This window comes from Mus musculus, chromosome 4, assembly GCF_000001635.26.
Source record: "Mus musculus strain C57BL/6J chromosome 4, GRCm38.p6 C57BL/6J".
NCBI classification, from domain to species: Eukaryota; Metazoa; Chordata; class Mammalia; order Rodentia; family Muridae; genus Mus; species Mus musculus.
This window is the reverse complement of record NC_000070.6, coordinates 118,516,807-118,658,851: the sequence shown is the minus strand read 5'-3', so window position 1 is coordinate 118,658,851 and position 142,045 is coordinate 118,516,807. Positions and strand designations below refer to the sequence as shown.

At 48.3% G+C, this 142,045-nt stretch overlaps 4 protein-coding genes, 4 long non-coding RNA genes and 1 pseudogene across 16 annotated transcripts; 3 read left to right on the top strand and 6 right to left on the bottom strand.

Annotated features, from left to right (window-relative positions):
• Positions 1–22,484: 22,484 nt before the first annotated feature.
• Gm12853 (predicted gene 12853) lies at positions 22,485–26,458 on the top strand. Its single transcript, NR_166633.1, has 3 exons — positions 22,485–23,051; positions 24,099–24,228; positions 25,956–26,458. It is a non-coding gene; the product is annotated as a predicted gene 12853 (long non-coding RNA).
• Positions 26,459–26,936: 478 nt separating this feature from the next.
• Positions 26,937–32,448, bottom strand: D4Ertd617e (DNA segment, Chr 4, ERATO Doi 617, expressed). The gene is made up of 3 exons (NR_029469.1): positions 31,846–32,448; positions 28,026–28,111; positions 26,937–27,052 (listed from the first exon to the last, which is right to left on the bottom strand). It is a non-coding gene; the product is annotated as a DNA segment, Chr 4, ERATO Doi 617, expressed (long non-coding RNA).
• Positions 31,076–38,053, bottom strand: Ebna1bp2 (EBNA1 binding protein 2). Its single transcript, NM_026932.4, has 9 exons — positions 37,855–38,053; positions 37,687–37,770; positions 37,319–37,491; positions 36,659–36,782; positions 35,465–35,554; positions 35,166–35,241; positions 34,624–34,717; positions 33,167–33,329; positions 31,076–33,032 (listed from the first exon to the last, which is right to left on the bottom strand). The coding sequence occupies exons 1-9, from the start codon at positions 37,918–37,920 to the stop codon at positions 32,982–32,984; spliced, it is 921 nt and encodes a 306-aa protein (NP_081208.1). The 5' UTR covers positions 37,921–38,053; the 3' UTR covers positions 31,076–32,981.
• Cfap57 (cilia and flagella associated protein 57) lies at positions 38,033–104,302 on the top strand. 3 transcript variants are annotated; one of them, XR_003955005.1, is made up of 23 exons: positions 38,033–38,176; positions 38,442–38,603; positions 43,829–44,145; positions 45,645–45,928; positions 48,072–48,279; positions 52,164–52,316; positions 57,980–58,119; positions 58,861–59,026; positions 59,782–59,895; positions 62,887–63,099; positions 65,681–65,854; positions 69,715–69,876; positions 74,071–74,226; positions 75,909–76,002; positions 76,863–77,053; positions 77,689–77,862; positions 79,358–79,516; positions 82,135–82,278; positions 87,091–87,207; positions 89,136–89,248; positions 89,360–89,503; positions 96,925–97,057; positions 103,942–104,302. XR_003955005.1 is itself a non-coding variant. In NM_026789.5 (23 exons), exons 2-23 carry the CDS (start codon positions 38,447–38,449, stop codon positions 104,154–104,156), a joined length of 3,750 nt encoding a protein of 1,249 aa, NP_081065.2. In that variant the 5' UTR covers positions 38,067–38,176; positions 38,442–38,446; the 3' UTR covers positions 104,157–104,301. The 3 variants fall into 3 exon arrangements, 2 of the variants coding, with proteins under 2 accessions (XP_006503434.1, NP_081065.2); NM_026789.5 differs by having other exon boundaries at positions 38,067–38,176; positions 89,136–89,270; positions 103,942–104,301; XM_006503371.3 differs by lacking the exon at positions 62,887–63,099 and having other exon boundaries at positions 89,136–89,270.
• On the bottom strand, positions 88,489–104,475 carry Gm52677. The gene is made up of 3 exons (XR_003955099.1): positions 104,406–104,475; positions 92,991–93,346; positions 88,489–92,053 (listed from the first exon to the last, which is right to left on the bottom strand). It is a non-coding gene; the product is annotated as a predicted gene, 52677 (long non-coding RNA).
• A 6,120-nt stretch (positions 104,476–110,595) lies between these two features.
• Positions 110,596–111,713, bottom strand: Gm40237. Of its 2 annotated transcripts, none has more exons than XR_001784414.1 (3): positions 111,698–111,713; positions 110,697–111,168; positions 110,596–110,608 (listed from the first exon to the last, which is right to left on the bottom strand). It is a non-coding gene; the product is annotated as a predicted gene, 40237 (long non-coding RNA). The 2 variants fall into 2 exon arrangements; XR_001784415.1 differs by lacking the exon at positions 111,698–111,713 and adding an exon at positions 111,434–111,446.
• A 2,218-nt stretch (positions 111,714–113,931) lies between these two features.
• Tmem125 (transmembrane protein 125) lies at positions 113,932–117,911 on the top strand. Of its 5 annotated transcripts, none has more exons than XM_017320149.2 (5): positions 113,932–114,175; positions 114,674–114,919; positions 115,353–115,496; positions 116,169–116,251; positions 116,481–117,911. In XM_017320149.2, the coding sequence occupies exon 5, from the start codon at positions 116,620–116,622 to the stop codon at positions 117,268–117,270; it is 651 nt and encodes a 216-aa protein (XP_017175638.1). In that variant the 5' UTR covers positions 113,932–114,175; positions 114,674–114,919; positions 115,353–115,496; positions 116,169–116,251; positions 116,481–116,619; the 3' UTR covers positions 117,271–117,911. The 5 variants fall into 5 exon arrangements, with proteins under 5 accessions (XP_017175638.1, XP_006503076.1, XP_011238798.1 ...); XM_006503013.4 differs by having other exon boundaries at positions 116,092–116,251; XM_011240496.3 differs by lacking the exons at positions 113,932–114,175; positions 114,674–114,919 and adding an exon at positions 114,939–115,252 and having other exon boundaries at positions 115,325–115,496; positions 116,092–116,251.
• A 10,723-nt stretch (positions 117,912–128,634) lies between these two features.
• 2610528J11Rik (RIKEN cDNA 2610528J11 gene) lies at positions 128,635–131,890 on the bottom strand. 2 transcript variants are annotated; one of them, XM_006503272.3, is made up of 3 exons: positions 131,608–131,890; positions 129,541–129,653; positions 128,635–129,373 (listed from the first exon to the last, which is right to left on the bottom strand). In XM_006503272.3, exons 2-3 carry the CDS (start codon positions 129,557–129,559, stop codon positions 129,057–129,059), a joined length of 336 nt encoding a protein of 111 aa, XP_006503335.1. In that variant the 5' UTR covers positions 129,560–129,653; positions 131,608–131,890; the 3' UTR covers positions 128,635–129,056. The 2 variants fall into 2 exon arrangements, with proteins under 2 accessions (XP_006503335.1, NP_079848.1); NM_025572.2 differs by lacking the exon at positions 131,608–131,890 and adding an exon at positions 131,515–131,577.
• On the bottom strand, positions 136,195–136,876 carry Gm12857 (predicted gene 12857; annotated as a pseudogene).

The window sequence follows — 142,045 nt, the reverse complement described above, 5'->3', positions numbered from 1 at the left end:
AACTCTGCTCCAGTGAGCCCTGATTCCCAGGAGGGTAATGCTGGCACTTTCCTAATGAGCTTCTTGTACCTTTGAATTCCCCAAGATATGAATAACAAGTCTGAACTCTAGCACCCATCACTGGAGGCTGGGACCAGCCCAATCCCCTGGCTCCCCAGCCTGGAGTCCCAGGCTGCTCTTCTGCCTCAGTACCTCCCAGGATCCACATTCTCTCCAAGTCATCACCATGCCACATGGGTTGGATCATGGTTTACACAGGCAGCAGAAATCTGCCTCCAGCATATTAGCCTATGGGCATGTGTGATAGATGCTTCTCTGTTGCTGTGATAAAGCACCAGCCAAAATCATTTTGAGGAGAGAGTGGGGTAGGGAAGTGAGCACAGGGCTGTGTTTTGAATGTCAGCACCAAGCTAAGACCTAACACTGGGGAAATTGCCCCCTGCCCCTGGCTGAGATCCCACAGGCGGCGACTCTGTACTGGCCCCACTGCCAATTAGAGAACTCTTGCTCTTGTCCCTCAGACTTCACCTAGGGCAGGTTCCAGTAGTCTTGGGCCATAAGTCTACCATAGCATCAAACAGTGCATATCGCCATGGGATGTGATCCTGTGCAATGCTGTGCTAGGAGTTCTGACTATGATTTAGTGTTGTAACATTGGCGGCCATGAGACTGCTCACACCATTACCTTCCCAATCTCAAACACCATGACACAGAGGATATAATTATCTTCTTTGGGAAATAAAAGGGGACAAGGCATCAAATCGTAGGCATGGAAGCCTGGGGTTGGCCATTCCATGATGAAGCCCAAAGCTAAGTAGAATCCTGTGGTGCCTGACCACAACACGACCCAGTGACCCAGTGACCCAGTGACCCAGTGACCCAGTGACCCAGTGACCCAGTGACTGTGATGCACTGGTCCTATTCTGACCCCAAAGAAGAGATTTGTAAGGTAAGAACACCTTCTTCAGACATTCAGCCATGTCATCCTGGATAACAAGTGATCTGCAGATTTGAGACAAACCTGTCCACCAGACAGCATCTGGTGCTGTAGTAGCAGCAGCAGCAACACAGCAGCAGTTTATCGAAGTCCGTCCTGGACTTAGTCTGCCATCTACTGCTGAACAGTTCAGTTCACTCCTGACAGCAATGGATCAAGGAAAAGGAAAGCAAAATCATTCTCAAAACAAATTAAAATTGAACAATATACCCACACCTATGAGACACAGCAGAAGCTGCACCAGGAGGGAAGTTGGCAATGGTCAACCCTTTCTTTAAACTCTTTATTGGTTCTTGGTGAATTTCACATCGTGCACCCCAACCCCACTCATCTTCTCCTGCCCTGATACTCACTCTCCACCCTTGCAACCTCCAGAGAAAAAGAAAATCTTGTGGAAGCTGTAGTGTGTCACAATATGTTCCACAGTAAACCCTTTTGTCCATACCTCTTTGCTTGCAAGTGTTCATTGCAATGAGTTGTTGGTCTGGCATGGACACTCTGGCTTTTACTACACTATCAATACTGAATCTTACTGGGACTCCTCTCAAATACACTGTTGTTGCCCTGTGTCATGGAAATCCTGTAGCTTTGAATCTGTCGGACCCAGCCCTTCATGTACTCCAGCAGTTCATCAATGGGGTAGATGTTGGCGTTAGCCAATTCAAAGCCCTGGATGTGGGCCTGAGAGGTATCTGAGCTGGCCAACCAGTCACCTGTTCTCATGCCCTTGGGGTTGGCTCACCAGTGACCCCCTGCAATCAGGGTCAGCTCTACCCTGCTGCCCAGGTGAGGTGAAGGACCTGCTATTCCAAATGGTGTGGCTTGTGAAGGACATGGCCAGTTTTTCCTCTCTCATGACCCCAGGGCCAGCTTTTCCACCTGCCATAGGTGGCAAGGCATGAGGGAAGGAAGGAAGGTATCTCTCCCTCATCTGTGCCACTGCATGGCAGACAAGAGTCAGGGTCAGCTCTCTTGTACTCCTGCCCCTCAGGGCTGGCTCACCCACAGTCCCTACATCCAGAGCCGGCTCTACTGTGCTGCCCAGGTATGGGGCAGGGCTTGCTCTCCCAAGTGCTGCCTCAGGTGAGGGGCAGGGCCAGCTCTCCTGATCGCTGCAGTAGGCAAGGGGCAGGAATAGTTCTCAGGAGACCTTGGAACCAGCTCTCCTGCCCTCTGTAGGTGTCAAGGGGTAATAAGGGAGGGCATCTCTCCCATGTCAGCAGGGCTGGCTCTGCCACACCCACAGTCTCAGGGCTGGCTTGTCTGCAACTCTCCAGCCTTCCTGCCACCTGGATCAGCTTTACGGTGCTGTCTAGGCCAGGGGCAGGGCTCCCTCTCCCAAGCACTGCAGCTAGTGAGGGGCAGGGCTCCCTCTCCCAAGCGCTGCAGCTAGTGAGGGGCAGGGCCAGCTCTCCTGCTCTCATGACCCCAGGGCTAGGTCTCCCACCAGCCATCATTCAAGAGATGAGTGACAGGTCCAGTATTCCCATGCTCATATCCTAGGGGTCAGCTCACCCACAACTGCAACAGTCAGATCTTATATTAAGAATGGAAAGACCTGAATCTGGGTAGCACAGCACCCCAAGGAGCCATGAACACACGTAAACATGAAGCTCAAAATTAGCTAAAGGGGAGTAATCACAAATACCAGAGTAGAAATCAATTCAATAGAAAAGGCACAAAATACAAGTGATGCAAATATTAAGTTCTTTACAAAGATAAAATTGACAGCTCTAGATATACCAAGAGAAAGAGACAATCCAACTAAAATCACAGATGAAGAAGGAAATATTGTGACTGTTTTCAGATACACAATGATCCTTAGATTTTATTATCTGTGCCCCAAATTTATAACCTATAAGAATAGACAAAGTTCTAATTCAGTAGTATACCCATAGCACTATATACAATATAACATCAGTAATGTACACATGACTGACACTGAGTCATAAAAAAAATAGAAAATGTTCACAGACTAGTAATAAAATGTTCCATCAAAGAAAATCCCAGGGCCAAAGGCCTCACTGCTGAGTTCTACCAAACGCTGAAATGATAACTAATACATTTCTTCTCCATCTTCTTCCTCTTTTTCTATTTCTGATTCTACTGTTTGTTTGTTTGTTTTTTATCATTGTTGTTTTGGTTGGTTGTTTTTGTTTGTTTTGTTTTTTGGTTGGATACAGAGTCTCCTTGTAGCCCTGGCTGTCCTGGAACTCACTCTGTAGACCTGGCTGACCTTGAACTCGGAGATCCGCCTGCCTCAGCCTCCCCCTGAGTGCTGGGATTAAAGGCATGTGCTACTACACCTGGCTCCAAGTCTTCTTAAATAGGTCCAAAACCACAGATGGGGTGAAGGTTCAGTGGATAAAGTACTTGCCGTGTAGACAGGAGGACTTGAGTTCAGATCCCCAGATGAGAGGGCTCACATCTGGAATCCCGGAGCTCCTACAGTGAGACGGGAGACAACGACAGGAGAATCACTTGAAATTTGAGCCTGATATATACAGTTGTAAAGATACCTTGTATCAAATGAGGTAAAATGTAAGAACTGTTAACTACAGCTGTCTTTTAACTTCCATGTGCGCACATGTGGCATGCATGCATGTGGGCACACGCATACACACACACACACGTTACACACACACACATTAAAAACTCCGAAAAAAATTAAGGATTAGTGAATTTTTCCAAAGTCATTCTTTTTATATCAGCATTATCCCAATAGTAAAAAACAGGAGGATGCAGAAGAAAACTAAGGGGGGGGTTGGAAAGGAAAAGAGGGAAAGGAAACGCATTATATCCTACAAGAGATGAATATCGATGTAATGACATACAACAAAATGTTAGCAACTGAAGCTGATGACACATCAGAAGATTACTCATCATGACAACGTGGGCTCCATCCTAAGGATGTGAGTATGCTGTGGCATATGCAGATCAATAAATATGAGGGGCCACACCAGTAGAATGAGGTAGAAAAACCATATGGTCATATTAATAAGTGCCCAGAAAACATAATAAAATCCAGCACCTCTTTCTAACAAAAATATATGAATAAACTAGGAAACAATTCAACATAATAAAAGCCATCTATAATGAATCAATATCTAACAGAGTAATGGGGAAAACTGAAGGCTTTCTACCGTGTGGATCAAGACAAGAATATCTCTATTAGCCACTTTTATTCAACAAACCACTGGGGAGGGGGAATGAAGGGACTCCAAACAGGAAATGAAAAAGCCAACTTGTCCATGTTTGTAGATGATATGATCTTCTGTATAGAAAACCCTAAGATCCACCAGAAACCATCAGAACCAGTCAGGAAAGTTGTAAGATACACATCAGCACACAAAGATCAATAACATCACTACACACAGAGAGAGAATTGTCTGAAAAAAGAATCAACCTAATAATACATACATACATACTGTAGTGGCTATTCCTGGTTGTCAACTTGACTATATTTGGAATGAACTACAATCCAGAATTGGAAGGCTCACCAGTGACCCTTATCTGGAGGCTTGGAGATCCTTATCTGGATCTTGGTTTGGAGATCTTGAGCCATAGTGGCTATGGATTCCAGAAGATTGAATCTCCGAGTTTAAAGAACACACCTTTAATCTGGGCTACACCTTTCATCTGGGATTAAAGGTGTGGTGGAACACACCTTTAATCTGGGCTACACCTTCTGCTGGAGACAATATAAGGACATTGGAAGAAGGGAGTCTAGCTTCTAGCTCTTGCTCCTTCGCCTGCTTGCTGCGTGAGACTGAGTAACTGCTAGATCCTTGGACTTCCATTCACAGCTGCGACTGAACAATTGTTGGGAATTGGGCTGCCGACTGTAAGTCATCAATAAATTCCTTTACTATCTAGAGACTGTCCATAAGTTCTGTGACTCTAGAGAACCCTGACTAATGCACATACATACATACATACATACTAAGGTGTAAATTTACCAAATATGTGAAAAACCTATGTGATTAAAAACTATAAAACTGAAGTAAGAGGTCACAAAGAGATAGAAAGACAGCTGAGTTCATGAACTTAAAGAATCCATAATATTAAAATGTCTATACATACTTATTAGTTATAAGATACTGTATTTCTATCAAGCCACCAGTGACTTCCTCCTGAGAACTAGGAAACACTCTACTTGTAGGTAACCTCATACAAAGAAGAAGAAAGCTGGGCGGTGGTGGCGCACGCCTTTAATTCCAGCACTTGGGAGGCAGAGGCAGGCGGATTTCTGGGTTCGAGGCCAGCCTGGTCTACAAAGTGAGTTCCAGGACAGCCAGGGCTATACAGAGAAACCCTGTCTCAGAAAAAACAAACACACACAAACAAAGAAGAAGAAAAACCAAATGTCCACAGTGATCTTGAGATAAAGAACAAAGCAGACAACATTGCATTACTTGATTCAAAACAAGGGACGTGAGATCCTGGGCAGCTGGCAAAGTGCTTTCATGGGGACTTGAGTACCCAGTACCCACATAGAAGCTGTGTAAGAAGCATGCGCCTGTAATATCAGCTGCTGGGGAGGCAGAAACAAGCATATCCCTGGAACTCGTTGACCAGACAACATAGCCATATTGGTGAGCTCCATGCTCAGTAAAAGACTCTCAAAAAAGAAAGTGGATAGTAGCTAATGAAGACACTCAACATCAACCAGCTTACGCGCGCGCACACACACACACACACACACACACACACACATGCACTTTCATGCATACACATATGGATACACATGCATTTTCAAACACACATATGTACACACACACATACACTCACAAACACCAAACTAATTTATTAAGTGAAAAAACTACAAGGCTAGGAGAGGTTTCTATGGATAAAGTACTTGACATACAAATGGGAGGAACAGAATTCCTAGAAGCCAGTAAAAAGCTAGGCAGGCATCGTGGCCACCTATAATCCTAGCACTCAGGAGCCAAAGACAAGATTCGTGAGAGAAGCTGGCTCTCTAGACTAGCCAGAACTGGTGAGTTCTGAGTTCAGCAAGAAATAAAGTGAAGAGCCAAAGAGGGAGACACCCAACATCAGCTTTAGCCTCCACACATGCACTTGTACCAGCACACATGTTAGCCTACACATATAAACATGCACACACACACACACATGCCACACATACACACAAAACATATGTACTATGAAGCTATAACAATCCAAACCACCATGCTATTGGCATGAAAGCAGGCATGTAGACCAATTGTCTTCAATAAGCAGCCTAAGTCCTGCCATCATCTCCAGACTTTAATAGCATGCTAGGAGCAAGCATTGGCTAAAGGGTGATCCTCTAGTAAACGGTACTAGAAGCTGGATTTCCACACGCAGGTGAAGGAGACCTGGCTTCCATCTTGCACTGAGCAGACCTGGTGGCTGCCCATAGTCCCAGCACTAAGACCTAAAAACCCTGGAGTTGCTACAAAAAAGAACAGGGGAAGCACTTCAGGACCCGGGAAAGGGTGATGCTTTTTTTGGGTAACGCTGTAAAAGAATGGAAGCAAAAGCAGGCGAATGAGGACTAGAGAGAAGGCTTAGTAGACAAAAGTGCTTGTCACGGGAACCCAAAGACCTGAGTTTGATTCCTGGAACTTATGGTAGAAGGAAAGAACTGACTTGAAAATTGTACTCTGAGCTCCACATATATGGCATGGCATGTACACACTCATATTCACACACACACACCACAATAACAGTAATAATAAAATGATAAAAAGTAAAACAAGCAGACCAGTGGGATTCCTCCAAAGTAAAGAGCTTTTGTCCAGCAAAGGACACAGTCATTAGTCATTAGTCATTAGCCATTTGTCATTAGTCATTAGCCATTAGCCATTAGCCATTAGCCATTAGTCATTAGTCATTAGCCATTTGTCATTAGTCATTAGTGAGATGGGAGCTCAATATCACACATCATGTCATCATGACTGGAAGCTAACTCAAACAACTCAAAAGTAAAACTTAAAATAGGTGATAAATGAGTCTAAATGGACATTTTTAAAGGAAGATGTATAAATGGCTGTATTAGTCAGGATTCTCTGGAGTCAGAGAACTTATGGAATGTCTCTCTATATTGAGGGAATTTATTGTGATGACTTACAGTCTGTAGTCCAACTAACCCAACAATGAGCAGCTGTGAATGGGAAGTCCAAGTATCTAGCAGTTGCTCAGTCCCACAAGGCTAGTTGCTTAAGCTGGTCTTCTGTAGAAGTCGGTTCCAACAGATGCGCTGGCAAGTAAGTGCAAGCAGGCAAAGAAGAGTGAGTGAATCTTCCTTCTTCCAATGTCCCTCTGTAGGTATCCAGCAGAAGATGTGGCCAAGATTAAAGGTGTGTGTCACCACACCTGGATCTGGGACTTGCTTTGTCCCAGGCTTTGTCCCAGGCTAACTATGGAGTCAAAGATCTCCTTGCCTCAGTCTCCTGGAATTAAAGGTGTGACTATCTTGCCTGGGTCTAAGCTTTTCAAGATCTCCATGCTAATATCCAGTTCAGAAACTTGCGTCTTCCAGTCTCAAGATCTGGACTATAGGTGTACCTTCCAATTCTGGTTGTAGTTCATTCCAGATAGAGGCAAGTTGACAGCCAGGAACAGTCATTACAATGGCCTAGAGTCATTTTTAAAATGCTTGAAACCTCTCACTCTTCATCAGGGAGATGCAAATCAAAACCACAGTTTGATATCACCTCACCTCAGTAAGAATGAATGCTATCACAGGACTACAGACACACACCCTGATGAGAATCTAGAGGACAGGGAACTCCTTCACACTACTGATGGGATTGGAAAGTTAGGGCAGCCACTGTAGTCAAGAGTATTGAGACCCCTCCACAAGTTCAGAATACAGGTATCATATGATCAGTCAACCCCTCTACTGGATATATAACAAATGGAAATAAAAAACACTATGTACTTCAATGATGACTGTAGAGCTGTTCACAGTTGCCAAGAATCCACAAGCAACCTAAGTGTCTATCAACTAGTGGACAAATGGGGGTGGGGGAACCATGTTTTCTATGCATTATGCAACATCAGTGTCATAAAAAGGATGAAATCTATCATTTGTGTCAAAATGAATAGAACTAATGAAATGAAGAAAATATACCAGGCAGAGAAAGACAAGTGTGTGCATGAATTGGCTCACATGTGCAGTCCTGGGAAGGTAACCATGGAGGCAGGAAGAGGAATTCTGTTACAAAGCTGAGAGTAGAAGATAGGGGAGTCTGGGGTACAGCTGGCCAGTGAATACAATGTTACAGTCAAATGCAATTTAGATGCTTTGGGTGGTGTTGCATCATTGAGTAACCACTCTATAGAGAACAGCTGCGCCCTGTGTGCCTCAGCCCTCTAGCAGGAACATATTGAAAGTTCACCCTGAAGAAATAACAGATGAGGAGGAGGTAAACATGTTTAACCTGATTTAAGTATTTCAAAGTAGATACATAGTATCAAAACAACACATGACACCCATTTTTATGTACAATTCTTATGCATTTGTGCATGAGTTAAAATTACACGGCACTTCAAAATGACAGTTAAATGAAATGCTTCTGAATTGAGATGACAGGACAAGGAGTGATGAAATTGTGCTACTGAGGTTCTCTCCTGGAAATAAGTGCAACTTCTTGGTTTCCATTGCCACAGATCAGCAGCTGGGTGGGTGTTTCTCTGTATATCAGGGAGACAAAGGAACCACCAACCAAAGAATGAGCATGAGCTGGACCTACAATCCCCCCTTCGGCCCCCCACCTCCACTCCCCTCACACACACACACACACACACACACACACACACAGACACACACACACACACACACACACACACACACACACACCGTCCTGCACATATGGAGCAGATGTGCGGAGCAGGAGCAGTCCCTGACTCTGTGGCCTGCCTGTGGATCCTGTTCCCCTAACTGGGCTGCCTTGTCTGACCTCAGTGGGAGAAGATGTGCCTAATTCGGCAGTGACTTGATGTGTCAAAGTAGGTTGGCACCCAGGGGAGAGACTCACCCTTCTCAGAGGAGAAGGGGAGGGGAATAAGGGGGAAAGTAGCATTAAGGGGAGGGGGAGGGAGGGACTTGGCAGAGAGGGGGGCTAATATTGGGATGTAAAGTAAATGAATACATTAATGAAAAAATAACTGTGGCTGGTGAGATGGCTCAGTGGGTAAGAGCACTGACTGCTCTTCCAAAGGTTCTGAGTTCAAATTCCAGCAACCACATGGTGGCTCACAACCATCCCTAATGACATCTGATGCCCTCTCCTGGTGTGTCTGAAGACAGCTACAATGTAACAGTGTACTTATTCATAATAATAAATAAATCTTTGGGCCGGAGCGAGCGGGGTTGACCAGAGCAAGCAGAAGTCCTAAATTCAATTCCCAACAACCACGTGAAGGCTCGCAACCATCTGTACAGCTACAGTGTACTCATATACATTAAATAAATAAATAAATCTTTAAAAAAGAAAGAGAGGAGGGGAAGGAAGGAAGGGAGGAAGGAAGGAAGGAAGGAAGGAAGGAAGGAAGGAAGGAAGGAAGGAAGGAAGATCCACAACAGCTAGAAGACCTTAAAACTAAGGGAAGGCACCACATATACAGCCCAACAGGAGGCACAGAAAAGTAACAATCCATTGTTAATATCTGTCTTGAAAGACAAGGAGAATATCAGTGTATAGGCTAGAGGCTGGAGGAACAGCCTGCTGTGTCAAGCTCTGTGGATTTCATCATGGTTCAGTTACCAGCACATGTTCACAGGCACATACATACATACATACGTACACACACACACACACATACAAAGTAGCATGTAATCAAGTAAAACATATGCTTAGAAGATTTAAAACCATTTACATTACCCTTGGAATTAAATCAATATGGAAATTATAAACTATATAGCAACAAATAATAAACAAAAGACCTAGTCTATATCCAAAAGAGGTAGAATATAGCCAAAGATATACATTTACTTGAAAACAACACTTTTAGTAAAATTAATGCTGCAAGCTTCAACTTAATAAAAATTACATAAAACCATTGAAGACATGTCTCAGCAGTTAAGAGCACTGGCTGCTCTTGCAGGGGACCCCTGTTCAATCCCCAGTACCCACAGGGCAGCTCACAACGGTCTGTAGCTCCAGCCTCAGGGGAGTTTATGTCCTCCTCTGACCTCCTTGGGCACTGTGCATTGGTGAAGTGCAGACAAGAATTCATTCATAGACATAAGATAATAAAATAAATAAATCTTTTAAAACTATGTGAAAGCAATTAAATAGATAACAAGCAAAATAAAAACAATAAGAGTAAGTGCATAAATTAATGAAACATTAGAAAGGGTTAGATGTTGTTGTTGTTGTTGTTGTTGTTGTTGTTTTTTAACACCAGTATATCCAAAGGTATAAGCAATTGGCAAGTAATACATTCCAGGGAGGGGAAAATGACAGAGACTAGGGACACTTGTCATTTTGAGAAACTACTATATAAATTTTAAATCAGAAATTTTGAACATATAGATAAAATGCATGATTTTTCAAAAAAGAAAATTTAACTGGACAAATTTTCCCAAGATGTTAAAAGCCAAAGTCAGTGGAGAAGAGACTAAAGAGTCAGCCAGGCGCCCACATTTCAAAAAAGCCCTAGAAGTGAAGCAGGGTCAGGCAGAGGCTCTCCAGAGCAGGGGCAGAAACACAATTTTCAAGTCAGCCTGCACCGCACGGTGAGACGCTCCTTAAAACTTAATCTGTGCTGGGAGTGGTGCTTCACACCCTTAATCCCAGCACTAAGGGAGGCAGACAGAGGCAGATCTCTGTGAGTTTGCCGCCAGCCTGGTCTACATAGTTTCCGGCCAACCAGGGCTACATAGTTAGTTAAGAGCTTGTCTGGGAAAACCATGCCACAGTGGGAGCAGGGGCTGTCTCTGACTCTGTTGCCTTTGGAACCCTTTGCCCTACCACACTTCCTTGTTGAGCCTCCATAGGCGAAGATGCATCTAATCTTACTGCAACTTTATAGGCCAAGGTGGGTTGAGGTCCAAGGGAGCCCTCCCCTTCTCTGAGGAGAAAGACAGGAGTGGATGGGGATGGAGGGGATGTGGGGGAATACTGAGAGAAGAGAAAAGAGGGGAAACTGCAGTTAGAATATTAAGTTAATTAATTAATTAATTATAAAAATATTTCATTGTGAAAAACAAACCAAAACATTAATTAATTAACTAATTAATTAATTAATTAATTGTGGGACAATGGACCTTACCAGGAAACCTGGTAAGGCAGAGAAGGTCTAAGTCCCTGGCACGTGGACATCCACCTAAGACTGTAGGCAGCTCCCTGTTCCCTGCCAGATTCCTGGCCTACAACATGTGTCCATACTCCCCATGTAGCTCACGTAGCCCAAAACAGAGTGTTCCATGCTAATGAGGTACCTAGAGACCTTGAGGGTTTAACCAATAGGCTTCCCTTCCTGGACATTCCAACCTATAAAAGGTATTAACCTCTGGCCCACCCTGAGAAGTTGGAATGGATCCATTTTCCATGATGAACACTCAATAAACAGAATGATAAACATGGACGGCCTCTTTCATCGAGAGCCGCTGTGGGGAGCATGGAGATGGCCTTTGCCTACGGAGCCGCAGCCTAAGTCTCCTGTAGAAGGCCTCTCTATGTGCTTCCAGACAACCACTGCCAAGCTAAGGACAATCACTGATAAACGAAGCCGGAGCTCTCATCTCCCCCAGCCCCGGGCTAGGTGCCATCCTCAGCCCACAGGACCCCAATGGTCCCAGCCTCGTCTCAGGCCCATGGACCCCAACACTTCGTTCCCGACTTCTCTGTGCAGTTTTCTAGTGACTAGATTCCCGGGAGTCAGAGAACCCCATCTTCCTCCACCCCATCTCAGACTACGTTTCCCCACCCCCTGAGCAGTGTCTCTGTGCTTCCCTAGAGCCCAGCACCTGACCGTGGCAGCGTGGGATAACCACAGTCAAGCTCCCCACTTTCTGCCTCCCCAACGGAGTGTCCCCCACTCCAATGGTGGGGCGGAATCTGGACACAATTAATCATAATAAAATGAGTCTTAGGGCTCAGATAAGGAACAAGTTTTCCCACACTAACCAACTAGTCCAGAACACGGGAAAGATAGCTGCTGATGCTTTTCTGGCATAAGGTTGGTATAACTGGGCAAAGATACCACAAAACATGAAGGTTTAAGGCCAACTTTCTCTCACAAATACCAGATCCAGGGCCTAGAGAGATGGTCTAGTGATTAAGAGAATGTTTTTCTCTTACAATGAACCCGTTCCGTTTCCAGCTGCCACATCAGGTGGCCTAGTAATTCCAGCTCCAGGGGATATCGGATGCTTCTGGTCTCCATTGGTACCTGCACCCATGTGCACATCACATACACGCAGACACACACCCATATGCAGAATTAAAGGTAATCTTAGGCACAAATACTGGATGTAAGTATCCTTTGTAAAGTATTTACTGAAATCTAGCCACCTGTTAAAATAACAATATAACATACCCAAGAATAACTTACCCAGTAAATGAGAAAAAGATTCCAAATTAGAAAGCATTTTATGTAACATAGTACATTAGTAGATTTAAGGAAGCGTGTGGTAACACAAGCCTTTGATGTCAGCATTTGGGAAGCAGAGACAGTTGGATCCCTGTAAGTTCAAGATCACCCTGGTCTACAAAGTGAGTTCCAGACCACTCAGGGCTACATATGAAAATGTTTCAAAAACCAAAAAAAGTAAAATGCTATTTAAGAGATAAAACCATATACAAGATGAAGAGGAAAATATCTAAAATATCTTTGTACTGTCAGTACAATGGATAAACAGATTACCATCAATAATAGCTACAGAAAGGCATGGTGGCACATGCCTTTAATCCCAGCACTCGGGAGGCAGAGGCAGGCGGATTTCTGAGTTCGAGGCCAACTTGGTCTACAAAGTGAGTTCCAGGACAGCCAGGGCTATACAGAGAAACCCTGTCTCAATAATAATAATAATAATAATAATAATAATAACAATAATAGATACAGAATATACATTATTTATAGAAATAAACTCCCTGATAGAGAGAATTAAGCTCATTTAAGGTGTAAACGAAGAGCTGTATAAACTTTACTTAGGAGGTGAGTCCAGCAGGCATCTGAATGAGGGGCTTCCGCTCTACAGTGATGTCACCTCTGCAAGTGGATTAATCCCAAGTCACTCTTAAGCCTCCAACTTTCATCTATGGAACTTGGTGAGCTGACTCTAAATATGTTGTTAAGCATATAAACATACCCAAAATGGAACTGGAGAGACAACTCAGTGGCTAAGAGCACTGATTGCTCTTGCAGAGTCTGGAGTCTAGTTCTCAGCAAACACAACCCTCTCCAGCTCCAGGAGATCGGATGCCCTCTTCTGGCTACTACAGGTACTGCATGCAATGGTGCCCAGACATGCGAGCAGGCAAAACATCCATACACATAAAAGCACCTTTTAAAAACTATTTTTACATAGTCAAGGAGAAAACAAGATTTTTTAAAAATCATATTAGTAACAGGAACTGACAGATAAATCAATGAAATAATTAAGTACAAAATAGAGTCATGATTATCAGAAACTTTGACTATAAGTAATGATGTAATTTTAAAACAATAGGGTAAGGAATATACTATTCAACCAATATTACTGGAACAATATTAAAAAAATCACACTATGATAAAAGTAAATTTCCAATGAGAATAAAAAATATATAGAGTATTGGCTATTTTTATATTTTTTAAATTTTTATTGGTTATTTTATTTATTTACATTTCAAATGTTATCCCCCTTCCCAGTTTCTCCTCTGCAAACCCCCTATCCCATTCCCCCATACCTCCTTCTTCTATGAGGGTGCTCCTCCACCCACCCACCCACCCACTCCTGCCTCACCACCCTAGCATTTCCCCTACACTGGGACATCGAGCCTTCACAGGACCAACAGTCTCCCCTCCCACTGATGTCCAACAAGGCCATCCTCTGCTACATATGCAGCTGGAGCTATGGGTCCCTCCATGTGTACCCTGTGATTGGTGGTTTAGTCCCTGGGAGCTCTGGGGGATCTGGTTGATTGATATTGTTCTTTCTATGGGCTTATAAACCCCTTCAGCTCCTTTAGTCCTTCCCCTAACTCCTCCATTGGGGTCCCTGTACTCAGTCCAATGGTTGGCTGCAAACATCCACATCTGTGTTGGTAAGACTCTGGCAGAGCCTCTCATGAGACAGCTATATCAGGCTCCAAGAATGGCATCAGCAGTAGTGTCTGGGTTTGGTGTCTGCGTCCCCTACACTGGGGAATAAAGTGGAAAGAACAAATATTTATCAGTCATAAGTAACATGTCAAAGGGACAAAGCTGGCAGGAAAGGTAGATCAATGGCATAAACAGAAAGCCCTCCAAAATAACAGTATAGCTGATAAATGCCAACCTCATGAGTGACCAGTGGGATTCAAAATAAAATATCTGCTAACTCCTTGTTAGAGTGTTCCAAAATGAAAAAGGTGACTACTTCACCATTTTGAACAATGATGGGAGATGGCCAAATTGATAGATTTATAGATATTTTTTTCTTCTTAGAATATGACCCCTTTGTTAATTATAGTTTCCACTTATGTCGTTAAGACATTTTCCTTTTTCCCTTCCCAAAGTTAAAAAACAAAAACAAAAAAACAGTGTGACCCAATAGCCACTTAGCATGGGTATTCGTTTGTTTGAGGCAGCGCCTTCTTCAGCCCAGACTGGGCTTGAATTCGCTGCACAGCCAAGATCATGTTCATCACCTTCCCACCCTCTCGTCTCCAGCTACCCAGTGTTGGGTCACAGGCCTGTGTCACCACACTCAGATGATCACAATCACTTATGACTCTATGATCTTGAAACTGTCGCCAACAAGGGACTCTGAGTGAATTTTGGCCTCATCACAACATGGGCAGAGACAAACTGATTCAACACATAGGTTCCATTTGAATAATTCACTCTTTGTGAGGAGACTCTAAGAACACCGGGCATTCTCTTGGAAGAATCTGTTGAAAGTACATATATGTCTTAGATGAGAAGCAAAGATACCATGTTCCTGTCACGTACATTTATGTCACACTCTTATAAGTCACTGTATGCTTCCATTCTGGGAAAAGGTGAAAAAATATTTCTATATGTTCTTACCAACACAATGATAAAGTCTGTTTCTAAGATCAAGCATGGTGATGCACACCTTTAATTCCAAGCAGAGGCAAGGCAGACCTTTGTGAGTTCAAGGTCAGCCTGATCTACATAGTGAATTTCAGGATAGGATATATATATATATATATATATATATAAAGAGAGACAGACTCTGTGTATGTGTATGTATGTGTATATATATATATATATTTCCAAAAATCTGGAGACAGACTTGAAGTCTGGTGTGGGAGTCGGTGTTGAGGAGGTTGAACTGGCTGGCTGTTTGTAATGACTTCATTGTATAGAGGAAAAATTAAAAGAAATTGCAAATAATGGCAATAAAAACCCCAGGGGTTTCAGATGTGACCCTGTTGCCAGTCTATGAACGATCTGTAAGAACTAGCCAACTCAGCCCTCAAAGCTCTAGAAACTCTGATGTCTGGTGACGACTTTCCATGTCAGGCCAGCTGGATGGGGAGGAAGCAGAGCTCTAGAAACCCTGATGTCTGGTGACGACTTTCCATGTCAGGCCAGCTGGACGGGGAGGAAGCAGAGCTCTAGAAACCCGGATGTCTGGTGACGACTTTCCATGCCAGGCCAGCTGGACGGGGAGGAAGCAGAGCTCTAGAAACCCTGATGTCTGGTGACGACTTTCCATGCCAAGCCAGCTGGACGGGGAGGAAGCAGAGCTCTAGAAACCCTTATGTCTGGTGACGACTTTCCATGCCAGGCCAGCTGGACAGGGAGGAAGCAGAGCTCTAGAAACCCGGATGTCTGGTGACGACTTTCCATGCCAAGCCAGCTGGACGGGGAGGAAGCTTCTGAGCTTCCAGCATTAGCCTCCTGGATTGAGATACCTGCCTGAGGATAACTGTGTGCGTCATTTTGCAGGCGCTGTTGCAAGGCCCAGACTGTGGGCCACTGGGAACTCCCAGAAGCTCTCCATTAGCCTGGAACTTCCCTGGAGGATATAAAAGCTGCCAGCCACACAGAAATTTGCCTGCCTCTAAGCCCAATTAAACTAAAGTAATGTTAGTTGAAAGTTCTCCGCTCCTCTCCCCTCTTGCTATGAGGCTCCCAATTCACTCTGCCATTCCGGAGGCCACTCCTCCTCCATTCTGCTGCCGCAGGAGTCCTCCCTCCTGGCTGCAGACCAATTATGCTGCAGCTGAGCCGCTCTGAACTAAGAATTCCTGGGAGGCTTGTTAACTTCTTTGCTTCGGAAAATGAGAGGAACATCATTAAGGAACATCATAACTTTGGCTTATGAGGCAGCGGGGACCACTCCAGCAGCCACGCAGGAAGCAGAAATGATACAGTATCCCTTGGAGGTACCTGAGGAAACTTGACCTAACTTTTTTCCTAATTCCATCCCTTGTGTATACTAGGTAGCAAGTACAAACGCAAGGTATCTTCTCTTCCAACACCACCACCACCCTGGTATTTTTCAACATTAGTTACATTAGCATAGCCTCGTCTTCCTGCCTGGTTCTCATCAGTATTTTTACTGACCATCATCCCAAAACTATCAACCTTCCCCTACTGCATCATAATCCTCAGTGTCACCACCCAACCCATCACCTCAGCAGCAGCATCCTCAGCAGCAGCATCCTCAGCATCACCTTAGCAGCAGCAGCATCACCTTAGCAGCAGCAGCATCACCTCAGCAGCAGCATCACCTCAGCAGCAGCAGCCTCAGCATCACCTCAGCAGCATCACCTCAGCAGCATCACCTCAGCATCACCTCAGCATCACCTCAGCATCACCTCAGCAGCAGCATCCTTTTGGTCAGCATTCCCATAACAGGTGTGGATATACCAGTTCACTATGCCACTGCACATAAAATCAAACAAAACGCAGACATGGTGATACAGCTGAGAGGATAGAGAGACCAAGGACATCTGTGGCTACAGAATGATTTTGAGGCCATCCTGAGCTACACTGGACCCTGCCCTTAAAAATTAAATTAAGCTAAACTTAATTTAGCACTGGAAACAATAAATGGGAAAACCGATCTTTTGCAAAAATTGAAATAATCTCCGAGGTACAGGAAAAAAGAAAGTTATAATAACTACGGAAGGGAGAACGAATTATGTCGCACCATCTTGAAAAGGTTAAAGAATGTCTAAAGAAGTAAACAGTAAGTGGAGGCGGCCATCTCTGGAGAATTAGTAGGGAGAAAAAAGGCTTTACAAAAATGAGTCTTCCATACAGCAAAGAACACTGAAGCCCCACAGAGTGGGGGCAACCGTTTAGTGACCAGAACATACAAAGAACCCAAAACACTAAGTGTTAGGTGTTGCAGGATATTTGATCATATTGTGATCCCTGAGTTTCTGTTATTTACTAAAAACAAAAAAACAAAAAAAACTGTTTCTAGTTATGGTGTGGCTCAGCCCTTGCCATACACCTGTAACCCCAAATAAAGGTAAAGCTAGTTCGGAGAAGGAAGCATCCATGCTTGAAATTGATATCTAACTGACTGGAAGACAAAATGATGAATCAGAGAAAGATTTGACAGAATAGGATCTGCCCTACTCTCAGGAGAAGAGAAAGGAAAGGGAAGCTACTTGAGGGGCAGTGGAGAGAGAGGAGGCAGTTTTACCTGGACCGTTGTACAAAGACAGGTTGCAGAGAGAGAGCAAGCTAGGCAAAGGTGAAGACAGAACAAGCCAGAGAATGAGAAGGATCCAAAAGATTAGAACATGTCTTAGTTTGGGTTTTACTGCTGTGAACAGACATCATGACCAAGGCAAGTTTTATAAAGGACAGCATATATCTGGGGCTGGCTCACAGGTTCAGAGGTTCAGTCCATCATCATCAAGGTGGGAGCATGGTGGCATCTAGGGAGGCACAGTGCAGGCAGAGCTGAGAGTTCTACATCTTTATCTGAAGGCTGCTAGTGGAAGACTGACTTCCAGATCGCTAAAGTGAGGGTCTTAAGCCCACATCCACAGTGACACACCTACTCCAACCAGGCCACACCTCCTAATAATGCCACTCCCTGGGGCCAAGCATATACAAACCATAACAGAACACATTGCCAAGGTCAGTATGAGGCCAAGAGAGAGAAGCCAGATTGAATCAGTCAGCTTAGGGAGAAATTTGAGCCAGAACAGCTGAGCTGAACCAGCCAGCCAGAGATCAGAAAGAACAAGAAAGGGTGAGCTTATTAACCAGTAAGTCTCAGAGGCAGAAAACATTATAGACAAAGATAGATTGTACGAAAGCTAGAAACTTCAAGGACTAGGCCTACATTAGCCCACAGGGGCAGTAAGCCACCTAGATAACAATTACTTCAGATGAATAAAAGATACATTTATAATTAGGAAAACAAACAACCCAGTTAAAATTGGGCTATGGAACCGAATTAAAAGTTCTCAAAAGAAGAACTGCACACCTTTAATCCCAGCACTTGGGAGGCAGAGGCAGGCAGATTTCTGAGTTTGAGGCCAGCCTGGTCCACAGAGTGAGTTCCAGGACAGCCAGGGCTATACAGAGAAACCCTGTTTAAAAAAAAAAAAAAAAAAAAAAAAAACGGAAAAAGAAGGAGGAGGAGGAGGAGCAAATTTCTAGGAAACCCTTTTTAAAATGCTCAACATCTTTAGCTATCAGGGTCTTGCAACTTAAAACTACATAAGGATTCCATCTCACCCCAGTGAGAATGGCCGGCCATCCTCAAGAATGCAAATGAAAACAGACTGGTGTGGATGGGGAGAACAGGACTGCTTACTCACTGTTGGTGAGAGTGTAAACTAGTGCAGCCACTTGGAAAATCAGTATGGAAGTTTCTAATAGACATTAGACTGCCATACGACCCAGCTATACCACTCCTGACATATATCCAAAGGACTTTATATCCTATTGCAGAGACTAACACATCCATGTTCATTGCTGCTCTATTTACAATTAACTAGGAAATGGAATCAAATTTGATGTCCTTCAACAGATGGATAGATAAGAACAAATGGGTGGTGCATGTTTACAGTGGAATATTACTCTGCTAGAAAGAAAAAAGAGATCATGACATATACAGGTAAATGTGTGGAACTGGAACAATTTAGAATGAGTGGTGCAACTCAGAATGACACGTATGGTATTGTGAGGGTCCATGACTCATGAAGAATGATACCCCAGACTCAAATAGTATGCAACAGCAAAGAGTGTTTGTTCTGCAGAGAGCCTGCAAGCAGGAGTCCACCATACTTCAGTATGGAAGACAGAGGTGTGGAATCTGCAGGGTCAATTTAAAGCCTGTTAGGGTAGGAATGCATGACTTTTTCTTTCCCTTGATTGGTTGGCTCTATCTCCAGGGGTAAGGGTACTTTTGTGATTGGTTAAGGCTCTAGGGGATTAGCTGCCAGTGATGGGTGGTTTTTCCTGGAATTGACTTGTTTCAGCTTTTCCAATTCTGGGAAATAGAAACTTAGGCCTCGTCTCCCAAACTGTCAGGTTGCAGCCTGTCATGGAGTCAGCCTGGTTCTAGCTAACCCTGTCCTCTCAGTATGTTTTCTCTCACGTGTGGGTCCTACCTTTAAGTCTTTTGCTTAGCGTTTCACGAGGAATGGAAGTGGAAGCTAGGAACCTAGAAAGATACAAGAAGGTCATGACATGGTAAGGTAAGAGACAAAGTAGATTATAAGTAAAACCTCCAAATTAAAAAAAAAAAAATGGTGAAGGTCACAATGGCCACTGTATTCCAGGAGACATAAATGAGATATACACTGTACGAATACACACACACACACACACACACACACACACACACACACAACTTTCTAGGGCTTTTCAGGTTAAAAAAAAAAAAATACTGGCCTGGCCTCAGGAGCCATGATTGGGTTCAGCAGCCTCTCTTGCTTTCTGCCTAGACGATTGTCTTTCTCACCTTTGGACATCATGTGTTATCCCTAGAAATCTGAGTTTTCCAAACTCAGCCCTCCTCCATTGTCTTCCTCCAGATCTGTAAATGTTCTCACAGGTCTCTTTACATCCTTAGGACACCTTTTGCAAACCCCTCCATGCGGACTTACTCTAGCTTTCTAGGTTTGAAGGTCCCCTGCTACATGCTTCAAAACTGTCTTAGTTATTTGTATTTTCGTGTGACTCTAAAGTCAGTATTCCTTTCCACGCACTCTCAAACACCATAAATAATGAGTATGTCTGCTATCCACTTGGTATTTCATTACAGCTGTAAGATCTGAGGACCTTCCGTTTTCTTATAATGCTGAGCCTTCCAGGCAGCGAACAGCATGCATCTCTCCGTTTGTTTGGACGTTCCTCGGTTGACCTTGAACCGCAGCCGTGTTCTGTAAAAAAGAGCTGTCTGTAGTAGTGACTTCTCCTTCCTACGACAGAAGCAACTTAAGGGAGGGAGACTCTTATTTGGCTCATGGAGGACATGGTGGGGTTCATGGAAACAGGAGGATGTGGCAGAGGCACCTCATGTCTCAGAGGATCAGGAATTCTCGGGTGTGGGACACACTCTCAGTGATCTACCTCCACCAGACAGGACCCACAACCTTCCAAACAGCACTGGCAGCCAGAGGTCACTAGCTGAAACCTATGGATGGTAGTTTGTGTTCCAACCATAACAGGGCCTGGCACATTTCTTGTTTTATTGATTTCTAGATATTAGATAAATTAGTAATGTTTGAGTGGCATGATTTCTTCATTTTTTATTTTCAATTTGATTACTAAGTAATAATTTAACTATTAGTTACATTTAACTAGCAACCCAACTAATAGACTATTACTAACCTATTATAAATAGGAATAATAACAATTGTTATTTTGTTTTAATCTAGTGACAACAATTCATTTATGTCTTGTAACCTCTGAACTCTCTAGACCTCAATGCATGCAGTCCTATTAATGTTATTTCTTCCTGTACAATCTTTTTCTTTTTCCTGGCTTAGTCCATTCCTGGGTCATCAGTACAATAGTGTGTAGGAGCGCTGACTGACTCTGTTACTGTCATTCTAGTCTCAAAAGGAAGTGTTTCCAGACTGGACTGCATCACGCCTTATGTTTTTCTAAAACAAACAAACAAACAAACCAGATGAAGGCAATTCTTTTCTATTTCCAATGTTGCACGAGGTTATCATGAATGAATAAATAGGTGAGCTTTATCAAGTGTGTTTTTACATCTGCAGAGATGATAATAACACGATCTAAATTCTATTAGTAATATATTAAAGATGCGGCCCCTGAGACAGGGGAGCCAGTCACGTGGTGTAGGTCCGCTCTCCCTTTGCCCCTTGGTTTTTTCATTTTTATTTTCATTTGATTTTATGTGTTTGAGTATTTTTCCTGCATGTATGTCTTTCTACTAGGTGTATTCCTGGTGTACACAGAGGCCTGAAGACGGCGTTGTACCTCCTAGAACTGCTGTTACAGGCAGTTGTAATCTGCCACGTGGGTGCTGGGAGTTAAGAGTTAAGTGCTCTTAACCACTGAGCCATCTCGCCAGCCCCAGACTACACTCTTTCAACTGAAAAACAGCATTCCAAGTGTGGTGACTTGAATGAGGGTAGCCCCCACAGGCTCATGTTTGAATGAATTCTTTGACTCCAGTTAGTGGAACTGTTTGAGAAGGACTGGGAGGTGGGGAACTTGTTGGGGAACGTATGTCACTAGGGGTAGGCTTTGAAGTTTCAGACTAACCCTCTGAAGCTGTAAGCAGGGCCCAATTGTTTGCTTCTATAAGTTGGCTTTGAAGTTGCCTTGGTCATAGTGTCTCTTCATAGCACTAGAACACTGTAGTGTCCAGTTTTGTGTGTCAACTTGACACAAACAGGAGTTATCATGGGGAAAGGAGCCTCCCTTGACGAAAATGAAAATCACTGCTGTCCCACACCAGTTAAGACAAATCCCCACAAGAATGCCCACAGGCCAGCTCAAAACAGCCCCTCACTGAGACTCTCTTCCCAGGTGATGCGAGGTTGTATGAAGTTCACAATTTAAGCTTTTCCCATCTTCCCAATTCCACCATCAGGATGACTACCACCCACCCCAAACTCTTGGCTCTGTCTTAGCCCTTTGACCAAGCTTTACCTATTGAGGGGGGAAAAATGTATCTTATTTGGGGAACAGGAAGGGACGAAGGCTACATGTCCATTTCTTTGTTATTGCACAAGGACACTCACACCTAGGCAATGGGGCCAACTCCCTGGCTGGCAGAATCTACCCATTGAACCAAAAGGGTGGGGTCTAAGGTCATAATGGTTGATGCAACAAGTGAGGTATGACACTGACGCTGGAGCAGGCCTGGCACGTGCTCAGACACCGACTGCGGTGAAGTGAGAAGCTGCAGTCTAATGAAAAGATGACCAGAAGGCTTCCTCGTATGTTCTCGGCTCAGCTGCAGCCTCGTTCCTCACCTGGTTCTCCAGTCTCTCACCATCATAAAGCCCGCCTTCCTCTCCTGACTACTCAGTCTTCCAGCCTTCAGCCTGCTCTCCAGCAAGACCCACCCCTCTCCGTCTTCTGCCCTACCTCTTTCCCTCCCCTGGCAGCCCCTTCCTACTATCCCACCTTAAGGATCTCCATGCCCAGCACCTCCAGACATTCAGAGAAGCGCACCGTGCATCTCCCTCCCCTCTCCTGCTACTCCTCCATCCTTGTCCCTACTCCCCCCAACAGCCCTGTTGAATAGTTACCTTCTCTCTAGTCCCCACCTTCAGCCCTCCCACCCACCCTCAGCCATACCAGGTGAGCCACCAATCTCATCGTGGGGAAAGGTTCCCCTACTGCTACCAGCATTCAGAAGTTCCAGTGCCGTGGGCACCTGGAAACTTGACCTTACAAGGACTGCAGAACCATGGAGCCAATACTGAGTGCCTCTCCGGTTAGTCATGCAACGTCTGTGGCCATACTCTGGTTTGTAACTTCTGTAGCCCTAATGTAGAGGTTTTCAACCTGTGGGTCGTGATCCCCACAGAGTCACATATCAGCCATCATATTTACATGACAATTCATACCAGCAGCAGAATTACAGTTATGAAATAGTAACAAGGTAATTTTATGGTGGGGACACCACAGCATGGGTCACAGCATTAGGAAGTTTGAGACCCAACTGCCCTTTGCTCCTCCTGCCTGCGCAGCTGCTTCCCTCTAGCGTCTGCATTTCCAGCAAACTTGGGCTAGAACCAGAGTTCAAATACAGAGTTAGGGATGGAGCAGGAGAGAAAGGGGAAAGGAAACACAGAAGGGCAAGTCCTGTTTATGTTCCTGTCACAGCGATGGCGCCTGTTTTGTTGTTCTGTTTTGGTCTCGTTCCTCCCAGAGTCTGTTAGTCCATTTTTCCTCGTCCTTGTCTTCAGAATCAGGCCAGAGACCACCTGCCCTGGGAAACAGCTCCTGCCACAAGGGGAGGGGTTCCTAGTATACTTTCATCAAGATTCTGAGGGAGGGCCTATCAGCTGCCTCTATCTCAAAGTCAGACAGGTGGTAACGTCTAGAAGGCAGGCACTGTGCTCTGTCCTACCTACAGGGTCTCACATAGATACCCCAGGGTCCTCTTGGGCTCAGTATGCAATCTAGGATGACCTTGAACTCCTGATCTACTCACCTCCACCTCCCAGGTACCAGGACTACAGGCATGTGCCACAATTCCCAGGCAGATGGCCCCAACAATCCCAAAAGATCTTAGCCAAAGTTGAATAAGTCGTTAAAATTTATTCAGAAATACAAAATATTAAAAATAGCCAAAATCCTCACAAGAGAAATTATTCCAGATATAACACTAATCCACCAAACTGTAATCTAAGTACTATAGTAACAGTGATGTTGTGTTGATACAAACAGACAAATACACCACAGGGCACCAGAAATGACACACGAATCATTCTTAGGTTAGTCCTGATACCAATGACTTGTTACTTACATTTTCTAGTTGACGTCCGTGCTGCCTGGGTCTCGGCAGCTGATCCTAACTGAGCAGGAATCCAGAGAGTTCTAGAGAAGTCAGCCCCCTAAGGACACCAGTATTTCTCGGTTCACAGGGGTGGCCTGGAAGGACCCAGGTAAGCAGTCATATGGTGCCCCTGGGCTGGGCACCTGGGAAACAGAATGTTAGAGCTTGGGGTGGAGCGAGAAGCTTCAGAGCCTCTGACCGCTCTTTTTCCCCTTTTCAGATTTTGTGGTTTTTAAAAGGTTTATTTTATGCATATGTTTTGCCAGCAATATATGTGCACCACATGTGTACCTGGTGCTCAGGGGTCAGAGGAGTATATCTGATAAACTGGAATTGTAGACAGTCATAAGCTGCCATGTGAGCACTGGGAACTGAACCCAGTTCTTCTACCGAAACAATACATGCTCTTAACCAATGAGCCATCCCTCCAGCCCTGACAACTCTCTCTGAGCTTCCACCCAGCCCAGTACTGAAGCTTTCTGGGAGCAATTCTGGCTATTAGAAGTCAAGAGGACCCAAGCTGGGATTAAAAAAAAAAAAAAAAAACCTCAGCTTTCAGGGCACAAACCTTCTTGCTAGGTTCCCACAAACTAACAACGTGCTTCTTTTAAAAAAACGAAGACCATTTTCCTGTTTGCCTCAGGAATACAGTGACAAGTCAGGCATGCCCACAATGCCACAGTGACTAGGTACTTCTCTGGGCCAGCCAAGTGTGATGTCAATTAGTGTGCCTGGATGATATAATGGCATTAACAAAAGAGTCAGCCAGCCAAGCACACAGATAGCGATAGCACGGATAATGTGTTTTGTGCTCAAATAACTTAAACAAAAGCTCTGATCCAAGAGAACTTTCTTTGATGGTGACAATGTTCTAAATCTGTCCTGTGGCCATTGTGACTAGTGAATGATGGAGACAACATTCTAGATCCATTCTGTGACCACTATAACTAGTGAATGATGGAGACAATGTGTCTAGATCTGTGCTGTGGCCACTATAACTAGTGAATGATGGAGACAGCATTCTAGATCCATTCTGTGACCACTATAACTAGTGAATGATGGAGACAATGTGTCTAGATCTGTGCTGTGGCCACTATAACTAGTGAATGATGGAGACAATGTGTCTAGATCTGTGCTGTGGCCACTTGGAACTAGTGAACACTTGGAACATGGCTGGTATGACTAAGAACGGAACTGTGTGTGCGTGTACATTTGTATACAAATTTATGTATCGGGGTGTATGGATTGTGTCCTTTTAAAGACCTCAGGCTTATCCTTTGAGTGACATTCCCCAGATTGTGTCCACCCTTTGAGGAGGAATAGGGTCTCTCACTGACCTGGAGCTCACCAACTAGACTAGACTGGCTAGCTAGCAAGCCCAAGGGACATAGCCCTGTCTCCCCAGCACTGCAATCACGCGTGTGTATTTTAAGAGTGCCTAGCTCTTAAAATGTGGGTTCTGGTGATCAAACTCATGGCCTCATGCTTGCAAAACACGCACTTTGCCTGCTGAGCCCTTTCCCCAGTCCCAGACACTACTTTTTTTAAGTTGTGTTTAATCTTTGCCATTTAAACTCAAGTAGTCCCACATACCCAGCAATCACTGTACTGAGCAATGCTGTTCTAGGCTTCCAGGTCCTGGCCTAGTTGAAAGAGTTCAGGATCACCTCAGTGGAGTTTGGTCAATAATGGAAGCTCTGTAACAAGAAGGGCTGTGAAGAAGGAGGGTTGTACGTGGGGCAAGTAGGTGGGAATCATCCAGGTTAAGCAATCAGGCAACTTGGAAAAATATTAGAGAGTACAAGGAATTTAACACCGCTTCCCTTTCTCTTGAAGAGTAAAGCCCTAGCTCTTGGGTGGAAAGAATACACGTGGACATGTTGCGTCCTTCACCTTCCTAGACAGCTGTGGCAAGCTCACCGCACGCGACAGGAAGGACCAGTGTGGCTGGCCCAGCCAGCCCAGCTTGCTTCAGACTCCTTTGGAACCTGCAGATAATAGACTGTGTTTGTCCAAGTTGCAGGAGGACTGAAGCACTTCGTGCCTTCTCATTATAAACTTGGGAACAATGTCATCAGGTGACCCTGGTGACAACCCAAGACATTATACTCTCCAGAACATTAGATACAGGTACTGTGGACCCGTAAGATGTATCCCAGCCCAAATGATGCTTGGGAGCAGAATCGGCTGGAGGGTCATCGACATGAGTGGAAAACCCTCACCTCATTCAGGAAGAGGACCCCCAACTTCAATATGAGAACATGGGAAGCCACGCGGAGGGGGCATCTCCGCATGTCTCCTTATATTTGCTTAAAATATATTGATTACATTTATTGCAACAGTATCGTTTCTGTAAAATTCATGTCAGCTTTCTGTGACTCCTTCAACAATTTCAACAAACCTATGTCAAATACCCAGTGTGTAGTGGATGTTGTCCTTGGACGGAGGAATCTGCTAAGCTGTGGCTCCTCCCCTCCTGGGGCTTGCTTTCTACCGGACACTGCCTGGGGGAGTGTATCAGTGGGGGAGTGTATCGACAGCCGTGGCTTTCAAAGTACACAGTCGGAAGAGAAGTCGGTCAGGGTGGGCCTGGTGCTCAGAAATCCCTTGGTCCATAAATTGCTGAGCAGTACAGTTCTGCGGTTCTGAAGGACCTAGAAGTCATGGTGACCTTCTAGAATAGAGACATTAGATTTTCAGAGTACCAAAAGGCCATTGATCTTTTTAATATCATCAAACAAATTTGTATGGAAAGTATTATCTTAGTTAGGGTTTTATTGCTGTGAAAAGACACCATAACCATGCCAACTCTTATAAAGGAAAACGTTTTATTGGGGCTGGCTTACAGTTCAGAGGGTTAGTCCACTCTCGTCCGAGCAGAAGCATGATGGCACACTTGAGGACATCTGCTGTAGATGAGCTGAGTTCTGCATCTGAAGTAGCAAGAAGTCCAGAGCGCCACAATAGTTTGAGCATCTGAGACCACAAAGGCTGCCCCCAGTGACACACTTCCTCCAACAAGGCCACACCTCCCAGCAGTGCCACTCCCTATGAACCTATGGTGTCATTTTCATTCAAACTACCACAAAAAAATGATGTCCATTTGCTTGTCTGTCTGTCTCCTCCAAGAGAAGGGAGAGACACCCAGATCAGCTATGGGATAGACAATTCAAAATAACTCTGTCCCTATTGTAAAAAATAATGTAGAGGGATTGGAGAGATGACTCAGCAGCACTGACTGCTCTGCCAGAGGTCCTGAGTTCAATTCCCAGCAACCACATGGTGGCTCGCAACCATCTGTAATGGGATCCGATGCTCTCTTCTGGTGTGTCTGAGGACTGTGAGAGCTACTCATACATAAATAAATCTTTAAAAGAATAATGTAGACAATTCTGATGCCATTCTCACCCCCATGACAAAGGCTCAGAAACTAGTGTAACACATCACCGGTATTTTCAGATTTTTCCTACTGATATTGTAAATCTGGACTATAAGACAAATAGTTTTATGTTTTTCCAAGTACAGAACTACATGGAAAGCTTAGAGAAAGGTGAAAATTACTGAATTTTTGAAATATACCATCATTGTAGCTTTTCCTTTGACTTGACTGGAAAGAAACAGTCAATGATCTTTTCTGGAAACCTTTAAAAAAAAAATACTCCCGAGGAGAGCATTCCCCTTCTTGATGTTAACACCGTCAGCTTAACAGGATCACTTGGCATGGCCTGTGAGGGTTATGTAGGTTAGGCTAGCCTCTGGGCATGTCTGGGAGACTGTCTGGGTTAGCTTCTGGAGACATCTGTGAGTGGCATCTTGATTAGTTTGTTGTAGTGGGAAGATGCATGCTAGCTGTGGGCTGCCCTGATCCCACAAAGAGAAACTCAGCCGCACGCCAGCATCTATCACCTGCTTCCCAGCTGTCTCTGCAACGTGAGTGTGCCTCCAGCTCCTGTCGCTGCGAATTTCCTGCCATGATATACTGTATCCTTGAACTGTAAGTCAAAAATAAAAACACTTAAGTTGCTGCTTTGTCGGGGACTTTTAATGTTTTTGGTTTGGTTTCGTTTCGTTTCGTTTTTTAATCACAGCAATGAGAAAAGCAACACTAATATATGCAGATCTCATCCTCGAGGCTTAATTGTTCTGAGGATACAGGACATAGACTCACGTACACATTAGGTCTGATTAAAGATCAGTTCTATTCTGTTCACAGAAGCCTCTATGTGAACAATGGTGGACTGATATACACAATGAGAGCCAGCATGGGGCGCCTTGCGGTCTTTAGAGTGGCTACATAGAGCCATACTTCTGTTGCCTGAATCACACAGGAAATGTTGTGCACCACTCCCAGGTTGTGAAGGGAGAGGCTTGGAAATGTCAGCAGATACAAAACCCAAGCATCCACTCTCCTTGTTTTCTGTGTCTTCATTTCTGTTGGCCCAAGGAAGCCTTTACCCTCCTGGTCTCACCAAAGTCCCCGCCATCCAGAGCAACACCATATGAACACTGTCAACAGCAGCCTGGACAGTGGCACTGGGTGGCCCGGTATCATCTGATTTGGTTGTCAGTTCACACACATGCATTTCAGACCCAATGACTTCCACTTAATATCTTATACTGAGAACACCAGAAGATCCCATTGGGCATTCAGTCAGTGATCACTTTGGAAGGCATTCCAATCACTTGAGTGCCTAAGAAGTAGAGTTGAGGCGCAGAAGTGAATCTTTATGATATAAAAAATAAATTATGTGTATTCTGACTGCATGTATAAATGTGCACCATGAGTACGCCTGGTACCTGCAGAGGCCAAAAGCAAGCATCAGATCCCTGGAAATAAAGCTCTTCGCCATGTGGGTGCTGGGAATCCTCTGGAAGAGCAGCCAGAGCTATTAACTGCTGAACTCTCTCCAGCCCACTAAGGTTAACTCTGAAAGTGATCGTTGTGTTCCCACAGGACGGTTCCTTTTCAAAGAGTCAACATATTTCTGTTTTCATCTTTCCCCAAATCATCCAAAGTATAGCTGTCATTAATGGTTGACAATGCAGAAGAAAATTTGTAAAATCAGTGTGCACTTAGTAGGCTGTAATGTAAAACAGCACACTATGATTCCAATGTTCACCTGTCTTACCACATCACTGTGACATTGAGTAAGCTTTTTTGTGTTTGGACGGAACCCAGGACCTAGTATGCAGTAAGTAGGTGCTCTACCATGAAGCATCGTTTTTTCAACATTACACTTTGTATTGTGCACCTGTGTGCCCATAAATGTGAAAGTTAGAGGTCAACTTGGAAGAGTAAGTTCTGCCCTTCCACCATGTGGATCCCTGGGATTGAACTCAAAAGACATTAGGTTTGGCAGCAAGCACCTTTAACCACTGAGTCATCTAACTGGCCCGTTTCTTTCCTCTGCCACGGCAAGTTGCCTTTCTATAGCCCATGTCTAGATTCTCACCCAACATCTTAACCATTTGTGTTTTCCACGTCATGAAGTCTCTGAAGGTTTCATTGAAGTCTGTTGCTAATGTCACTTCTTTGGGAACATCCCTGTGTTCACGTGACTAAGTTTTCCTTTACCGAGTATGAGTGTATGTCCCGTGTCTAGAACATCTAGTAATGACACCCCAATGTCAGCTATTTCCATAGTAACACCACTGCTTGCTTGTCCTAGCATTTCATTTCTGTGCACACATTTGTATTTGCCAGTCACTTCTCATAATGACTTAAATTATATGTGGGTTTATGCCTGGGGACAAGAAGGCAAGAGAACTACACTGTGCTATCCATGAGTTTTTTAAAAATGAGTGACAGGCACAATGACAGCCATGCATGGACTCTGAAAAGTCCATGCACGCAGCCTTAAGAACAACCTCACTTTCAAAGTAAGACAACATTTTTACCTCAAGCAATACAGATACTACTTGTGCATACTGGTCAATTCATTTTCAGGGACGGAATAATAAGACGACATGATAGAAGTCCTACAAAAGAAACAATGGATTCTGCTCGTATGCCTTTGCTCCAGGAAAACGGGCGAAAGACACTTCTAAGTCTTGTATAAAAGGGTGTGGTATTCATAACTCAGCATGGCAAGCTGTTTTCCTAATCTCAATATGTTCCACACAGAACTCAAAGCTTCTACTTCTGCAGCTCCCACTGGGCTGATGAGGTTACACTACACCCCAGAGTGCTGTCAACTGTTAATATCAGGTCTTCTGAAAACACAACAGTGCCACCAGAACTTAGCCGAAATGAGATCAAAACTATTTGCTTCTAGAAATTCACTAGCATATAAAACCACAACTGTCTCATGTGTGCACCCGCATGCCATAAGAAAACATGAAAATCTTCTTAGTAATACATGTGGTTCTTATTTTCAACTTTCTTAAAAACAAAGCATGATTTCAGGAGCAAAGAGGAGAGCAGAGACAAGCTGGTTACTACCCCATTTAGCAGCAGGACCCAGAGGGGCCACACAGCACACCTGCAGTCTCTCATAAGCACCTCAGCATCTCCAACCCAACCAGCAAGGCTCAGCAGACATTACGGAAAGCTGCCCCTGTATCCAGACCCCATCTGCCCCCCAGGGGCTCACATGCTGAAGGTACACAATCCTTTAAGTGATGAGATGAGGGGGTCCTTTAAGAGATGAGTCCTAGGGGCAGGTATTAGGTCCCAGGAGCATTGACATTGGTGGAGTTGGTACCTGTGTCACAAATTTTGTTCCTACAAAAGCAAGTTAAACAAGGCTGGCCCCACAACCTCTGCTTGCTGTAAGACCTACCATCATCATGCCACCGCTGCTCTCGTCTGAAGGCACTACCATTCTGGACCTAAACTGACCAAAGCTGAGGTAAATAACCCTTCTTTATGAAGTACTTCAACTCAGGTATTTTGATAGAGCAACAAAGTAGTGTTTTAGGGTTTGCATTGCTGTGAACAGACATCATGACCAACCTCTTATAAGCACAACATTTATTTCATTGGGGCTGGATGACAGGTTCAGAGATTCAGTCCTTTATCATCAAGGTGGAGCATGAGAGTCCAGGCAAGCATTGCACCGCTGAGAGTTCTACATCTTCATCTGAAGGCTGCTAGAAGACTGGCTCCCATCTGGTTAGGAGGAGGGTCTCATTGCCCACCCCCAGTGACACACTTCCTCCAACAAGGCCACACCTAATAGTGCCACTCCCAGGGCCAAGAATATGCAAACCATCACAGGTATATTACTACAAAACCCCAGCAGAATAAATCCCAAATGAGGGACTGCTTAAGGATATAGAATATAGGGTTATACCTTAATTGTGAAGTGGGCAGTGTTTAACGTGAGAAAGGGAGACAGGGTAGAGAGAGCCATAAAAACTGAGTGTCTACAGCACAGAGGCAGGTCTGCCTAATACACAGCCATCTGCCCTTTTAGAAGCAGGAAGCTCTGGGCACCGGCAGTGAGAACGAGATACAAACGCCCATTACCTTGACTGATCACCATCAACACTGTACACATATACACTATAGCCATTAACACTAAAGTGCTGCATCTGAATGGGGATGCCAGCAAGCCTACAATCCCAGCACTAGGAGGCAGAGGGAGGGGGAGCAGTTTGAGGCCAGCTTGGGCTACAGTTTGAGAATGTCTCAAAACAAAATGTAATTTGGAGCCAAATGTCCAAGGAAGAAAACAGTTCAAACAGGATGAAGGGAACAGAAGAAAATATTCTCAAAACTTACCATTCCCATCCAGGAAACATCAGGACACTGTAACTGTGGGAAAGCACAAGTTCCTGAGATGATAAAATGGCAGAGAGGGGTTACTAGGCAGATAAAAGCCTGAATCTGTCACATAAAGTGGCACACAGCTTTAATCCCAACACTCCGGAGGCAGAGGCAGGGGCAGGCAATGTCTGTTGTGTTTGAGGACACCCGGTCTACAAAGTGAGTTCCAGGACAGCCAGGGCTAAACCAAGAAACCCTGTCTTGAAAAACAATATATTTTTTAAAACCTGAATCTTTCTAAATAGCCTAATCAAAGAATAAATACCAGCCCAGAAAGCAGAGCACCATACATAGGCTTCCACTGTCAGAAAAGCTTAGGAGGGAAGGACGGGAATGAGAAGCCCCACGGTCCTCATGGCCAAGGGAGGCAGCAGGACCCTGCCTGTAGCCCTCGCATCTTAAGCCACAATTCATACCAGTCAAATTAAAGTCGCTTTCAGAATAGGAGGTGGAAATTTTTCCTGTTTCCTTTCTTTAAAAGATCTTAAAAATGGAACACAACAAAAGGCATAAAATAAGAAAGGAAAATACCAGGCACAGGAAGTAAGGGACCAATCTAGATGGCCTAAAACAGAGACCATGTAACAGTTTATGGCAGACCCGGGCTCTCACAGGAACCTGCCACAGCCAGTCCTCCCGGGGGACTAATGTAAAAGGGCATCTGGGAGACGAAGAAACGGTAAGGTGGAGGCCCGCCCTGCAGCTACCAAAAGAGAGGCATGGCCAACAAACACTAAGATTCTTTTGGTTTGGATTTTGGGTTTGTTTTTTCCAAGAAAGGGCATCTCTCTGTGGCCCTGGCTGTCCCAAACTCCCTCTGTAGACCAAGCTGGCCTTGAACTCAACAGAGATCTCCTGCCTCTGCCTCCCAAGTGCTGGGATTACAGGTGTGCACCACAACAGCCCAACAGCAGCAATACTCTTTAATGTGCAAACTTCTCCATCTTTTAAAAAGTATCTGGTTTTAACCCAAGAGTATCTTTCTTCCATAAGTTTAATTTATTAAAATAATTTTCTACAAAAAGCAGGACAAACACTGAGTGTGCTGTACACCCCCCTTCTCCTGGGTTCTTTATAGAAGATGATGCTACTCAGCGGGCTTTACTCTTCAGTTTCTGTCTTGCTCGTTTTCCGGGTCTCTTCTGCACAAACAAAACAAAAACCATATGTTGTCACACACAGCACTTGGCCTTCTGTGCCAGGGTGAGGAGTCAAGGGGAGTAGAAAGGGGGTTGAGAAGATACTAATCAGGCCCCAACTTGGACCCCTCACTTACATTTGCCCCTTTCTTCCCAGGCCTCCTGGAGCCCTTGCCGTGAGCCACCTTGGCTCGGAAGCTGGAGACATCGTCGTAGCTCTCTTTCGTGTTCCATTTGGAGCCTTTCTTCTTTCCACCAAAACCAAACTTCTGATTTTTGTATCTTCGTTTGGCATTAGGCCTGAAAAAGGTGGCCCCACAGACAGTACACTGTAAACCCCATGAGCCTTATAGCTGGGTGACAGCCACAGGTTCATCTCTGCAGTCCTTAAGGCTCTCCTTGGCTTATATTTTTACTCTACAAACCACCCAGGCAAACTCATCTGTTCACGACATATGAGAAGGAAAACAAACAAAGAAAAGGAAGAAAGGATCTATAAACACCACCAGCTCCCTGCTTCCACTGGCATCCATTGTAATGCAATCAGCTAGTTTAGCCCTAAGTGTCTCTATTCCTCTCATGGACAAAACCACAGTTAGCATTCAAATGTAACAAGTTTCAGAAACTTCTCAAATTCTGTCTAGCCAAACCATGTCACCTCCCCTCTTAGACTGGCTCCAGTTCCTTAGAAATGCCAACTTGTAATTGGTGCCTCCTGCCATTGGCCCAGCACAGGCCTCGCATGCCCTGCGCGTTGCATCGTAATCACCCTCACCTGGTTTTCCAGCGCATGGCACTTGTGATGCATCACCCTTGCTCACCGGGGCTGCTGTGCAAGTGGAGACAGACTAGACCTCCACTTCCCTACCTACCTTTTCTTTACACATACAACTCTGTTACCTTCTCAAAACCGGAACATGACCTGCCCATAACTGAGTCAAACCACTGTTGTCTCCCTAATGCCAACAGGATGAAGGTTCTCTAAGTCCTGGCCTCACACCTCTGTGTCTCTGCTCATCCAAGGTCTTCCTTCTCTAAAGGCTTCTCTCCCACTTCCCTGCCCAGATGTCCATGTCCTTCACGCTAGGCTCAGGTGGGATGGCTCACCACAATGCCATCCCCAGACTGTGCCAGGGCTTTAAGTGTGCCTCCCTTAGGTCTGTGTCCACCTATGCAGAGAGAGTTCTGAAAAGAGGAGCGGTGAGCTGCCAGCTCCATCTGTCTCCACGGCACTGAGGCACAGAGCACTGCCTCACAGTGAATGAAGCAGTCACAAGGGAGGTGCTCAAAGCCTCCATCCGAGTGGTGGCTGGAACTACCTCTGACTTCTCTGGCTGACTCCCCACCATCACTCTGGGGGTCATGGAGTAGAACAGTCATTTGACACTCACCTCAAATGATCCAAGTACCAATTTCCACCTTCAAACACTGCTATAGCCAGGGACCCAACCCCACAGTATCAAAGTCTCTGACCCTTGAGCAGCAGTAGCCGATACTAGAGGCCTGCTCTGGGAAGTTCCCTCGCCGGACTGACTGTTGGCCATCACAAGACTGGCGCATCAGAAGACAAATCCAAACCGAGACCCTTACTTACCCTTTACTCATCTGCTGGCCTTTACCTCCTGCCTTTGCACTGCGTTCCACAGGCTTCTGGTCACCCTCCAGGAAATCCAGCTTATCAGAGAAGCCTGTGCAGGGAAGAGCATTCACATCAGCACCACTGTATGTCTAGGAGCATACAGGACATGGCTGCTATTCCCTAACTGCATCTTAAGAAGCACATCTTGTGCCGGGCAGTGATGGTGCACGCCTTTAATCCCAGCACTTGGGAGGCAGAGGCAGGCGGATTTCTGAGTTCGAGGCCAGCCTGGTCTACAGAGTGAGTTCCAGAACAGCCAGGACTACACAGAGAAACCCTGTCTCAGAAAAACAAAACAAACAAACAAACAAACAAACACAAAACAAAACAAAAAAAAAAACGACAAAAAAAAAGAAGCATGTCTTGTTCCCGCACTATTTTCCAAGCATAAGCCCAGTAGATTCAAACCAAGGTAACTGGAAGCACTAGAGAGCTCCCTCGGTTCTAAGGTACTGAGACCCAGGCTCCCTACACTCTTAGCAGACAGCCACACTGACCTTTCTGGTATTTCTTGATGGCATTCATCATGTGTGCTTTCTCCCGCTGCCTCTTCTGCAGGACCTCAGTTTGCACCTGTGAGACAGACACAAAGTCAGCCCTGCATCCCAAACCATCACTCTAGAGACTGCAGCTCAGCCACTGCTACCACACTATGCTGGATACACCCAGGTGTGCCACGGTGGCGAGTGAACCTGTGCTCAGGGACACCAGCAGACACTTTACCAGGAACCCCAGCACAGTCTGCCCTGGCGCACCCGGCCCTGCCCGGCCCACGCAGGTGCTCTTTCTTTCTCACCTTCTTTCCATATTTCCTAAGCGCTCGAAGTTGCTTGGCCTTTTCAGATTTCTCCATGGCGGCCTGTTTAGTCTGCAGCTTCTGTCGAATCTAAAACGCAGAGAGTTGTTAGGCACTATTTGGAGCACACTAGAATGGAGCGCCAGTGTCTGACTAGCTCTGAACGCTGTGGAACTCATTTACTGTCCTAGATTTCCAAATTAAAACAATACGGTCCCAAAGCTGAGCCTGGCACCAAAAGTGTCCATGGGCTGAAGGAGCTTAAACACGACCCTGACTCTCTAAGGCACAAAGCTGCCTACTTATCATACAGGACCTGCTGTTTCTCCACAGATTAAGGCAAAACTGCAGCATTCTAATGGCCCACATCTGTAATAGTTCCTGCACACTCGTACCTCACCTCTTCCATCACACACACACACACACTCACACACACATTGTACTGAAAGTGCTAAGTAGTTATGTGTGTGACTGTCAGATGTAGATGGATCTGTGCTTGTCTCAGGATTGGCCTCTTGAGGTACCACCTGTAATTCTCTAGGCCAAAGACTGAGACCAAAGGAACAATTTTAAATACATCCTGGATGTGACGTCAAGGTTTTTTTCCTCCCAAAGTTAAGTGAAGATCAAATCCCCCAACTCTAAGTCACACCACATCTGAGTTATCCGTCAAGTCTTCCATTTCTAAAAAGCTAAAGGGCCAGAGAGGAAAACCCCATCTAGAAGCAACAGTAATCTCCTTGGCATTGCTGGGCCAGAACTCTAAGACTGTTGTGTCTGTCCACTCCACTCACTCTGACAGGGAAGAAATACGCAAACCCCCAACTCTAAGTCACACCACATCTGAGTTATCCGTCAAGTCTTCCATTTCTAAAAAGCTAAAGGGCCAGAGAGGAAAACCCCATCTAGAAGCAACAGTAATCTCCTTGGCATTGCTGGGCCAGAACTCTAAGACTGTTGTGTCTGTCCACTCCACTCACTCTGACAGGGAAGAAATACGCAAGCTTCTTTTCGTAGGGCCCATACTTCTCCAGACCGTCTCTCTCTAATTTGCCTAGGCGACTGGCATGGCTCTGAAGCAGAGACTGTTGAAATACTGGCTACAAACACCACACATCTTTTTTTTTTTTTGAAGACTACAGGAATGACCCAGCTGAACAAATGAAACCTTGGCTTTCCAGAAGAAAAACCTACCTTTTGCATCTGCTGATCAGACTTGGCCATTTCTGCAAAATAATCGGTGGGCCTCTTCGTAGGGACTTGGAGCTGATGGAGTCGGGGTAATACCGCAAGCACTGCTGCCTGGGCCTGCCGGTAGCTGACATTACAGGACAGGGTGTAATGAGGGGAGGGGAAGGGCGCTCATGTCTTCTTACTGCCTCTCAGAAGTTACCTAACCTCAGAGCTATCACATCCCACCAGCACTGGCAAGATAAGACAGACACACCAACTAAAACTCCACTGATTGCACATATAACTGAAATCTCACTTTATGTTTATTTACGAGGGGAAAATACTTCCAAGAGCAAGTCAGTTTAAAACAACGAGCTTATTAAATACTGCGCAGACTATGAACTGTTTCCCAATCATTACAGAAAGAGCACTCATAACATTCCCTAGGCAAAGTGTGTTCTAATGATTGGAGGCACCCACACAAGCTTCAAATGAATTATTCTGAAACATCCCTCGAGCAGGGTTCTGGTTAAACGGCGACCAAGAACCTATTCTTTCCACCAGAGGAACCCGCTAGATCCACTCGCACGCTCGTGCTAACCCCGCCCAGTGCCTCTGAGGTTGCAGACACACTAAGACCCCCTTCCTGTAACTCCATCGCAGGACCCATAACAAACATACAAACTCATTTCCCTCTGGAAGTCGTCTTCTGGATTAACGCCTTTCTTCTGGTCCTGGTTCTGAGGTGTTGGCTGAGTCTCACTGACTTCTGGCACTGGACCCAGGGTCACATCGAGCCTTTCAACCCACTCCAGATCCCGTCTGAATTCAGCCAAGCACTGTTTCAGGCCACTCTAGGTTAAGTCAGACAAGGCGCTCATGAGAACCGCGAGTTTGACTCTCAGAAACCCAAAGTCCTATGCTCAAATATCCGCACAGGATGACGACCGCAGCGCAGGGTGCATCTTTCCCACCAGAATCGGTCTCCCAAGAGGCACAGCGCTTGTGCGCATCCTGTTCCAAGGACCCCGACCCTCGCACGAGCTCACCACGTCATTCACTGCCTTCTTCGGCTTCTCTAGCACGACATTGAGACCTGGCTTCAGGAGTCCGCGGGAAAACGCATCCTGCAACTACAGACCGGGGAGCCTCAGTACCAAAGAGCTAAATAAAGTCCCCGTCCCAGCCCCTGCCCCGCTAGCTCCGCTGCGGCCTACCTCTTGATCTGAGGCCAGGCACGCATCCGACTCCGAGTCCGACTCTGAAAGCGGAGGGGTGTCCATCTCGCGGCCTTCCGCCCCGCGAGGTTCGGCTGCCACTCCACGTGCCCACAAGCAGCACCACCGCCAACAAATTCTCCACAAGCCTCTGCCTTTTCAACAGGGACTTCCGCTTCCGGGTTCATAGCCGCACTTCCGGTTTTCTCGTTGCTATAGGAACTGCTCTAGCGTTTGGGCGTGCCCGGATTGCTTCGGATCTTTAGGAAGAGCACCTACTGATCCCTACGTAGTCTAGTAACCCAGAGCCGTGAAGCAAGAGGTAAATAGTTTCTTTGGGGTCCTCCTAAGGATCTGAGGGCGGTGGGAGTGCAGGAGAGGAAGGAAAGGCTCGGAAAGAGCCCCGGGGGTGGGGTGGAAAGGAAGAGGAGCCTAGGGGCGGGGCGATGGAGGGGCGAGGCGGGGTCAGGGAGGGGCGGGCCGGGGCCATGGGCGGGGCGGGGCGGGGCAGGAAAGGGAGATGCGCTGCTCGGCTTCACTCCCACCTACTTGCCTCTTTCTTCATCTTTTGCAATACTTTTTGACAGGTACCATGTCCACCGTGGTAGCTCAGGCGCTTCATGTTTTTGGTCTTCGGCCTCACGTGACCAACAATGTCTTCTTCTTCGATGAACAGATCATTATATTTCCTTCAGGAAATCACTGTGTGAAGTACAATATAGATCAGAAATGGCAAAAATTCATTGCAGGTAAAAAAGAAAAAAAGAAACCACCTTTTCCATTCTGACACATACATTAAAGGCATGTGCTACACAAAACCGCACAATCTCAACGATTGGGAAGATTTTTTTTTGATAACTGGGTTATCCACATATTTTTATAAATGTAAACAAAATAAATGGCCATTTACACTACTTAATCATAGATTAACGTGACACAAGTAGCCAAAATGACAGGTAAAATAACACACGTTTTAAAAGTACTTTTCCACAATGACTCCAGAGAAGAGTTACTTTAAACAGTGTTTTTCTTGTATTCTCCTGCAGTTGTGTTTGTCCTCACCAGAACCTTCTTTTGAGTCTAACGGTTTTGAGAGTACATGACCTTCATTGAACCCATGTCTGATGGAGACGCTGAAATTTTTATCTTAAGTGACAAATAACCTTTTAACATTTTTTTTTTTTTTGGTTTTTCGAGACAGAGTTTCTCTGTGTAGCCCTGACTGTCCTGGAACTCACTCTGTAGACCAGGCTGGCCTCGAACTCAGAAATCTGCCTGCCTCTGCCTCCCAAGTGCTGGGATTAAAGGTGTATGCCACCACTGCCCGGATTATTTACTTATTTTAAAGAGTTATGTATACAGTTTTCTGCCTGAATGTATACCTGCAGGCCAGAAGAGGGTACCAGATCTCATTACAGATGGTTGTGAGCCACCATGTGGTTGCTGGGAATTGAACTCAGGACCTCTGGAAGAACAGCCAGTGCTCTTAACCTCTGAGCCATCTCTCCAGCCCCTGGAATATCCCTAGTTTTATGTTAATAGTTTTACCAATTTTTCAGTTACTTTTGTAAGATTTTGTTCTAAGGGGTATCTCTCTTATTTAGTTATAGACATATTTTACATATCCTGTATTCTAATAATTTGTCAGGTATATATGTTAGAAATAATTAGCTAAGCAGTGATGCCTTTAATCCCAGCACTGGAGAGACAGGGACAGATAGATCTCTTAGTTCAAGGCCAACCTGTTCTGCAGAGTTCCAGGACAGCTAGGGCTACACAGAGAAACCCTGTCACAAAAAAACAAAAGCAAAACAAAAAGTAAGAAAGAAATATTTCTTTCTGAAGCCTGTGCTTTTTTTCTTCCTTGTGGTATCTGTGAATGAACAATAATTCTTAGTTTTTGCCGGGCATGGTGGTGCACGCCTTTAATCCCAGCACTCAGGAGGCAGAGGCAGAGGCAGGCGGATTTCTGAGTTCGGAGCCAGCCTTGTCTACAAAGTGAGTTCCAGGACAGCCAGAGCTATACAGAGAAACCCTGTCTCAGAAAAAAAAAAAAAAGGAAAATAATTCTTAGTTTTAAAGAAGTAAAAGTCATCAAACACCATGTAAATATTCTGCAAGAATAAACTGTATTAACTGGGGACATGGCTAAGCAGGTAAAGCACTTTCCAGGCATGTCTGAGGACCTAAATTTGAACATGCATAAAGCCAGGCATAATAGCAACACGTCTGTAATCCCATTGCTTCTGTGGAAAAATGGAAACTCCACAGAAGCCTGTGAGCCAGCCAGCCTGGCATGCATGCACAGTAGTGAACTGCAAAAAGATCCTGCCTTGGACAAGGTAGAAGACCCACACTCCAGGATGTCTGTCCTTTCACCTCTACGGGAATGCCATGTCAAACATACACTCACACGGGGAGGGGAGGGGGAGTTGACTTTAATTTATTAGCTTTTATGTCCAGCATATTTGTTGGACTATTGCTAATTCTAACAACTCTCTGTAGATTCTTTGGGGTATCCTACACAGACAGTCACATGGACCCATAATAATGGTTTCTTTGTCTTATGTCACTATACTGGGAAGCATCTCAAGAGTTGAATAGAAGCAGTGAAAATGCTCACAGTCATCATGTTTCTAATCATAGAGAATTCTATTAATATTTCTTTATAAAGAATGGTGTTTGCTATGAACAAATGTCAGTGCCCTGTATCAGGTTAAATAAATTATTTTCCCAGTTTTTTATTCATTTTCCCTCAGTGATCAGATAATGGATTTCCTAGTATATATTTTCTGTATTTAATATAGATCTTTATATATAACTTACTAACACTAAACCAACCACCGTTTAATTCAGACAATATTTATGCATATTTTCTCTCATATTCACTAGACTCTGCTACTGCTGCTTGTTACAGTTAATACAGTTCAGCTGGAATCTTTTTTCCTTTTACATTTAGTGGTGAGACATAGTACTCAATTCTTCAAGTCTTTGTATGAAAGTGCCTTGTTTCATCTTCATTTTTAAAAGATAGTTTGACTGGGTATAAAATTTTTTGAATACAGGTTTTATTCCACTGTCTTTTGGCCTCTGCTTTGTTATAGTAGTTACAGAATTAGCAACTGAGATCATATTTATGGGTGTACACAATCTTTCCCCTGGATATTTGTAATGTCTTCTCTGACTCTATGTGTGCTGTCCCCTTCTCGTGTGTGTGTGTGTGTGTGTGTGTGTGTGTGTGTGTGTGTGTGTAGCTCTTATCTGAATTTTCCACCTCCTAGTCTTTCTCTATCACCTTCTAGCTTCAGATAATTTTTTCACTGATTGTATTTTCAGCTATAGAGAGCCTACTGTTTAGTGTATCCAGAAATTAATTGATTTATTGACTGATTAATTGATGATTGATTTTTTTTCTGTGTATGGGTGTTTTGCTTGCATTTATGTATGTGTACTGCCTGTGCAATGCCTGTGGAGGTCAGAAAAGGGTGTAAGATCCTATGAACTGAAGTTATAAACGATTGCACTGCCATGTGGGTGCTAGGAATTGAATCCAGGCCCCCTAGAAAAGCAACAAATGCTCTTAACCACCGAATCATCTCCCCAGCCCTGTATCCAGAGGTTTGAATTTCCTTGATTCTGTGCATATGTTCATGCATCTAGTCCTGACCATTTTCCATTCCCAACTCAGGTTCAGGGAATCAAACCTGAGTCCTCTGGAAGAGCAGATCACTCTCAACCTAAGAGCCATCTCTTCAGCCTCTGAAGTCTCACTAATTATCTGTTATCATTGTGGACCCAAGAGAGATTGAAGACTTAAATGTAAATCAGTCAAATCATTAAAAACTAGAAACAAATACACACAATTAAAGTCCGGTGGCTCAGGAGGACCATTTTAGCAAAAAACAGTGGTGGTAACTTGTCCAGCCAAGGCTCCACCCCTGGTATCTCACCTCTCCCAGGCCCAGGACCCGGAAGCCTCAGTGTCATTCATGCCTTCCCCCCAGTTAACCACTGAATTCTGCTTGTTCCACCTCTTAGGGTTTCCCTGGTCACCCCTCATTTACATATCCACTATTCCTGCTGCCTTCACATATCACCTGCTTTATGCATCGCCTGCTGACCAGTTCAATCCAGAGAGATCCACACAGCTGCCAGGGAGAGTTTCCCGACCCTTCATAAAGGTTCCCAGGGGCTTCTGCTACCTCCCAGCTACAGTCAAAACCCTTTCACAAGGCTCTCTCTCACCAACCCAGAGCCTTGATCTCCTCTGACCCAGCTGCCCCTCCAGCCTCCCTGCAGGAGTCCAGTGTGTCTGGGAGTTGGGCTGCAGGACAACATATTCATCCCTCCTTGGCTTGCTAGAAAGCAGCAGCATGGAGCCCATCACAGCAGGGCTCCCACACAGCCTTCTAGTGTGTCCTCCCTGTCTCACTCAACCCGTGTCTCACTTCAGTGGGTGAGGGACCCATTGCATGGACGACATCTCCTATGCTCAGTGCCCAAGGCCTACGTGAAGAGTTTACTTTGTATTAATATCAGAAGAAAATGAAGACATTAGTAATGAGTATATGGTCATGAATCCAGCCTGGATTATATTCCCCTCTATGTTAGTGCGATCATCCAATATGTGACTGTATGTATGTCCAGAACATATATACTCATTCCTATTACATTTCTTTATTCAGTGTGTGTGTGTGTGTGTGTGTGTGTGTGTGTGTTCATGCTTGTACGCCTGCATGGCACGGCATGCATGTGAAGCTCATGGGAATTTGTTACTCCCTCTACCACATGAGTCCTGGGGAATCAAATTTAGATCATCAACCTTTGCAGCAAGCACTCTTGCCTACCGAGCCATCTCGCCAGCCCTATTTTTTTGTTTGTTTTTGTTTTTGTTTTTTGTTTTTTCGAGACAGGGTTTCTCTGTATAGCCCTGGCTGTCCTGGAACTCACTCTGTAGACCAGGCTGGCCTCGAACTCAGAGATCCACCTGCCTCTGCCTCCCGAGTGCTGGGATAAAAGGCATGCGCCACCACTGCCCAGCTCCAGCCCTATCTTTATTGTTCATTTTATTCTTATTTATAATTGCTTACATGTGTGTGCACATGCCTCCAATGCATGTGTTTGTTGGCGCCTGTGGAGGCCAGAGGCTTTGAATTCCCCAGAGCTGGAGTTAACAGGTGCTGGTGAGCCGTACGATGTGGGCACTGGGAACCAACTCGGGCCCTGTGGAAAAGTCACCATCCCTGTTTTTATCATTTTTAATGAAGAGAGAGATCCATGACAGCCGAGTGCCCGGGGTCACATGCTGTGCCTGCTGTGGTCCTCTTGTGGCTTCACTGTGGCTTGCATTTCGTGCTTGTTGCTGCAAGAGAGCAAGATGCTGGCTGCATGCCCAGCTGTCTTCTCTGAGCTCTAGGAGAAGGGGGTGGGGGGGCAGCATACGTGTGTCTCCGGGAACCAAGGAGGCACAACGCTCCATCACAAAGACTTCTACATCAGTCTAACTGCCAGCCTGAGGGGCTGAGTAGTCAGCATCCAGTAGAGTACTGAGCACCAGATTCTTAGGACACTAAAGCCCGTACGATTCGACCCTGTTCTACCCTTGTTGGCCCATCCCTGGTCATGCCTGACTCCCACACAGTGCTCCAGCAATCTGTCTCCTTGGGATTCTCTCCCCATTCTGCATTCTCTGTTACATCCGTGCGCCCCGAAAGCTCTTCCTGCCACGTGCAGCTTCCTCCCTCCTCTCTGGTCCTGATGCAGGAAAGTTTCCTCAGCATCCCAGCTCAACCTAGTGAGCTGCCCACCCCAATTTTACAATTACCCACATACAGTCAAACTAAGGGGTTGCCAGGGACGGATCTTTGTGTATGTGTACACCTTTCTCCTGTCGCCGGTGCCCCTTGCTAAGCCTGTGTAGACCTCGATGGAAGCATTGTCTGTCCTTAGTCCCCATTTTTACCTCCTTTTACAGGCTCAGACAAGAGTCAGGGCATGCTGGCTTTGGCCATCAGTCCCAATCGGCGATATCTCGCTATCTCCGAGACTGTGCAAGAAAAACCGGCCGTCACTATTTATGAACTCTCATCCATCCCTTGCCGGAAGCGCAAAGTCCTGAATAATTTTGATTTCCAAGTTCAAAAGTTTACCAGCATGGCTTTTTCTCCAGACTCTAAATACCTGCTGACACAGACGTCACCTCCAGACTCAAACCTCGTCTATTGGCTGTGGGAAAAGCAGAAAGTCATGGCCATTATTAAAGCTGATAGTCAAAACAACCCCATCTACCAGGTACCTCCTAGCATGAGTGCCCTGCCCACTGTAAAGCAGTCAGTGCCGACTTCTTCTGCCTTGTGCCACGCTGCTCACTTCTCCCATGCCTTGTGCCACGCTGCTCACTTCTCCCATGTAGTTTTAAAAACTGAGCTTCGGGATATGTGGTTGTTATCCCGTCTTAGAGATGGGAGCCCTGAGCCCCTAGGAGACCTAAGTAACTCATCCAAGGCTGCAAAAGTGGCAAAGAGGCAGACCCAGCTGGCACCCAAGTTTGTCATCTGTCTTTTTCCCTCTAGCCCAGAGCTACTTTCCAGGCACGGGTTAGATCCAGCGGTGCTGATTAGAACTTACTCTCCTTGGTTCTGACTGCTTTTCAGTAAACTCCTGGGTAGTAGGAGGATTTCAGGAATGACTTATATAGTGGTAGGTTTGAGCTTTTATTTGGTTTGGGAGGGGTGTTATTTTTGGTTTTGTAACAGGTTATGACCACATAGCTCAGGCTACCCATGAACTCACAGTCTTGCCTGCCTCTGCCTCCCAAATGCTGGGATTCAAGGCGGACGCCAGCATACCCAGCCCAAAGGTAGATGTGCAGAAAAGGACCGCTGGAGGTAGTAGTGTGGAGAACAGGATTTTCTATTGTGGTTGAAGAGGAAAACGAACACCCTTTAGGACACTGTCTGGCTGCTTAGGCAGGGAACCCCAACCCCTGTCCAGCATCTTAGACTCATGTTCAAACCTTCAGGAGGTCAGTTCAGTCCATGTTCAGAGACACCAAGCATTCATCTTAACATTCTGCCCAAAGGTTAATGTGCAAGCCCAGACATCACCAGCAAACACTCGAGTCCATTCTCAATACAGATCAACAAATCACAAAGGCAGGCAGAACTGGAAGGCTGTCTCCTCCAGGCCATAGTTTCCTGCCTCTCAGAGTGGAGAACACTTCTGCAGTAGACCCAGTGAGCATTTCCTAGATGCCCACTATAAACCCAGCCCTGGGGACACAGAGACTGAGCAGCAGCTTGGCCTCCAGCTGTTCTCTGTCTAGTGCAGCCAGCAGGTTAAGCGCCATTAGTGTATGTCAGGATAAGGGCTCTGGTGGGAGACCACACACTCCCTCCTGCTGTGTGGTTTCTTCCCCATAGACAGGCCACCATACACCGGCTCAACCCCACGTCTCTGTTTCCAGCCAGACTTCATGCTGGTACAGAGTATAGCTCTACTCACATGAGGAGACATGTTGCTGCCTGTAATCACAGCACATGGGAAGTTGAGGCAGGAGGAGTAACCATTTAAAGCCAGCCTAGGCTACCAAAAAGAAAAATTGTTGACTGATAGTACATCCTGTAGACATAGATGTATATCTTTTTCAAATATAGTATAAAATTCCATCATTTTGTGATATGCACAAGCTGTGTAAAATGAGTATTAAATAGTCAAGCAGGAAGATTCATCGTATTCACTTTTTTGTGTTTTGTTTGTTTGTTTGTTTTTAATCTCCTTACATTTTGCAGGTTAGCATCAGTTCCCAGGATAATAGTCAAGTGTGTATTACTGGAAGTGGGGTATTTAAACTTCTCCGCTTTGCTGAAGGAACCCTAAAGCAAATCAATTTCCAGAGGGGAGAATCTTCAAACTACCTAGCCCACGCCTGGGTGTCTGAAGACAGGGTCATTGTTGGCACTGACACCGGCAAACTCTTCCTCTTTGAATCTGGAGATCAGCGCTGGGAGACAAGCATAATGGTCAAGGAGTCTACTAGCTCCAGGAGCCTGGAGGTCATTCAAGAGTCAGAGAGGTAACAGCGCCCTCTGCTGGGCTAGTGCATGCCTGCATTGCACTGCCAAAGTTAAGTAAAATGAGCGTCTCCTGAAGCCTCTCCACCGAGGCTGGAGAGGCTGTGCGTCAGGTAAGAGCGCTTACCGCTCTGGCTGAGGATAACAGGTTTGGTTCCCAGTACCCACGTGATGCCTCACAAGCATTCCAGGAGATGTGGCGCCCTCTTCTGGCCTCTGCGGGCACTACACACCCATGTAGTGCACTTAAATACATGCGAGCTGTAAAAGCAATGAAATCTTTCTTTTAAGCCACTCTACCACTACACCTTAAAAACCAACTGTGCTCATTTCTTCCTTCTCTTTCAGCATCTGTCTGCATCCAAGCACAAACCTTGACAGTTCCAAGCATAGCCCACACATGTCTTTTTATTTTTATGCCTAATCTCATTTTTACACACAGTTCAGTATGACAGTCTTCAAAATGGTAGATTCTCTTTTTCAAAAGCATGCCATACTATGGCTGTCTGCGTAATTTACCAATTTCAAGAAATAAATGCCTTCGGGGCCCTTACAGTGTGCGAGACCCTTGCCACCTTGATGGACTAGGAGCACGTGCCCTCTGACAGGGGCAGTTCCACAGGGGCAACAATGAACAAAGAGGGGCAAGAAAATGGACTCAGTAGACCCGACAGAAGGCTGTGTGGTAAGGGGGTGGGGAGGAGATTCAGGGAGGAGTTCTTGACTTCATCCACACGGTCACAGAGGTGGTCACAGCTCACACAGCAAAATGTCCTGCGAGACGTGTCAGATCCTGCTGACATACCCATCTGAGTCCTATCCTTCACAGAGCATATCAGTATCATGCCAGCTTTACAGACCAGGGGAACCAAGGCTCAAAAGAGTTAAGTCACCTGTCCAAGATCAGCACTCTGTGGTGGAATGAGAATTCCATTTCCCTTCTCTCTGAGCTCAGAGCCCAACAAGCTCCCTGCTGCCTGACACCCTGTGGATTCTTTCTTCTCCATGACTTCTGTTTACCCACAATCCCCTCCCCATACCGGTTTCCTTATTTTGTGGCTTGTGTAAGGGCTTCCTAAGGAATTCTCAAAAGAATTGTTTCCCCCATTCCTAGTTACTGCTTACATTAGATAGTTCAGATTGTCCCTTTATCCGCCACCTTACCTTGGAATTGTATAAAAGCATTTGGTGAGGACACATGTCTACATCTTTTCTATGCACAGTATTTCGGTGGGTCCAGGCCTCCCAGCACAAAGGCCCCTTAGCTCCGGGCAAGCAGCCCTGCTTCTCTCCTCTCCTGAAGAGGGCCAACAGCTCTCACCTCTGAGTCCCTTTCCTGGCCAATGCATTCTCTTGCTAGTGGGTTCAGCCAAGTACAGTTCCCTCTGTCCGTCCCCTGCCCCATCACCCAGACACATACCGATTCCTGTTTGCCCTGAAAGGGCCTGGCTAAGAGCACTCAGTCTCTGATCACCTAAGACAGTTCCTGTCCTCAGAAAGCCTGTGATACCTGTGGCCGGTTCTTTGTGGCATGCTTAATTGTCTCTTAACAATAGGACAGGAGCTCAAGACTTGAAACTTCCCGCTGACCTCATTTACTGCCGTTTCAAAGAGACATTATACCTCTAAATCAAAATTTATGAACAGGTATAAATATTTATTAAGTGAATGAATGAAAAGAGAAGCCTGGGTTCAAATACCAGCTCAGCTAAGACTGTGTGATCCTCGTAAGTTTTATCTTCTGAACAACTTATTTCTCAACAAAGCAAGAATCACCACCCTGGGTCTAGCGAGCATTCCCACTGTGCTCCGAGTAGAGTTCCAAGCAGCATTTGGCTGCAGGAAAGGAGATCAGTGGGTAGCATTGCTCTCAGCCAAAGACATCCCCCAGCCCACCCCTGAGAAGACAGGATCTCAAGATGTGGCTGGCCTACTGTGCTAGAACTCACTAACTAGACCAGGCTGGCCTTGGACTCACAGTGATCCACCTGCCTCAACTTCCCATGTCCTGGAATTAATTTTGTGTGTGTCTCTCCCTCCCCCTCTCCCTCTTCCTCCCCCTCCCCCTCCCCCTCCCCCTCTCTGCAGAACTAATTTCTTCTCCTTAGAACTGTCTCCTAAAACATGTTTTCTTTCCTTTTCCAGCCTGATAGAGTTTCCCCCACTCAGCTCCCCGGTCTCCTCCGTTGAAAGGATGGATATAACCACTAACACCCAACAACAGGCCATGCCCCAGGTGTTTGCCATCGCAGCCTATTCAAAGGGATTTGCCTGCTCTGCGGGGCCTGGAAGAGTGCTGCTGTTTGAGAAAGTGGAAGAGAAGGACTTTTACCGGGAAAGCAGGGAAATCCGGGTAAGAGGAGCAGGAGGGGGAAGGGGTCCTTAGGAGCCAATGCTCTGCATAGCTCTGACAGAGCATTTCACCAGCAAGGACTGGGCAGAAGCAGAGACAGAGAGCCCGGCCCTCAACGATGTAGTAGCCTGTACACTGGATTGGGATTTCAGAGTAGCACAATCTGGATGAGTCCTGCAGGGACACGTGGCCAAGTCACCTCCCTCCCCAAACCTGGTGCCCCCAAACCCTTCCGTTATTGTAACCGTGATATTAACCAAACCTCCCAGCACACATTTATGGAACAAATGATACAGAAATTACCTGGACCAGCAGGTTGTTCTTCAATGACAGGGGCCTGAGGGGGAGAACCAGGAGGTGAGAAAAAGGACAGGAAAGTTTGGGATCATGTAAGATGGCTCATGTAAGCAAGTTTATTAAGATATACAGCATCTTATATACAGCTTACAGGGAGAAAGGGGACAGGGTCAACAAAAAACGATCATACAGTGAGGGGAAGTCAGCAGGAAGCTAGTCAAGCAAAGTTGCACAAGGGGAACACGGGATGTCTCAAGTGCATTACAGACCAAGCATTCAGTGGCCTTGGGACTGAGAAACCACAACCCTTCAAGGGGGAAAGATCAAGTTCTCAGGACCCAGAAAGATACAGTTTCCTGAGACCCTGGCTCCAGCCATTGCTGGCCTTGGCCAGCACGCACCTGGTTTTAGACAAGGAACAAGTTATTTCTCCAAACATCAGGGTCCCAGAGACTGTCCCTGCCCTGGAAACAGATGGAAAACAGCAGCTTGGAAAGGAACCCAGGTGGCTCCTTGGTGTTTAATGCTGTTCTTAAGGGATCTAAGGAAACGAATGATACTTGACAAGAGGGTATAACCCAGGAACTCCAGGCTTAAACAGAGGCACCACGGCAGCCCAGGGGAGGCAGTGGTGTGTTTAAAGCACACCCTGCTGCCCAGTACAGAGGGGCCACATGACATTTAAAAGGAAAAGAGGGACACTGTGACCAGGGTAACAAATTCTGGTCTGGAACATACTTAGGTGGTCCACAAGGATTTGGGGTGGAAAGGAGTTATGTTTAAGAAAAATTGCTCTCCCCAGGATACATAGTATCAGACGTGAATCTGTGACTTACTGGCTGAGATGAGCTGTTGTACCTGGCAAAGCTGTGTTTCTCTGTAACATAACATGATAGCCCCCTCCCCCCATGAGAGGTGAAGTTGGAAGAGATGAGACTGGAGACTGTGTAGATCCCGTCACAAACCACTCGGTGCTCAGCGCTCAAAGAATGGCAATGGCTGGCTGGCCACATGGCTGGAACCAGGAATGGGTGGAGAGATTTTTGGTGAATGCAGTCCAAAGGTAGTGAGGCCTAAGATCAGAGCAGTGGGTGTCAGGGGCTAGGGGAAGACAGGATGTCTATGGGAAGACTAATTCTGGGTAAAGAATTGTTCTCGGGGAACACCCAGAGATGATGCCGGGGCTCTGGAGTGGGACACCAGGGAAGGAGGCCAGGAATAAGGAACCTGGAGAAGAGCAATGGGTGTGGGGAGAAACCCGATGCAGTGGGCGTTTATTTTGCCCTTGTCTGTTGGCTTGTTTCTTTATTTAACAGGTATGTATCAAATGTTGACAGAGCCTGGCAGGCTGGGCTTTGGGGGTTGGGCGCACAACGGGGAAGTCAACACAGTAAAGAGCCACAGCTCAGGACACAGCAAGCGAGAGAGGCAAAAAAACGGAAAGGATGACAGATGTCAATCAGCATGCAGACAGGACAGCCAGGAAGAGGTCCCGAGGCTAGAGGGGCTCTGCTCCAGAACCACCAGGGGGACTGGGGACTGTCTCTCCAGGGAAGGTGGCACTGGATCAGAAGCCAGAGCAGAGAAGAGCAGCTGGAAGCGTGGACTGGGGCACTGGCAGGAGAATCAGTGTCTAGCATCCCCTGACTGCTGTCTAGTCCCCGGCACCTTACTCCCACTGCCCCGGATAGCTAGTGTTCCAGCTGTAGACACGACACTACCACTGCTTTCACTGAAACCCCTATGTCAGGGGAGAATCACTAAGAAATGAAAAAGAGAGAGAGAAAGTTGGGGGCCAGAGAGGTGGCTCAGTAGACAAAGCTCTTGCTCTTTGGGAAGGAGGACCTGAGGTAAGATCCCCAGCACCAAAGGCACTGTACCAAAGGCAGGTACAGTGGTGTGCACCTGTAACCCCCAGCTGAGGGAGGGGCCAGAGACAGCTGACTCCTGAGCGGAGGGAGGCCAGGCAGTCTAGCCAAAGTGAGCTCTGGGTCCAGTGAGAGACTCAACCTCAAAAACCACAGTAGAGAGCAACAGAGGAGGACCCGGGGCCAACCTCTGCCCGTCCTACAAATGAACACATTGCTGTGCACACAAACACGCTCATTTATATTCACAGACCTCCAAGCATACAAAGAAAGAAAGGAAGGGGAGAGGAGAAGGGGAGGGGAAAGGGTGAAGGGGAAACGAGAAGGAGAATAAAGAAGGCTGAAGAGTCCATCTTCATTCACTTCATTACTCGTTTAACACCCATCTGTTGTGCACTTACCATGGGGACAGGTCCCGTGCTTGGTGGCTGAGACAGTGGAGTCAGCTGTGACCCTGTTCTCTGCAGAAACTTCCTGCATTAGGAGAGCCGGGACTCATCCTTTACTGCATCCGTCGATTCACTGCGTGCCTGCTACACTCCGGGCCCGTGTGCACACACTGGGGCGTATCTGTGGAACAGCGTGTACAGGCTCCTCAGCCCAAAGCGCCCATTCTGCTTTGCACAGTGTGATAAGTGTGACAAGACAGGTCTTCTGGGGGCTACTGGTACATTTCGGAGCTCCTTGTCTCCTTACCCCAGGACGCTCAGGAAAGGCTCGCTGGCAGACTTGCTTGTGGGCCGTGTGAAGAAGGGTCCGTATGTGTATACAGCTAGGACTCCAAGCATAGGAAGCCTTGCACAAGAACCCAGTGTCCCAGGCCCCAGGGACTCCCCAAGTATAGAAACACCAAGGAGGCGTGACTGGGCAGAGGCTCTGGCTTTGGGGACAAGCAGGACCCTCCATCTTTCTGAACATTTGTCAGACAGTGACACAGGGAGAACCAGACTCTAAAGAACGATTCTCAGCCTCCCTAATGCTGCGACCCTTTAATACAGTTCCTCATGTTGTGGTGACCCCCGGCCCCTCAGCCATAGAATTATTCCATTGCTACTTCATAGCTGTTAAATCTGCTACTGTTGTGAATGGTGATGTAAATATCCGACATGCAACCCCATTGAGAAGGGCGAGACCCACAGGTTGAGAACCAGTGCTCTAAGAACCCGAGGCCAAAGCAGACGGCAAGTATGCAGAAATGGTGTGTGCAGGACAGCCCATCCGCATCTTAGGTCGCTAACAGAAGCTAACAGAAAGGGGAAGGAAATGTAACTTTATTATGTCTCATTGGGAACAATAGCTCCTCTCCAAGCCTGCTAGTGGCAATAACCCTTTCTCCCATTTGTAGAGGGGCCACCAATACCCTCAAGTACACACAGATGTGCTGGGTGCCAAAAGAGCCCATGCCCTGGGCTTCCCACGAGTGGCCAGAATGTGTTTAAACGAGCATGCTTGTTACAGTCTCGCCCCAGGCTGCCTGGCCCACGCATTCCCACACATGCAGTTGTCTAACCCTTCAGATGCTAGTTGCTGCAAAAATGAGCACACTCTTTAAAACCAGCAGAAGCAGAAAAAGTCCAGCCCTCCCTTCTCCCGACACGAGCCAGATGCGGTCAGGAGTCTGAGCTAAGAGTACTCCTGGGACCCCTGTAGCCAGGGACATGCTGACCAACCATGTGGGACCCTGACTGAGAATGACTGATGCTTTTGTGCCTTGGGCAGATCCCCACAGACCAACAAAGCAATGACCCAAGTCAGTCAGACAAGCAGGATGTCCTGTGCCTGTGCTTCAGCCCATCAGAAGAAACCCTGATCGCCAGCACCAACAAGAACCAGCTCTACTCCATCACCATGTCCCTGACGGAGATCAGCAAGGTAAGCCTCCCCCAGGGGCATCAGCCCCCTTCCAGTCCACGCTGGGAGGCCCATCCGAGGGGCTGCTCACCACGTGCATTGAAGTCCATGCAAAGCTTGGTACAATTCATGCGCCCTATTCATACAAGCAAACGGAAAAGCTGAGCGCACGGAAGCAGTCGAGGGGGTTGGGGGTGGAGTGGAAGTGCCACCTTGACGTTGCCTACTAAATCCAAATCCCACATATCGCACCAGGAGTGGTGTCTCAGGGAACGGAATCTACTACCATCCCTGTTCACGCCCCAAAGGTGGAGATACAAAAATCTCTGTGGTTGCCCTTTTGGCTTGTTTTGGAATTGCAAAGGAGACCACCATAAAACACTCCAGGCAACTTAACAAAGCTCTCACTATTCGCTGCACACTTCATCAATAAGAGATGTTTCAGACCTGTGCCCCCTGGCAGCATGGATTCAAACATATAAAGTCAGTCAGGGATTTTAACATATCTTTTTAAGTCATACTGGGGAAGGGGGTGTAGGGGAATCATTGCTATTGAGACAGGGATTTATGTAGCCCTAATAGCTAAGAATGACCTTGAACTTCCGACCCTCATGCTTCTCCCTCATCGCCTTTCCCCATTCATACCATGTTAGGGATTCATGTGCAGGCTAGGCACGCACTCTACCAACTGAGCTACACCTCCAGCCCAGTGGTTTACAGTAAGCAGCCTTGTTATTCAGAGTTGAAAACCCAGCACTGCAGATAATTATGGAATATAGTCATCACCTCATAGGGAAAATAACTCATACCTTTTAACTGTCATTCCCTCATGCTCCCTCCCACCTCAATCCTAAGCAAATGATAATCTATTTCATAGATTATAGATTTGCTTTTTCTGGGTACTTTATATATGTGGACTTTGATGACTGGCTTCTTTGATATAGCAAGCTATCATAAAGGCTCATCTACTCTCTAGCATGTATCAGTACTTCATAACCTTTCCATGGCCAAATAATATTCCAGTATATTGTTCTAATATACCACATTTTGTTTATCTGTAAATCAATTTGGGTCATTCAAGTTATCTCTATTTTTTTTATTTTATGAATATAATTGCTGTGAACATTTCAATACCAGTTTTTGTTTGGGCATAGATTTTTATCTCTCTTCCTAATAGTGGAAATGCTGGGTTACCTGATGTCTTCATTAGGGTTTTATTGCTGTGAAGAGATACCGCAACTCTAGTAAAGGAAAGAATTTCACAGGGTCTGGCTTACAGTTCAGAGGTTTAGTCCATTATCAACATGGCAGGAAGCATGGCAGTGTACAGCAGACATGGTGCTGGAGAAGGAGCTGAGAGTTCTACATCTTGATCCACAGACAGCAGGAAGGGAACTGATTTGAATTTCTGAGCCCTCAAAACCCACCCCTTAGTCATACACCTCCTCCAACAAGGCTACACCCACTCACTCCAAGGACACACCCCCTAATAGTGCCATTCCCAGTAGGCCTATGGAGACCATTTTCTTTCAAACCACCACACTTGGTAACTCCATGTTGGGCATTTGAGAAAGTGGTTAAGTTCCAAGAGGCGGTATTGTGAGGGTTCAGGCTTCTCTTTATCCTTACGGACACTTGTGATGATCTGACTTTTTGATTACAGCCATCTCAGAAGTTGCACAGTGGTATCTCACCATCATGGTTTCAATTTATATTTCCCTGATGGCCATCATACCAGCATCTCTTCAGGTGCTTTTTCCCCATCTGTCCATCTTCTTGGAAGAAATTCCAGTCAGATCTATCTATATCCAATATATCTCTTAATCCTGTGCTGTCTTTTTACTATTGGACTCTACAAGTTGTGCATCATAGACATGACTGTGGACCCATGCCTCAGCCTCCCAAGTGCACCAAGTTTTTGGTGTGCACCATCATATCTAGAATCCTCTCACTTTCGTGGTAGTTCCTAAGAGCTCCTATTCTGATGAAGTCCAACTGCTCTACTTCTCTTCTAGACGTTGTCCTTATTAGCATATGTTTAAGGATCCATCACCACAGCTTCGGGCAATGAAAATTTAACCCTGTGCTTAAGAGTTTTATAGTATTAGCTCTTAGATTTAATTCTTCTGATCCATTTTGAGTTTGTGTGTGTGACATGGAGTGTGGGACCTGGGGTGGCTCAAATAAAAATGGCCCCCAAAGGCTCACAGAGAATGGCACTATATCAGGAGGTGTGGCCTTGGTGGAGTATGTGTGGCCTTATTGGAGGAAGTGAGTCACTGTGGGTGGGCTTGGGTTTCCAGAAGCCAGGCCCAGTGTCACTCGTTCTTCCTGCTGCCTGCCGATCCAGATGTAGACTGCTCAGCTACCTCTCCAGCCCCGTGTCTGCCTGCATGCTGCCCAGCTTCCTGTCATGAGGTCAGTGTAAACTTCTGAACTAAGGCAGCCCCAATTAAGTTCTTTTCCTTTACAAGAGTTTCTGTGTCGTGGCATCTCCTCACAGCAATAGAAACCCTAAAACAGGACTAAGCTGTATCCTTGCACATGTAGATGTGCAATTAAACTGGCACTGTTTGTCAAAGGACTATTCTGCCTCTGTTTAGATGGTCTTAAAGTCTTAACACCTTGGGCAAACTCCGTCGGCACCTGGGTTTGTTTCTGGAGTCTTAATCAATCTGCTATTTCTGGGTTGGATGTTCAACTGATGTATGTCTGTCTGACTGCCTATCTGTCGATGTTCACGTCTTCAACTTCTTGTTACCTTCTGTTTGTCTTAACCTGTATGGGAAGTAGGCTGTTGAAATCTTCAGCTCTTGGAGTTGAAGTACCTGTCGCCTGCCCCCTCTGCCACCCCCACCCCCAGGGAAGTTTTTTTACATCATGCCTTGGTGCTGTGCTGTTAAACACGCATGTGTTTATAACATGCCACCTCCCTGATGGATTGACCCTTTCATCGTCATAAGATGCAGCGCTGTGCCTACTGGTATTCTGTTTTGAAATCTATTTTGTCTGATATTACTGTGGTGAGTCCAGCATTCCCGTGGTTTCTGTTTGCATGATTCATCTTTTTAAATCCTTTCCAATACCTTTGCGCTTTCATTCTAAAATATACTTCCTCTCGCTCGAGCTAGTATCTCGCCGGCAAGAATTCACTTGGACAACCGGATCCTTCTACGGCAAAGCTTTTATTGCTTACTTCTCAGGAAGACCCCTAACCCAGAAAATGGCGCTACTTATATAGCCCGCAGCGTGACGTTTCAGCACCTGATGTGGCGAGACAGCACCTGATTAGTTGCTCACCCATCACCCCATTACTACGCCCTGAGATGGGCAGTGACTAGGCATGAATTCACTCTTGCACTTGCGCATAAGACTTGTTTACTAGTTAGGCGCAGTGGAAGCCAGCGCCATCTTATAATGGCGATTGCTCACGGCAAGGCTCTCCACAACTTCCCATACAAAGCTCGAGATCAGGACTTTTACATCTGTTTAGGTTTGAAGCTGGTAGGGACTGGACCCAGGTCTTCACACATGCTCCACCACTGAGCATGCTCCTAGCCTGGGTCTTGCTCACCGGCCACTCCCATTTACTGCTATTACTGGTGTCGTTGGGCTGGCATCTGTATTTTAGTTGCTTGCCAGTGTGACCACATACCTGATAGGAAGCAAATTAGGTGAGGAAGGAGTTGTTTGGGCTCACAGTTGGATGGTACAGTTTATTGTGGAGGAGAAGGCTTGATGCTGAGGCTGCCTGCTCACATCACATCTCTTTGGGTCAGGAAGCTGAGCAAAATACAAGAAGCAAGGCGGGTATTCCTACCAACACTCCTACCAACTTCCATTAGGAAGGCTTCACATCCCAAAAGGTCTACACACAGGAGAAAGTGTCACATCCAGATTGTGAGGTTTGGAAAAGGAAAATACATTTATGTATGAGTCGGGTATCATGGACATTCAGGAAGAAAATGCACTCCAGGACATCAGCAGGCCATACAGGTTCCTGGCCATGGATTCTGAGGGAGACCAGTGAGCTTGCTAGACTGGCTCCCTGACATTCCACAACTACTAGTAAGCGTTAGGAGAAACACTGTTGCCAGACATATTGGGGACAAAGGAGTAATTGGTGTGCAGTGTCTGTCTTAGACAGGAAAGCAGGAGGTGGGTGGACATAAACGTAGGAGTCCTCATCTCAGCTTTTGTCTTGGCTTCAGAACAAACCTAGCACGAGCTCACCTCTGTCAGCTTCCCAACTATCGCTCTCCTCTGTCACTAAATAAAATGCCTCAGATGATGGACATGTGTAACACCCAAAAGACCCCACCTACCCACCCACTGCTCATGTTGATGGCTCTCACATGGACAGAAATTTGGCATTGTTTATTAGTGCACTTAAAAAACATTCAGAGCACCGGGCGTGGTGGCGCACTCGGGAGGCAGAGGCAGGCGGATTTCTGAGTTCGAGACCAGCCTGGTCTACAAAGTGAGTTCCAGGACAGCCAGGGCTACACAGAGAAACCCTGTCTTGAAAAACCAAAAAAAAAAAAAAAAAAAATTCAGAGCATTTATCCAGAATTCACATCCAGAAACTTACCCCAAGGAAGTAATGAGAGATAAACAAAGACTTATATGTAAGGACATTCGATCTGTAGTGTTTATTTTCAAGTAAAAGAGTCAGAAGCCACATAAATGGTCCCACAGAGGAGGATTGGTCAAAACCTAGGATGATAGACTTGTGTTACTATTAAAACAATACAGTTTTAAAATTTTGTTTATTTATTATTTATTTGTTTTTGTGTATGGGTAAGTTTTGCCTGCACATGTGTCTGTATAGCATGTGTGTGTGTGTGTGTGTGTGTGTGTGTGTGTGTGTGTGTGTGTTACTTTAGGAGACCAGAAGAGAGCATTAGAGTCCCTGGAATTGAAGTTACAGACCTTTATAAGATACCACGTGAGTGCTAGGACACAAACCCCGGTCCTCTGGGAGAGCAGCCAGTGATTGTAACCACTGAGCCATCTCTCCAACCCCTAAAATTAGATAGATAGATAGATAGATAGATAGATAGATAGATAGATAGATAGATAGATTATATTATATATAATATTGTAGTTATTGTTAAAGATTTTATACAACAAATCTTAATCATATTCACCTCCCAGATCATTTTTCCTCCCAGATCTGTCCCCTGTATCCTCTTTCCTGTCACACATCCAGGTCCTCTGGCTCTTACAATCTTTCCACCCCCTTCTCTGGAATGGTCCCTAAGTTTTGGGTGTGGGAGTGGTATTGTAGATGTATCAGCCGAGGGTGGGCACGCCATGGTCAGCTGTTCTCTGCACTTTGACCACTGCGGATTTCTGCACGGTTCTCCACTGTCTGCGAGCAGAACGGTGAGAGCTGCGCTTACCTGTGTGTACACGATTAAGTACTTAGACTGCGGTTAGAGGTTAGACTGGCTTAAGAAAAACACGGGGTGTAATCGGTTCTCCCACAGGTTCCGCGGCCTCACCAATAATTTTGAAATCACACCGCATCAGGAAAACCATGTGTAACATTGAAACAGTTTGCCTTAGCGTGAGTTCTGTATACACAGGCTAATAAAGGGTCCCAGGTACTAAAGCGTGCTGAAGGACACAGTTGGCCTTTCCCTGACCCTGCCGGATCTCACTCTGTGTGGTTTCCCCAGGGAGAGGCTGCCCACTTCGAGTACCTGCTGTACCCATTGCACTCAGCATCCATCACTGGTCTCGATACCTGCATCCGAAAACCCCTCATTGCCACCTGCTCTCTGGATCGCTCCGTCCGCATCTGGAATTACGAATCAAAGTAAGGAGAAAAAGACTCCACTGCTATCATGCGTATGGAAAGTCGGCCGCTTAAGTCTGTTTAGGCAAAGTGTTTTAATTAGGTTTACAATCGAATGACCTAGACGCTTTCAGCTGGAAAAGCCTTTTACTGAAAAACCAGATTAGCCAGCAGCCTCTCAGTTTTGCATGGGCTAAAAAATTACTTTCTGGTTTATTAAATGCTTGTTATCTACCAGACGCTATGCTAGACCCTAGAAACACAGAGGCGGACACCCCCACAATAGCTCACCTTGTGTTAATGTCTTTGTCCCTCGGGCCCTCCTGAGCCTTCCTTTCCCCAGTTCTGCCTGCTGCAGGGATCTCTCTAGACCTTTGGCTCCTCCTCTTTTCCCACATCACTGCCCCAGCCACCCTTGGCTCCCCATCGGTTATATTCTTCTGGTAAAGCTTCCATGAGGATCTCCGAACTCAGACTGGACCTATATACTTCTTTACTCTTGTGTGTAGAAGGGGCTCCTGGGAGATACTTTCTGTAGAGAGAGTCCTTAGGACTCTCATCAGGGCTGTGCGTTCATCACTAGCTGACGTTTCGACCACTTTCCCTGTTGGCTGTACTCAGTGCCCACCGTTATCTTTAACCAGAATCCAGAAAACAGTAATCACATATAATAAAACTCAGATAAACAAAAGCAAGAAAAATGGGGGATTTGAGGGGGCGAGGGGGCTCAGCTCATAACTCATTAACTGGCCTTTCTCACAGCACACTGGAGCTATATAAGGAATACCAAGAAGAGGCCTACACAGTGAGCCTTCACCCCTCTGGACACTACATTGTGGTAGGGTTTGCTGACAAACTGCGCCTTATGAATCTGCTCATTGATGACATCCGTCCTTTCAAAGAATATTCTGTCAGAGGGTGCAAAGAGGTAAAGACTGTGAGACCTAAGTCTGTCTTCTGGGGCCCTGGTGACTTAAAACATCAGCCAGTGCATCTGTCACCAGACTCACTCAGTGCATGGTTCTGCCCATGATTTTATTTATTTGTTTATTCATTCATTCTTCTTTTTAAAATTTATTTATTTTTATTTTATGTACACTGGTGTTTTGCCTGCATTCGTGTCTGTGTGAGGGTGTCAGATCCCCTGGTGCTGGAGTTACAGGTGGTTGCAAGCTGCCATGTGGTTGCTGGGAATCAATCCCAGGTCCTCTGCAAGAGCAGCCAGTGCTCTAACCACTGATCCATCTCTCCAGCCCCTGTGCATGCTTTTCTACATCCACCAAAACCATTTCACTGGACCTAGGGCTCTGTGGGATTCCATCTGTGATAGGTCTGGGCATCTTAATAGAGACTAAAGAAGAAAAAGCAATTCCAAGATTGGAGTCCTAACTGGGAAGGTAACAGGGATTGTGAGGAGCTGGAGAAACCGAGCCTACAGTGAGATGCAGTTGCGGCCCATCAGATTTCCCTCAGATGGCTTAGAGAAGCATCACCTTCCTAGCCTGAATCAGTGTCTGCAGACACCATGAGGTTCTGTGATAGACAGTATCAAGCTAAGATTTCTTTCTTGGTGGTGTCTGGAAACAGCTCTTCCCGATCCCACCTCGACTCCTGCCTGAACTCTCCTGGAAGAGTGGCCTTCACTCAGATGCTCTCTTCTTGCTTGCCCCTCCCTCCCCGTAGTGCTCCTTTAGCAATGGAGGTCACCTGTTTGCTGCAGTCAACGGAAATGTGATTCACATCTTCACCACCACGAGCCTGGAGAACATCAATATTTTGAAAGGCCACACAGGGAAGGTAAGTCCGTGGCCTGTGGCCAAGGGGCACTGTGCTAGCCACAGGGCCCACCAAACGCCTGCAAAGACAAATTTCAACTGGTCCAGTGAAAGAAAAGCTTGCAGTCTGCTGAAGAGGTGGGCTTAATTTAGGCTGGGATGCTCGAAAAGGCTTGGTCCTGGGGAAGTGGTCAGAAGTTACGAACGCAGACAGAGCTGATGGCCATGACCATTACATGTGAAAAGGCAAACCCCACAGATCGATCACAGGACTTGTCAGAGGTAATGAAGCGTTTGTGGGGATGGAACATAGGTGTCAGGCGGCACACAGGTGAACTGACAGTTTACAGGGCCCCCAATGCATAGAACCCTGTAGATCTTCTACATGTTTTACACTGTGTTTTCCTTGGTAGCCTTTTGCTGAGTGCTGACCAGTGCAGTAACACAAGAAAAATGGAACAAATGGCAATAAAACTACTGCTGACAGCATGACTGGGGAGGCACAGAATCCAGACAGTGTTTGGATCCAGTATCAAAGCAGTACATGCATTTAAGAGTATTATTGGAAATGAGGTCACTGGGTTTTCCTATAGTAGCATTAAACAAATGAAGTATATCTTTTTAGAGGTGAAGGCAGAGTAAAGATGGCTGAAGACATTGATTTGAGAGGGGATAGCCACTGTCACCAACAGGAGCCATTGGGTCAGGAGATTGGCTAACTATAGAAAAACAGGGACGCAAATGTTAAAGCTAATAGGAGCCAGGTCTACAAAGTATGGAGAGAGACGAAAGCATGGGATGAACCTGTGTTCGACTGGAATTAGAGGTAATGCTGTGAGCTTGTGGCTTCTAATGCAGAGAGATTCAGAAAGATGGGAGCGGATGTGTCCATGCATTGAAAGGGAATGAAAGGCCAATTCCATGCAATTACTTCCCTACATCAGAAACGTAACATATATTAAATCATTTTCAAGGCCAATATTACCCTAACCCAAAAATCCTACGAAATAGCCCAAAAGAAGAAATGAAACTGCAGATCTATACCCTCCATGGACACAGGCCAAGAAATCTCAAGCCAGCAGAAATCTCAGGCTGGCAACATACAGTCACAGACTGTACCCCAGTGAGGTTGATCGTAGGAATGCAAGGCAGGTTTGACGTTGGAAAACCAACCAAGGCAATCCACTGTATTAACAGGCTAAATACGAACATGCTTGGACCTCAAGAATTCCCAGACTGAGCTCCAGCGAAATGTTACGCATTGGCCTGTTCATTCCTATTCTTTATTGTATTATATGTATTTCATTTATTTTGATTAACTTTTTGTTAGGTGTGCGTTTGCGTGTGACATGAGGGTATAGATCTGACGAGACCAATTCTCTTCTTCTATCATGCTGGTCCCTGGGATCAAACTCGGGTTATCAGAGTTGAGAGCAAGGACATTCATCCCCTAAGCTATCTCACTGGGCCTATATTTCATTTTCATGGCATAAGTCAAACTCACCAGCTCTGTATTTTCTTTTCATTACACACCCTATAGTGCATTGTGGTGGCTGGGTGGTTGGTTGGTTTTGAGACGGGGGTCTCACTGTGTATCCTTGGCTAGCCTGAAACTTGCTATGCGTAGACCAGTCTGGCCCCAAACTCACCAAGATCTGCCTTCCTCTGTGTCTGGGGTGCTGGGATTAAAGGTGTGGGCTACTGACTGGAGCTAGCCGAAGACAAGGAATGCCAGGAGAGATGACATGTCACCTTGACAGCTGCTGCCCAGAATACACAGCAGTGGCTTTTCGGGGGCACAGCTGCCACAAGCTCTTCTCACGGAGATTGGGAAGACCTCCTTGTATGAGTGTTTCTCCGTTAACCTGTGCCCTTCAGACAAATTTCTGGGGACTTTGGCGCTCATGTGCGTGCATGTTTTACTTGTCAGTTTGGTTACTTGATTTGAGTCTGACAAGCCTGGAACTCACCTAGTAGGTTAAGCTAGGTTAGCCAGCAAGCACCAAGGATCCGAGTGTCTCTGCCTTCCTGTTGCTGAGGCCACAAGTGTGCACCATTATGCCCAGCTGGGTTTTGTTGTTTGTTTGTTGGTTGGTTGGTTGGTTGGTTGGTTGGTTGGTTTTTTAAATGTAAGTTCTGTGAATCGAATCCAGGTCCTCATGCTAACAAAGTGAGCTCGTTACCAACTGAGTTGTCCCCCAGCCCTTAAGTGGTTCTTTTGGTCACTTTCATCCGTAATTCCAACTCTAGGTCCAGGGGATCAGACCCTCTTCTGATCTCTGCAGATTCTTGCAACCTCTGCCAAACCATGCGTTCACATAAGATAAATAAATCTTGGGCTGGTGAGATGGCTCAGTGGGTAAGAGCACCCGACTGCTCTCCTGAAGGTCAGGAGTTCAAATCCCAGCAACCACATGGTGGCTCACAACCATCTGTAACAAGATCTGACGCCCTCTTCTGGTGTGTCTGAAGACAGCTACAGTGTACTTACATATAATAAATAAATAAATCTTTAAAAAAAAAAAAAAAAAGATAAATAAATCTTAAACAAATCTTGCAAATGTTCTTAGGAAGGTTTGTCAAAGACCTAAGGAGATGGTTCAAGTCAGTCACATATTTGCCATACTAGCATAAGGACCTGAGTTTGGGCCCAGAACAAATCTTACCATGATGTCTCACGTTGTAATCCTAGAACAGGGAATGCAGAAAGAGGTAGATCCTTCTGGCTAGATTTCTCCTGGTCAGAGAAAGATGACACAGATGTCTAGCAGCAAGGTGGATTTATTTGCTCCTGAGGATCAGCATGTTAATGTGTCCAGGAAGCTGCATTTTATGCTTACAGACAGGCCCCTATCAGAAGAGTCTATTAGTGTAGTCTGCTATAGTGTATTAGAGCCCCTGAGTTTGTCTCCTCCCCAAGTTGGTGTGCTTGTGTGTTGATGTGTGTGTGCGCGCTTGTGCGTGTACATGCCTGTATACTCTGCTCACCCAGGTATGCCTGCACCCCTTGCAGATCCGTTCACTCGTGTGGAACTTAGATGACAGCAAACTGGTTTCTGCTGGAACAGATGGTGCTGTGTATGAATGGAATCTGTCCACAGGGAAGAGAGAGACGGAGTGTGTGCTTAAGTCCTGTAGCTACAACTCGGTCACCACCTCCCCTGATGCCAAAGTTATCTTTGCTGTCGGATCAGACCAGACTCTCAAGGAGATTTCAGATTCTTTGGTGAGTCCATCCTCCCTCACTCTGGCTGCTCCTCAGTGCTACAGAAGACAGGCTCCTGGGCTTCTGAAGGGAAGCATGCGTGGGAGAGGGACAGCACCTGCTGGGTTCTCTACTGTGTCATGCCAGCTCACTACTCTTTGATGCCCCTGAATGGATCAAACTGTGGGGTCCCTTGTCCTTTCCATCTTGATGTCTACTACTCCCCATGCCCCCCTACACACACAGAGAGAGAGAGAGAGAGAGAGAGAGAGAGAGAGAGGATCAGCAAGCCTTGGGCCACCAAGATGGCTTGACCAGTAAAGACACATGCCACCAAGTCTCACTTGAGGTGGCCCCCAGGGGTCCACATGGTGGAAGGAGGGAGCCATTTCCCACAGGTTTGTCCTCCGATATACAGATACACACATACACACGGACACACCATTTTGCTCATGCATAAACAAAAATTTAATTAAAAATGTAATTTTAAATGAAACCGTACTCTTAACCCTTGTTCTGCACTCTGCTGAGATAAAGCCCCTGCCATCCATCGCCCAGGCTTGCCCCTGTGTCCTTTCAAAACCTCTCCCCTGCAGATTTTTATATTACCACATTTGACTCCTGGACATAAGGGCAGAGGGCAGAGCTCAGTGAGGACCCTTTAGACAAATGTGGCTGATGCTCTTCTCCAGCCCATGGACGGCTGCTGATCTCTGGCTTCTTGGGTTTTCTTGGCTTCTGTCATGGACTAGCACCTTGGGTGCGGGAGGAGGCTCATGGCTACCAGAGCAGCAAATAAACCTGAGGGGTTTGGAACACAGCCTAGTTAACACAGGGCATCCATCCCTCCTTTGGACCCCAAGTGGCCAGAACCTACTTTTTAGGCAATTTAGTTCCCTCAGGTCAGGGCCATGTTCCCTCTCCCTGACATCCCCATTGGCTGACTCCACCCTCCCCTTCCCCCCACACATACACCTTAACAAATGTGTGGCCAGGTGAGTGGGTGAGTGAGTGAGCACAGCCATGAGGAGAGGAGCGGACAAGCGTCCTGAGAGCATAGGTTAGATGTTAATAAACACTGCTTCCTGGATACATTTACAATCACCATCTTGTTGGCACCCTGAGGAACAGTTAAGACACCACCACTGACCACACCTAGGAGCAGAGGCAAGTTACTTCTGGCTTCAGTGGCTCCTCTTCTATTGCCTGTCAAATATAACTGTCACTTCCTTGGGGGTTTTGGCATGAGCAGGTGAGTTACAACAGGTAAAGGATATAAGACAGGGACTTAGTTTGGGTTTTCTTGCTGTGAAGAGACTCTATGACCAAGGCAACTCTTATAAAAGAAAACACTTAATTGGGGAGGGCTTACAAGTCAGAGGTTTAGTTCATTATCATCGTGGCGGGAGTCATGGCGGCATGCAAGCGGACAAGATGCGGGAGAGGCAGCTGAGAGTTCTACATCTGGATCCACAGGCAGCAGGAAAAAAAGATAGCGTGCTACTAGTTAGACTTGAGCTTCTGAGCCCTCAAAAGCCCACCACTTCCTCCAACAAAGTCACACCTACTCTAACAAGGCCACACCTCCTAATAATGTCACTCTCTAGAGACCTATCAGGGGTCATTTTTATTCAAACCACCTCAGACAATGTTTGCATATGGTGCCATAGGAGAATTTCCGGCCATTCCATTCGTTTTGTTCCTAACACCCACAACCGTTATTAGTCAAGAAGCCAAAGTTGAAGGGACAGTGGGGTGGAGGTGGAGGGGTGGGAGCGCTGGTTGTGCAAGCATGAGGGCTTGAGTTGTGATCTGAGAACCTAGATGTGGCTACATGTACCTGTAACCCCAGGGCTGGGCAGATGGGGGCAGGATAAATAGAAAAGGACCATGGGGCCTTGCTGGCCACAGAGATTGATAGAATAGGGTGCCTGATGTCCTGCTGGCCTCCATGTATTCATGATGGTGTAAGTACACACACACACACACACACACACACACGCACACGCACACGCACACGCACACGCACCCATAAGATTTGAGAACTCTAGATGGGCAGTGTTTGCACATACATTTAATCCCAGCACTTGGGAGGCAGAGGCAGGCGGGTCTCTGTGAGACAAGCCTGGTCTACCAAGTAAGTTTCAGACTACCTAAAGCTACACAGTGTTTCAAACATAAATAAATGAATGAATAAGTAAATTGAAATGGAAATTAGGAACTCTGAAGTGGGCTCAGTGATAGGAGAGCCTATAGAGCATGTGTGAGGCCTGAGTTTCATTCTCAGCAGCACAATGGTGATGAATAGGAAGGGAGGGGGCAAAGGGGAGGAGGAGGAGAAAGAGTAGGAGGAGGGGGAGAAAGAGTAGAAGGAGGGAGGGGAGGAGGAGGATGGGGAGGGGAGGGGAGGGGAGGGGAGGGGAGGGGAGGGGGAGGAGAAAACAACATGTATTTATTTAGTTTAGGCCTTTCACATGCGGCTACTATACCAAATACTATAAGGAAGAGAAAAAAATGAATAGAATTCTACCTCAAAGATGTCACTGGGACACTGGAGACACTGTTCAGCCCCTCCCACTGAACAGACGTACCTGTGTTCCAGATCCTCCGAGAGATACCAGCATTTGACGTCATCTACACGTCCATCACCATCTCACATTCTGGGCGCATGATATTTGTGGGCACTTCCGTGGGGACTATCCGTGCCATGAAGTACCCGCTGTCTTTGCAGAAAGAATACAATGAGTACCAGGCTCATGCTGGCCCTGTCATGAAGGTGAGCTGTGCCTCCCTACCAGGTCCCAGCCCAGGCTCTGCCTCACAAGCCTGCCTACCCCAGCAGTTTCTGTGTTGCTTGCTCCTTCTCATTCATTCTCTCTATTTGTCTATCTATCACCCAGTCGCTGGGCACCTGCTGGCTAGTCATACCCATGATGAAATTCCTGGGAATTTTCCCTAGGAAGTAACCAGAGTCACACCTAATGATCATTTGTCACAAAATGACACCTTGGGTGGGTGCTGTAGATGCCCCAGCTAGGTCACCATCAGAATTCCCAGCTGCAGTGAGGTCTACCTACTAATGACCCTCAGATGCCCACTGCTCTCAGACAAAGGGAAGTCACACCCCAAGAGACTAGAGCCCATCTGTCTTGGTTAGGGTTTCCATCACTGTAAAGAGACACCATGACCAAGGCAACTCTTATAAAGGCAGACATTGAATGGGAGCTGGCTTTCAGGTTCAGAGGTTCAGTCCATTATCATCATTAGGGGAAGCATGGCAGCATGCAGACAGAAATGGTGCTGGAGGAGCTGAGAGTTCTACATCTTGATCCAAAGGCAGCCCAGAGGAGACTGGATTCTACACTGGGCAGAGTTTGATCATATATATAACCTCAAAGCCCACCTCCAAAGTGACACACTTCCTCCAACAAAGCCAAAACTTCTAATGGTGGCAGTTCCTATGAGCTAAACGTTCAAACCACACACAACCTCTCCCTGAGATTATGGGTATAAAGACTACCCCTGGGAATAATAATATAGGAATGCTCTTGCAAATAGTCCTACACCCTCTTCCTGTGATGTCTATGTCTAATAGCTAAACAGTTCAAGTCAGAATGGAAGAAAGAGGAAAAGTGCTAACTTAAGAAAGCAGCCTGTGGGCTGGCGAGATGGCTCAGTGGTTAAGAGCGCCGACTGCTCTTCTGAAGGTCCTGAGTTCAAATCCCAGCAACCACATGGTGGCTCACAACCACCCGTAACAAAATCTGATGCCCTCTTCTGGAGTGTCTGAAAACAGCTACAGTGTACTTACATACAATAAATAAATAAATCTTAAAAAAAAATTATAAAAAGAAAGCAGCCTGTGTCCAGAGGCAGATGTGTGGATAAAGAAACGTGTTCCACACATACAATGGAGTCTTGAAAGGGAAGGGAATTCTGCCCTGTGCTACAACATGGATGGGTTTCAAGAACACTGAACTAAATAAAACTAACCCAAACAAGCAACACAGTGCCCTCCACCCTCACCAGATGCTGAACAGTAGTGAAAATGGGCTCAAAGGTTAGAGTTCCTCTGTGAGACAGACTTGTGGTCCTTTCTGGGGCTTCTTCAGTTTTTATGAACCATGAAGTTTATAAGATATGGTCATTGGCTTCCCAGCCTAGAGCCAGTGTGGACAGGGATCTGGTGTCTGCAGGATCCCCACTGCTTGGTGGCACCTTTTCCAGTGTGAATTTATTCCTAGGACATTAGTTCTGGTCCCCAGAGCTTTGTCCACTTCTGAGGCCTTTGGGTTCTTTCCACACTCCACTGTTGCCCACTGTCAAAGATTTGAGTGTGTGGAACAGCAGATTAAGATAATATCCACCTGTGACTCACCTAAACTGACCAATAGGACCTTAATTCACATTTTTAAAAGAAGATCCTTAAGACTAGTCAAAAATGATAGAAGATGGTAGTCATTCTATTCTCTGGATGGAGCAAAGAAGAAGAGTTGTCCGTTTTGTAAGACAAAAAAAAAAAAAAGGCCAGATGGAGGTGATGGCCTCAGAGCTTCACAGATGTGTCAATCACAAACTGTATACCAAGAAATGGTTACAACAGTAAATTTTCAGTTTGTGTTTTGCTGTAACAAGAAGTGAATGAAAAGCATTCTCTAGCTGGGCGTGGTGGTGCACACCTTTAATCCCAGCACTTCAGAGGCAGAGGCAGGCAGATTTCTGAGTTCAAGGCCAGCCTGGTCTACAGAGTGAGTTCCAGGACAGCCAAGGCTATACAGAGAAACCCTGTCTCAAAAAACCAAAAAAAAAAAAAAAAAAAAAAAAAAACCATTCTCTAGCATGAAAACAGATGTCAATAAGTGAGAGCCAATGGAAAAGCAAAAACTATTTGTGTGGGGGTGGGGGAGGTGTTACACAGACCCCTGAAAAACAGACCCTGGGGAAATGTATATCTCCTTTATTTGAGATGGGATGACATGAAAAAAAAATTAATAATGTCTTGAGTTCTATATTGGCTTACTGTCTTAGTTACTTTTCTACTGCTGTGATAAAATACCACAGCCAAGGCAACTTATAAACAGAAGTGTTTAATTTGGCTTGCCATTTTAGAGGGTCAGAGTCCATGACAGCCAATGAAGGGACAGCTGAGACTCACACATTGGTCCACAAGCACAAGGCAGTAAGTGAACACTGGGAATTGTATGAGCCTTCCTCAGAACCAGCTCCCAGTGACCACACCTCCTCCAGCAAAGCCACACTTCCTAATCCTCCCCAAACAGTTCCACCAGCTGGAGTCCAAGTGTCCAAATCTATGAGCCTATGGGCCATTCTCATTCAAAGCATCACACTTACCTGTAGGTCACTGTACTCATTAGAAAAGAATGTCTCAATATGATGCATTTCTGTACTGAGCCTGGATGTTGAGTTGAAAGTAAAGTGCCACAAAATAGTCCTGTCTTTCCTCCAGATCTACTCAGTTTTGTGGTAAGATGGTTTTTAATAATGGAAGCAGTGTGTATTTATGTTAGAAGTCAGGTCTTCATAACAGCAGCATCATTCAGACGCTAACCCCATCCTCCCTCGTATACATTGCATGTATGACATAAAGATCATACTACATGGTCACTCTTTTGCATCCTGCTTTTTAAAAATTTAACATTACCGTCAGAATTTTTCTATATGATTGCATGTCCCTCAAATGGATGCATCTTAGGGACTGGAGAAATGGCTCAGCGGCAGAGAGCATGGCTGCTGCTCTCTAGAGTGCAGATGAACAGTTGAAGTAGCTCCCCTCTTGTTCACCTCCACCCTTCCTTGCTGCCTGGCTGTGCCTGAGTCTTAGTAGTCGACAAGCCCAGCAGGAAATTGGGAGTTAAAAGAAATGCAGATCAGTCTCCAGGGAGTCAGGAAGCCAGCTCAGCCTTCAAAGACTCTTGTAGGCGGCGGGCGGCAGCAACAGCAGCAGCAGCAGCAGCAGCAGCAGCAGCAGCAGCAGCAGCAGCAGCAGCAGCGCCAGAAACCCAAAGCCCCAGAAAATAAGATCATTAAAATCAAATTCACTGAAGCAATGTAAGGATGCGCTCTGCTCCCAAACTCAATTAGGGACAATAAGGGACAAATTCCAGGTGGGAAGAGACAAAAGCGTCGTGAAGTCACAACAATAGATTCATGGTTACACATGAGTACTTTTATTCCATTAGTATAGTGAGAACCACACTGAAGCAGGGTCCTGCATGACATGCAGAGGCAAGAAGAGCACAGGCCCAATTAATTCTCCCCATCTCCATGTGGTGCACCAGGAAATCATCCCTGAATGTGTGGTAGGTGCCAGAGGAGCTTCGCACTTCCTTCCTTTGTTTTTGAATGAGCTGGAGATTTTTCTCTCCCCCAAACCCTGACTCCCTCGTACTGGAGCAAGGACATTTGTTGTTGCACCAGGGTGCTTCTGTCTGAGTCTCCTGGTAGAGAGCACACAAGCCCATAGACACAGTGAGGTGTGCAGGGTGGCGCGGACAGAGACCTGTCCAGTAGCCAGCCCCGCCCTGGCTATGCACGCCGGCCGCAGAAAGCTGCTTCTCCTCCATGCTCCATGCTCCATGCTCCATGCTCCATGCTCCATGCTCCTTGCCTCCACAGATGCTGCTCACCTTTGACGACCAGTTCCTGCTGACAGTTGGTGAGGATGGCTGCCTGTTCACCTGGAAGGTCTTTGATAAGGATGGCCGGGGAATCAAACGAGAGAGGGAGGTGGGCTTTGCTGAAGAGGTGCTCGTGACTAAGACAGACATGGAAGAGAAGGTAAGAAGTGGGGAGAATGAGGAGGAACGCAGAATTCCTTGGCAGACTGCACTCAGGGCTCAGGATCGAAGGTCCTCGGAAGGTCTGGCTATCCCCATCCTTGGTACAGACTATCACAGCTCCCTTCACAACTCCATTCACAACAACAAGCTGTCCTGCTTGCTGCCACCTGACGGCCTCCACCCTCACACTGCCTGTCTCTCTGCCCCATGATCATCCTGTGTGCCAGTCCTGTGATCCACCATTCCTACAGTGTAAGAGCAGAAACCAGGGCTAGGGACTTTAAAGATAAGCAGTACACATTCATAAGATTAAACTGGCAAACCACATGCCCAGGTCATATCTGTCAAGTGTAATGATCTCCAGTGCAAGTGGGCCTTCATTTTCAAATACGTGACTGGGGTGGGATGGGGAATAAGGAGATGGATCAGTCAGGCATGAGTTTGGATCCCAGCACCCAGCTGGGCGCAAAGGTCTGTGTACGAAACCCCAGTGCTAGGGGTAGAAGAGACCAGAGGACCCTGGAGCTCACTGGCAAGACAACCTGACTGAGCTGATGAGTCTCAGGTCCAACAAGAGGCCTTGTCTCAGAAAACAATGTCTAGAGCAACTGATGAAGACACCCAGCATCAATCTCTGGACCCCACACCTACACACACACACACACACACACACACACACAACGTCAGCACTCACATTTGTAAGTGTATGCACACAAAGGGGCATAGCAGCTCACATCTGTAATCCCAGCACACAGGTGGCCAAGACAGGAGGACCATGAGTCTGAGACAGCATGGACTACCGAGTAAGACCTTGTCTCAGAATAAGAAAGAAGGAAAGGAAGGGAAGAAGGAAAAGAGTGTTTGCCACGCAGCAGGCACAGTACCAGTGACATAATATCTCTCCTTGAAACCTCCGAATGCCTCTGTGGAAAAGACACTGTTGCTCTCCCCCATGGCTCAGGGGGTATTGATCAACCTCAGTCAAAGAGTTTTCATGCTGGAACCCCCTGTGCTGGTGAATATTGAACCATCATTAGATTCCAGATTGAATCTGGAGACGGCTCTTGGTCACTATTCCAGGACAACCTCTCTCCTGTGCATACAGCAAGTTCAACACAGTAAATATTTGGCTGAAATCTGAGTGCAAAGCCCCGGGCACAGCTCATGACTGAATGTCTGGCTCTCAGAGAATCCCAGAGCTACATAGTCACTGCCACTTGGGATGAGAGTCTGAGTAGCTGAGCAAGCCCCCTGCAGTTGGCTAGGCTCCCAGCGTGAGTGTTTGGAAAAGTCAGACCTGACGCCTCTGATCAGGAAGCTCACAGCCCTGGGAGGAGAGACAATAAAACTGCCAGGACAGCATGCAGAGGCACAGCAGGATGGAGGGCCCTGGTGTTCCTTGGACAGCCCTTCCAGAGAGCCCTGGAACATTCTCTATGAAAGGCAAAGGAGGAGGAGGGAGGAGCCTCCCTGTGGCAAACATGGCTGCTCTCCCCTGTTTTCTTCTTGTTATTCCCAGAGGGTAGAGGCGCCAAATAGGAGATGCAAGGATAAGCTCAAGGTCTAACAGTGTCTCCACTGACTCTGACCCCTGACCCCTGACCACAGCCAGGCCTGACAGCACTGCCACTACCACAGTGGAAATAGTGTGTATGTGTCTGTGTGTGTCTGTGTCTGTGTAGTCTGTGTGTATGTGTCCCACTTCCTGAGCCTCCCTCCCTCTCCCACAACCATCAGGATGATTCTCTGCAAACCTCTCCCCAGCTCCCTCTCTGCCTCCTCTCTCTACCTCCCTTGGGTAACACTCCACATTCTCCCCAGTTCCAGCTCCCTGTCTCTTTATACCCTGATATTCCATGTAACTGTCTCTCAGCCAGGAACTTACTCGCTCACTCAGTCATTTGGATATACAAGTCCACTCAGTCATTTGGATATACAAGTCTATTCAGTCACTCAGTCATTTGGATATACAAGTCCACTCAGTCATTTGGATATACAAGTCCACTCAGTCATTTGGATATACAAGTCCACGTGCTGGCAACAGAAGCGACTTCCAAATGCCTGACAGGCCACCAACACTGGAGCTTCAGAGATAAAAGGGTCCCCATGCCTGTAGCCTGGGAGGAGAGCCAGGGGGAAGCAAACAGGGATGCAAGCTGAGGTGGTGTTCCAAGAGAACACTGCCATGGGAACACAGGAGGAGGACACCACCCCAGGCCAGGATGTATCGGACAAAGCAAGCTCTGCACAGCACTACCAGAACCAACGGCCTTCCATATCCAGCCAGCAGTGTGTGCAGGGGGAAAAGGGGGGCGGGGTCCTCCAGGAAGATGGGCCTAGCATCTGTAAGTAGAATCTGTTGCGGAGAAGAGAGCTGGAGAAAATCCGAGACCACAGAGGGCTTGGAAGTGGTTTGGAAGGAGCACAGGCAGACAGACCTTAAGTTAGAAAGTATCACGACAGATTCCTACCATGGAAAGATTCTCTGCAGCAACGTAGCGACAGAATACAGAAGGCCAATGAACAAGCAAGCACCTTGAATGTCCCACATCCAAAACTGGACCACTTGCAACAGTAAATATCTCCCTGGTCCAACACAGGCCATGGGGCCGCATATTCACCTGCAGAACACCTAGCAGCACCTACAGTGTCCCTTTCATCTGCGAGAGGCTCTGCAGACTGCGCAGTGAAGCCAGACAGATAAACTCCAACCCAGGATCAGCCAGTCACCGGGGGGAGTCTTCCAGTGCCTTCTCATCACCACAGAGCCATTGGGGCACCACATTTCCCAGAATCTCTTTCTACATTCTCTCCATTCCTTCATGCTCCCCTCCCCCACCTCACCTCCAGCCCCTCCCACCTGAACTCTGTAGTCACCTCCCTGCTAACCACCTCACCTCTAACCCACTCTGTGCTGCCCATCATCATCATCATCAGGAAGTCCGAATCCCACACAAAGCCAGCCTCAGGAGCTTAGGGGAGGCTCTTCCATGTCGCATCCACACCTCCTCCACGTCTTGTAACACTTGAGTGGTTTCCAAGTTTACACCCCTCTACCTCTGCTTCCAACTGTCACCAAACCACACGGGGACCACCAGTGGGTATCCCTCCTCTCAGTCCATCCCAGGTGCCAGTTAGGTGTACAGAAACAAATGGAACACAAGCCTGTTGTCACAGAGGTATGGGAACAGACCAGTAAGGACAAGGTGGGGGTGCATGCATTGGAATCAGGGTGAGCAGAAGAGACCATCTGAGTCCCTTTCCCACTCTTCAGGAAAGGAGGGGAACTCATATGACCGGGCTTTCAGAAAACCGTGGTGGGGATGGGAAAGACAGACATTAGACTTTTGAGCCAAGCACAAGTCAAAGTAAAAGCGATGGCACAAGCACAGGAATAGAGGACATGAGGGCACAGTAACCCATGTCACTGGACACTTAATTGCAATTATGTGTTGATTTGGCTGCCTCAATAGGCTATGCATTCCATGGGGACAAGTATCTTCTGTCCCCATGGGTGTGTGGCCCAATATAGAACTCTAGAGGTTTGAGGCCCCGGGTTTGATTCCCAGGACCAAACACAGAGAAAGGGGTTGCCTTTTGAGTACCTACTATGTTTTAGCTGTGTACCTGCTGTGTTGGAGAGCAAAACCAGTAACGATATCACCTGTGGGGAGCTTAAATTCTAGCGAAAGGAAAAGACAACAGAATAAGAAATAATAATAAGCAAATCACATAATAGCTTCCAAGTGCTGGTATCCGAAGAAATAATTTTTAAAAATAGAGCATAAGGTGATGTTAGGAAGGGTCAGTCCAGAGTTCCAAGCTAAGACTGGGAAGGGGAAAGTAGTAGGATTGAATAGAGGGTCCCAGTAGGCCTCACCAGGCAGGTGACATTTATGCCAATTTGAGGGAGACATGAGAGCTACTGGCACATAGTAGGGCCATTGAGCACGTATTGGAAAGATAAAGGAGGACACTCTTATGTGTCCTCATGTCACCTGTACATCTTGTAGGGAAAATGGCAACAAGTCCTAGCTGGTAGTGCATTTGAAGTGACGTAGGGCAGTGGGTCCCAGATCAGGATCACAGGTTCATGTATCCCGGCTCCCGCTACCTCGAGCACTCCTGATTCCGCATCCCTGATTCCGCATCCCTGATTCCGCATCCCTGATTCCGCATCCTTCTCCCAAAGGCTCAGATTATGCTGGAGCTGAAGACTCGTGTAGAGGAACTGAAGATGGAGAATGAGTATCAGCTCCGGCTGAAGGACATGAACTACACGGAGAAGATCAAGGAGCTGACGGACAAGTTCATCCAGGAGATGGAATCCTTAAAGACGAAGAACCAGGTGTGTTTCGGGAGCCTTCGTGAACGTGCGCGTCAGCAATAAGCAGCTTCCGTGCTGCTGAGCATGGGGCCGGCTGCATGGTCTAAGGGCATCGGAACTGTTGAGCTGTTAAGCCCGGCTGCCCGGGGAGATGTGCATGACAGGTGACTAAGCAGGTCAGAGGAAGATAAAGCTTTCCATAGTGAAGGGTACTGCCGGGTAAAACAGGTACGTGGAGAAGAGGCAACGAGGCAACGGACGATTATCCCGAAAGCTGCTGTTACGGATAACTTATATTTTGTTCCCAATACACTTTCGTAATCTCCAGATTCTCTACAGTGAGTATTTATTTTTGAAACCAGGAATAACTCACTTTCAAGAGATGAAATAACAAGAATGCTAGAGAAGGGACTAGCAGGTGCTGACTTCTAGACTGTCCAAAATAAAACCTGTCTCAGCAGTGTGTAGTTAGGCGTGGCCCAGGGATTTAAAAGCCCATCTTTATGCTATACAAAACCTGCCTGGCCTGCTCATCCACACCCCCCCCTCCCACCTTTTGGCTCAAAGGGTGTCTGGACGGGAAACTTATCTTCATGGGTCTGTTGGGTTGAAAAGCTCTTGGCTGTTAAACTTATTCATGTATTTACTTATAATTCATTCAGCCAGGCATCGAGTGTTAGTTTGGTGCTGCTTGTACAAGCCAGGCCTCAGAGCGGCACCCTCAGCCTGCCAGGAGCTGGTAGGCTCAGGTAAATATTTACATATGAGCAAACACACTGAAGACAGCCATGTGCCAGCAGCATCCAGTGGGGCTCTTGTTGGATTTGTTTGTTTGTTTGTTTGGTTGGTTGGTTGGCTTGGTTTGGTTTCAGTTTTTGAGATGGGGATTCTCTGTGTAGCCCTGGCTGGCCTGGAATTCATTGTATAGACCAGGCTGGCCTAGAACTCACAGAAATCTGCCTACCTTTGATTCCTGCATGATGGAATAAAGGTGTGCACCACCACATTTAGCCATCAGTGGTACATGATTGGAATGAATCCCTAGGGTTTTTTCTTCTTCTTCTTCTTCTTCTTCTTCTTCTTCTTCTTCTTCTTCTTCTTCTTCTTCTTCTTCTTCTTCTTCTTCCTCTTCCTCTTCCTCTTCCTCTTCCTCTTCCTCTTCCTCTTCCTCTTCCTCTTCTTCCTCCTCCTCTTCTTCTTCTTCTTCTTCTTCTTCTTCTTCTTCTTCTTCTTCTTCTTCTTCTTCTCAAAATCTACTTGATCCGTGTGCCAAACCCAAACTCTTTGCTAACAAATCTTTTTTTTTTTTTTTTTTTTTTTTTTTTTGGTTTTTTGAGACAGGGTTTCTCTATAGCCCTGGCTGTCCTGGAACTCACTTTGTAGACCAGGCTGGCCTCGAACTCAGAAACCCACCTGCCTCTGCCTCCCGAGTGCTGGGATTAAAGGTGTGAGCCACCACGCCTGACTTGACAAATCTATTTTTTACCATGTGTACATAAAGAGCAAAAGTGTAGAACTTCAGAGCTAAATACAATGCGGATGAAAGGTAGCCATGTGGTCATGACTCCACAGAACAGTGTCTGGTACAAAGTAAGGGCTTGAAAAAATGTTATGAATAACGGTGTTGCCAGTAAAAGCAGCTCTTGTCCTGTTGGTGCCTTGACAAATGTGTGGAACTGAGAAACAGTGAATCTCTGTTTCAGGTGTTAAAAACAGAGAAAGAAAAACAGGACATCAGTCACCGAGAGCGCTTAGAGGAACTCGTAGACAAACAGACCCGGGAGCTGCAAGACCTGGGTGAGTCCACAAGGGGGAGCCACATGGCTAAGGGTAGTTAGCCAGGGTTGGCATGGGCAGTTTAGGGATAACCATCCGATGCCCCTCCTTCGACCGACCCCCACCCCCAGACACAGCAGAAATCAGGGGATGTGGCTCTGTCTATGAAGTCAGGGGATGTGGCTCTGTCTATGAATACACTACTTTATTGGAAGTCACCATGGTTTTCCTTCCTGTGTATTTGCCCATTCCTCAAAATACACACACAGCACCTCTTTTTTTTTTTTTTTTTTTTAAGATTTTACTTATTTTATGTATGTGAGTATACCGCTGCTGTCCTCAGACACACCGGAAGATCCGAAGAGGGCACCAGATTACATTATAGATGGTTCTGGGCAACCATGTGGTTGCTGGGAATTGAACTCAGGACCTTTGGAAGAACAATCAGCGCTCTTAACCACTGAGCCATTTCTCCAGCCCCCTACAATACCTTTTACATCCCAGTAGGAGATTCGGATTTGGAGCCTGACAGACTGCTGGGTCCCAGTCTCACTACTTCCTTGCTGCATCTTCCAGGGTATCCCCTAGCCTTACCAAGGCTCAGTTTGATCATCTATAAAATGGGGATGTAAAAATCTGTATTGCATACTCTGGATATTTTCCAGGCCCTGAACCTTCGAGTGCCTTCTCCAACAGCATCTTCGTAAATGTGATTCCTCTGTCCAGAGTTGGGTGCAGGGAGCTTAGCCACTTGGGGAGATACAAGCAGAGGCAGTCGTTGGAGTTAGGCGGGCCTTGAACCTTGGCTCTGGAGGTGAGGGCACTGGAGGCTGCCACTGCCTGCCCACGCGCCTCACAGCTGCCCCTGCCTCTCCCCGCAGAATGCTGTAACAACCAGAAGCTGCTCCTTGAATATGAGAAGTACCAAGAGCTGCAGCTCAAGTCCCAGAGGATGCAGGAGGAGTACGAAAAGCAGCTCCGGGATAACGATGAGACGAAGAGCCAAGCCCTGGAGGAGCTGACCGAGTTCTATGAGGCCAAACTCCAGGAGAAAACTGGCCTTCTAGAGGAGGTAAAGCCAGGGAGCCACACTCCTCCTCCCTCTCTGTGAGAAAGGGCAGCATGGGTGGCTTGGGGGTGGAGCAATTAGAGCGGCTCAATTGGTCAGCCATCTGCCTCCCCCACCCCCACCCCGGGGCTACTGTGTGCGGCAGGCACTGTGCCCTGGGAGTCGAGGATGCGCACAGGAGACAAGGTTTCTACCCTCAAGGAACTCTCATCTCAGGGAAGAGATAACCAAATAATTTTATAAATGTAATCACAGTGAGCCAAGCTCTCTAAACATGTGTCTGGGCCGGGTGGTGGCGCATGCCTTTAATCCCAGCCCCTGGGAGCCAAAGGCAGGTGGATCTCAGAGTTTTGAGATCAGCCTGGACTACAGAGTTCCTGGACAGCCAAAGCTACACAGAGAAACCCTGTCCCAGAAGAACAGAGATAAAACAGGACGTGCGGGTTGTGGGTAAGAGGAAGGGAAGGTGGAAGGAGGACCCTGAGGCCTGACCTGGACGGACAGGAGGCAGGACAGGGCCTTGACTTCCATTTCTGCGGTTTTCACGAGAAAGGCTTCTTTCTGTGTTCCTGTCCTCCGAGGCCCTCAGCACGGCGGCCTCAACACGCTTTCTCTCTCCCTTCCCCGCTCTGAGCCAGGCACAGGAAGATGTCCGACAGCAGCTTCGGGAATTCGAGGAAACCAAGAAGCAGATTGAAGAAGATGAAGACAGGGAGATCCAAGACATCAAAACCAAGTACGAGAGGAAGCTTAGGGATGAGAAGGAGTCTAACCTTCGACTCAAGGGAGAAACGGGCATCATGAGGAAGAAGGTGCGGGCTGCTGCATGATGACCCAGGGGTGGGCCCCGGAAGCATCCCAGAGGAGGCTGGGCGGCAAGGGGCAAGTGGACAGGCAGCCATGGGCGACCACACAGAGGTCCCACCTCCAGGACCGCAGGCTGGCTTAGATCTATCTCACTGAGATACTCATTCTGCCCTCAAACTCGTGATCCTCCTGCCTCATTCTCCCAGGTGCTAGGGTTACAGGAGTGTACCACCAAGCCTCACCCTTTCCCTCCTTCTCATGGGCTTCCCGTGCACAGAAAGATGCTCTGAGCTTTCCTTTGCGGACAAGTGGGGTCTGCTGGAAATGGCAGCGGTGCGAGGATGAGATGGGCAGCAGCTAAGCCTGGTGATGCCTCGGCTCAGGGCGTTCCCACCCAAAGACCCCTCCTCAGAAGAGTGGTGGGAAATGTAAGACACTCTGACTGCAAGATGAGGCACCTGTTTAGTTCCCCGATGCTGAGAGAGGAAGGGATGCCATTCACAGATCCCCGTAGAACTGCCTAATTTTCTCTAAAATGGTTAGCCCCAGAGACGCTAAGTTCAAAGCAAGCCCATTAGGAATCAAAGCTTCCTGTTAGAAATCGCCCTGTTTGGTGTGACTCCTGGGACAACCAGGCTCTCCCTCCTACAGTGGACGTGGCTACCGTGGCTCATCAGATTGAGCGAATCTCTGTGACCTTGACCCACTCCAGGGGCCAGTATGGTCTTGGAAGAACCCAGGTCCATCTAGAGAGCCTAGTTCTTAACCTATGGGTCATGACCCCAAAGGGGTCGCATATCAGATATCCTGCACATCCATATTTATATTACAATTCATAACAGTAGCAAAATTACAGTTATGAAGTAGCAACAAAACAGTTTCATGGTCGAGGGTCACCACAACATGAGGGACCGTATTAAAGAGTCGCAGCGTTAGGAAGGTGAGAACGTTCAGTAGACTGGACATTATTACAGTGGATAGTCCATCACTCACTTGACCTGGAGAAATACTGAACTGTTCCAATTTCTTGAAAAAACCCACTCCCTGGAACAAACAATATAAGCATGATAGCCTGTCCCTGCAATAGGAGGTCTTAGGAGCCTAGGCAAGAGGATCGTGAGTTCAAGGCCAGCCTGGCTACATAAAAAGAGCCTGTCTCCTTATAGTTAGAGGGAAAGTAGTTGTGAAAAAGGGAGGTAGGTGTGTGTCAGAACTGGGACAGAGGTAGGAGATGGTTGTGGAGGGGGTGGCCATGGTACTTGTATGCAAGTATGAAATTTTCAAGTATGGGGGGCAGGGGAGAGAATATTCGTCAATTTAGAAAAAGGTCGTCCCTGAAGAAAATAGGATAACAAAACCCACTCCCCAAAGTCCATGGATGTTGAGTGGTGGGGCTTCTTTGTTCCTGGAGGAGGGCGAGCTGCATCCTCAGTTGGGGCGGGGAGATGGGGATCAGCCCCAGAGGTGCTCACTGGCGCCATCTGCCGTCTGCCGCCTCAGTTCAGCAGCCTGCAGAAGGAGATCGAAGAGCGCACCAACGACATCGAGCTCCTCAAGTCGGAGCAGATGAAGCTGCAGGGCATCATCAGATCCCTGGAGAAAGACATCCAAGGGCTCAAGAGAGAGATCCAGGAGAGGGACGAGACCATTCAAGACAAGGTGAGAGCTACTCACTGCCCTGCCCGGCCACTGCCCAGAGGGACCCAGAGCTGGAAGGGTTCTGGCTTCTCCGACATCATTTACCTGACTTGGTGGCAGAAGAACTGCAGTGCCCACTGTGCGTTTGGCATGGAGCTCATGAGTGCTAACACAGCACTCTCAGTTCCTCCAACAACCCGGGGTTGCGTCTCATGAGGCCAAGTCCCAGGAGGCAGAGTTTACTGCCCACAGTCTGTAGGGGACAGACTTCATTCACATAAGAACCTAGGTCTGCTGGCTCCCAGATCCCCGCCCCCCCACCCCCCCGCTGAGCCAGGCATCCTAGGATGGCCCACTTTATGGGCTGAGGGTAATTCACCTGCCACACTGTCCACATGGTATTGCCAGTAGTAGGGGACTCCTATAGCATTGGTCCTTTAACTACTGGGTAGCCCAGGGAGATGGGAATGCCTTTGTGCAGAATGCTCAGCTGATGGGCACATGTTTTCTATGGGCACACCACCTCAACATCCAGGTTTGCTATCCTCCTGAGCAAACCCAGACTCCATCCCACATCTCCAACCACTGCATCTTTTGTCTCATTGGGCAGAATTCTTCTGTGGCCACACATGGGTGTCAGCATTACTTAGGTGGGTTCTGGCACAGGCCCCTCTGCTGACCAGCTGTTGTGCATTAGGTAATTTCTCAAAGCTGTCCTGTTCTTTCCTTGGAAACGAGGGGTTGGACGGATCTTTGTCAGCCTGCATGATGTTTCTGCACAGGAAGTCTTGTATATGGAGATGGAGCAGGGCTCTCTTCAGATTCTCAAAGAAGAAACTGACAAGAAAGAGACCAGCCATTCCTAATGCAGAGAATCGTGACCCCCTCTTAGTCTAGCGGCTTTCCTGCTTCCCACCCTGGTCCGCAGCAGCAAGCGTAGTTAGGTCATTGTCCTAGTTAAGGTTTCAATTGCTGCGAGGAAGCCCCATGACCAAGAGTTAGTTGGGAAGGACAGAGTTTATTTAGCTTACACTTCCACACTGTAGTCCATCACTGAAGGAAGACAGATCAGGAGCTCAAACAGGGGAGGAACCTGGAGGCAGAAGCAGAAGCCATAGAGGAGTGCTGCTTACTGGCTTGCTCCTCATGGCTTGCTCAGCCTGCCTTCTTATAGAACTCAGGAAACAGCTCAGGGATGGCTCCACTCACAATGGGCTGAACTTCATCAATCACTAATTAAGAAAATGCCCTACAGGCTTGCCTACAGCCTCACCTTACAGGGCATTTTCTTATATTTTTGGTTGTGAGCCTAGCCTTTAACGGCTGAGCCATCTCTCCAGGCCACGGAGCATTTTCTTAATGCTTGTGTCAAGTTGACATAAAACTAGCCAGCGCAGTTATTCCACCACTGAAAACCCTCCAGTAGCTTCCCATGGCCCACAGCAGAGGTCAGCAAACTCCAGCCTCTGGGATGACCTCTGAGTTCCTCCCCTCCGTCTCCAGCCTCATTTCTGACTTCCCTGGGAACCAACACATCACCCTGAACCAGGTTGCTGCAGTGGCGCAAACCACCACGATGCCTCACCCCACCCCCAGCATAACACATCACATTCTGGGGCTGCATTTACTTGTGTGTCTTCCCCTCCAGTCAGTGGTTTTGCCCTAAGGATGGGGGACTGAGTCAATTCTTAGAGCTGTGACAGGAAAATATCACCCAGTCCAGACTTGCTTGATAGACCCCCTGCTCCACTTCCACCAGATTGCCTGAAAACTCGGTGGTCCAAACAAACAGCTGTGTTGCTATCCTCTTTTTTTTTTAAAGATTTTATTTTTATTTATTTTATGTATGAGTACACTGAAAACAGTGACAGTGTCTGGGGAGAAGAGGGTATTTGGTTGTGAGCCACCATGTGGTTGCTGGGAATTGAACTCAGGACCTCCTGAAGATCAGTCAGTGCTCTTAACCACTGAGCCATCTCTCCAGCCCGTTGCTATCAAATTAGGGTCAGAAATGGCACAGGGTCCAACAAGAGGGCTGGTCTCTGACCCTGTCGGGGAAACTCAGCTGAGAAAGACTGGAGATGCCTCCAAAAGTTAGAAGCTAGCAGATGAACGCCCACAGTGGCTGTGTCTCCCATGTGCCGAGCTCCATCCCCAAGGCAGGGATGGTAAGGAGGCTGAGCTCATCTGAGTCTTTCAGCCACAGAGCCCTAAGCATGCTCTCTGTCCGAGAGGGCTCAGTATGTGCAAACCCTTTACAGTGCAGCTAGCCCACACCACAGAAAGTGTCCCAGAACCGTCAGGCAGGCAGACCTAGCCTTGGCAGCCGCACATCATCCTGCCCACTTCTTTTTCTGGGTTTCCAGCGGGTCATGAATCCAATGAGATACGAGTGAGGAGAACGGATTCCCCTTGCTGACAGAGATGCACCAAGGCCAGGAGTGAACTACACAGTGTGGGATGAAAGACATTGTCTTTCACAACCTACACAAAAGGGAGTGAGCTCCTGTGAAGCCCATGCCACAGTCTGTGACCTCGCCCATCTGCGGCGTCATGACTGTGTGTTTTCAAACCTAAAGGAGTTCCACATGCCAGGGCCTTGTGACATCGCTCCCTTCCCCTTCTCTTCTCACCTCCAGGAGAAGCGAATTTATGATCTGAAGAAGAAGAACCAAGAGCTGGAGAAATTCAAGTTTGTCCTTGACTACAAAATAAAGGAGCTGAAGAAGCAAATAGAACCGAGGGAGAACGAGATCAAAGTGATGAAAGAGCAGATCCAGGAGGTGAGGGGGGACCGTGCCTCACACCCTGCCCATTGGAACCTCTGTCCCCTCTAACCCTGTCACTCACTGACTCGAGGGAAGTGAGAGAGAATGCCTCTCACAGCCAAGGCATCTGAGGCTTCCAGCTCCCCGAAGCAAGTTAGATGGGGATTTGGCTTGTTAGTCGGGCTTGTGTGGGGAGAGAGTGGGAGTCCTCTTATTGCAGTGGCAAACGGGAGATGCACATGTTGAGGATTTGGCCACCAGGGGGCGGTATGTACCCAGCCAAAAGGTACTCTTGCCTCCAAGGGCGGAGAACTGCTTCTCAAAGAGGGATGTTGCTGAGAGCCCAGGCCAGGGTCTGGTGTTTGGACTTCTGACAGGGAATCAGAAGTCTTCCTTCCATGGCTCTTAAGCACAAGAGTGGAACGATTAAGACTGTGTTCTGGGGAACAGACAGGACAGGGGACAGGGGACAGAGGAGAAGTCAGGCTGGCTGGATGATAAGGATTCCTAGAGTCCAGCAGTCCAGATGTGTGCCTTTTAGCCCCAGGCTCCTGCACACTTTCTTAGTGACATCCTGTTTACCTGTCAGCCTCCCACTGGGTACAAGACACCTAGGACTTGGGGACCTTGATGACCTAAAACTGAAATGTTGGTATTTTCCACCAGATTCACTCTTGATTTCCAACACCCCCCCCCCTTCTATCGTTTGTTTCTCGGTCATGCAAATGTAAAAGTCTTTCCTAATTCTACCGTTAACTTAACTCCCGGGTCCGAAAGCATCACCAACACCAAGCCAGTCAGGTTTTAAACCCAATGCTGTTGCCCTCCATAAGCCTCCACCATAGCTTCTTTAGAAAGAGAGGCACTGATTTATACTTACTTTACTTAGAGGTAGGGTGCATTTGCTACAGCATCTCATGTGGACGGCCCAAAACAACGTGCAAGAGTCAGTTTTCTCCATACACCATATGGGTTCCCACATCGGAACTCAAGTCCTTAGGGCTAGTGAGCACCTTTGCCTGCCAAGCCGTCTCGCCAGCCCCGTCTACCATTTCTTGTCTGGACCTGACTCAGACCATAGCCTGGCTTCCACATAGAGTGAACTCCTCAGTGGTGTCCCTTCCTACTAGAATAAAACCCAAAGGCTTCGTGCATCTCTCCTCTCTGCAGCCTCATCTCTTGCCTTCCTCCCCTGCTCTGGATTGAGCTTGCTGATAGCTCAGAAAAGCCTGGCTTCTCCCATTTTAGGATCTCTGCAGTAGGGTCCCCTCTGGCTGCAAGACTGTTCCCTGGATCATCATAGGATCAGTTTATCATCTTCCCTGTGTCAGCTTAGATGTCACCTCTTCAAAGACACCTCCCCTGACCCCATGTACAAAGCAGGACCCCACTCTCCCTTCCATTTTCTCAAGGTGTTGGTGCTGAGCGAGTATGGCAGGTGTCAGCATCTTTACCTGTCTAGATGCCCACAGGCTATGGTGGTGCTGGTATGCTCGGCAATGCCTTTGCTCCAAGAGGCTCAGTAAAGACATCAAGCAGAGATCAGCCTGGGGGTGGGATCTAGAGGGGATGGTATTGATTTTCCCCCATGGCATCAGTGTGATGTTCTCTGTGGCCCCGGCTGACCACAGAGCTGCCTTCCTGGGACCTCCCACCATATGCTAGTGATCTCAGGGCCAAGGAATGGCAACTGTCTTTGACTTTTCAGTAGCAAACTATCTCAGCCTGGGAAATTTCAGAGAACAAAAATCTTTCTACTGAGAAAGAGGCTGAAAGTCCAGGATCAGGGCAGCAGAAGATTGGAGGTGGTGTGTGTGTGTGTGTGTGTGTGTGTGTGTGTGTGTGTGTGATAGTGACTTCTGTGTGTCCTCTTCCAGGCCTGTTTTATACAGGCATTTGTGAGGGCTCTGCCTTAAGATCTTCCTGTCAACACACCTGTGGGATCAGTCACTGCCCCTGCAGTGATGGAGGTGGAACATAACCTTGATTCTAAGCAGGGAATTACCTGGTTTAGGGAAATAGGGCAGGGGCCTTCCTAGTTAACGCTTACACACACTGTGCCCACTCCTTATTCCAGTGACTCAGGGCTGTCACCTGGACCTGGTTCTTTGTAGGAATCTCTGACCGTGAGCCTTTCCTCTGGGGGTTATTGACACATTCAGAAATGCCCACTGCTTGCCTCTGGTGATGTTCCTCCTATTGGAGGGCAGTCTCGAGCTCTAGGTTTGTATACCGAGACCCCTGTGAATGACCACGAAGCCAGCCTGGACTGAGATGCTCCACTTCATATATGCTTCTCCAGCTTCTCTGTGGAGAAAGGGTCCTTGTGATTTCCCTTTTAGTTCAGTTATTTGTTCATCTAGGGCAGGGTTTCTCAGCACTGCCTGTGTTCTGGGGTGGCTGATTCTCTGCTGTGGGGATGGGAGGGGCGGTCCTGTGAGCTGTCAAGGGCTTTAGCACCAACCATTTGATGCTAGAAGTACCCCCTGCCTAGGTTGTTATGATCCAAAACCTCTCCAGATACTGCCAGATGTCCACTGGGGGACAAATGGCTTCTTCCGCCTCCCCCAGCCCTCCCCACTGGGAATTATCACGATGAATAACACAGGAAAGTGGACTTGGTGTCCATGCTGGGCGAGAGATGTTTGTTCTCACATTCTGGGCTCATCTTCTGGCTTTCCAGCCAGACGTTCACACTTTACATACTTTACGGTTTACATTTATAACCCTTGAAGTAATGTGAGGCTCTGCCTGCAGAGGAACGAGCAAGGGCAAAGAGTACAGCCACTTCCATCCTAACCCAGTCTGTCTCTTCTGGCCCAGGACTGATATGAGGTCAGCTGTGCCACTCAGACATGACCTCAGGGGCCCTGAATATTAGGGGCATCCTTTGTCATAGGACACCCATCTTTCTTTCCCAGAGAAGCTGGTCTCCTGGTTTTCTCTCTTCTGATAGAACTTCTACGTAGCCCCACCTCTGAGACGCCAGACACTGCTGCTGCTCCTGGTGACATTATTCAGTGTGATGGACCCCTCAGCTTGCCTCCAGTGATGTGCCATGTTACAGTCATCTGGACCAATGCCATCCCACAGAAATGCACCAGGCTACCCACCCCCCAGTCCTCTGCAGGCAGGCTGTCTCCACCTGCTGTTCTCTTCCCTACTTTGTCCTCCAATATTTCCCCTATAGCATTCAGCCAGGGTGCCTCTTCCCAGGCTGGGACCCTGCTCAAGTCCCCTGTGTACACAGGGCTCCTTCTGCTTCTGCCACAGATGACGTTTAATCCATTTCATATCAGCCTCTGACTCAGTTCTCTCATCTTCTTAGACTGGAGGCTTCTAGGATGTAGAAACTACCACTACATCAGTTCTCTGTTTGTTCCTAAGCCTCCTACAGTGCTCATTGCTAAAACAAAAAACAAACAAACAAACACCTTATTTAGTTGTATATGTTTTGTGTAAGAGTTTTGCTTACATGGGCACCACACGTGTGCCTGGCTCCCACAGAGGCCAGAAAGGAGCATCAGATCCCCTTGAACTGGAGGCATAGAGCATTGTGAACACCACCATGTGGGTGCTGGGAACAAAGCCCAGCTCCTCTGCCTTTCCAGCAAAGGCCTCTTAACCAGCGAACCGCCTCCCCAGCCCCGACGGTGCTCGTTCTGGCTCTAGCTGCTGCAAAGCCCCATTCTCGTGTGTTCCCTGTACACGGAGGCTCTCTACAGCTCTGCAGACACGGCCCGTTTACCTTGCCACACGTCTGCCAGAGGCAGGCAATTCCTACTTCCCCTCCCACTCTCAATCTCCCCACTTCTGCCCACCACACTCGCCTGCTCTTCCTGCCTTCATCAGATGTTCACAGAGTCCATCCAGATGCCAGGCATCGCCTCAGAGGGCTTTTCCATCTAGCAAAATACCTCCTATTAATAAAAAAGAGTCCCTCTGTGTCCAGAACATGGGGGCAGTCTCTTTCACCTTCCCAGACCTTCCAGAGGTAGACAGGAACCTAAAAACATTATGATAGAATGAGGGTGGGCCTTCCACCCTACACATCAAACAATGAACTGTCCGATCCCCTGAAAACCCCATAGCAAGCACCACAGGTGTGCTAGTGCCCATCAGATGTGGGGTGTCCATCAAACATCCCCTAAAGCTTTCAGTGGGGACTGGGTTTCTCCACAGCCAGTCTCATCTGAACTAGATGTGCCCCGGGTAAGACAGATTTAACAAGGGAGAGAGAGGCTTTCAGACGCTCACTGGTATCTCCTGCCATCGCTTTGAAGAGGGGATGGATGGCTCTTGGTTGTACTCCTTTGACCCTTAGATGATCAGACTGTCTGTCCCCATCTTGTCTCTTCTTTCTGCCCTAGATTGAAGATGCTCACATTCCACTCCAGTCCCTCAAAACTCTCTACTTTAGAAACAAGCCTCAACTTTCTGTTTAGAACGATTGTGGACCCCAAGGGTCAGACTCCACTCAAACATCCTTCCAAACTGGGTGAAGGAGGCATTTCTCTGGAGAGACCTATCTTGAGCAGGAGTTGAGAATCCGGGATCTAGGTCGACTGAATTAGAAAGAATACAAGAAAAGAGAAATCTGTACAGTTAAGGGAGGGGCAGGTGACTAAGAAGAAAACTCTGTGACCTGGCCACAGACAGGTGCAGGACTCCGAGCGGGCATGCTCTCAGCCAAGAGCAGTGCTTATAGGAGGGCAAGTGTCAAGGAGCAAGGTCTCACTCCCAACACATCGCACTGTGGTTGTCAGGAGGTTGCAGTTTTGCCTCCTGACTTCCCCGTTCATGCCTCCATCCCCTGGTTCTCTACAGATGGAAGCCGAGCTGGAGCGTTTCCATAAACAGAACACGCAACTGGAGCTGAACATCACAGAACTGTTGCAGAAACTGCGAGCTACGGATCAGGAGATGCGCAAGGAGCAGCAGAAGGTGCGAGGATTTCAGAGTCTGGCAGTGCGCGGACTCAGGATCTGGCACCTGCCCGCAACGGGCAGCTGGCTCCTCGAGACAGAGCCAGCCATTGCTAAGAAACACTTCCCATTTTAACTCACACTCTTGCCCACAGGCCTGTCTGGTTCCAGGCTTGCACAAATGTATATGTTCAAATTCATCCGAGACTATAGAATAGCTTGGGGGGAGGGAGGGAAGGAGGGAGGGAGGGAGGGAGGGAGGGAGGGAGGGAGGGAGGGAGGGAGGAGAGGGCCAGAGTGCTGGTTTTATAGGAAGGAGCACCCTTAGCCTTGGCTCTGTTTGACCTGGAGAAGAACATCATTTAAAAGGCCATTTGTGCTTAGTGGTTAAAGCTTCGGCCACCCCAAAATTGCTGATGTTAGGAGAACCTCAGAGACCATCCACCTCAGTCTTGTTTACTTCCTGTGAGTGTATGGATGGATGTGTGTGCACGTATGCGTGTGTGTGTGTGTGTGTGTGTGTGTGTGTGTACGCACGCGCACACACTCGCAATGCCCACATGCAGAGGTCAGAGGAGGAAGTCAGGTGTCTGTCACTCAGCCTGGAGCTGTCACTTTCCTCAGCTACACTGGCTGACCAGGGACCCCAGTGACCCTCCCATCTCCACTTCCCAGTGTAGTGCTAGGGTTTTAGGTGTGTGTGGCCACAACCACCCAGCTTTTATCTGGATGCTAGACTCTAAACCCTGGTCCTCATTACGCTTGCACAACAAGCACTCTTCCACACTGAGCCGTCTCTCTGGCTCCCTACATGTTTTGAGACAGTACCTCACTCTGTAGCCCAGGCTGGCCTGAAACTGACTGTGTAGCCCAGGCTTGCCTTGGACTCCCAACTCTGTCTTTGCCTCCCCAAGGGCTGTGGTTACAGATGTGTGCTACCACACCTGGTCCATTCCATTTGTGTGTGTGTGTTATAAATAAAAACAATACAGGCAGTGAAATGAGAGGGGAAGGAAACCCCCACGGGGTGCCTGTAGCTAGTTCTCCCTCTGAACAGCGTAGGACACCCTGGTCCTCTGGCTCCGAGCTAGGATGCAGCTGTGCACTCTTTCCACGGGCCACTGAGATGTTTTTCAAAACCAGACTGAACTTTTCCACTGTCCACATCAAACACTGGCAGCATACGCTGCCAAAGCTGCGGAGCCACACAGGAGAAGAGGGTGTGGCCCCGCTCTTTGCAAGCTGAAAGGGCTGATGAGTGATTTGAACTTTTGCATAAAATATGAAGAGATAGAAAAAATTATATATGGAGAGAAATTTTATATGTCAGTGTGTATATAAACACATGTGCACACACACATGGAAAGTCAATAAAGGGCTATGAGAGAAGAGAAAAAGGAGACACCCTCTTGGGTAATGATAAGGGAAGGTAGCTGTCAGAAAGCGTGGCTGAAGATGGAGAGCTGGTCCAGTCTACAACAATCTGGAGGGAGTTGTCATCCAGCCACAACAGTGCTCCTGACAGTCAGGGGAACCATCACTGCTGAGGTCCTTAGGCATGGGGCAGCCCTGGGTAAGGATCTGTGGGAGGGAATGAGATATTTTTCTTGGCGCCAAAGGAAAGTGTGGCCACATGAGTTCCCTTCCATCTTATAAGCTTGAGGCCCTTAAAGGAATCCGGAGCAATCGGGATGCCATGTGTGCAGTCTCAAGCCCTGTCAGCTGTCCAGGCAGGGTACCCGGCCCAGGCAGGTACACAAGCATTTCAGAACGGCGACCTTTGGGCTGGCTGCCCATCTAGGTTTCTGTGCCCAGGGTGGGCGCCAGCAGTCAGGTGTTCATCCCAGATGAGGAGGCACCAGACCCCTTCATTAGCCTCTGCCTGAAGCCCCTGCCCCTCAGAACAGAGCATGCCATGCTGTCCCAGGAGTAAACGTCTGATTGCAGGAACGGGATCTGGAAGCGCTGGTCCGACGCTTCAAGACAGACCTTCACAACTGCGTGGCGTACATCCAGGAACCCGGGCTGCTGAAGGAGAAGATCCGTGGCCTCTTTGAGAAGTACGTGCAGCGGGCAGACATGGTGAGCTCTGAGCGCCCCGCCCTCACTGCCCTGTGCTAGGCTTCACTTCTCCCCTCCTTGGCTGAGTGTCTCCCCACGTGATGCGCCAGGTGGAGATTGCAGGGTTGAACTCAGACCTGCAACAGGAGTACGCCCGCCAGCGGGAACACCTGGAGAGGAACCTTGCCACGCTCAAGAAGAAAGTGATCAAGGAGGGTGAGCTGCATCGCACCGACTATGTCCGCATCATGCAGGTAACGGATGCATCCCTTTGCCGCCTGAGACCACCCGTGCTCTAGACTCCCCAGACATCCAGGGACCCACAGCTTTCTCATGGCTCCTCCTCTCTGATCTCCAGTAGCTCATCCTGGCTGTCACCATGGCCTGGGGCTCACCGGGGAGCCCACCTAGGCATCATCATGCCCACTGGTAGCCCTATTCCTTTTGCCATCATCCCATCCCCATCCCTGAGAAGCTAGCGACCTGCCTCGTTCTTCTCCGTTACCCACGATACATCCAGGTCTCAGTTCTCCTGACTCCTTAGCTTGTTTCCAGCTCCCGTCTCCCCACCCAGCTTTGCTGCCTTTTATTCTTCCCTCCTCCTGGGACGTGTCTGGCCAGTCTCCACCTGCCTCGTCTTCCTTTCTGGTGCCTCAGGTCGTACCCTTATCTCTTGGTCCAGATTGAACCACACCCACAGTGTTGGCAAAGATAGTGCTTAATGAGCTCCCACACCCAGGTCCCAGGATCCTCAGCAGACACTTCAGAGGGCCTGGCCCCATTCCTGCCGCCCCCACCCAGGCACTCCACTGAGACTGCCCATCGAGACGCTTCTGCCAGATTCCCACTCGGGTGTCAGTATCATCTGAGGCAATTGATAAGAATTTATATCAAAAGAGAACATCAGAATGGCGTGCGGAGCACATATTTTCATGGTTACATTTCTTTAACATCCTAATTGAAATACTGGGACGGGAACAGGGTGCAGTTTGGAACGAACCCAGATAGGATGCTGTAGAGTTACACACACATTTGAGCAGAGTACACAACAGCCCAGGTCATACCAAGGCACGACTGTGTCTCCCCATTTTAAAATCTGTACCCCTTCCTACTACCCATTTAAATCATTTCTGCTCTGGACCATAAAAGTATTCAGAGACCAGGAAAGAGGAGCAGATGTGATTGGCAGCAGATTTGGTACCAGCAACCACACACAGCCTTGCTAAGAACCAGGGCTACCTAAAATGAGGGCAGAGCACAGGAAGCTGGGCAGTGAAATGAGGGAGACAGCAGTATTTGTCACCTTGTCTCATTGACAAGTGGAAGACCTCGGCACATAGGCCTGAGGATCTCCAGGTCTGGTCCTTCTCGCCACACCAAGCAGAAGCCCAAAGCAAAAGTCAGTTCCAGGGGCTAGAGAGATGGCTCAGTGGTTAAGAGCACTGACTGCTCTTCCAGAGGTCCTGAGTTCAATTCCCAGCAACCACATGGTGGCTCACAACCATTTGTTGTGAGAACATTTTAAAAAGAATGTTCTTTTTTAAAGAACTACTGCTCTGGGTGCCAAGACTGTTTTCTTTGATCTTGAGGTTGAGCACGAGGGCCAGGCCAGAGTCTGGGGAGGCTGCAGGGCCTATGCAGGCCAAGCCTAACTAGGAACCGTATCCTCACCCAGGGTGTGGGAAGCGAGCAGATGCAGTTTCCATGTAGACCAAGGTGGCAGCGCTTCACTGTTCTTTGGCCAGGAATCTCTCGGCCTCCAGAAACTCTGTTTATCTGTAACATGGGGCAAATGACACCGTCCCAGTGGCTGCTGCAACACTTGACCAAGACAAACAGCAGCCACCGGCCTGGTACAGAATTGGGGATCAAAACTGCCATTTCTTTTCCTTTACCCCAGCAAAGAAATCAGTCAAGAATCACTGTGGGGGGAAAAATGAGTCTGAAAGTCCACCATTCATGGGCCAGGGAGGCCTGTGGCCTGGGGTAGGAAAGAAGAGCACTACTGATTCCAGATGCATACACCCAGGTGCTGGCTAGGGGCCCTGGGTGCCTTAGTATGTGGTGGTTAGGAACTGCCTGCGTGGCTACCAGGGCCCCAACACTTTATCCCACACAGGCCAAAGAAAGCCAAGGCAGGCATGGTGGCTGAGCAACTCACTGGAAAATAACCGAGGAAAACGAATGAGGCCACCATCTCATTTGTATATCCAGATAGGAGCTCAGGGCCTCCCCACACCATTCCCTGGCATGCTTATACAAATATGGAAATCAGAGTTGCTGTGCAATACAAACACCTAGAACACGCACCTTATCCTTCCCTACACATTGTCTTCATGTCCTCTTGCACAAGCTGGGTCTCAGCCACAGAGAATTCCAAGATCAATACAAAGTATTCCCACCCTCTGAGAGCTTCTGGAAAACATGGGCCATTATGTATATCCAGTGGCATGGGCCCATCAGGGAAACACGGTCCTTGAAGTCTCAGAGGGCCACTGGAGTCTGGCCCCAGGGTGGGTGGACAGTGGCTGAGGGCCAGCTGGGAGAAGGGTCCTGCTTCTGGGCAGAGACAAGAGCTTGAGAAAAAGCAGAGAATGGGGTGGGGTTGAGAGCGGGGAGTTCCTGAATCCACAGACCTCAGTGTTTTGCAGAGTGTCCGAGGCAGCAAGAGCCCATTGGAACGGCTCTTAGCCTTGGGTCGTGTTGCCAAGAAATGTGGTTCATCCTGAACGTAGATCAGAGTGCTTCTGGGACAGGGTTGTCTTTGTCTCGCATAGATGAACCCCATTAGCAGAGAATTCGGTCTGGTGTGGAAAGAAACAGGTGAGACAGGAAAACCTGTCAGGTTAGAGGTTAAAAAGAAGAAGAAGAAGAAGAAGTAGGTTGGAGAGAGGAATGTGGCAACGCCAAAGGCATTTCAGAGTAGAAATGACGAATTAAGATGCCAGGTCAGGCACAGGAGGATGGTGGGAAAAGAAGGGAGGATAACAGGCTAGCTTATCTGTGCAGGCAGATGATCCTACTAAAAAACTCGAGGTTCCCAAGATCACAGGCCAGATCTCCCACACTGAGTGGAGATCAGCGGCCCCTTAAAGGCTTTGACTTAGAACAGCCAGTAGGGGGAGCTATGGGCATTAGAACAGCCAGTAGGGGGAGCTATGGGCATTCCCGTCCCTTCTCTGACATCACTATCAGAAAGTTCAGCCAAGACATACATCCCTTCTCTGTTCCAAAAGCCTAAGGCGGCCTTGGTTACCTTGTTTCAAAGTCTCCACATAAACACCTTAGTGTGAGCAGACTGCTCTGGGATTCTCCAAACTTGGAACTGATGAGATCTTTCCTGCCACCCAGTAGCTGAGTAGGGTAGGTCTGGACGATTAGAAGGGTATGGCTCCGCCAGGATGCCAGCAGGAAGAGAAGGCTTAGCAAGCTTGTTGAACTCATTATTATTATTTTTTTAAACAAAGCCACATGCAGTTGACATCACTATGACCTTTGGCTTCCTCAGAACATAGACCACCCTAGAAAACATTTTTTTAGGGAACTCATTGTGTCTTTGTGGGGGTATCTTTGGCTATCCATCTGTCTGAGCCACTGGAATAAGACTGACATAAAGAGGGGAGCATAGAAGGCAATAGACATGTAGGGACAGGGCACCACTCTGGAGGCAGACCCAGCCACACTCAAACTCCCATTATTCACTTTCTCGATGTTCTCATAGCCACAGGAATCTGAGAATACCTTCCCTGTGAGGCTGCTGAGCCTCGAGGTTGCTGTTATTCTCAGCATAGTTTTTATCATCACAGCAGCAGTGCCTTTCGTGGGGTTTGCTCCCTCAGGGCTCCTGGCCGAGACAGTCCTCTCCACCTTCCGTCATCCCTGCCTCTCACCGCGTTAGGTTCATGCTTCTGATTCAAATGACATCAGATACTACTCCAGCCAAAAGAGACGTCCATCTTTAGCACAGTGACCAGTTCATAGCTCTCAGGAACCGTGACGTTGGCGGTAAAGGGCCGATGAAGGAACAAAAGAGCAGATGCAGGGTGCTGGGCTACATTTGATTTCTGGCCTTAGTCACACTCCATTAAGGTGGCGTCCTGTGGGACCGGAGAGATGGTTCAGTGGTTTAGAGCATTTGCTGTTCTTCCAAAGGACTTGGGTTCGATTCCCAGCACACACTCTGTAACTCTGTACAGCTCACGACTATCTGTAACTCTAGTTCCAGACGATCCAATATCCTGTTCCAACTTCCTCAGGCACCAAGCATGCACAGGACACACAGATATATACAGGCAAAACACCCGTATACATAAAATAAAATAATAAAGGGTGGGTGGGGGAAGATGGGGTCATACCCTGGGGACTCATCATGGAGGTGCCACAAAGCTGGCAGTGGGGCCAGAGACAGGCACTCAGGCACTCACACCACAGGATATCAGGAGCCTGAAACCCCAATCACAGGGCTGTGACTGGCAAGGGGGTGGGGAGATCCTAGGGCTCTGCCTCCAGTCACTCCACTAATAGAATGGGGCTGTCAGACAGCAGAGACACATCACAGTGGGCAAGCCGGCTCAGACACGGAACCGATGGGGCTCATTGACACAGTGGCTCAGCATGCCTAGGAGAGGAACCTGAAAGCACTGGAAAGGGCACCCACAGCCTCTAGTCTCTGGACACCCCCCCCCCCCGTGTTCTTCCTTTATTGAATGAGGCAGAAGTGAAGCTAAACAAAGCCTACTAAGACCCTGCAAGCCCCAGGCCTGTGAGCATGCCCAGAAGTTCTTTGTGGCTCTCAAAAGACCCTCTCCTCTGCCTCCGTACCAGCCACATTCTTCACCTGCTTATCCAGCCCACAAATATTTACTGAGCACCCCTCACAGGCAGAGCGATGCCCTAGGTCTTAGTGTCCAATAAAAAAAGAAAATGTATCGAAGTAATCCCATTATGATACAAAGCCAGAGTGGAAAAGACCCAGGGGAGACTGGCAGGGAATTTTACTAGACAGCATCTGGAAAGGATATGTGAGTGACCATTGCCAGGGCCTGGGTTGGCTTAAAAAGTAAAACATTAGATGGAGAAAACCCTTGAACTCAGAAAAGCAGGCCTGGCGTCTGGCCTGGAGAATGAGGACTGGCAGTGAGCACTGGGCCTGCTTCCAGCATGGAGGGGATTCTTACAGGGAGGAGTGTGGAAATGTAGCGCTCTGCTGAAACTCGAAAGGTCTGGGTCTGCGCTGAGACTGGGAGGCTCTGAGGGATCTCTGGGCTAACCCCAGCAGTCCCTGCTCTCCCAAGGGCCCCACAGGCACTTCTTCACAGCAGAGGAGGACTTGCTGTCCAGGCTCTGGCCTAACACCCCCACGCAGCGGTGTTCCAGTGTGGTCCTAAACAGCGCCGTCCTACACAGACCGAGCCTAGAGACAGGCACTGCCACTTAGGAAAGCAGAGACTTGGGCTGGGGAGATGGCTCAGTAGGTGAAGTGCTGGTTACATGAGTGTGCAGACCTCAGTTCAGGTCCTCTGCACCCACATGCAAAGCTGCCGAGACTGTGTGTGCCTGTAACCTCAGCGCTGTGGGTAGAAGAGGCGGGAGGATAGCTGGGGTTTGGTGCCCACTAGCCTAGCTGTAGGCCCAGTGAGAGACTGTGTCTCATCAGGACCCTGATGTCCTCCTCTGGCCTCCACACCTACATAGACATGCACACACATGTACAATGCATGCACACGTACACACACATACATACACATGTCCAGTCACTCCATACCTACAGGGCTAGGGACTCCTCCATGGTGGTATCAGAGGAGGACCCTTGTGCTAAGTGTAAAGTGGAAGGCAGAGATTTGGGGTGCAGGAAATTAGAAAAAAAAGAAACTCACCCCATATCAGTCATGCTGTACTTCTGTCTCCTTGTCCTCCTATTCCATGTTCTGGAACATTCTTTTCTCTCTTCTTTGCTAAGTCCTTTAAGCCTCAGCCCTGGGGTCAACTCCTAAGAGTCCATCTGACATACAGACAAGATTGTCTTTCTGTGTGTCTTTGTCCTTCACATCAGCAAGCCAGAGCAACACAAACACGTTCCTACCCCAACTGCACTGTAAAGTACTCTGTAAAGAGCAGGGACCAGATCTCACTTTCATTCTCTTTTTAAACGCTTCTCTCATATGTTTCAACCTGACTGCAGTTTCCCCTCCCTTCCTCTCCTCCCAGGACCTCCGCCATCACCTGCCTTCTCCTCCAGATCTACTCCTCCATGTCCCTTCAGAAAAGAGCAGGCCTCCCAGGGAGATCCACCAAACCCGGCCTAACAAGTTACTATAAGACTAGGCACAAACCCTCATATCAAGGCTGGGCAAGGCAACCCAGTCAGAGGAAAAGGGCCCCAAGAGCAGGCAAAGGAGTCAGAGTCAGCCCCACTCCCACTGTCTAGCTTTCTCTATACCCCAGGACCCAAGAGCAAGGTGGGGAAGAAAGGGTTTATTTGGCTTACATTCCATATCACTGTTCATCATCAAAGGAAGTCAGGACTGAAACCCAAACAGGGCAGGAACCTGGAGACAGGAGATGATGCAGAGGTCATGGAGGGGTTGCTGCTTACTGGCTTGCCCCGCATGACTTGCTCAGCCTGCTTTCTTACAGACTCAAGACCACCTATCCAGGGATGGCACAACCCTACAACCAGTTCTTTTTTTTTTTTTAAGATTTATTTATTATTATATCTAAGTACACTGTAGCAGTCTTCAGACACACCAGAAGAGGGCGTCAGATCTTATTACAGATGGTTGTGAGCCACAATGTAGTTGCTGGGATTTGAACTCAGGACCTCTGGAAGAGCAGTCAGTGCTCTTAACCTCTGAGGCATCTCTCCAGCCCCCTACAACCAGTTCTTATGGAGGCCTTTTCTCAACTGAGGTTTCGTCCCTTCAGAAAACTCTAGCTTGTGTCAAGTTGACATAAAACTAGCCAGCATGGGTATCTAGTAAAGATTTATTAAATAGATGGATATCAGGCCATCATAAATAGGTAAATCTCCAGTAGATATAGCAGATATTAAATAGCAGCTTACTTGTCTGTGTTGTTCACTAAATAGCATGATACTGAGGGCAAGAGTTTGTTGTTGCATCTGCGGACTTAGTAGATGCCCTTTAGTTTAACCAAACCAATAGGGGTATAAGAACAGAGTAGAACAGTGCTAAAGAGTGTTGCTGAGGTCAACATCCTGGCTCTGCTACTTGCTAACTGTATGGCTCAGGCCACTTACATGACCTCTCTGGTGCCTCTGTTTCCTTTCCTGTAAAACTATGGTTATAGGGTCAGGGGGTCTAGTTCAGTGGTAGAGCAATGCTTAGCATTCATAAGGCCCTGGGTTCAATTTCCAGAACCATCGCCAGGTGACAGTAATAGCCTCTCTAGCAGAGCATATTCAAAGCACTCAGGAAAGTGCTGTTATGGGCGTTTGAAAGAGCACAGGTGGGTGGGAAAGTGCAAGTCTGCCTGAAATCAAGTTAGCTGGTGCCTTAAAGGCTTGGCATTGAACAGGACAGAGGCTCCTGCTGGGTGCAGGATCCAGAGGGCTAACCTAGATCCAGGCCCCTGGGTTCTTAAGCCCAGGAAGGGTCACCCTGCACCCACAGAGCACCTGCATATCACGCTTGCTGTCTTCCGTTCTTTTTTAAAGGAAAATGTCTCTCTGATCAAAGAAATTAATGAGCTCCGCAGGGAGCTGAAGTTAACCCGCTCCCAAATCTATGACCTTGAATCGGCCCTGAAAGTATCCAAGAAGACGCGCTCACAAGAAGTTCCAGAGTCAGGTAATACCACGGGGAGTTGGGCACCAAGACCAAGACCCAGTGACCATGAGCAGGTCTCCCTTTGGCTTCTTTCAGTACAGAGTCACATCCGCCCATGGTGTTTCGGAGCCTCTCCAAGGCACACTGTGCCAGCTCTCCAGAGGATCTGAGGAACTTCCCACATCCACTCTCTCACTGTCGGGGCCCCAGGCTCCTGTCTGAAATCCTCAGTGTTAGCTGCAATTCAGAACTCAGAATCGTGCAGGTTTTAGAAAAGTGCATGCTGTATATTATATAACATCCCCAGGAGGTCTGGGGCAGTGCCCTGAAATCAAGCACATTAGTATTCTACAGTGATTTGTGAATATTCAAACCAGGCTTCATGAATTTAAAAACATGAATCTCTCTCTCTCTCTCTCTCTCTCTCTCTCTCTCACACACACACACACACACACACACACACACACCCCTCTACATTTTAGAATTGTGGGTAAGGGACCTATACAATCAAAATGAAGGCAAAACAATGAGAAACTATTTCAAGGGAGGGAGAAATTACATAAGAAATGTTCACGAAGGTGGTGACTCGGGTGACACATTAAAGCACCTCTGAACATCTGCTAGCCAAGGCAAAAAGGGAAAGAGAGAAGTACAATAGTGAGTACCCCTACACTTGGGAGACCGAGGCAGGAGCATTGCCATGAGCTCAAGACCTGGGCTACAGTGTGAGACCCTGGCTCGAAAGGGAGGTAGTTTACATAATTGTCATTGCGTGGCAGAAAGAAGGGACTTATTCTCTGGAGAATAAACTTTTTCCTGGCACTAGATTCCATGAGAAACTTATCACACAGCTCTCTAAGAAAGGAATGCTGACCAACAGCCTCCAGTCTCCACAGGCTCTGTGGCAATATATACTCTCTGTCATCTTCATACCTGACAATCAGTACAAACCAAGAACACGAGGCATCTCTATGAAGGGTACGTCAGTGAAGCAGACACACCCTGTCTTCTGTTGGTTGCTATTCAGGAACAGAGACTCATGGGCTGGAGCGTCCCAGAGCAGTGCCTTGGGATTCTGGACGCCATGGGAACTCTCGGGGCTATTTTTGCAAGCTGTGTAGAGCCCAGTGCTGCGTGACTATGTGCAGTCTATGATGAGCCCCACATGTGATTCTGGTGCCTTGTCCTCACGGCCTTCTTAGAGTACGGGAACTGACCGGTGTTCACACGGTGATGAGATCATCTACTGACTCTCAGTTCCCGGACCGCATGCATCTCTGCTGTTAAGCATCATGTGTATATGCATGTATACAATTGTGTCAGATTATGGTTAGTATGACAGTTAGGACCGGGGTGGTCCCTAAAGTCACCATCTTCAGTCCTCAACACGGACGTGAGAACACGGTATCCATCCTGAAGCAGGAGCTTCACATTTCCCAGGGGCCACCTTCTTTTGGGTTGTAAGGGCTCAGGAGCAGGGGTGGGGGGCGGGGTTGGGGGTAGGGATTGGGTAAAGCTCAGATACACCTGTAAACAACTGCAAAGCTTCTCTTAAAATATTACAAACCTGGCATGGTGGCGTACACCTCTAATTCCAGCACTCAGGAGGCAGAGGCAGGTGGACCTCTGTGAGTTCAAGGTCAAACCTGGTCTATATAGTGAGTTCCAGGAAAGTCAGGGCTACATAATCCTGTCACAAGTGTCACTGGGTATAATGGTATAGTGTAGTCTCAGCATTTGGCGAGGTGAGAGCGGAAGTATAAACCCAGTGCAGGATAAGTGGAAAAAGGAAGGCAAGAAGATCCCAGGGGCAGGCAGGTTACCAGCCTGGCTGAAAACAACTATCTCCAGGTTCCCGCTCTCAAGGGAATAGTAGGTGGAGATTGAGAGGAAGATACAGGGTGTCCTCCTGTGGCCTCTCCAGGTGCACCTGTGCACACACCAAGGAAGGGGGGGTGGAGAAATGAGAAAAGAGGGGAGGAGAGGAGGGACGTGGGAGTAAATGCTAGAGATTTGCCAAAGCATTTTGAAAGTTCTTATCTGAGATCACACACACACACACACACACACACACACACACACACACACACCAGGCTTCTTTATATTATTGATGTGGAAATTTCCACACATAAAAAGTTGAGAGCAAAAATCTGATGAATCTGCACAAATCCATTTCCCAGGAATGATTAATCCCTGCCTCTTCTTGACTCTTCAATATCTGACACACACACACACACAACACTCACACCACGAGCTGTTTGAAAACAAATCAATCATATCCATCATCCTCTACAGCTTTATTCAAGGGGCACTTGCTGTGACACTTGGTGACAAGGAATGCCAGTCGTTGACCTCAGTTGTACAAAACCAAAGCCTTACCTTGGATTCTGAAATGTGTGCCCACCCCCTTCCCAAGACAAGTCAGTGCAAAATACGCATTCCTCAAGTTGCTTAGGGACCTGGCCCATTTGATATATATATATATATATATATATATATATATATAATATATTATAGTATATGTATATATCATATGCATATATACATGTGTTGTACATTATATACATTATATGTGTGTTTATATTATATGTATATACACATAATATATGCAGATATACATTATATACATCTATGTATATGTAATACATGCACATATATAATATATTATACTTATTATATGTCATGTGAAATATATATGTATGATATATATGTGATATATATTGTACACACACATATATATATATATCTCACATTGTGCTTCATATGTGTCTGGTGCTTCTAACTCAGCCTCTCTGCTTTGCATTCTTGTTTGTTTGTTTGTTTTTGTTTTTTGGGTTTTGTTTTTGTTTTTCAAGACAGGGTTTCTCTGTACAGCCCTGGCTGGCCTCGAACTCAGAAATCTGCCTGCCTCTGCCTCCCAAGTGCTGGGATTAAAGGCATGCACCACCACTGCCCGGCTGCATTCTTTATGTTACATAAGCATAAACTTTTTAGAGCCTAGAGGGATGATAGAAAGGAAGGTGGGGAGAAAGAAAGAGAAATCTTCCAAACCAACAGAGGGAAAATAGACCAAATTTGGGGGAAAATTAAAGAAGAGAAACGTGACCCCGGGGTACAGAGAGGAGTGAATCCCTAACTACTTCCTCATTTCCCATCAGGTTTGGGGCTGAGAACACAGCTTATTGCTGAATCTCTACCTTATGCATGAGGCTGCTGGACTCAGACCCCAACACTGCAAATCACAACAGTGGTGATAATAATAACTTAATTGTTTAAGCAATACCAGCCATCTGTCTATGGAAGGAAGCCTGTGAGCAGCGTGCAGAGAGGGACACTGATCAGGTCTGGAAGGTGACAGGTTCTGAGCAGAAAGGGAGCAAGAAGAGATTGGGGGTGTGAGCAGAGGGGCAAGAGCTGACTTCCCACAGCCGTGGAAGAGGCGGCAGCCCCTGCAAGACTCGCCCAGTATGAGGAACAGGCAATATGCTGTGAGAAAGAATGGGAAGAGACCAGTGAGAGGTGATGGGAGGACACAGGAAAAAGCACAGCCCAGGCCCTAGAGATGCTGGTAAGCCAGAGTGGGAGACAGAGCAGGAGACAAGCAGATGTGCCACATGAGGTCCACTGGGCCATCTTCTACATGCTGCACCCCCAAGAACATTCACGGGACAATATGACCCAAGCCAGGCATGTTTCAGGGAACTGCTCCAGGACAGCCTCCAGCCTGTAGCCATGGGTGTGGTGGCTCTTCCTGGCCCCTGTGCAGAGCCTACCACTGCCCACTTCTGAGGCCCCTCACTCAGTAATTGGACATCCCAGGGGGCCTTAAAAGTTACAGTTTAGGGCTGGAGAGATGGCTCAGCAGTTAAGAGCACTGACTGCTCTTCCAGAGGTCTTGAGTTCAATTCCTAGCACCCGCATGGTGGCTCAATCCATCCGTAATGGGATCTGGTGCCTTCTGGTGTACATGAGGACAGTGTACTCATATATATATATAATAAATAAATCTGAAAAGAAAGTTAGTTTAAAGCAAGATTCTTAGAACACACAGAGGTGCTGTGGAGAAAACAGGCCACTGTGGCCAGGCCTGTGGTAGCCAGGAAGAGAAGCTGGGTGCTGAATCTCTCAAGCTAACCCCAAGTGTGCTCAGGACTGTGGTTTCCCAGGCACCTCATCCCCCGGGAAGCCAGATGGTGATTGGTTAAGTATCTGCATGTGAAGGCTAGTGGGCAGGTCCTGAAGACAGGAGCTGATACAGAGGTCGTGAAATCCAGGGCAGTAGTTTCCAGAGTATCAGGAAGATGAAGGGTTGATACTTGGGGGGGCTGGGAGGTGTGTGGGGGACCACTAAGAGATCATGAACATGTGACTGCAGAAAAGGACTTGTAGGAGTAAAGGCAGAAAAGAGGAGGGACCAGACTCTCCAAGGAAGAAGAGCAAGATAAACCAATTGCTCTTTAAACATTGGCCCCATCACAATCATTAGAGGCCAAGGCAAGGCTGACCACTGGCCACCGCTGACTATTTATTTGTAGAAACAGTTTCTCCCTTCACCTCCAACATCTATTCTTTTCTAGTTTTTCCTTTAGAGCTACAGAAAAGTGCTGGCTGTAGGAAGGAGAGACAGGCGGTACCATTTGTTAAGATGGATGGAGAGGGAATGGAGGTCAGAGTTCAGGTGTGCTGCTGTGGGAAAGGGAAAGTTTGTGGGCTGTGCAGCAGCCTAGACAGTCAGCAGCCTAAACAGTCAGCAGCCTAGACAGCCAGCAGCCTAGACAGTCAGAAGCCTAGACAGTCAGAAGCCTAGACAGTCAGAAGCCTAGACAGCCAGCAGCCTAGACAGTCAGCAGCCTAGACAGCCAGCAGCCTAGACAGTCAGCAGCCTAGACAGTCAGCAGCCTAGACAGCCAGCAGCCTAGACAGTCAGCAGCCTAGACAATCAGAAGCCTAGACAGACAGTCAGCAGCCTAGACAGTCAGAAGCCTAGACAGCCAGCAGCCTAGACAGCCAGCAGCCTAGACAGTCAGAAGCCTAGACAGTCAGAAGCCTAGACAGTCAGAAGCCTAGACAGCCAGCAGCCTAGACAGTCAGCAGCCTAGACAGCCAGCAGCCTAGACAGTCAGCAGCCTAGACAGTCAGCAGCCTAGACAGTCAGCAGCCTAGACAGTCAGAAGCCTAGACAGTCAGAAGCCTAGACAGTCAGAAGCCTAGACAGCCAGCAGCCTAGACAGTCAGCAGCCTAGACAGCCAGCAGCCTAGACAGTCAGCAGCCTAGACAGTCAGCAGCCTAGACAGTCAGAAGCCTAGACAGTCAGCAGCCTAGACAGCCAGCAGCCTAGACAGTCAGCAGCCTAGACAGTCAGAAGCCTAGACAGTCAGAAGCCTAGACAGCCAGCAGCCTAGACAGTCAGCAGCCTAGACAGCCAGCAGCCTAGACAGTCAGCAGCCTAGACAGTCAGAAGCCTAGACAGTCAGCAGCCTAGACAGCCAGCAGCCTAGACAGTCAGCAGCCTAGACAGTCAGAAGCCTAGACAGCCAGCAGCCTAGACAGTCAGAAGCCTAGACAGTCAGCAGCCTAGACAGCCAGCAGCCTAGACAGTCAGCAGCCTAGACAGTCAGAAGCCTAGACAGTCAGCAGCCTAGACAGCCAGCAGCCTAGACAGTCAGCAGCCTAGACAGTCAGAAGCCTAGACAGTCAGCAGCCTAGACAGTCAGCAGCCTAGACAGTCAGCAGCCTAGACAGTCAGAAGCCTAGACAGTCAGCAGCCTAGACAGCCAGCAGCCTAGACAGCCAGCAGCCTAGACAGTCAGAAGCCTAGACAGTCAGAAGCCTAGACAGTCAGCAGCCTAGACAGTCAGCAGCCTAGACAGTCAGAAGCCTAGACAGCCAGCAGCCTAGACAGCCAGCAGCCTAGACAGTCAGCAGCCTAGACAGTCAGAAGCCTAGACAGTCAGAAGCCTAGACAGTCAGAAGCCTAGACAGTCAGCAGCCTAGACAGTCAGAGCCTAGACAGCCAGCAGCCTAGACAGCCAGCAGCCTAGACAGTCAGCAGCCTAGACAGTCAGCAGCCTAGACAGTCAGCAGCCTAGACAGCTGGCTGCAGAAGAAGCACTGGCTCCTACTGCTACTTTTCTCAGGAGCACACAGCAGGCCAGACATTGATGGGAAGGCCCGGCCTGAAGGGTTGGGCTGTCTCAGGTGCAGGCTGGGCAGGATAGATGAAATGGAAGAACAAATCGATTAAAAAATGGGGGTGAGAGGTTGCCAAGAAAATGAAGGGGGTGGGGGACTCACGGTGGATATAAGCAGTCAGAGAAGACTGAATTTAGAGCCCATCGCACGGGTAGGAGGGAATTACAGGAAGAAGCAGTCTCATCTTGATTACTGAGTACAAACAGTGAAATGATCTGTGGTCAGGTTGGCACGCTGGCATGGGACATGGGCCCCAGAGGTACCCCTGGATACTGAAGAAAGAGGGGCAGGTGGCATGGCATGAAAGCCAGTGTTCCTGCTGGGAGCCCAGCCCTTTGAGGCCCTGGCCTGACAAAAGCCACAGACTCTCTGAATGCCCAGGATAGTGGCAAACCCCAAATCTGGGAAGATGGCAAGATCAGAAAGCTTCAGAAAGCATTAGCAGATGCCACAGAGAGAGAGGAGAGGAATCTGAATCCAAAAGCATCATCCTTACCAGAGGACTGGTGGCTGGGACTCCAGCATCATCTGTCCCCTGGGGAGTTACAAGTGACCTCAGTGAGGCACTAGGCAGGCTTACTCCCCACTTGGAGCTATGGTGAAGTGGCCTGTTTACCTCTTCCTCTGTGGATGCTCCAAGGATGTTTGGAGGGGTTGGGGACGTCAGTAGTCCAGTAAACAGGCTACAGTGACCCTGCTTTGTCCCCTACAGTGATAAGCAAGGACGTAGTCGGCAGCACCTCTACTATGAGGCTGAACGAACAGGAGGAAACCGGGAGAATCATCGAGATGCAACGTCTGGAAATCCGCCGCCTCAGAGACCAGATCCAAGAGCAGGAGCAGGTCCCAGGCTTCCACACCATTGCCGGAGTTCGGCTTCCTTCCATCGTCGACTCAGATGTGGATTTTGAAGTGCACACCAAGTGACCTCCGGTGAGCCATTTCCAGTCACAGCCAGAAGCACGGGAGGCACCGGGTGTCTGTCACAGAGCCAGACTCCTACCCAAGTCCCACCAACCTCTTTCATCCTGGGAAACTGGGAGTAGGGTCAGAATAAAGGTGTTTGCTCACTATCTTGTCCAGCTTCTGCTTAGGGTGGGGGCACACAGGAAAGCCAGGAGGAGGGAGTACCTGAGGACTGGTGGTGACTACTCGCTCACATCTTAAGTAGCTTACCTGTTGCTTCCCTCCTAGTTCTTGTCTCTCTCAGCCAAGTCAGGACCAAACAAGGTCTCCTCTGGTTTCTTCTTCCTTATGAAACATAATGAGGGATTTCCTGTCCTTCCTCTGTCTTCACATCTGTGTTTGTGTGACCTTGCCTGGCTCCTCCTTTTCTGGGGACACTTTATACTTTTCTCTCCAGGGTTGCATCTGGGTCATACCCCAAGGAGCCACATGTAGGTACCAGGAGAGAGACTCTTTTGGACAATAACAAGCAAAGGAGTGTAACGCAAATGTCCCTGGCTTCTCTTGCAGAGAACAGATACCTATATAGGTATTTAATCCCAAGTCCTTCTTAGTGGTCCCCCTTCTAACTGCATGAAGCCTGCCATCTCCCAGGTTCCTCAGTTTCCCTTAGACTGCTTTGCCAACACTATAGCCATTGCCCTGGGTGCTTTCACAGCCAGACCAGAACTCTGCTGTCCTAGTTCCAAAATGGAAGGTACACAGCAAAGATTGGAAAGGACTCAGGAGTGAGGGGGTGTCCATGGGGGCTCTGTCTCTACTGATCTCTTTCTTATCCAGCCCACACCCTAGCACCAAACCTGTGTGACAGCCATCCTGTCTGTCCCTTGCCCACTTGTGGCTTGGCCCAGGAAGATGGCTGAGTGGAGAGAGAGAGAGAGAGAGAGAGAGAGAGAGAGAGAGAGAGGAAAGAAATGAACTCTTTAGACTTCAGGACTGGTGGGAGTTAGCCAATCCAAAGGAGAGGAAGCACCGCTGGGAGAAGGGAAATATTCAGGGGAAAATGGAGCTCTGAGGAGCAGAGGCAAATTCACTGAGGTTGTCGTTCAAATGACATGCACATCACTGGGGAATGTGTTTGATCAAGACATCACCTTTTCTCCTACGGGTCGGCTTGGGAGTGACTGGCACACAGTCACATAGGTGAGGCCATGACTGTGCTGCCCAGTGGCCTCCAAAGCCTGTGTTTTCATGTACTGTCCTGGAGAGGGGCCTGTACAAACACCACAGGCCAGGCAAGCTGGAGGGTATAAAAGAATGTGACTCCCAGAGAATCTAAACAAGAAGGGGAGGGCAGTGGAAAATGCCCCAAATGAGCTATCTTATGCCTAAGTTTTATGTGGCTGCTGTCCAGCAGATGAAAAGAAGACACAAGAAGCAGCTGAGAGTAAGAAAGACTCCCACTCCATCCCCAACTCCCACTCCAGCTCCAGCTAGTGCCTGAGCCAGTGGCTTGTTTTCTCAGCTGCAGAGAGAGGATCATAGATAGCTTCAGAATGTGAGGCCAGAGACTCAGTCTTGTTTAGCTCTCCACATCCTGCCTTCCATGATACTCCTATACCTGTTGGGTGATCCCAGTTCTCTGACTACTATAATCTCAGACCTCCCTCCACTTTGCCTATGATGACTTCATAGGGAAGTAGAAGGCATGACAATCATCTTATGTTTCAGGTCTCTTCAACTGGTTGACCCTCACTGGTAGATTGGATCTAGCAGTCACCCCCTCCCCAGTCCCCCAACTCCCAAGCCCCCCCCCCAGCCCCACCAGCAGTTGTAGAAGCTGAGCCAGTCACCCATTGGTACATGAATGAACTCAATTCTTGCTCTTCTGGTTGCTGTCCATCATTGAGCTTTGGGGACTCAATGAGTATGACAGCTTGTGGCCTTGGGAGAAGCTTGTCATCCTAGTGTGAGAGGCTTCCGGGTCATTTTCTTTATGCCTCTGATATCCAGTGACCACCCACCCACATTGTTCTAGAATTCCAGCATCAGTTTCAGCCAGACAGTGTAAACTGCTCAGATCTCAGATGTGCTTTCTCTGCCCTCTTGTTCTCTTAACACGAAAGACTCCACAGTCCCAGTCTTGGCATCAATGTCTGCCTTCCTCCAGAAAGCATGACCGACAATTGTGTATCAACCAGCTGTTCCCAAGAGGTATTTGAGAGGCACAGGCAATCCTGGGTATGATCATTATAGCCATTTTATATAAGGTACCACCTCAATACAATCACTGCTCTGGATTCAGAAAGACAAGAGACAATCTCAGGACCAGGAGTGGGGTTCATCCTCCCTGAGTTCCCCAAGACCACCAAAGATTCAAGAGAGCAGTTATGCTTTGTTTATGTCTGAAATGCAGGCAGATTCTCCCGAGTGGAGCCACACTGGGGAATACCCAGACGGATATAACCTTGTTGGGTGCCAGGCAGCAAGTGGAACCAGCGTTACTGATTACCCGCTGAGGCTGGTAGGGTTTATTGCTCATCTAGTAGGTGTCACGTGACAGAAGAGGGCTAGCCTGCTCTAGGCACACATACTAGTGTATTAATGTAACCTAAAATTGGAACTATGAGTTCTAGCACAAGGCTACAGGTGCCCTTCTTTGGCTATGACTCCAGACTGCTTAAGCGGGCCTGGGATACAGCTGGAGCCCATCCCCCTCTCTTGTTAAGGACCCTGTGCAGACAGGCACCCCATCACGATGTCAGCGGGCAGAAGAGCACTTTAATACAGCTAGCTCCTCAGAATGAAATCTCCAGCCCAATCTTGGTTTGGGTTTTTTTTGGTTTTAAGATTTGCCTGCTGTGTGAGTGTGCACGCACATACTCTCACACTCTCTCAAATGCATGCACATGAGTGAGTACAGGTGCCCACGGAGTCCAGAAGAGGGCATCAGGTCCTCTGGAACTGAGGTTGAAGGTGTTTTCAAGCCGTTTGTACAGGACTATCTGCTGAGAGAAACTACCACTATCTTCATGAGCTCAGCTGTGCTCACTTGCAAAAAAAAAAAAAAAAGGTGCCCACAGCTGGGCTTGTTGACTGTTGACCTTCCCTGTGGGGCCAGAGGGTCATAGGATCCTCACTGAGGAGCCAGCCGAACCTCCCAACCAGGTGTGTACAATTCTGGCCTAATTAGTGCACTTTGGGGGGGGGGTGAGTGGGTAGGATTTAGTGTATCTAGGTTGAAGGATTAGAGAGAACAATTCCATCTATGCATCCACAGGGGAGTTGTCATTGTATTTTGAGTGCAGACCTTCCAGTGTGACTGCTTTAAGGCCACCCACACTCCCACCTATGACCTCCATTGCAGCCTAATCAACTAACTCACTGGTTTCCCAGAATGAACGAAGGTGGAGTTGTACCTCAGCTTGTCATGGGACCTTAGGAGTAGAGGTAGACAGTAATTCTCCCTCCTCAGGGCAGGAATTTTAGCCACAAAGCTGCTTGACATGTGTCTGGAGAATCAAACATGGGTCCTCTGCAAGAACAGCAGATGCTCTTAACCACTGAGCCATCTCTCCTGGTCTTAAATTGCTCAAAGGGAGACTTTGGGGCCTAGCTTGAGTTGGGAGCTTACCTCTGTTCAATCGCCTGTAGACAATACCAATGAATCGTGAATGATAATCTTAGAGCTCTTATCTGGAAAGAGGATGAGAATCCTAAGTGGGACCTATGTCCCCCACAAATATGTACCTAGAGGAATGGTCAGTCACTACACTAAGTATGGGTCCACTGATGCCCTTTGGCCACCCTGTGCTGTGTGTCCTTTCTTCTCCTAGCTTTCCTCCCAGGTCACTCCCGTGTCCCCTGCACAATACCTGGTTCACAGAAGAGGTACAATATTTTTTTTTCTGAATTCTACCATTTAACTCCCCTCATAACCACTGACTAAGCCGTGTTATCCCCATTTTACAAATGAGGAGACCCAAATCTACCAAGCCTGTCAACATGACATAAGCTAGAGTCATCTGAGAAGAGGGAACGTCAGTTGAGAGAATGCCTTCACCAGAGTGGCCTATAGGCAAGTCTACACAGGGCTTTTCTTGATTGATGATGTTGGAAGGCCCAGCACTTTGTGGGTGGTTCCATCTCTGGCTGGTGGTCCTAAATGTTAATTTCAGGCAGGCTAAGCAAACCATGGGGAGCAAGCCAGTAAGCAGCCCTCTTCTACGGCTTCTGCATCAGCTCTTGCCTCCAGGTTCCTGCCCTGAGATCCTTCAGGAATGGACCATGATGCTCAGGAGTAAGTGAAATAACTCTCCTCTCTAAGCTGCCTTTGGTTGATGTTTTAACAAATCAATGGAAACCCAGCAGGTTTTCTAAAATTACATTACTAGAGTTGGGACCTTAACATCATCCTAGCTCCAAAAATCACGATTCCACTCAGTCATTCAACAATGTTGAGTTACACGCTTATTGTTCTAGGAGCTGGGTACACAGCACCAAACAAAGCAAACCCTTCCTCATGAAGGTCAAGAGGGAGACCCACAGTAATGTGTATGTGGGAGTGAAAAGGGAAAGGACAGGAATAAAGGAAGCAAGGCTAAGGGGATGAGAAACGCTGGGGGCACAGTGATTTTAGACAATGTCCAGGAAGCTCTTCTGGGAAGGGGATGTACGTGACTATCCTTGGAGTCCAACAATGGCCATCTTCAGAGTTCAGCTGAGCCCCTTGAAAAGGTCAACCCAGGGGCTGGTGAGATGGCTCAGCAGGTAAGAGCACCCGACTGCTCTTCCGAAGGTCCGGAGTTCAAATCCCAGCACCACATGGTGGCTCACAACCATCCGTAACAAGACCTGACTCCCTCTTCTGGAGTGTCTGAAGACAGCTACAGTGTACTTACATATAATAAATAATAAATAAATCTTTAAAAAAAAAAAAAGAAAGAAAAGGTCAACCCAGCTGGTCTTGCTGACTGCTTACTTCTCCTCATAGAGAAGCAGAGAAGGGGGAGGGGGGAATCACCTGAGTATTGGCCACTCCATACCACCATCCCTGACATAATTACATGCGCCCTTGGGGAAGGGCTACAGTATATAGGCCAAGGAAGACTATTAAAGGGGGATGTGTGGGGTATCCACCAAAGAAGACTGCCCAGACATGAGTTTAAGCCAATAGAAAGTCCTTATTAGCTGGCTGGAGATGACACTAGGAGTTCTAGTGTAGGCCTGAGCCTTTCTCAGGATTAACTTTTAAGCACAGAAACTGTGTCCTGGGTTAACCTATTTCAGTTAACAAGAACGGTTGGCCAGAAGCAGACAACTACAGAAGCCAGAAAGCAAGGTTAATACATTTATAGACTTCCCCAAAACTATGGACTTCGATGGATTAGGTCTTTGTTTTCATTTTGACTGGTGGTGCTACATGCTGAGTTTTACAGCCTGAATGGTACTTCCGTTGGGGAGACAGCTGTGCTGAGGTCTGGGGATCTATTAGAGTGGACTCGATCTATGAAGCTGTGAGAAAACCATCACCCCTGCTGGGTAAAGACTTTTCAGTGCGGTCTTTTGGTGGGCAGCACTCATATTCAAGTAACTAACCCCTCACCTATGCTCTGGAAGTAATCCCAACAAACTCATTGGCTCCCCCAGAGCAATCTTCCCTGGAGTGGAATCAGAGACCTCGGGAGGAGGGGTAGGCATTGTTTACAACTTCCTCCGGAAAGGATTTTAACAGCCAAAGGTGACATTTGAGCTGAAGCGAAGGAGTCATCTGGAAGGAAAGCAGAGGGAGCCACCAGCACACACAGGTTTTGAGGCAGCGGGATGACATCAAAGAGGGCCTCAGGGATCATGAAGAACCCAGGCTAGGCATGGGAGGGAATCAAGCAGGCAGTGGCATTACCGTGACAGGCTCACTTCGGCCTCTGGCTGGGTATAGGGCATGGTGTGACTCCAGCTCATCTGTTCTCCACTCTGCACCCTCTCCGACCTACAGCTTCTCCTGCACGCCCACTGCCACCTCTACCTCCCGACCTACAGCTTCTCCTGCACGCCCACTGCCACCTCTACCTCCCGACCTACAGCTTCTCCTGCACGCCCACTGCCACCTCTGCCTCCTGACCTACACCTTCTCCTGCACGCCCACTGCCACCTCTACCCCCCGACCTACAGCTTCTCCTGCACGCCCACTGCCACCTCTACCCCCTGACCTACAGCTTCTCCTGCACGCCCACTGCCACCTCTACCTCCCGACCTACAGCTTCTCCTGCACGCCCACTGCCACCTCTACCCCCTGACCTACACCTTCTCCTGCACGCCCACTGCCACCTCTACCTCCTGACCTACAGCTTCTCCTGCACGCCCACTGCCACCTCTACCCCCTGACCTACAGCTTCTCCTGCACGCCCACTGCCACCTCTACCCCCTGACCTACAGCTTCTCCTGCACGCCCACTGCCACCTCTCCACTCTGACCTACAGCTTCTCCTGCACGCCCACTGCCACCTCTACCCCCCGACCTACAGCTTCTATTGCACGCCCACTGCCACCTCTACCCCCTGACCTACAGGTTCTCCTGCACGCCCACTGCCACCTCTACCCCCCGACCTACAGCTTCTCCTGCACGCCCACTGCCACCTCTACCTCTCCGACCTACAGCTTCTCCTGCACGCCCACTGCCACCTCTACCCCCTGACCTACAGCTTCTCCTGCACGCCCACTGCCACCTCTACCTCCCGACCTACAGCTTCTCCTGCACGCCCACTGCCACCTCTACCCCCCGACCTACAGCTTCTCCTGCACGCCCACTGCCACCTCTACCCCCCGACCTACAGCTTCTCCTGCACGCCCACTGCCACCTCTACCTCTCCGACCTACAGCTTCTCCTGCACGCCCACTGCCAACTCTACCTCCTGACCTACAGCTTCTCCTGCACGCCCACTGCCACCTCTACCTCCTGACCTACAGCTTCTCCTGCACGCCCACTGCCACCTCTACCTCCTGACCTACAGCTTCTCCTGCACGCCCACTGCCACCTATCCACTCTGACCTACAGCTTCTCCTGCACGCCCACTGCCACCTCTACCCCCTGACCTACAGCTTCTCCTGCACGCCCACTGCCACCTCTACCTCTCCGACCTACAGCTTCTCCTGCACGCCCACTGCCAACTCTACCTCCTGACCTACAGCTTCTCCTGCACGCCCACTGCCACCTCTACCTCCTGACCTACAGCTTCTCCTGCACGCCCACTGCCACCTCTACCCCCTGACCTACAGCTTCTCCTGCACGCCCACTGCCACCTCTACCTCCTGACCTACAGCTTCTCCTGCACGCCCACTGCCACCTCTACCCCCTGACCTACAGCTTCTCCTGCACGCCCACTGCCACCTCTACCTCCCGACCTACAGCTTCTCCTGCACGCCCACTGCCACCTCTACCCCCTGACCTACAGCTTCTCCTGCACGCCCACTGCCACCTCTACCTCCCGACCTACAGCTTCTCCTGCACGCCCACTGCCACTTCTACCTTCCGACCTACAGCTTCTCCTGCACGCCCACTGCCACCTCTACCTCCCGACCTCAGCTTCTCCTGCACGCCCACTGCCACCTCTACCTCCTGACCTACAGCTTCTCCTGCACGCCCACTGCCACCTCTACCTCCTGAGCCTCCATTTCTGTCCCTGCTTTAGGGACAGATTCAACACTTTGAGCCACTAACTTGCCCAGCCCCAGCCAGTATTCAAACTGATGAAGCCTTAGGCTCTGCTTCTCCCTCTATAGACTCCAAAGGGAAAGAGTAGAGAAAGGGGATGTTCGGGGTTCCCGGCACCAGCTTTTGTCTAGGACAGCTGAACATTAGGTTAGCAGGAGACTAGAGTTTCCTAAGGACCAGGCTATTAGAAGAGTTCAGATCGAATCCAGGCTGGCAAGCTCTGGCAGACCTTGGCTCTCCCAGGCCTGTTTCTTATAAAGGGGGCACGTTCATAATGCTTTGCAGAATGGCAGGATTAATACCCACTATGTCATCCAATGTCCCCTGCTCTGCACCAGTCAAGCAGCCCTAAAGTTTTCTTCAGGGAAAAGCTAGCCAGAGCTGTACTCCCCAGTAAGGTGACAGCCACAGGCAAAGGTGGCTACTGGGTACTCAATGTGTAGCTAATTTGAACTGAGATACAGTTTGTATGTATAAGAAAAGACTTTCAGGGGCTGGTGAGATGGCTCAGTGGGTAAGAGCACCCGACTGCTCTTCCGAAGGTCCAGAGTTCAAATCCCAGCAACCACATGGTGGCTTACAACCATCCGTGACAAGATCTGACGCCCTCTTCTGGTGTGTCTGAAGACAGCTACAGTGTACTTACATATAATAATAAATAAATCTAAAAAAAAAAAAAAAAAAGAAAAGAAAAGACTTTCAAAGAGCCCATTAATACCTTCTATAGTAAAATATATTTTACAATTCCAATACATACAGTTTTGCAGCTCTGGGGATTGAACCAGGGGGCGAGCAACCACTGGGCTGCATCCATAGCCCAGCAAACACATTCATTTTACTGTGTTGGTTTTACTGTTCTTTTGAAACAGGCTATTAGAAAGGCTTAAGTTACATAAATAAGAGGGGCTCCCAGAAACTGAAGTGACAGTCAGGAAGCCTGTCTGGGTCTGACCTAGGTCCTCTGTACATACATTATAGTTGCATAGCTCAGTGCTCTTGTGGGACTCCGCACAGGGGGAATGCGACATCCCTGACTCTTTTGCCCGCTCTTGGGACCCTTTTCCTCCTAGTGGGTTACCTCATCCAGCCTGGATATGAGGACTTGTGGCTAGTCTTCTTGTAACTTCATGCCATGTTCGATTGAAATCCCTGGGAGGGAGGCCTGCTCTTTTCTTTTCCTTTCTTTTCTTTCTCCTCCTCCTTTTTTGGGGGGGGTGGGGGGTTCGAGACAGGGTTTCTCTGTGTAGCCCTGGCTGTCCTGAAACTCACTCTGTAGACCAGGCTGGCCTCAAACTCAGAAATCCGCCTGCCTCTGCCTCCGGAGTGCTGTGATTAAAGGTGTGCGCCACCACCGCCCGGCTCTCCTCCTCCTTCTTGCTTTTTTGGAGAGAATGAGAGAGGAGTGGATCTGAGGGAGCGAGAGGGAGAGTCTCTGAGAGGAGGAGAGGAGAGGAAACTGGAGTTGAATTTGGATGTAATATGTGAGAGAAATGTAAAACAAATACATAACTAAGCTGACACTTAGACATACAGACCACGCTGCTCTGGACTTAGGAGGCTCCCTGTCTTCTGCAGCGAACAAAGCAAAGAGGAAGCCAGGCCAGGCACAGTTACCCTGTGCCCTGATCTGGGGAAGATTGACTTGGATTTCATTCTGTTGTTTGGGATTTTTGGTGGTGCTGCTGCTGCTGCTGCTGCTGGTAGTGGTTTGTTTAGTTTTTTAAATACACATCAAATGCAGAGAGAAGAACATACTAACATATAGTTTACAGAAGGGGTAGGACAGAAGATGTGGGACAAACTGTACATTCTCCAACCAGTCACCCTCTGCCCACTTGGGGCATGGTGTCTAGGACCCAGACTTGCTGATTAGAAGCAGAGCCCTGAACCATATCCCGGTTCCACCTTGAACACCCCTGTGGACACCCAGCATTGTCCAAATGCATCCCTGAGGCCCTCCAGGACCACACAGCCTGGGCCCAACTTGTCCTTCTGGTTTCATCCCAAAAGCTCAAAGGTCAAAATAGTCACACCGTCAGTCAGTTCACACTTTTATTTAGCCAGCCACTCAACAAACATTTATCGATTACCCTACGCGTACAGGCTACCGCTGGCTGCTGAGGTCATGGTGGTTAGTAAACTAGTACTTATCCCTGCAGTGGCTGGGGATACACCTCTGGGTCAGGGGTGAAAGCTAACTAACTAAAGATCTGTTGCGAATGAATATGGAAGAAACACGGGTCGTGAGTGCAGTCGGATCAGCCAGATCAGCCAAGGCATTTCAGCTCAATGATTCAAGTTGGCCAGACTCGGCCAGAGAGAGGCCGGAGGTAGGTGGGGGACAGTCCAGCTGAAGGGCAAGGGCTTCTTTTGCCTTGTCAAGAGTTGTGAAACTTATCCAACTGTCCAGCTCCAGCTGTCTACCTGAAAGGCCTCTACCCACTCATGGGGCAGGCTAATCCTGCCACTCACTTGAGGCCTCAAGGAAAATAAACAAAGGGCTTATTGGGGGAAAGCCTAAGACAGAGCTGGAGCTAGGTTTGGGGTATCGCTGATGCTGGACGCTGGGGCTGAGGATACAGTGGGATTCAGAACTAAAGTCCAGAATCAGCTGGAATGAGGAGGTTTCAGGCCAGTTGGAACCTCCTACTGGCTCTCCTCCTGCCTCAGCCTCTCAGGGTGCAAAGATTGCAGGCCTGGCTGTAGATCTTCGGGGAGGGGCTGAAGGTAAAATTAAGTTGGAGTTGTGGGGTGGGCTAGGGCTCAGACTGGGGCAGAGGGCCAGCATTCTTTCCTCCTGCTGACCCAATCTGCATATTGTGTTTCAGACCTACCAGCAGCGGACAGAAGCCCCTCCCTTCCCAGGAATGTCTCAGCCCCACTGAAGTCGCAGGGCCACGTCAGCCAATTGGCTCAGGCCCTGCCCTGGAAACAGCACCTGTTAATCCCCCCCTCCTTCCAGCTCACCTGGGTGCAGGTTAGGCAGGTGAAGCGTCTCCCCGGAAACAGACCTAGAGCGCCCAACCTGCTGGGTCCTGCCTGCTCAAATCGGATTCAGCACAGCCAGGCGTCCCGTGAGTGCCCCATACGCCCCACCCCCACCTTTTTCACGGGTTCTACTACCGGGAACCTCCACCCACGCTGGGGTCGTTCCCCAATAGACGGTGTCAGCACCTTCAGATGAGCAAGCCACAGTCCTGAGGAATGCTGGGACAGACTCCGCCCACGGTCCCTCCCCCAACCACCCTTGGGGCGTGGGCATTTACCCCACCCACCTTGCGTGCCAGGCAACCTCTCTGCAAAGGGCAGAGCGGTCCCCTACTCTGTCTCGTTGGAGTAAAAACGTGGTCTCGGCAGTGTGGTCCATGTGGGTTCTGATTCACCCCGAGTCTCTCTGGCTCAAAAAAGTATGTTTTGAGCTCCTTTGCCCCGTGGGAAGTCTAAAAGGAGTATGTTAGATGACTTCTCCCACTCCTCAGAATTAACTTCTCTGTCCTCACTTTTCAGAAAAAGCCTCTAAGAGGTGAGCTGGGGCTTCCCTGCCCCACTCCCGTCCCTCCTGGACTCGCAGCTGACACCTACAGGATCGGTCTCTCCTGCTGCCGGAAGTTGGGTTCCTTGCCGGCAGTGCTAGCTTTATTTTTACCTGATGTGAGTCATGCCGCCTGTCTTGTAGGGAACAGGTTAAATGAGTAACACTGTTAGATCCCTCCCCACATTCCCACGATGGGAAGGACTAGGCTGCGGTTCAAATCCTGAGTCCTCCTTTTGCTGCCTTAGAGAACACGTGGAGCCGTTTAGCAGGGGATGGACCCGTGGGGAGCAGGCAGGTTCTGGATGAGCGCCGAGAACAGGACTGGATAGAGATATGTTTAGAGGCAAGAGACAGCCCCTGGGGCCATGGATTGGCAAAAGCAGAAGGCGCTGAGGAGCCCCCGGAGTGGGCCGAGAGGGAGGGTGGGTGGTAACAGCATCTTGAGAAAGGAACACAGGAGGAACAGGTTCAGGGTAAGATGAGGAATTTGGGTTGGGCCCTGTTGCATCAGAGACGACCAGCACTGGAAGGAGAGACTTGGAGCATGCGTCTTCTTTTGCCTGACGGAGATAGGGTGGAACTAGAGGAAGAACGGTGTTAGGGGTCAGATCCTGACCCACAGAGAAGGAAGGGTACAGCCCTATGAGAGAAGGGTCAGGCTCAGCCTGCTGGTTCCAGAAGGGTTAAGTCACCAGCCTCCCTTTCCCATAGCTTCCCCCACCCAGGACCCAGCAGTGACAGCTGAGGCCATGTGAGTCTGATCCTGAATGAGGCATTATCTCTGACAGTTTGTCCTGTCATCCACTGTGGCACCACCAGCTTCCTCCGACAGCCTGGATGGAACAGGCCACCGAGACAGCCTGTGTGAGAGGTCAGGAGCTGGGCAAGGGGATTCTCTGAAGGGGAAGGGGAGCTCTGTGGTGGAGGGAACTCTGTTGGGGTCAGGGGAGGTGCTTTGGCAAGGTGCAGTGCTAGGGTTGTAGCTCTTGGGAATAGGTCCTGAGGACCCCGGGGAAGATTCTTGGGGCCCTTCCCTGAGACTCCCAGATGAGGCTATAGGGCCAGATGGGTGGGAAATAACTTGTGATCCTGTCCTGCAGGTGAGGGTAACCATAGCCTGGACTAAGAAGAGGAGACTGGGCTTCTCGCTGGCAACCAGGTGATGGGGACACAGGGTCACGACAAACACCCTCTGAACCCTGACAGTGATCCTCTGTCCTGACCCTGCCTGACCAAGCCATGTCCCAGCAAGCCTCAGTGGGCAGGGGGCTGCCCCCAGATGTGCTGGCAGAGCAGGTGGAGCTATGGTGGTCCCAGCAGCCCCGTCGCTCCTTGCTCTGTTTCTCCGTGGCCGTGATCCTTGTGGCTGGCTGTGGGGCCGGTGGTGTGGCGCTGCTGTCCTCCACCAGCAGCCGATCCGGCGAATGGCGACTAGCCGTGGGCACTGTGCTCTGTCTGCTGGCCCTGCTGGTTCTGGTGAAGCAGCTGATGAGCTCTGCCGTGCAGGATATGAACTGCATACGCCAGGCCCAGCACGTGGCCTTGCTGCGCAGCGGCGGAGGCGCCGACGCTGTTGTAGTGTTGCTCAGTGGCTTTGTGCTGCTGGTCACTGGCCTGACCCTGGCTGGGCTGGCTGCTGCCCCGGCCCCGGCACGGCCACTGGCTGCCATGCTGTCTGTGGGCATTACCTTGGCTTCCTTGGGCTCAGTCTTGCTGCTGGGGTTGCTACTGTACCAGGTGGGTGTGAGTGGACACTGCCCTCCGATCTGTACAGAGGCATTCTCCGCCCAAAATGGCCACGGTGATAACAGTAGCATCTTTAGCATCTCAGGACAGTTGTCTTCTGGCCAGCGTCATGAGACCACCTCCAGCATTGCCAGCCTCATCTGACAGAGATGGAGCCCTTCTTCCCATGCCCTGCCTCAGTATCCCCAGAACTTGTGGCAGACATTCACAGGTGCACGCATATATGTGTGTCGCCCCCACCCCCGCCATGGCATTTCATGATATGTGATTAGGAGCTCGTGTGCACCCTCATATCCATTCCATGAGAAGGTGAGGGATACCTCCTTGGGGCTGTTTGTATCATGGACTGTCATGCTCTATGCCTGGTCCTGGGGTCTCTAGAGGATACTCATCTGGAGTCTCTGAAGACTTGACCCATATTTCCAAGACCCTACAACTCCAGCCTTGCCCTATGACATCATCAAGGATCTCCACAGAGGTGACTGTTGCCTATCCACAACGACACTAGTGATCACTCTTCAGAGAGTGACTCTCGGGAAAACTGAGAGAAATGGCTTCCGGATGAGATGGACCTGACTGGGGAAACACCTTTGAGCTTGTAACCTAGCAGCTGGGGCCAGTGAGAGGTGACTCAGACACTCCTGCCTCAGTTTCTTAGAACAGTGTTGCTATTGATGCTTAAGAATAATTGCCTCTTGGGCAAGATGATTGGGCTCCTGGCAAATGTTCAATTAAAAAGTGACTATAGTGAAAATGAAATAAATTATGGGGGAAAGGTGGCTGTAGTTCTGTCTGCACCATGGCATCTCACCTCAGAGAGAGACCCTTACGCCCGACCCCACAGCCCACTCATCCCAGGCTATAGAGCCCCAGACCTGGGGTTTCTCTTCTCATGAGAAAAGGGGGAAGGGTCAAGAGGACTCTACAGGTTTGGAAAGAAACCTACTGGTGTCTGGTCCCAGAGAGAGCGGGGAGCCAGTCCTTCCCACGAGTTCACTTGCCGCTTACGGGGAGATTTAACCGGTGACTGTGTCTCTAGAAATGTGCCCCTGTCCTTATGTATAGTCTGCCTTCTGGGAAACAAGAACTGGCTGCGATTTGTGTGGCCACTGTACCAGTTGGCCCACTTCTGGGTTCTGGGAACTGAAGAAGCAGTAAGTCACTTCCTGCCTGGAGTCGCTCTGGAAGGGCTCCTCCCCCCCCCCCCCGCCCCCCTCGTGTGTGTTTTCTTTCCAGGTGACAAGAACATAGGTGAATGCTTTGGCCACTTCCTGCTACACAAGGTGGAGATTACCTGAAGACATCAGAGACTCAGAGAGACATCTGCCTCCTAAAAGACTCGGATGCAGGAAAAACTTGGAGTAGTAAAATTGTTGCTGTAAAGGATTTACTAATAAACTCACTTGGGAAATCTTAAGTTACACAAAGCTAAAGGAGCTAAATGCCAGTGGCTAGCACACTAACCGCACTTGCTAGAAACTGTGAGAAAGAAAATTCTGTACCACAGCTGAAGTGTGGGCTTGCTGAGAAAGTTCCTGCTTAGTTTATTCACTACGATGGACGATGGACGATTGACCTCCAGTTAGGCTCATTTCCTTAATAAAAGGAGACAACCCTGATCCGCACTTAGCCAATAAGCCCATCCCCATAACAAAGAATGTGTTCTACCGGGCAGCCCGAGTGGGCAGGGCAGGGTCACACTCACCATGTACTCCCAGCCTTCTTTTAAGTCTCCTGTGCTGTCATCCGGAGTATCACACTTCTGCAGAGTGGGCAAAGATGATCCTCCTAACGACTATAGACAGCAGAGCTGCGGGCTCTGGTAAGGCAAAGTCAGCAGAGAGGACAAACATGCCTCCTGAAGTGATGCTATGGGCTGGGGGGACAAGGGGAGGGGGTTTCCAACTGCGAGGAGGACAAGGTGGGCAGAGCCAGAAGAGGAAAATGGCACATACCAACAACAACAGAAACCCTGAGTGTTCCGTGGAGCTTGGTCCCTCCACACATTCAAAATGGGATCACTGCTGTCTGTCTTAGCAGTTCCTACATCTGGACTGAAGGTCCCTCCAGTCCCTCAGCATCTAAGTCAGAGGCCTCAGCGTGGTCCCACACAGTGGTGGCTCTCTCGCTGTCTCCTCTCCCGAGGCCAGTGACATCATCTCTGAGCACCCACAGGCACTTGCCTGATAACACACATCTTTATTCTTTAGAAGGGACACTCTTTGTCTCAGTCCTGATTGTACGGCTGCCCCCACACTGATATTGTTCTTCTGTCTTCAAGACCAGTTTCTGTCACAGACATACATTTCAGCCAGAGTGATCATGGTAGAACTAAAAGTAAAATCTAGCTTAAAATCTTTACCTTAAAATTTTTTTCCTAATGTCACATGGTCTCCTCTCAGCCCTATGGACCAGTCACACCAAACTTTCCACACACTTCCAACATTTCCTCGCCTTTTCTAGCCTTCCTATATCCTGCATCCCATCTTTCTCACCCTTTAGGACCCCATTTTCTGGGGAGCTGAGTTCTCTAGGGAGTCCTCTCTCACCATCTCCCCTTAAATTAGTGACTTGCTCTTTTTTTGGTGCCCACGACACCCTCTGCTGCAGACACTAACCCACAAGTCTTAATGTGTCTGAGGAGACTGGGTAGGGTATAAGCTCAGCTCTGCAAAGTGTGTGTTTTGTTTTTGTTTGTCTGTGTATCTCTTGTTCCCAACAAAGACCTGGTGTGCTGCAGGCTCTTCTATTGGTTGGCTGAAACATTGTAACTTGGGCAGGTGGCAATGTATACACAAGGGACAGTGAGACCCACCTTTAGCCAGGAAGGGAAGTTAGGTCACTACACTAAGTCCTTTCCTCCTGAGGCCCTTAATGCCCTCCCTGAGAAATCCTCACAAGAGGCACAGCCCTAGACCAAGTCCTGGAGGCAAGAGGGCCACAAAACATTCTTCCACCTGGACTGAGCAAGGGGTCCCTTTTCCTTCTGACTGAGATGGGCCTGCTCTCTCTCTCTCTCTCTCTCCCTCTCTCCCTCTCTCTCTCTCTCTCAGTATTTCTTTTACCACACTAAAGGAAATCAGGAATGCAGAGACTTAGAAGACAGGAAGGGGACATACAGCTTAGACCCTCACTGGGCCTGTGGCAGTGTTTCAGGCCCCCAGGGAAGGATGTGAGGGAGAGAACAGAGCATGTACCCAAGATGACCCACTCCCTGCCCACCCGACCATATGTGAGTCCCGTAAATGGAGCCCATATACTGCTTTTGTCACTAAAGCAGGCCTGCAGCCCACTGCTGCCTTGCGGCAAACATTTCACTCAACCTCTGCCTGGTCCATATCACCACCAGCAGCCCACTAGCCTCTCTGTTCTCTCCAATGCTGTCTCGCCAATGTTCTCTCCAATGTTCTCTCCAGGGCCTTCTTGAAGACACTTCCCCTTCATCTTCGCCTCCCTTGTCTTTTGTCTAAACCTCTGCTGCCCATTTTCACCCTCTGTCAGGTTCTTCTACTCCTTAGCCCAGCATTTGCTCTCACGAAACATCCTCCACAGAGGAGGCCACCCTCTGCCTTTGCTGCCCCTGCCCCCTTACTGACCCGGGACCCCACAGTGAACAGTCCTTAGAGAAAATCACCTTGGATGTACCACCCACCTCAGTCTCCACTGCTGACTCGGGCCCTGCCACTACATAAACACAGCAAGAGAATGTGAGAGGCTTCCTCTCCCCCTCCCTTTTGAGAGCCTAGGGAGGAATTTAGACTTTGTCCTGGAGACACTGAAAAACACGAAGATTTTAATCCAGGGAGGTCTGTGGCTAAAGTTAGTTAGACTGCTTGGCTCCTCGGGGAGATAGAGATTAGCCTGAGGAGGAAACGACAGAATGGTGAACTAAACTTCCCAGAAATGCTCTCTCAGCTTCCCCTGAGAGGCTGGGAAGAGGAGCTCAGAGAGAGGGAAGTGAAGGACCGTAGCCATTTAGGGGTATCAGAGAGAGTGTATGAGGCTGAAGAGAGGTGAGAAAGAAGGCTAGAAAGGGGATGCTAGGCAAGGGTTTGGGGGTCTCTCTATAGTAGGCCACTTCCTTATGGCCAAGAGAAAGCTAATGAAGGTTGTTTCCGGTCTGGTAGCATGAATATATGTGTGGTGTGCATCATGTATACATAGACACACTGGACACGTGCACATGAGAATGTGAAGCTCTGGAGTTGACACTGGGTGTGTTCCCTCATCTCTCTCCACCTTTAATATTGAGGCGGAGGTCTATCCCAGAGCCTGGAGCTGGCTGTTCCAATGAGTGTGGCTGCCCAGCTTGACTGGGAGACTCCCTGCCTCCAGTGAGCTCTGGGGAGCCAATCTCTAGTACTTAGTCTTGTGTGGCAAACACTCTACTCTGGAAGCCACTTCCCAGGTCCCAGTGAGGGTTTTACCTAGAGAAATGGCCTGGTCAGAACTGTGTTCAGGTGAGCCTGTCTGTCTGCACATGGTAGATTTGGAAGGGGCAGAAATGGAGCTAGGGAAGCAGGTGAGAAATCAACGCACAGTCCAGGTGTAAGGTCCTGGGACTTAGATGTAAGATATTGGGGCTGCTCCATTAAAGGCCCGAGATGCAATGGATGCTGGGAAAGCAGGGCCCTTAAAGGAGCCCAGATAGGAGAGATATGGTTCATTAAGCTGTGATCACCTGAAGATGCAAGACAGAAGTCAGCCTTGGAGCAGGGAAGGCAGGTGGCCCCAGGGTAAAAGGTGGCTGGAATGAGCTTTCGACTCCCTAAGGAAAGATAAGGGAGAATGTGCACACAGTTGAGTTTGTGGGTTTGAAGCCGAAAACTTGGAGAGGCCCTGACCCATGACTAGTCTCCCTGCAAGCTGGAGGCAGTTTTAAAGGGAGCTTCATGGAGGAGGGTCAGATGTATGACTGTTAGGCAGGAGGTTAGCTCTAGGAGGGACTGATGGTTGGTCCTCCAAAATAGGACATAAAGAACAACGGGCCCTCTGGCTGGGCCAGCTCAGAGTCCCTAAAGCAGGATACAAAGACTAAGTGACCACGGGAGCATGCCCAGAGCGCTACTACCCTTTCACCTACATTTCAGCTTTGGGCACTTGAATGCCTATACATATTCTTGCATTCTATACATTTTTAGAATAGATTGGAATCCTGGTAAAATAGGCTTCTGAGAAAAATACACTCATTTGCTGGAATTTCTAGGCCTGGGGGGGAGTACAAGGGAGGAAACATTGGGAAATGGAAAAATATGAGCCCCATTGCCTGCTGGGATCTGGGATGTCGGTGCCCATCTCTGTATCCTTTCTGAAGAACGTGTTTTTGTCTCCTTGCTTGCTAACAGTTAGCTCTTCGTGGCTCCCTTTATTACCGGGTCCGGTTGGAGTTCTCTTTCTGGAGCACAGGAATGGAGATTGCTTCTGGGGTAGAAGCCAGGAAACCTGAGACCTCCCCTGTGGCAAGACCAAGAAAACTCCAAGATTCCTAGATGCTTTGAAAGCCCACTTGAGCCACCATCAGGCATAGCTGGAGGCCAGGCTGCAGGCGTGGGTAGCAGTTGGCTATGGGCTGGAGAGTCTCCCTGGGACATTTGATGGTGAAAAGATGGGGCGGGAAAGCCCCAAGTTCTGTGGAGAGATTGACATGATGGACCTCAATGTCCAAACTGGGGGACAAAGAGGACCCATGGGAGCAAGTAAGGGGAGGCAGAGGTAGGCAAAGCTCCGTGAGTTCAAGACCCACTTGATCTACATAGACAATTCCAGGCCAGTCAAGGCTACATAGTAAGACCTGGTCTCTAGACAGACAGACAGACAGACAGACAGATGTGGGTACCAGAGGTTTTTCCATGGAGATCTCTAACCAGGCGTGACTCCAGAGTTCCAGAGAATGGAAGCAAGTGCAGGCAGGGAGGTGAAGTCTCTGCCATGCCTTCCAGGTCACTCAGTAACTCAGAGCCACTCTGCACTGAGTCTGGTCGGGCTGGGCTGACTCTCCAGTGAGGAGTGCGGCGGAACCTCCAGTGGCGCTTCAGAAGAGCAGATCTCTTCCCAAGTGTTACAGATCTTAGAACAAAAGGCTCAGACAATGGAGTAGTTCTCACACACCTTTAGTTCCCTGGATAGGATTTATATACAGTTTTGGGGGTGATTCAGGGTTCGACAGCAGGTACCTCTCATTGGCTTGGACTGAGAGCTTGGGGAAAACCTTATTTGCATGTGGGAAGGCTTGAGGCTGCTCCTATGTGATTGATAGCCACAGGCCTCTCCTGTCGGGGTTGTGGGGGCAGTAACTTCAACAGGAGCCAGGGGTCCAGGAAACATGATCGAACACCTTCCATCCCATGTAGGTGGAAATCACTACCCATCGGGTTCCAGGGGTTCCAGACCTCTGCTCGACTGGAGATCAGGCTGTCTGTGCGCAGCCCACTGCCCCACAGACAGACACCCAAACCAGCATTGAGCAAAACATTAGGAGCCGGTGAGTCACAGAGGGGAACTTGATACTTTCCCCGCTGACACTATGGTAAGGCTCTACTCTCTCGGGCTTGTTTCTATCCCAGGTAGGGATGAAAACCCACAGGAGTTTTCTCCGCTGAGACCATGCTACTTCCAGGGATGACCATGGTGTCAGTTGCTGAGCGTAGCTGGCAAGTGACAGCTAAGACATTTGAGCCTTAGCCTGTGGGTCTATACAGCAGAGCTGTGGGGAGAAGGTACCGCATTCATGAATGCTGATCTTGCTGTCCCTTTGACTGTTTTTACAGCATTCAAGATTTCAATCCAAATCCTTTACTGTCCTCACCAGATCTGAGTCCTGGGAAGCCACCTTTCAAATCTCCAGCAAGAATGAGAAGGGAGATTTAGCAAGCTCCTCCCGAAGAATGACCGCTGACTGCCCATCGAACAGAACTATTGTGGAGGGCCAACCCTTAGGGGCATAGTTAGCACCTGCTCTACTTTTCATCTAGAACTCAGTCTCGCCAACAACAATTTAAAGTAAATACCATTTCCATATCCAGTTTACTGAGAAATTGGGAACAGAGAGGTTCAATACCTTGCTTAAGGTTACACAGCATGTCAATGTAAGAGCCTGGCTCAAATCACTGCTGGAATGCTGTTAAGTGTATGTGTGTGTGTGTGTGTGTGTGTGTGTGTGTGTGTGTGTGTGTGTGTGCGTGTGCATGCATGTGTGTTTTCATGCATGCATGGGTAGACATATGTGCTCCTTCTCAATCTCAAGTGTCCTTAAAAGTCATCTACCTTAATTTTTGGGACATTGTCTCTATTGGCCTGATGTTCACCACGTAGCATAGTGGTTGGACAGCGATTCCCGGGGATCCACCTGTCTCTGTCCTCCCTCTCCAGTGCTGGGCTTACAAGCATGCCCCACTGTGCCCAGTTTTTCATATGTACTGAGGTACAGACTTAAACATGAGATCCTCTTGTTTGTGCAGCAAGCTCTACCAACCAAGTTGTCTCCCGAGCCTGGACGTTTCTTAAACTTCCTGTCTGTGGTTTTCATAATTCCGCCTTCATCTTTGGTCTTCCCACACCATAAGAGACATGGTCCTACCTTTGGAGGCAGCCAAGAAGCTGGGTTCTCCTCCAAAATCAGGTCTGGATTGGGGGCTCTGGGGCACAGCATGTAGTGATTACTGGTGAGGAGTGGGTGGTGGTGAGCTGGGGCCAGGACCTGAAGCCAGAAAGGCCAGATGAGAGAGGCTTCCCTCTCCTCTGGGGACCCTGACCCTCTCCTCCGGGGATCCTATGACCCTGACCCTCGAAGCTATGACCCAGGTCAGTCTTCCTCCCTGTGCCTGGAACCAAGCATGCAGAACACTTGGGAACAGGCTGCCCCATAGAATCAAATGAGTCCTAGAAGGACGGACAGGGTCCAAGGTTCTGTGACTTCAGGATCTTGTTCAGGCAGGCCTGGCATCTGACAGCACGTTCTGAGAGGAAGCCAGGCTTATGAAACCCTGAGTGGTGTGGGCAGGATCAGCAACTGCAATTTTGAATCAGACACTTACCATCTCCTGGGTCCCAGGTCCAACCCATGTCCTGAAGCCTGTGTAGAAATGAGGAATTTAAGCTGGGCGTGGTGGCGCACGCCTTTAATCCCAGCACTGGGGAGGCAGAGGCAGGCGGATTTCTGAGTTCGAGGCCAGCCTGGTCTACAAAGTGAGTTCCAGGACAGCCAGGGCTACACAGAGAAACCCTGCCTCGAAAAACCAAAAAAAAAAAAAAAAAAAAAAAAAAAAAAAAAAGAAATGAGGAATTAGAATCGCTCCTGCACAGGCTCAGAACTACACACTCAGGGCTGTTCCACCTCATTGGAGGCTGAGGGCAGAGAGCAGGTCAAACCACATTTGCAGCAGCTCCTCCCTCGGAGGCAGGAATGTCCCCTTAGGCCTGCTCCTCAGGGGTGCTCCTTCAGGGTCTTCAGCTGTGGAAGCCTCTGTTCTTCCCACGATTTCTAGGGTCAGATCATCTCTGAACTCAGGAACAACTGGTAACTGGGACCCCAGAAGCCAGACTCCTCCCTTCTACCTCTTTCCTCCCCATCTCCGGGCCACGCCCTTCTTTTCAGACAACCCCTGCAATTCCCACCCCTTCACTCCTCCCTCAGCATCTCCTCTCAGTTGCCCTCTCTGGAACATTCATACATGACTATTCTCTATGGTCACAGAACTGACACTTCCAAACCCAAGACCCCAGGCTAGACGACTCCCGGTTGAACCCCCTGTCTTGGGTATTTTCCCTGGAAATCCTTCCTCTGACATGGAAAGGTCATTCCTCCTCAACCTGCTCTCCTGTCCCAGGACCCAGATGCCAAGCCAGAAATGAGGGCAGCTCCCCAGGTCCAGAGTCAGCAACTTCCATTAACCCTGCCCACTTCCTGTCTCTGGAGCCTGTCCTACATCATGGGCCTCATCACCTATGGGACTCTTCCTCCACCCCTCCCTGCTCTGCCACCACGTGGCTTTAAATTTAGTTAGTTAGTCCTCGTGCACACATGAACACACCTGCCCCAGCACACACGTTTCTGTGGAGTTGATTCTCTCTTTCCACCTTTATTTGGGCTCCAGGGTTTGAACCCAGGTCAGCCCCAGACTTGCAGGCTCCTTGTATGATGTAAGAGCCTTTACCGTCCCACCCGGCTTACAAGCACTTTTTTTTGTTATTGTTTTTCAACAAGAGAAAGGAAGGAAAAAATAAAAAGGGGGGGGGCGCAGATGAGCCATGCCTCAGCTGTTCTCAGCTAGAGTGTGAGCTCTGTCTCTGGGCTTGAGGCCCTAACCAGAACTGTCTATTCCAGCTTTACTCCACTTAACTCCGCTGACTGGGGACTCTCCGATACCTTATTGTGGTCCATCTGAAACCTTTGTCAAGCCCTCCCTGCATCAACCACTTCCCCCAACGCTTTTCTTTCCTATGGGCTTTTCCTTTAAGGGCTGATATTGGGTGCACCCAAGCATGGTGGCTGCCTAGCTCGTAAAGATGGCTCCTTATCTGGGGATGATCTGAAACAGATAGCACCCAACCCACCCCCCATCACCCAATCATGTGTGCTCCAGGACCCTTTGCATCCCCCAAGTCCTGGGTGATTACATCAGAGGTGAATTCATGAGCCAGTTTGGACCAGTGTCTTGCCTGATTGCTTGAAACTGGATTCAAGGTTTTGGAAGTTCTAGGAATGCAGAGTCACATCAGTGTCCCTCTAAATGACAGCATTACAGGTACAATGCCAGCCACAAGTCACAGGCATAGGACAACCTGCTTCCTGCCTCCTAAGTCAACTGTCTCTTTGCTTCTAGGCAAAGCCTGGGTCCTTCCCCCAAACTTCTTTCTGCTTTTAATAAAAGACACTTAAGCCCCTCCCATCTCAAGGTCCCATTTCAAGCCTCTCTGGCTGAATCTCCCTTCACCCTTCCCTCCCCATTGTGCCATTGTATGTTTGTACAAAGCAGAGGGCATCTAGGAAGTCAGTCTTTCCCTTAGACCTTTCCAGGGCTCAGACTCAGGCTGTCAGTCTTACATGGCAAGCACTTTCCCTTCTGGGCCATCTTGCTGGCCCCATATTTTTCTTTTTCTTTTCTTTTTATCTTCTTTTTTTTTCCCTCCACCTCTGTCTCCACCTCTGCCTCTGCCTGTGCACTACCACTGCCTGGCCTGCCTGGCCCTGAGATTCTTGATGAAATCCTCCACATTTGCCTCCACTTTCTTGTCTTTTTAGATTCACACCTCAGCCATTCAACACATGCCACTGTCCCTTGGAACCATGTACCCCAGAACCCCCTTGCAGAAGCCAAAATTCATATATACAAGCACCTTATACAAAATTTTACAGCATTTGCATACTCCTCACGCATAGCCTTCCATCTCATCCCAGTTCTTTAATTTTACGCATATGGGTGTTTTGCCGGCACAGCTGTATAGTGTGTGTGCATGCAGTTCTAGAAGAGGCTAGAAGAGGGTGTTGGATCCCCTGAAACTGGAGTTACACATGACTGTGAGCCACTCTGGGTACTGGAACTAAACCCAGATCCTCAGAAAGAACAACAAGTGGTCTTAACCACTGAGCCATCTCTCCAGCCCCACTTTGACTCTTAATAGAATGCCTTCATGTTATTCCATTTTCATGGATTCAGCACAAAATAACGGTGTGTGGGGTGAAGACAAAGCTTAATTATTTGTGTCTCCGTGGGCATTTTCACCAAATATTTTCCATCCAAGGTTGGCCGAGTCTGTGCATGCAAGACCCTTAGATGTGAAGGGCTGAGTGTGCTTGTTTAGCATCAGTGAACAAGCTTGGGTGAGAATCTGAGATTACCCAAAAGTGGAGGAGTGGTGTGGGGGGCAGGAGGGGCTTCAGAGGGAGAGAGAGGGATGTGTGAGGGGAGGGGCTAACATGACCAAAATGCACGATACAGGTGTATGCATGTGTCAATTAATAACAGATTGTTATGCCTTTTTGAATATTTGTTTATTTTGTGCTTGGCACAAGTGAGCCACCCCACACATGTAAAAGTCAGATGAGAGGGCTGGAGAGATGGCTCAGTGGTTAAGAGCACTGACTGCTCTTTCAGAGGTCCTGAGTTCAAATCCCAGCACTCACGTGGTGGCTCACAACCATCTGTAATGGAATCCAATGCCCTCTTCTGGTGCGACAGTGTATTCACATATATAAAATGAATAAATAAATCTTTAAAAAAAAAAGAAAGAAAGAAAGAAAGTAAGAAGAAAGAAAGAGAGGAAGAAAGAAGCCAGCTGACAGCTTTGGAAGTCAGCTCTCTCATTTCACATGTGGATCCTGGGGGATCAAACTCAGGGTGCCAGCCTTGGCAGCAAGCCCCCTTACCTTCTGAGCCTTTTTAATAAAATAACTGTATTTTAATAAAATAATGAAGGTATCCTGAAGGAGAGACGGCCTGGGTGGTGGTCTCCAGCTATGAGCAATGCATTTAGGTTCAGAAAAATATAAAAAGACTCCTTATGCTAATCCAAAATGAAAATAGATTTATTAATAACTGTGAAAATATATTATAACCAAGTCATATACTTTATTGATAAGAAAAATTTTTCAGTAAGAAGTTTGGCACGGTCTTCTCCTACTGGGACATATGTGAAATCCCAGAACTTGTTGGTCAAGGCAACCCAAGAAGGGGGTAAAGTAGGAAGTGGGGGAGGGGGGCAAAGAAAGGAACTCAAGAGGCCTGCTCAGGCCTGTCAGGCTGTATCCTGGGACAGCGGGGAGCCATGGAGAGTTAATGAGAAATAGAATTGTCACTTTGGTGACCAACCAGTGTCAGAAAACCAGCTCCTGGTCAAGCTTTAGATACTAGCGAACTCTGACCCTGAGACTTGAGGAGTCACTCACTGTCTTTAAACTGCCAGGCATGGAGGGAAGTGTCCAAAGATGGAGCTCAGAGAGAGAAGTGGTCCCGGCTTCCCGTCGTCTCCATCTCACCAGCCCCAGGCTGGATGTAATTGTCCTCGATGAAGCCATCATCATCCTCATCTTCACCCACCGGTGGGCGGTTCCCACCCCCTGCACTGGACAGCGGGCGATGCCTGTAACTGGCATGGTATCGGCGGCAGAGGTGGCACTTGGCAGCCAGCGCGATGAGAATGGAGAGGACCACCGCCCCCAGCACAACCCCTACCAGCACAGGCCATGCCCGGCCCCCGGTGCCCAGTCCAGGGGCCTCGGTTGATGCATTGATGGCCCCTGAGATGATGGCTGCAGAAAAAGAAATGGAATTACAAGCAGTCGCCTGATGGGACTCCTGGGGGAAGGGGAGGTGGGGAGGGACTGAGAGAGCGTGGGCAGAGAGAGCCCTTCCTCCGATCTCAGCAGCTTAGGGGACCCAAACTGTGCTCAACCATCCACACCTCTGTACCACTCACTTGTGTTTCCTCCAATCATGGATAGACCTGATGTAGGTGAGCCTTGGCCTCTGCCAGAAAAGTCCTGGCTCCAGAGACACCACAGGCTCCAGGTAGCCCCGGGGGCACAAGCCCTGAAAAATAGAAATATAGGGGTTATATAGAGATCGCACCTTCCACACTAGACTCACAGCCATGTTAGAGTACTATAAATGCTAAGACAGGGCCACTGTCCACACCACTGGTCCACGGAATAGACCCAAAGCCTATTCAGCTTTGGGTTCAGCTCTAGAACAGGCTAACAATGGGGTGTCTAATGTTTTTAATTACCATATCTTAAGGATTAGGCACTAGCAGTGTGCTCACAACATCCATTACATAAGTATAACTACTATTCCTGCCTCACTGTTATGCACATAACAGCCCCAAAAGGGAAACCGATTCAGCTGAGGCCCCAGAACTTTAACTCGGGGCTCTGACACCAGAGTGTAGTCTGCCACGCTCCCGGGCAACCTGATAGTAGTCAGAGCAGCGGCAGTTCAATAGCAATTGTGTGGAGCTACCCAGCTCTGGAGCAGACCGCAAGAACAGAACAGAAGAACGAAAGAACATAAGATTGTCCCCAGATAGCCCAAGCAGCCCTGCCTCTCTGTTCCTGCATCAGGAGCCTCTCCTACTACATCCCTCAGGCCTTCCAGTGGAACCATCTCAGAGGACCAACTGAGTATGAAAGGGCCCTGATGAGAGTCATAGCACTCAGGGCTGGGAGACCCTACGGGAAGGGCATGTGAGCTGGAGAAGATCACATATACACGATTAGGCTTGGAAGCCTCGGAAGAAGGTCAAGAGTGTATGGAGAGATGCATGGGATCCTGAGGCACAGCTAGGGAAGGAGGAAGGGGACAGTTGGGTCTGTGCAGTGTCTGCTGGAGGGTGGTAAGAGTCAGAGACATCCCTGGGCAGAGTGGCCGGGCAAGGAACTGAAGGACTCAGCTTTGGCCACACTCCTCAATGTGGTACCCAAAGGATGACCTGACTCAAGATGCACCACCTCCTTCTCCAGTGACTCAGCCCTCCTCCCTGCCCTCTGCCACAGCGGTGTCCAAGCTACCTACTCTTTGTCCCTCTAGCCACCAGCTTCGATCTCCTAACAGGCATCTAGCCACCTCCTATCCACTCGGGAAGCCAACCAGAGCCTATGACTACAGCTCCCCGACATGCCAACATGTCCTCTTCTTAGGTGTGGGGGACTCAAAACCCAGCACGAGACCCCGAGACCAAGCATGTTCACTTCTGGGCTCTCATTCAAATCAGAGTTTTCATTCAAATCAGACCTTCCGGCTGGTGAGGTTGCTCCAGGGTCCACAGGTGACCTCTGACTCCTCAGCATCCAGTCAGAACTGGCCATTACCAGCCACACACTTCCCTGAGGCAGAGGGCTGGGTAGGCTGTGTAGGCTGGGTAGGCCTATGGTTGGGGGCTGGGAAGCTGGGTTTCTGGGCTTAGTGCACCAGGCTTGTAAAGTGAATTCAGGGGTGTGGGGAGAGATTGTATGGGGAAAGGGAAGCCTCAGAAACGGATCGTGCCTAGTTGACTCATTCATTCCCAGGAAACCTCTGGTTGCCTTCTGGGCCCTCTCTCGAGGCAGTCAGTATTCAAAAGACAAGAGTTTGTTATACTACCATGAGTTCATTTAGACTTTTCAAAGGTTTTATACCCGTTCCCTTTCTCCCCTGCCCTGCTCTGTGAATTCTTCCCAAAGACATAGGCAAAGTCACATCCCAAATGCCTCTGTACTCACAACCCACACCTGTCTGCCCATCCCCCTCCAACTGTCATTTCACAACCCACAACACAGTAATGCACACCCCTCAGATCTGCAGATACACACACTCAACTGGATCTAGTTTCTCTGCTGCACGCAGGAGCCCTTATGGATCAAAAGAGGCCTGAGCACCCTCTCCCACGACCCCAACGTCCCCTTTCCGCTCCCACCTTCAGACACTTTGCACAGTCCGTGGAGGTGGCTTCCGGCTGAGACTGCTGAACCTGGACAGGTGGGAGGGCCAGAGCAGGCGCTTGACTCACCTGGAACACTGGCTAGGTGGGCGGGGCGGAAGTGCAGGTGAAGGGAAGGCGGGGCACCAGCCAGGATTTGCAGCGTCCTCAGCAGGGAGGACTCACTCTAACACATTGAGGGGGCAGTAGGCTTGTTCCCTCCCCCACAGCTGCGGATTAGTGCAACTGGAATGCAGAAGGGGTCCAGCCTGTCTCCAAAAGGACAGATCTCAGCAGGCACCCCTACCAGCCCTGATAAACAAGTGGATTTCCAGTGCCGGTACAAAGTTCAAAGTTGAAGCCGGGAGTTTTACAGACCTGCAAAGGCAACAAGCCAGATGGTACCATGAGGGGAGAGAGCAATGAACAGTCTTCCCAGGCAGAGCCTGAGGAAACCAAGCTTGCTCCAGACTTCCCTGAAAAGTGCTAGCACACGGTGCGCGTGCACCTGTGTGTGTGTGTACACTGAAGTATCTACTCAAGGGGTTCAAACCTTTCTTCAGGTCTCCTGGTCCCCTTGACTTGACTTGCCAGACCCTTGGCCCTCTCTCTTCTTTCTCTTTGCCTCTATCCTGAGGACGGATGTCTCATTTCCTTCAAGATACAGCTCAGGGTCACCTCTACCCTGGCCAGCAGAGTCCGGGACACTCTTGGTTCAGTGTTTGTCAGGAACTTGGCCTCATTCCCACCCAACCTGCCTCCTAGCTACCTGGATGGTCTGTCTTCCCAGGGTAGAAGACAGTGTCAGAGGCACTCTGGGCTCTCATTACCCAGCACAGTACCCGAGGCTGGACACCACAGGACCAGGAGGTCACAGCTGGAGAGGGGGCTGCCCAGAGCGGTTGCCAAAGAAAAGTTCTGTGATGTCCTCTGTTTACTGACAAAGGGCTGCGGCGAGAAGGAAAGTGAGCAGGAACCGGAAGGGTTAATAACTTACAGGGTGCAGGCCTATGAAAATCTGTTTTATCTTCCTGAGAATGTGTTAAGACATTGAGTGGTAGGCATTGCCTGCAGCCCTGGCTTATCCAGAAGCCATGGTTGCTTCTCCATGCAGACAATTGGCCTATCCCAAAGCCCTTCCCAGTTGGGAGCAGTAGCCCTTTCCTCTTGCCTATAGCCTTAAACTGAATGCCTGTCTTAATATCCATTATTAAGTCCTGTGGCTTTTTAGGTCACTCCTGCATTTTTCCTTCCCACAACTGCTACCTAGCCTAGACTGGGACGCTGGTAGGGGGTGTGGCTAAGTGTAAGTTTAATTTTATTTTGAAAGAGTATCTGTGTGGTCCAAGCTGTCCTGGGAAGATGTCTTCCTCTTTCTGTTTCCTAAGTGTTGGAGTTAAAGGCACGTGCCGTCACAGTCTGTCTTGAGAGTTCTTGTTTTGTTTTGTTTTGCTTTGCTTCAGCAGGGGCATGGTGGCATGGTCTGCAGGCTGGGAGTTGGTGTACAAGGCCTGGAGTCTCTAAGGATGAAGTCCCACTTCACTGGTAAGAGCCCCTTGACACAGTAACTCCCACCCTTCCCACGTCACTGGGCCCCTTTCCACTCTACTCTGTGCCCCAGCTCACCTCCTTTCTTTGCCCAGACCCTGCAATGCTCCCTTTTCCCGGGCTCTGCACACTGTGACCCCAACTTTCCAACGCCGACACTTCCAACGCCTGCGCCATTTCTAACTCTAGCATTTCCACCCAGAAGAGTATGGGTATTCATTCCTCCTGGGTTCCTCACCTCTAGGGTCCCAACTTGGGTGCTTTTAAAACAGAACTTCCCTGCCACTCCCTAGTCTGGGACGCACTCCCCTCTCCTCTCTTGTGCGTTGGCCTTTGCTCCCACAGTCCAGTTCTGTGGGATGTTGTTGTTGTTGCTGTTTTGGAACCTCAGGTGAGCTATGAGTTGGGAGCCATGATATGATGTCTGTATCTATCTTGTTATCATATCATATCTCTAACATCTGTAATGGTAACAATGAATATTTCTGAAATAAGTTAATGAGTTGACAATTAATAAAATAATAATAGATATAAGTAAATAAAGTACATTAATAATTGACAGGTGAAGAGCCTGTACTGGTGTGGTGGAAGATGGAGATGTGGCGGGGATTGAGGTGCAGACCGAGGAAATGTGGGGATCCTATGAAAATGGGGAGACAACCTAGAAAGCCTGGGAGGCGGAGCCTGGGAGGCGGAACAGATGAGAAGGAAATGAATGTTATTTCAGGTGGGACAGCGAGACACCAGGAAAACTGGGTTTTATTTTATTTTGAGAGCTAAGAATTCATTCACCAACAGCTAATCTAATCAACGCCTACCATGTCCCAGGCACTGTGCTTGTTTTAAAATGGAGATATTTCTGTAACATAACCCTATTCTCAAGACCTAACACCCACCCTGTTAGCCACTTTCAAGCATGGAAATCGGTAGCGTTTGGGGTTACAATACTGTGTGGTTCTTACTGTCGTCATGGTACTTTTCTCCCACCAAAGGACACCCTCTACCCGTGCCCTCTCATCGTGTCCTCTGACCCCGGTTTCAGTAATAGCCCATGCCACGTTAACTCTGACCCTCATCTGGGCCCCTTCCCAGTCTACATTGTACCCCAGCTTTCTTTCTTTGCTTCTTCTCATTCAGTCTGTTGATTTGCCTTTTCTGGATATTTTGTATAAATGTAATAATATATGTGCCACATATACCTATTTATTTTATTTAGATAGAGTCTCACTATGTAGCCCTGACTGGCCTAGAATTCACTATATAGACCAGGCTGGCCTCAAACTCACTGCCCCTGCCTCCAGAGTGTTAGCATTAAAAGTGTGCACCACCACCATACCCCAGCCCTGCGCCAACTTTTGAAAGGACTAGTTCATTTGGTTCTCATAACCATCCTATGAGATAGAGGCTAATTATCCCCTTGCCAAATGAAGAAAATGAGGCTCTGAGAGAAGAACAGACATGAATCCCTGGCCAAGGAAACAAACAAATGGTCCGCACACCCATCAGTCCTTTATTCCAAGAATATTTACTGAATGCACACCATCCAATAAGCAAAATGCACAGCAACCCTCTGGCACTTCAGCCAGAAGCTCTGATGCAGTACAGCCTTTCCCTGGCAGCCTGGCAACTGTGTGGTAAGCTCTGGGCACGTTGCTGCCGTCGGTCTTTCATAGCAGTGATGGACGATAGCCCAGCCGAGAAATAAGACTCTTTCAGATAATGGTGAGTGCTACAAGTAAAACAGGGCTCAGTGGTTAAGAGCACATGTTGTTCTTGCAGAGGATTACGTCCCAGCATTCATGTGGCAACTCAAAAGCATCCGTAACTTCAGTTCCAGGGCATCTGACCCCTCTTCTGACCACCACTGTGACCGGCACCAGGCATGCAGCAATTACATAGGCATATGTGCAGGCAAAACACCGTACACATACAATAAAATAAATTCTTTTTTTTTTTTCTAAAGTAAAAGGGCTTCATGTAACAGTTTCATGCGACTATGGCAGGGGCCTATGACTTCAGAAGATCAGGATAAGAGGGGACCCACTGAGTTAGGCACTTTACTGTTGCTGTGACCAGCACACTGACAGAAACAGCTCAAAGGAGGAAGGGCTGATTTTGGCTCACTGTCAATCTATAACGAGCAGGAAGGTATGCCGGGTGTTCAAGCTGTGGCCGTGAGGGAGTGTGGTGGAGGTTGTTCACATCAGGCGGACGCAGAAGCAGACATCAGTGTAGGAAATGGTAGGAGACGGCCCACTCTCGAGGATCTAGAAACCTGCCTCCTCCAGTTAGCTCCACCTTCCAAACTTCTGAGATCATCAGTAGCTGGGGACCAAATGTTCGAAACATGAGCCTATGAGCGACATTTCATACCCAAACCATTAATGTTCCACCCCATCCCCCAAAGGCTTATGGTATAAAAATCTTATAATGGAAAAATTTAGTCCAACTTTGTCGAGTGTCTACAGAATCTTAACATTTCTAACATTATTCAAAAGTCTATTGCGGGATCGCCCCTGAAACTTAGAATAATCTCTTAGCAGTGAGTCCCCCTCCCTGTACACAAAGCGAAGGTATAAACTTCCAGTCTGCAGTGGTGCACCATCAACATTCTATCTTCAAAGGGGAGGGATCTTGCTATGAGAAGAAACATGAGATCAAAGCAAGGCCAGTCAGGCAAACCTTAAGCCCTGTAGCCCCATGACCAACATCCAGGGACATCCTATCACGACGTGCGCTCCAGCAGACCTGGACAGCACTAGCTCTGTGGCTTTTTCTGTTTTTAGCACACATGGCCTCTCTCTTGGTCTGGATCCATTTCGGACCTGCAGCTCTCTTCAACCAGACACCCACGTTCCTGGCATCTCAGACACCCTAGAGTCTCCACTGCAACTTGGAACTCATTTCACAGGTTCATAGATAACTCGTAAGGACTCCAACCCTACATAGCCGGGCCTCACGGCTCCTCTCTAGAATCTTTAAGGATGATTATGCAACTCCATTGATCAGCACTGCATGTATGATACAAAATTCTACTGCCAGCTTGGGCAGCTACCATGCCCCAATGGACCATGGTTGCAGAAGAGTGTCTGGGTGGCCAAACCTGGAAAAACTTTTTTTTTTGGAACAGTACCAAAGGAGCTCACAGTTTATTAGGCAGCAGCTGGGAAATCCGCGGCTAGGTTTGGCCACATGCTTCAGTTTATCTTTCTTCTTGATGGCATAGGAATTGGAGGAGCCCTTGACAGCGTTGATGAGCTCATCTGCAAGGCACTTGGTGGTGGTCTTGGTGTCCCTGAAACCCGAGGAGCACCTGTGCACAGCAGCCAGATGGCCTGATTCACTTGGCTCAGTGGGGACACATCCACAGCCTGCTGTCTCGCTGTCCCAGCCCGCCCGATGTGTGTTGAGTCTTCCTGAGGCCACTGTTGATGGCATTCACTTGGACCTACAGAAGGTTCTCATCAGTGAGCAGGTGGACAATCTCAAAGGCACCTTTGATGATTCACAGTCCTGAGGTTCTTACCATTGATACAACCGTGCATCATCATGGAGTTAGTAAGGCGCTCCATGATAGGACAGTGTGCTTTCTGGAAGCACTTGGCAGCATACCGTCCCTCACTCCGGGGCAGGCATACTTCTCCTTCACAGCAAAGCAATCCTGTAGAGAAATATCATTTATCTGCATATCATCAGTGCTCCATTTCCCAAAGAGCTTGATGTCTGGGTTTCTGCCACCGCTGGTGTGACTGTCTCCCATTTAGTCATTCTGAAGCTACAGACCAGGCTTCTCGGTCACGAGCTGTGGACCTGGCACAGATGTGAAGATGGAGAAACATTTCTTTAGATGGATCCACTGGAGTAGAGCACATGGTGGTACTGACTTTGCAAAGGAGAGGTAGGGTTTTACCAGTTTCTGAAGGTACTCACAGCGTCTTTATTCCTACACACTCACAGCTTGTCTTAGTCAGGGTTTCTATTCCTGCACAAGCATCATGACCAAGAAGCAAGTTGGGGAGGAAAGGGTTTATTCGGCTTACACTTCCATACTGCTGTTCATCACCAAGGAAGTCAGGACTGGAACTCAAGCAGGTCAGGAAGCAGGAGCTGATACAGAGGCCATGGAGGGATGTTCTTTACTGGCTTGCCTCCCCTGGCTTGCTCAGCCTGCTTATAGAACCCAGGACTACCCAGAGATGGCACCCACAATGAGACCTCCCACCCTTGATCACTAATAGAGAAAATGTCTTACAGCTGGATCTCATGGAGGCATTTCCTCAAGGGAGGCTCCTTTTTCTGTGATAACCCCAGCTTGTGTCAAGTTGACACACAAAGCCAGCCAGTACACAGCTTGTCTCTCTGTGTCTCTGTCTCTCTCTTTCTCTTGCTCTCTCTGTGAATACAGGATCTCTTTATATAACCCTAGCTGTTCTGGAACTTTCTATGTAGACCAGGAGACCAGGTTGGCCTTGAACTCACAGAGATCCTCTTACCTCTGCCCCTCAACTGAGATTAAAGGTGTGCCCCACCATGCCTGGCCACGGCTTCTCTTTAACGGTGCTGCTCTTTCTAATAACTATGGCTTCCTTACCCACAACTCCTAGCAAGTTCCTTTTCTGGCCAAACTCCAAGTCTTTTACTTTTCCCCTTCTGCTGTTTGTTGACAGTTCTCACTATAAACCTAACTAAAATCAGTCGGCAATAGCCATGCTACAGCTGGAATGCTGGGCTGCCTTGGAGTTTTCTCTGCTAAAATAGTCCATTATTTGTGAATTCAACCTCACTCAATTTTTTAGAATACAGGAAAAATATAGACAAATCCCTTGCAGGAATATAGCAGGAAAAGTCTCTAACTCGAATTCACAGTAGTTTTGTTCCTGTTGAGGTCTGCCACCCTAGCGTAGCTGTAGCCATTTTGTTCCATGCCTGCCAGCGACTTCATATTGTTGCTGTAAAAGGCCTGCCAGTCATTGACACAGAAAAACAACTTGACGCAGAGCAAGATCATGTTGATCACATTTCCTGTAATGCTCTGTATGATGTTTGTTAATCTTAAGAAATCCCACAAAGCTTTACAAAGGACCCATCAAATTAAAGGTCACTATGAACTGTTCTGTCTAAAACGACTTGAGTCAGAGCTGACCACCAGGCAGCACTTCCTGCACCTACCTATGAGTTTAATGTGGGTTTTGTGGTTTTAGCCTTTATAAGCTGACAGAGAAAGTTGTCTGGGTTCATGGCTCAGCCCCTGAATTCTGAGCTATGGCCCTGATCAATCAGTCTTGGGTTATGTATTCCATAAATCATCCCAGTCTGACTGAGATCAGTGTTTGTGTAATTTGTGGGCAACTCCTGGACCCCAACAGCTCCCATCTGAAACTGCATGAGCACAGCCTTTATTGTCTACACTCCTGCCAGGATTCTGGCTTCTGAAACCACCAAAATCTTCCATTACATTCTGTTTATAGCATTTTAGGGCTTCTGTAGACTTCTTCCCCAAACACTTCCAAATTCCTTCAAAAAACCAGCTCTAAAGGCCTAAAAGCCACATGGCTAGATTTAATCAGAGTAGTGTCCCCACCTCTGACACAAAATTTTACATTTAACAACTATTAAATTTTATTTGTTTTTGTTGTTGTTGTTGTTTTTGTTTTTATGTTTTTTGTTTATTTTTTGAGACAGAGTTTCTCTGTGTAGTCCTGGCTGTCCTGGAATTCACTTTGTAGACCAGGCTGGCCTCGAACTCAGAAATGCCTGCCTCTGCCTCCCAAGTGCTGGGATTAAAGTCATGTGCCACCACGCCTGGCTAAATTTTATTTGTAATTTTGTATATGTGCACTTGTGTGTGCCCACGAGGGTGAATGCACGTGCACACGCGCACACACACACCCACACGGACACATGCACACACACACATGCACACACACATGCACACACACACAAGCACACACACATGCACGCACACACACACACATGCACACACGCATACCCACAAACATGCACACACACATGCACACACCCACATGCACACACACACACATGCACACACACACACCATGCCTGTGGAAGTCAGAGGACAACCTTCAGGTGCCAGCTCTCCCTTTCTACCACATGGATTCTGGGGATCAAACTCAGATCATCAGGCCTGGTAGCAGGTCCCTTTACCCAGAAGCCGTTTTGATGGCCCACAATTAAAGCAATTTAAAAAAATTAATTATTTTTCTATCATTGGGACCACATTACCTAACAAAAAGGACTCCAAGGAGGGAAGGTTGGTCTGGGCTCACAGTTTCTGGGCTCATCGTGTCAGTCCACGATGGCAGGGAGCGTGTGGCTGAGTAGCCAGGACACCGCACAACATGGCATGCAGACCGCTGAGCAGAGAGCAAGACAGGAAGTGGGCAGAGGCGACATACTCCCCAGTAACCCAGTGGCCTACCAGTGAGACCCCACCACCTCAAAGTTTTGAGAACTCCCCCAAACAGTACCACCAGCTGGGGAACAGACGTTCAAAATATGAGACTGGGGGAGTCACCTCAGAGACAAACCATAACCCTGACTGTAGAGGGAGGGCTAGATAAAATTAGATCATGACCATGTCACGATCTGGGGAAAGCAAAACTAGCAGAGAGAAAGCATGGCTGGCTTGCTCAAGCAACAGGAAGGATGCTGCGTGGCAAGGGAGGACAGAACAATGAATATCAGTGTGTCAGAGACCTGTGAGTCTACTCCGCCTCAGGGTGACCCATCCATTGCCATTTTGGACTGAGGAGGCGGGGTAGAAGTGGGGAGGTCAGACAGAAGGCTGATGCAAGCATTTAAGTAAGAGTAGATGTGGCCTCAGAGAAGCCAGGAAGAAGTAGAGAAGATGCTCCGATTACAGGTGTAACCTGACAGCAGAGGGCAATAAGATTTGCAGATTGGATTTTGGACTTGGGAAAACAACAGAAATCAAGAATTCTGTCCTGAAGATCTAAGGAGCCAAAGCAGGAAGACTGTAGTGGGACAGGATACAGAGAACTACGCTGCTAGGACCCTTGGTTTGGGGCGCAGTGGGTACCTAAGAAACATCTTAGAAACACGTACAGTATGCATAGTATAAAGTAGCCCAGGAAGAAGTAGAGAAAATGCTCCAATTACAGGTGTAACCTGACAGCAGAGGCAATAAGATTTGCAGATTGGATTTTGGACTTGAGAAAACAACAGAAATCAAGAATTCTGTCCTGAAGATCTAAGGATGTGCATGTGTGATAGAGAACCAGCAAAATGTGGAAACCAGGAAAAAAAATCATGGGTCTGGGTAAGCTAGCCAAAGAGCAGGCAAGAGAGAAAACCATAGAGTGTGCCAGGCGTGGAGGTCAGGGAGGGGAGGAGAAGAAGGCCAGGAGATTGGGGAACTAGGGAGTGGCTGATGTGGTAAGAGGCAAACCAGTGACAGAGGCGTCCTGGCCAGAGAACAAAGCATTTAAAGGGAGAAGGCTTGGTTAGCTCTGTAAAATCTGCAAATAAGTCAACTATGCTCTGAAACCGACAAGCGGGAGTCTCTGAGCACCCTGACCAGAGTACTCGACTGGAGGGTGCACGCACGGGCCTACAAACAGAAAATCAGAGACTCCTTCTGGGACTTCTGCTATAAAGAAGCACAGAAAAGGCAGACACTGGAGAAGCGCCTGAGGACGGAGGAAAGCTGTCGTTTTCTTCTAAGGCTAAGATCGGTGGACTACCTTTGTGTGCTACCTTTGTGTGCGGGAGAGACAGGAAGGAACTTTATGATACAGAGTGGGGCTCTTCCCGAGGAGTCATCTGCCAAGGTGGGGTCAGGTGCACAGAACTAGTTCCTCTGAGTCACAAGAGGAAGGTGACCTGCATAGGTAAATACATCAGGGCTTAGGTGAAAGCTTCCGGAAGTTCCCTTTGTTGGTGTTGTTTTTCCAGAGCAATAGGAAGTGTTCTGCAGAATGCATGGGAAGGGGAGGCCGAATGAAGTTGGAGGAGACAAGGGTGGGAATTTATCACCCCGGGGAAGGGAGGGGGAACAGGTTCAGTGTGAACCGTCCAGTGCTGGTGTCTTAGCTCTTTCTCTCCTTGCTATGGCCGATTAGCTTGACAAAGGCAGCTCACAGGAAGAAGAGTTCATTTTGGGTCACAGTATAAAGAAAGGGGCACAGTCCACCACGGTGGGTAGGCATGGTGGTGGAAGCATAAAGCCGCTGGTTGTAGTGTTCTGGTCACACAGTCCACGGCCCGGTAGCAGAGCCATGAAATCTGGTGCTGCACCTGCCTTCTCCGTTTTCCCAGAATTCTTATCAGCCCGCCACGGGATGGTGCCACTGCTCTCTGTGTGGGTCCCCCCTCCTCAGTCAAGCCTCCCTGGGAACAGCCTCACAGACAACGCCTAGCATTCTCTCCCAGGGGAGTCTAATCCAGCCAAGGACAGTGAAGATTAACCAGCACCAGGCAACAACACCGAAGGCGGTGTTTGTTTTTCTGCCATTCCAAGAGTAGGTGGGGGAGAAGGTGAAGAGGGGACCCGAGTCGTGGGGACCTGCCAGGCAAAGATGACCAAGGAACTTGGCTGTAGCAGGGGAGTGGGTACGATGGGAAGATGATCTGGTTAGGATGCCGAGAAAAGAGGGTGTTCCCCACCATTTCCGTAGAAAAGGTGGCAAGAATCTTCAACTTCAGGGCCAGGCACGGGTGTACTAGAGAGGTTTTGTAGGAGACAGGAAGAGGCGATGGTAGTAGCACCAGGAAACAAGGTTACTCTGGGGATGCAATTCTTGATAAGACAGGCCCTGGGCTATAAACCCTGGCGTGATTCTGAGGCGGGGCCAGCTGGTTTTGCCCTTATCTGAAGTATGCGGCTAACCTTTGAGTCCGGGTTCCGAGGTTCCAAGGAGAGCCTTCTAAAAGCTCCCCTAATCAGTAACAGCTGGAGTTCAAACCCAGGCTTCCGACTCTGACTCTGACTCCGGCTTCT

Excerpts from the sequence above, each read along its gene's own strand:
- Tmem125 (XM_017320149.2), top strand. The coding sequence starts at position 116,620 with ATGTCCCAGCAAGCCTCAGTGGGCAGGGGGCTGCCCCCAGATGTGCTG.
- Ebna1bp2 (NM_026932.4), bottom strand. The coding sequence starts at position 37,920 with ATGGACACCCCTCCGCTTTCAGAGTCGGACTCGGAGTCGGATGCGTGC. Across the intron at positions 35,555-36,658 it reads CTGATCAGCAGATGCAAAAG|ATTCGACAGAAGCTGCAGAC; the intron begins GTAGGTTTTTCT and ends TCTGCGTTTTAG. Across the intron at positions 33,330-34,623 it reads GGCCAGCAGATGAGTAAAGG|GCCTAATGCCAAACGAAGAT; the intron begins GTAAGTAAGGGT and ends CACCTTTTTCAG.
- Cfap57 (NM_026789.5), top strand. The coding sequence starts at position 38,447 with ATGTCCACCGTGGTAGCTCAGGCGCTTCATGTTTTTGGTCTTCGGCCT. Across the intron at positions 59,896-62,886 it reads TGAAAGGCCACACAGGGAAG|ATCCGTTCACTCGTGTGGAA; the intron begins GTAAGTCCGTGG and ends CACCCCTTGCAG. Across the intron at positions 74,227-75,908 it reads CCTTAAAGACGAAGAACCAG|GTGTTAAAAACAGAGAAAGA; the intron begins GTGTGTTTCGGG and ends TCTCTGTTTCAG.